We start from the raw sequence: 112,465 nt of genomic DNA, 5'->3' as shown, positions 1-112,465 counted from the left end.
GGCGTATGTCTCCTGTCTTTCTGAGATCTCTCCCTGAGCACGCATTGTTGTTTGCTTATATTTTGGTTGTAGAGCTCTTTATTAAATAGATTATTTTGCTCTTCCTTTAGTTCCATGTGTGGTCTCCCTTTGTTGGTCACAGCTCAGTACAAGCTGTTTATGACCATGTCCGTGTGAGTTCTAGGTTTCCACTACACCATAAGAGTAGCCTACCATTTGAAGATTACAAAGGTAACTTGGTAATATTAAATGAAATATAAAAACTACTATCCCTATCCCTCTACTATTAAAAACAATTTAATATGAATTAAATATTAAAAAATCATCACCAGTACCAGAAGGGCTTCCGGATCAATGCTCTTTTAGCCTGCTGTTTTAAGGATCTTCAGGGTTGAGCGCAGAAAAGCTTCTTGCTGGGTGTACTACAGCAACAGGGGGTGCCAGAGGTCCATCTACCCAGCCATCGGAGGGCTCACGCTGAGGTCATGTCAGGTGCACTCAGCTCCCTCTGGTACAAAGCCTCTTGCACTGCACTGAGGAGACCAGACATGGCTCTGCCTCTCGACTCATCCTAGACTAGACCTGCCAATGCCGCAAGGACTTGAATCGTGAATTTATGCAGACAAGAGTGACAAACTTCCAGTTAAGAGGTCTCTCTTTGCAAGAACACCCCACAATCCAGAATAACAAACTAGGTCAGAACCTACAATATGGCACACCAATAGGGCACACACGTATCGTCTATGTGTGCCCCGTGTATGACCATTCGTATATGGGTGTGCGACTAACTTCATCATCCAGTCAGTCACAGACATCTAAGGCGTTTACACGGCTGGCTGTAGCACTCCTGAAAGCTGTCAAGACGACAAAAAAGACAGTAGAAATAAGGGAGTAAGCCATGGTCCAGTTTATTTTGAACGAGTCTTTTAATTAATGCATTTCAAGTACTCCAAAAAATTACATCTCTTTGCACAATACAATTTGATTTTTTTTTTTTTTAGTAAAAATGTTCAAAGTGAACAAAAGATTTTGATACTGTATAAAACACAGTGAACATTAAAATCAGACAGTAGTATTACTTTTTAATCTCGTGTTCTTGCGGCCTACGTCACCTACAACATTTCAACTCAATTTGGACATTTCAGTGCACGTTTATCTAAAAAACTTTACCAATACTACAAAATAAAAGCAAAAGTAAATTTACAAGCATTATTCTTCTTCTCTTTTACCCAAACCATGCCACAGGATAACAAAGACAAACAAGAGAATGAAACATTAAGTCCATCACACTGAACTGTTTTTACCACTGATGATGGTGGAGAAAATGTAGCATTAACAAACCCCTTTTCAACTAGCACATCTAGGAGGATCAATTAACCAAGAGGACAGGGATGTTTTGTCACATTTGAAAAGCTCTGAACAAACTTTCTCTGGAATTGGAATACAAAAAAGAACAGTATCAAAATGTCATCTTTATCTTCAAATGAAAGTAAAATTATCTACTGTACAAGTTTAACAAGAATCCGGGGTAGTATTCGTGTCCTATGCTATGTAGGATGATGTTAAAACTTCTCCACTTTGTACAGAAATCTTCTGTGACGGATTTTAGCAACCACGCCTCCCAATTCTTCAGCAATGTGAGATAAATGATTCAATGTGAGACGAACAAGTGAAGCGTCCCCTACAGACCTCTGCGTGTGTGCGGCCGTAACAGGCAACATGTCGCTAGAAGAGCAAGTTGGCTTTGAAGCCGTTAGCATGATCCATTCACAACATCGCCCCACTTGCTCTGTTGTAAAGAGGGCAGGTCAAAGGTCAAACAGGCTCACTACTGCAGTCCCATCTCCTCCAAACCTGAGACTTCATTTATGCAAACTAGTGCATGGCTATAGAAACCCTACTGGCTCTTTCTACAAAACCTACGACCTGCTGGGGCCTGTTCAGAAATGACCTCCGGTACTAAGACATTTATGGCACGCTCATGTAAACTAATGTGAAGGCCTCCGCTCACCAGCTCTGTGGGGGACTCGGTGGAGTAACAGAACAGGCACCTGCAGACAACGTCTGGGCAGAAGATCCACTCGAAAGGGTAGAAGAATAATGATCACTCGTTCAATATGCTACGAGCTCCGGACAAACAGCTGTATGTGAAAGATTGGAATACGCCATTGACTTCAGTCTCTGTTCTGTTCTCTTTCGTTGTTTTAAGACTAGCGATATAACCAACTGTCATAGCAAAGTGATCAATCCTGACAGACAAATATTACAGACCTCCGTCTATTCACTGTAGTTACATTTAATCAATGTGCCAGCATGCCCACATCAAATAAAACTCAGAACAGACTTAGGATCTGAAAAATAAGTTTGATGTAATTTCACTTTTTCCACTTTTTTTGTACATCCATCCATATTGGGATTATTTTAACGTATTTCCACACTCACGTAAACCTAGCACTGTAACATTAATACACTCTCTGTCCTAAAGTAAGCCAAAATCTGCCCTCTTCTCCCTGCACGTACTAACAGGCAGAATCCATAGCTTCAGTTAGTGGTTATTCATTCTTCATTATCAGAAAGAAACTGGTGGGATATAAATGCATAAAACTTAAGTGAGATTCCCTTTCTCTTCCCTTGACCATCCATGATGTGATCTGAACAAGATGTTCGCAACAAAACAGAACCAGATGCAGAGTGGGAAGGGAACGTGAACACCCTGAAGGTCAAAAGGGGGATATGGTGACCTTGTTGTTCAATTTCCATGAAACTTAACATGATTGAGAGTTCCTCATGATTGGACTTCAGTGAGGGAAGTCGAACGACATCAAATCCCCAACTGCAGCGTCCACGGGACTCTATCTGCGCAGATACCTTCATTAGTGTGTTTAAGAGTCCTGAGAGTACTAACTGAAAACAGTAAAGAATCATACATTTACAGTAGAAGAAATAGTTTGTCTTCACTTATGATACACGCAAATCTGTACAGTCACATGCAGAGAACGGTCTGCATGAGAGACAAGAGCCTGTGTCTTGTTGCCGTTTGAAACGTGATAACCACAAAAAAGGGTGCCGCAAATATCCACCGAATGCGTCTCACTTCCTGTTTCCTATCTGGAATGGCAGAAGAAAAACGCAGACGATTCACCAGCAGCTGGGGGACGGGGGACGGGGGGGCTGTCACTGTCACGCGATCAGGAAAACACATCACTGAAGGTACTAAAGTTACACATGATTCCTCAGCTCCTTGGCACTCCTTTGAATGAAAGAAAATAATAATGTGGGGGTGTTGGGCATGCCAGAGCATTGCTGCACCGCAAACGGCCGACGGTCAAGTCCTCTTCACAGAAACCCGCGCGACGCCGGACGGGTGACGACGTTTGCGGTGCAGGCTCAGGGGTCGGGGTCGGGGCAAGGGCCAGGCCCCCCCCCCCCCCGGACGTCCATTTTGTCTGACTCTTGGGAGATGGAGGGTATGATCAGAGACTGGTTTTAGGCTATTCTTTGGATGGAGTGACTGTTTTTTTTATTTTTAATCCCACTGTAGGCACGAGGGGGAGGGGGGCCAAGGCACCGAGCGGGCCCAGCGTCTCTCAGCGGCGCATCTGGCCCATCTGGTAGTTCTCCCGGGGCTGGCGGTGGTGCCTCTGGGGCTGGGCCTGCCGCTGGGGGGGCCGCTGGCCGCCGTGCTGGTGCTGGTGGGGGTGCTGGGACTGGTGCTGCACCTGGGACTGAGCCTGCTGCTGGGCCCGCCGCCGCTTCAGAGTGCCTGGTTCAGGAAGGAGGTAGTTTCAGCACACACACACACACACACAAAAAAAACGAAAAAACTCAGGTCTGTGGAATGACAGGAAGTTCTCGGTGGTCAATCTATACGGGTAGGGTTGAAAAATTCTGGCAATATTTACAAACGTATAAATTAACATGAATAAACTGGAAATGTATGGGAATTAACTGGAATAAACTGGAAATTAACAGGACTAAACGTGTTAAATGAATTCCTGGTTGGCAGCCGCTTACCTGGTAGTGGTTTAGGGGGGGGCAGTTTGGGGTTGCTGCTGGGGGTGTGCACGCTGCAGATCTTAATGAAGCCGGCCATCAGCATGATCAGAGCAATGCCCATCAGCAGCACGGCCCACCAGTGCGCCTAGGTGGACAGAGAGTGTTAAAGACGCAATGAAATCAAAAAATACTTTTCTCGATTTTGGATCAGATCCTTAAGCAATAATTTTTTTATTATTGCGATTATATAACACACACCATTATAATCAACAAAATCATTACATCTTTTTAATTTTAATTTGCTCTCAAACTTAAGCTTTCTGCTAGATTTCAGCTTCAACGGAAAGTAGTTCCATAGCGACTCTATGAGCATTCTCACCCTGGCAACATGCTTGGGATTGCGTTCCTTACTATGGGCCTAGTTAACACTAGTTGCCGGTGTGCTGACGGTTAAAACATAACTTAATTCATCAAACAGCACGTCTAGTTCAGTCTTTATCCACCTAAGGTAGCCAAGAGAAAAACAATAGCCTGTTTCCACCACTTGTTAGCCTACTACCGCCGAAACATTTTAATATGGGTTGCGAAATAGCTTGCATCAACGTCTGCAGACTGTAATTAGTTATCGAAACAGCTATTGCGAGTTGTAAACGTCAAGCGCTGCGGTGTAAACGTCGTCATGGAAATCACAGACTCGATGCATGAAAATAACGGCGTAGCGATACGTTAAGTGATGAGGCCCTAGCCATGTATTAATCAGCTAGCCGTGGTTCTATCGTGATTAGTACACGGCAGTTGACCAATCAGAGAGCTTGCTCAAACCTACCTGGTCATAGTGTGTACCTATCTAATATTTTTCAAAATTTCCCGAGTGCTTATGTCAGCAATGCAAGAGCAAGGTCACCCAATAATCTCGCGACATTCACCCGTCAATCAACGCTATCTGTCTATCGAATCTGTCTAAAGCTGTAATAACCCGCCCACTTGTCAACGTTCCAGTCAAATTCCTCTAAGCGTTATGTCCCGCCCCTATAGCCTGTTTGAGTTGAAAGTACATCAAACTGCAAAGGTTAAATGATCTCAAACGTCCGTTTCAGCTGGACTTTAAAAAACCACAACACTCACTTCATAAACACTCCAGACAGGAAAAAAATGACAAAAAACACGAGACGTGGATGAAAACACGTACCACTATCCACTCGGCGATGTTCTCGTAGAGCTCCGGGTTGAAGATGGCCTTCTTTAGCCTGGCCAGGGGCCCGTCCGCGTCCACCAGCCGACACTTCATGAACACGTCACAGTAGCCCTTGAAGTCGTTGCAGGGCGAGCCGGCCGGCAGGGTGGTCACCTTCTTGTTGAAGAAGCGAACCAGCTTCTCTGAGCCGGTGCTGCTGCAGGTGTTGGGGTTCACTGTAGGGGGGGGGGGGGTATAATCTTACACACCTCGTCGTATTGAAATATCTTGTGACTGAGTGTCAGGGTAGGTGTGTGACAGGGTGGAATAAGCAGTGAACCGGACGGTGAGGGGCGTGATGCTGGCGCTGGCGGGGTTACTCACTCTTCTCCATGCAGCAGACGTGGCACAGCTCCGTCTCGTCCTTGCCCTCCTGGCTGGCGCAGGTGCACACCTCCAGGCCGTACTTCTCGCAGATGGAGCCGGAGCAGCCCTGTGGAGCGGCAGGTTGAGGATCAGCACCTTCAGGGCTGGGTACTGGCGAGGACCTCACCATACAATATGGACCACCGTACGTGGGTCACCATACCATACATATCACGACATTGCGATACGATACAATACATATTGCGATACTGTACATAATATACTGAACACTGAACTCCTTCCCCCGCTCCCTGGAGGTTATCCTGAGGGTGGAGGGAATGTAAGGACATTTTAAATCATGAATAATATATGACTGAATTCTATCCTCCATTTTCTGCATCTATAGCCCATCTATTCCCTGTCTTGTTCTATTTTTATTGTTACTGTATCGATACTGTACTGCAGAAAATCAATACTGTATTGCGGGAAAAAATATTGCAATGTATTGCTGTATCGATTTATTACACAGCCCTACTCTACGCCCACTACAGATACCCAGGACGTAAGACTATTAATTTGGGATTAGGCGTGGGTTTTATTTTCCATTTTATGCTTCGGGGCACTTCATTTTTAAATGTTTATCTTACTTGATTTCCTTTTATTGTTATATCTTACTTTTTAACTAATTTTATTGTGTTTTATCTCCCATCTCATTTTCCATGTTTTTTTATGCGAAGCACTGTGTATGTAATTAGCTTGTTAAGCACTCGGAGCTGCATTTCTCTATGGAAGGTGCAATACAAATAAAGTTGATTATTATTGTTAGTATTATTATTATGAAGACACTCACCCCGTTGAGGCAGACTTGTGTCTCTCCATGGCAGGCGGTGAAGTTGGCCTTGGGCTCGGAGGTAGGACACTGAGCTGTGCCTCCATTACACATGCCCTGGTGGGCGCACTCTGACTCCTCCCTGCACTTCTCGTTGCGGCCCTTGTAAGAGCACTCAGAGGTGCAGCACGGACCCTGGCTGGGACTGAGGGACAACAGAGAAGAGCTCAGTCTACGATAACGCATGCACGCACGCACGCATGCACACGCGCGCACGCACGCACACAGGACGAAACACCTGCGTCTTGCTGGTTTGGGTAGGGCGGTTTTACCTGCAGACTTTGTTGGGCTTTAGCTTGCATTTCCAGTTGTCAGGCTGGTTGGCGTCGTAGCAACACTGGTCTCGGCACTGATCACTGTAGCCACAGTCACACTCCTCCCCCAGCTCCACCAGGCCGTTCCCACAGATGGGCTGGCCAGACTCTAACATCCACAAACACACCAACAATGATACAACAGCTCGTCTGGACACAAATAAACAAGGATGTCTCCCAGCGACAAGCTTGAGGACAGTAAACTATAAGCAAAAAGGCTAGAGGCATATCTCAACTAGGGTTGCAAAATTCCGTGAATATTCACAAACTTCCCATGGGAATTAACTGGAATAAACAGAATTTATTCTTGTTAATTCCCATACACTTCTGGTTTATTCCCCTTAATTCCCACTAATTCCTATTGGGAATTTTGGGTAACTTTGTGAATATTCCCGGAATTAACCCTAATATCAATGCTGACGCTGGCGAACCACGTACCGACGAAGCAGTTGCCCCTCTTCTTCTCCAGCACCTGGCTGATGTTGCGCACGCTGCAGACGGAGAACTTGTTGTTGTTGAGCTTGTCTCCCGACGTGGCGCGGGCGTACATGATGTAGTTGCCCTTCTCCTTCTTATCCTGGCTCTTGGACTCGCCCGGGGTGCACTCTGAGCCCGAGTCGTGCTGAGGAGCAGAGAGAGAGAGAGTTCACCGGCGGATTAGGAATTAAGAGGGATTAACGTGAGTCACACTAACCTAACAAGCCTTTCATGCGCATGTCGACCCATCCGGCATCATCGTGCCTAACTCACCGGTGAGCCGAAGTTGTGTCCTACTTCGTGGGCGAAGGTGATGTGCGAGACTTTGGGCGGGACGTGCGAGGCGTAGTTCTGCACCGTGATGATGCCGGTGTTCAGGGACTTCTTTTTGCCGTCGGAGTACAGTTTGCTCTTCTCACAGATTCCCCCAGAGCTCCCTGTGAGCACATGGCCAGTGTCAGTCCCAGGTTCAAGCCTGTCTTCTTAATGATCATTCACATTCACACACTTTTTACAGAAGGTAGCATTTTAGCCACAAATACATTATATTTGGGTTAGGGTTAGGGATAGGGTTAGAGTTAGCTGGGTTACCCAAAACAAGATTCAGGGCCGTAAGAATAGCAGGTGCGCCTATTCTTACAGCCACCGAGATTGTGAGACGGTAGATAGGGCGCCATCAGAATAGAGGGCAAGTCTATTTTTACGACCGCCGTAAGAATAGACTGTGCCTTTATAGAAATGTCTCAAATCCTGAGTGACAAAAACTCTGGTGTAATATGTCTGCTGTATACCTACAGTGGTAGATATACCGCAGACAGAATTCTGATATCAGACAGAATGGTCAAGTCGTTACACTCCGTTGAGATCTTGGATTTGACACTGCCTTCACTCTAACTGATGTCCGTAGGGGAGGGCGATTGGATTTTCTCGAACCAATCACTAGAGACTAACGGCACTAGAGACCAACGACTATTGCCCTGACAATGGCGTTAGTCCCGCCCATGGAACTGATTGGCTAATTGTTAGTCCCCCGCGGCACTCATTGGGACCGATCATTTTTTACTCTGTTGCAAACCACTGTTTCCTGTCACACTGCCAGACTAAGAATCAGTCAGCTCGGTGGAGTGGGAGGATTCGAAGGTCTGGACCCAGGCTACGAAAGTGGCTTTGTGTGAAAATAAGGGAACGTGTCTTACCTGCGGGCGCCCCCACCCAGGCCAGGCCCAGCACCCCGTCGTCAAAGTCCCTGTCGGTGAAGACGTAGGCCAGGCAGTAGTCATCGTGGTTCTGCTCAGAGTTCAGCTCCAGGAACTTCTCCACGCCGATGTTGGCAAAGCGAAAAGGGTTGGACCTGTCTCTTTCATCGTTAGTGGTGTTGATCTGAACCAGGAAATAACACACCAGGGGAAAAGGATGAGACACTGACCAAAATAAACATGCGCGGCAGACAGGGTTGCAGCGAAGGCTTGTCCTAGCCAAGACTCCTTTAGCTAGAGAGCTCACCCGTATCCTTTTCACCATGAAGCTGATGTTACGAATGCCCATGAAGTCTGTGCCCTGGTAGATGGCATCAATGGCCTTTACATGACTGGAGATCTGGACCAGAAAGATAGGAGGAAACATTACTCACAGTGTGGAATGTAAAACACTTCCTGTCCTATAAAACATTCAGGCATTCCCAACAGGGCACTGTGTGTCTCAGTTGATTGTGTATTACCTGCACTATGACATTCTCTCAGATATTACCTGTGTTATAACAGTCTCGCATATATTACCTGTGCTATGACAGTCTCTCTGGTCTCGTACTGTAGATATTACCTGTGCTATGACAGTCTCTCTGGTCTGGTAGATATTACCTGTGCTATGACGGTCTCTCTAATCTCGTACTGTAGATACTACCTGTGTTATGACAGTCTCTCTGGTCTGGTAGATATTACCAGTGCTATGACAGTCTCTCTGGTCTTGTACTGTAGATATTACCTGTGCTATGACAGCCTCTCTGGTTTTGTAGAACTTGAAGAAGAGGTGGTCTGTCTGGATGAAGAGCTGGCAGGTGTTCTTCTCCACCTGGGCCATCCTCTTCCTCCTGAGCAGCGCTGGCTCGCTGGATCCCTCAGACTGCTCCTTGTGGACCTCCTGATGGATTTTTAAATAAATCATTTACTGTATTTTCAGGCCAGGGGAGGTTGAATAAATCATGTGCAGTATTTTTAGTCAAGGTTCGCCACCAATGCATCATATGTTGGTGCCTAAGAATCTGCATGCAACCACGGGAAAACTGAGCAAAAAACAAAACAAAAAAACAACAACAGTGGTCCATCCATCCCAAGAGAGCGATGTTGTTATTGTTGTGTGGTGTGAATTCACCATGGCGGGCTCCTCTATGGCAGAGGCCTGGTACTTCTTCATCTTCTCAAACACGGAATGGTCAGCGCAGCCTCCCTCTGGCCCGTACTTGTGTGGGTAGTCTGGGAGAAAGAGGCAGAGTGTTGTGTACATTAACCCTTAACTCATTTACTCTCTGAACAAATGCAATTAAGAGCTTCTATAACAGAGATAATGTCTCTCTCCCTAATGTTGTGAGGTGCTAGCCATTATCTGAAAATCCACTCTGGTTTAGTGACAAAACCAGGCCAGGTCCAGCCTGGCTTATGTGCGTGGCTGGCTTGTTTCTGTTCAGGACTGGTAGGACGGAAGCTAGTCATGCCACTGAAATAGCTGTGAATTGAAATGACATGAAATAATATCTGATAAATTAAGATAGGTCTTGTCGCCTGGACACATCAGTTCCAATGCTTCCAATGCTAATCCAGCACAATAAGAGCAGGATAGCCAGTTAGCTCATGAGCTCACAACAACTAGCAGCAGCATTCATAACATTAATGGTAGCGGTCAGTGGCTAAAGCAGTTACACTGATGATTCCTGTAACGTTAGCTATTTTGCTGCAATTGGTTCAACTTCTGTTTCTGGACTAAGGTAAGGGATAAACCCAGATAACACAAGGCTAGCTGACCTACAGCGGGTCCCCGATGGATGAGTTGGTGGACCTCCGGCCGAATCCACTAGCGGGTTCCTGGCCATTTGTACATCGAATGGCAAGCGGACCTCTGGCGGATTATTAGCGTCAGGGACAGCGGTCCGCTAGTAATCCGAAATGCTCCCGCTATTGCTCCACCACCATTCCATTGGTAGTTTATTGACTATATCCTAGGCCCATTGGCCCTAGGCTTATGGATTTCTATTGCCAAATTAACAATTTACATTTAACAATTAACATTTTATGGGTAATCCTACCTTTCATAGACCCCCAATTAACATTTACCTGGTAAATACATGCAAAGTATAGCCTAATATATAATGGGTAATTACTGAGACACCTATACTGTAGGTATAATTTCAAAACAGGAGTATTTCAAATTCAATTCAATAACTGACATGGCACCACCAGGTAACCACATTTTTACATAGCTTCTATAACATCCAGTGACAAAAAAAAATCTCTCTTGAACCCCTGACCTTCCACATGGGAGTCAGACGCTTTATCCACTACACTACCGAGGATCTTGAAAGTGTGCGATGTCATAGTGTATTTATTTTGGTGTTCTGGGACTACTGCCTCTTGTGGTGGCAACGTAGAACTGCAGGTCAACAACGGAACGGAGGGAAAGAGGGAAGGAGGGAGTGACAACCAGACAAATGCTATCTATGGTGCGCTGGCTTACAGCCACGCACAAAAAGAAGAGCTCATCACACATTCCAAACACAATTTACACCTCGTGTATAAGGGCCTAGGCAAAGCCAAAGACTAAAATCAGTCATAAATGCGGGGGAGACAGATATGAGAGGCCTTACATGCACTGTTGGATTTGTACAGCGCATGAGACGTTGCGGCCGCGCAGTTTGTTGGGCGCTCACTAGCAGCACCGACGGTGTAAAGGCTTAATTGAGCTGTGCAGCCTCAGAGGTAGATGGTTACTTGGCTAATGAGCGCCCCCACAGGTCTCGGGGCATCCTCGGGGACAGACTGCTGAATCTGTCTCCATATTCTTCCTCAGCACGCCCCACCCCCTCACTCTCTCAACAACATGATCAGAAGAAGGGGTGTAGACAAGCGTGTGTGTGTGTTTGTGTGTCTATGTTGAGAGGACACATAGACAAGTGTGTGTGTGTGTGTGTGTGTGTGTGCGCCTGTGCTGAGAGGACTCACTGATGTCGTCTTCATGGTAGATGACGGAGTGGAAGGGCACGTCCTTGTCCTTCAGGTATCTCTCAGCGGGTTCCACGTAGTACGTCCCCTGGTAGGTCTGGATGAAGCCCTCAAACTTGCCGTCCACAACGGATCCGTGGCCCAGGGTGCCCTTCTCACCTGTGGGGTGACAGGGTATGGCTACTGGGTACCAACGGACTGGGGCAGCTACTAGATGATTTGTTTGTCCTCAAAATTCTGGTTTGTTTGACTCGAACACGCATGCGTATCTTGCGTTCCTATTTCTCGGTCCATTACCCCTGATTAAAATACGCAGAACTACAAGCAAGTGTAAAACTCAGACCGCATACAAAGTAAACACACGGCTAAAACAACAACATGAGCCGTACCATAGATTTCCCCAGTATAGATGTGGGAGGTATCATAAGAAACCTCTTCTCCTCCCATATCGACTTTCAGGTCCTGTGCGAACAGGGCGGTGTCCCTCTTCATTCTCAGATTGAAGTGTCTGAGAGACAAAAACAGAAGACTCAGCAGTCAGCACACAAGAAATAGAATATGAATGTGTCCGAGGGCGTGAACAATAGACATTCACGCTGAACAGGAACAAGGCCCCCCGAGGGGGGGGGGGGGGGGGCTATGCTTATCAATTCCATGTTGTGTAATGGGGGGGGGGGGGGGGGGTAGTGAAAGAAAATGTCATTCTGAATACACACTAGCGGTTCATTGTTGTATGTACTTTCTCTTGTCCTGTGGCCTCCACTTGGATGACCCTTCATTAAGTCAGAAACATGACACTGAGTCTGTGCCTACAGGTCCGGGCGTGGGTCTGAGCTTGGCAGGCCGTCGGCCACGTTATTCAGGACGCAGGAGCCAAGAAAATGCAAATGGGAAGGAAAGCAGGGATAAGTGCAAGGCCATTGGCTGAATTGAAAAGAAGATGTCTCAACTGTTCTTCCTGCCCTGGAAGAAGTTGCAACGTTTTTGTTTTTTTTCTTAGAGGAATAGCTAGATAACAAAAAAATTAGGAGGAATATGAGTTTTTTTTTTACTGTAAAAGTTGTAAACCTGGGCTATATCTGAAATAAAGCAGTAATTTGTCTTCAAATAAATCTAAGAAAAGGTGAAACAAAAGCCAAGTATTTATGGTCATACACATGTCTGACAAATTGCCCTAAAATGCATTCTGAGCCAAGGCTGCAAGCTTCGGGGATCGCTGCTCTACTCAGAAGCAGACGTCTTCCTTGCATTTGTTTGTTTGTTTGCACAGCCCTTATTCAATCCGTTTTCCATTAAGCAGCATCTGAAGCCTCAGAGCGCCCGGCCCGGCCACTGGCAGGCACAACCCCAGCCCTCGCCAAACCCCCAGCCAGATGGTCTCTCTGGGTCCTTCAGCATGGGGAGAGAATGCTGGTATGGCTCTTTTTAAATTAAATATATAAAAAAAACGGTACAGGATATTAATATTATGTACTTTGAAAACCGCCTGGGATGAAAATGTAATTCAATAAATGTGTGATTATCTTACAGGATTATGGAATAAGAAACAATATTATTTCAGCTTTGAAAAAAACCAACAACAACCCTAGTAGCCTACTTAACTTTTTATTTGAACAAAAGAAAGTCACAAACCTCCCATGGGCGTGGAAGTCCAGATGAAGAAACTTATCTTCGTGGGAAAGGGCCCGCTTGGCTCTCTGGTGGTTGCTGTGCACCAGCTCCGTGTCGTAGGACAGCCCTTCATAGTGGCGGATGTACTGATTCAGGGGGTTCCCATAATGACCTGTACATGATTATGACATACGGCCGGGATGAGCTCAGTATGAATTTGGTAGCTCCTATCCAAATAAATCAAACCGTATGAAGATCTGAATCATTTCTGTATTTGGCTGATGACTTAATTCTGAAAAACAATTAAGGCATGTTTACATGTATATGGCATGTTTACTAATATGCACTCTCCCAAAGACTGGAGATTTTAATCTATTAATCGACCTGCATAACGAAATATTAAAGTGGGTGTGATAAATAATTAGGCTAAAGGAATCTGTGATAACTATTTGTGAGAACTCTCTGAAACATAGGTATAAATACGTTTTTGTTGTTGTTGTTGTTGTTGTTTTCTTTTCTGTCACACAAACAGCATTCTGGAATGTAGCCTACTAATAGCTCGTCTCAGCTGTTGGGACGAACTAGCTTTCTCTCAGACCAAAGCGCATTCAATGGTTTACACCTGCATACGTAATAGCCAATTTAAGTATATATTTTAATTACCATTGAATCCACTAAATTATACGGTAGAAGCTGATTCATTTAACTGAATGTCAGTAAATTGCCCAGACTTTGACAGCTTGTCCAGACTTTGACAGCTTGATCATAGCTATAAAGGAATTTAAGAGGAAAGGATTGGTTCTTGCGCTTACAATTCCCATGATTGCAAGCAAAGACGGTCATGATGACCACGCGATCTTGTGTAATTGTCGAGAAGAGCATGAATCACTCTGTGCCAAACACCGTTAACGTCACCAAAGTTCAAGTTCAACCAGCTCAACAAATACAATAAGCACTGCAAGGGTGCAACTAGCAAAAATAAAACAGGAGCTTAGCTTGCTAAAGGTACTTATTTCATTCTACATAGATGCAATTAGGATTGCCATTTAGCCACAGTTAACGTTACCTTTTGACAGAGACACTCGAGTCTCCGCCAAATATGAATGTAACGCATTAACTTGGGTGCACAAGAATAACATTAGCTAGATGACAACATGAATGTTGCAAGCGAGCAGCAAAGCCTGGCCGGTTCAAACAGAACGGCTGCTCGTGTGAGGATCACACAGGAGCGAGCTCTGATAGTCTGTCTTCCTTCATCTAGTAGCTAACGTTAGCATAGCTACATAACAATAGCTGGCTAGCCCAGCTTATTTCAGTCCTGTCGGCAACGAAACCGACAATGGTCAAATATTGATAGTCGTAAACTGACAAAGACAGACTTCACAAATGAACGTATAATAATAATAATAAACAAACAATTCTGTGGCTGTGTGGTTGAAACTAATCCTTTGCAAGGACGCAGTCTTCAAACCAACCAGGCCCCGGCTAGTCCGCTAACGTTAGTCATTCGCTCGAACTAACGTTAGCTAGACTCCTGTCTCTCTGTCCTATTCTTTCGTGTATGTGGGCTTGATTTTACTTTTTCGAAGAATTAATTGAAATATGCTCACTTACCTTGAGCGCAATTTATTACATACACGAAGAAAACTAATTTCAGGAGAAGCATATCTGCTAAATCCATTGTTAGAGCATTGATACCGTTATCACTTTATTGTCCTACTTAGCGAGGCGCAGCCGCCCTGACTGTGTTTGTTGCAGAGTCCTCTCATCGCCTCCCCCTTTCTCCAACGCCCTGACGTCAGACGCAGTGCTGGGTTCACATCCCTTCCCCCCACAGAATCAGAATCAGCTTTATTGCCAAGTAGTTTTTTTTTCCATATACGAGTAATTTGATTTGATCTGATTATGGTGCATAACAAAAAAACATAGTGCGAGGACAAGACAGGCCACTGAGGCCAGTGCAATATGTATATGTGTTCCATCATTGGCTTTGGCAGGTTGAACTTCAGCTGCCGCAGGAAGTCCAGTAGTTTCAGTCTGCTATGAAATTGTACTGATTGTGCACAGGGTACTAATTATAGTAACTGTAGTCCTGTCATTATTTTTTCATTTACTAAAGTAACATGAATAACATCACTAGCTATTAACCGCCCTAAACAAACACAACAAGATGAAAATAGCTCAGCCTCCCAGCACGGCACACCTCCTCACCAGCAGGGGCAGTGGCCCCAGAGGGGCTTGCTATACTCCGTACTAGTGTCCTGAATCTGGTGCATGTCCTTCCTGTTTCTGCAGTCTAATCGTCCTCCTAGGTCCTCACACAGGCATGCCTCGCAGGTACCAGACTCCATGTACGTTGCATGACTGACTGTGGTGACTCCATGTACGTAGCATGACCCCCTCTGTCTGTAGTGACTCCATGTGATGTGACCTCCTGATTGTGCCGACTCCATGGAGTGTGACCACCACCTCTGACTGTGGTGACAGGGACATCCAGACACACATCTTTCTGATCATCTGTAGTGACCGGACCGACATGAGCCTGTTCCTCTTCCCAGGGTTAGGGTTAGCCTCAGGGAGTCTGTTCCTCCTCCCATGCAGGCTCCTATGCGGGGCGTTCTCTCCTCACGCTCAGGGCGCCTGCGCCACGTGCCTCCAGCGCCTGGAGCAGATGTCCCATAGAGCCTCCGGCAGCATGTAAGATCCTCACCACAAGTTCTGTATGACTGACGTCATACTGGCTGTATTTCTGCCAAAGGTTATTGGCCATAACTCGAGACACACTTGATAAATATTCCCCGGTAACTAACAGAAAACTGTATCTCTCAGAGACGGACAAAAATGATACATCACACTCAAATCTGGTGAACCGCTCCCTCCTGAAAGTTTGACAGAAATTTCCACAGAAATGAACGTTCGATTTTATTATGTTATTAGACATCGAAATATTGAGAACTAGGAGAGCTATTTTAAAATTTGCAATGCGGTGTGTGGATGAGCTGTTGTTTCTTTCTCAGAACATAATCTGCAATTTACACTTCTCAAACATTCAGCTGACAATCTCATAGACGAGTCAGATTTCCAGTAGTAGTAGTAGTTGAAGTCATGTACAGTACTTTACTGATCCTCAGGGGAAAAGTGCACAATTGCAGCATTGCCAGTTTCAGTGATAACGGGTCGCCCTGAGAGTGGCAGTTCATGTAAGGATTCTGACAAAAGGCAGTTTCAGTTATGCTACACAATCTATCTCGAAGAGGCCAACAGCCTGGAAGAGGAAGCGACAGCCATGACAGGCGGCTCAGCTAGCGTGTGTCCTGTTCCAGACGAGAGCTTCTGGCCCCTGTGGCCGTTACGTGACACACCTCCACGTCGGCCCCCAGCCTCTGCAGCTCGTCCAACCAGATCTGCTGCTTCTGGGACAGACGGTCACTGGGCCCTTTCACCTCCACCAGCTGGGACAAAGACAAACATCTCCAGTTAAAAGTTTAAAACTTTATTGTCCCCGAGAGGAAAACTGTCTTTGGACACGATACATACAACAGTATGGTGCGGTGTATTAGTGACACAGCACACAAGTGTCCGGGTCGCCCAGCAGGGCGGCGCCACTGGAAGAGGTCACTGCAGTCAGTCACCTTGTAGCTGTGGTCAGAGGTGTTCCACACCACCAGGTCAGGCAGACCTCCACGACAGTGTCGGTAGTCCCTCGCCATCCGCAGGATCATCCCTCCCAGGAAGGCTCCTCCGAGACAGGAAACCAGACTCTGCCCAGGCGTGGAACAAAAAAATTAGTTTAACTCTTAATTTCGCCTGGGGATCAATTAAGTACAGCGAGACATATATATATATATACATATGAGAATCTGAATCACCCAGGATGCTCTAGGGGTTATCTATTGTATGGACCTCCACCCAGAGGTTCGTAGCTACCTGTGCCTGTTCCAGAGAAGAGAAGCGTTCCCAGTTGACCAGCGAGCACACGCGCCCTTCCTGTGCAGCCCAGGCCTCAAACAGGAAGTTGTGCAGCGTCTCCATGGACACCTTGCGAATCACCTGGACACGGCTCTCTATCGCCTCCCTCCGGTTGTCATAGAAACAGTCAGTAAAGAGATCCAGTGGACAGGTCTGAAAAAGAGGAGGTGCCAGACCCTCACTTTTTTGAAGATATCCAGTTGAACACAAGGGCATGTGGCATACATACTGTACTACTGTGACATATATACAGTATACAACCACCCCAAGGTCTCCCACACAACTTCCCTTCTCCATTCCCTACACTGGCTCCCTGTAGCAGTTCACATCCAGTTTATAACTCTGACACTAGCCTACAGGGCATTTAAAGGAACAGCCCCCTCCTACCTCCAGGCCATGGTCAAACCCTAACCCTCTTAAGCACCTATTGTATTTTCGATTGCTATTCTTGCACTTTGCCTTCAGCACTAGATTATGCTCTTGTTTTAGAAAGAAGATGCACTTGTGAGTTCTGGCAAGTCGTAGTACATTGGCTTTTCCTACATTAAATGCAATTATTGTTAGTCGCTTTGGATAAAAGCGTCTGCTAAATGACTGTAATGTAATACTCGGAAATGAAAACATCTAGCCTTACTTGGGGCACAGGATAGGACTAGATGGAAGCAGCTAGTCGCAGCCTTATGTTCCTCAAGCAATGAAGAGGATTAAGTAAGTAAGTACTGACATGTTTACCTGGTAGGGATTTCGGAAAACATCTGTAATCCCTTCCATGAAAACAATGTCCCATAACAGGAGACCAAACAGAGTAGAGAACGTGGATCCCTCTCCATGAATTCCTATGCAGGATGAATAGATTCAAAACAAAATTCACTGTGAATATTAAACATTATAAACAACATTATTAGGCACAAAGATATACATCTTAAAATGAAGTGCAGCAATTTACTGTGCCTTGGTCAAAGCCTTGCTGGCGGTAGTGTGCGATTGACAGCTCTTCCACAGAACACATCACCGTCGACTCGCCACTCTGCCCTCCGCTCCCGTCAGCCGGCATGAGGAACACAGACTTCCCCGTGCCTCCCTCATGAGGCAACAGCTGCCCGCGGATAGTCACCTGGACACCAACAGACCCAGACCAAGATAGATCAGCACCATTTTCACACACACAAAATAGGACTTTTGGTTCTGAAGAGGTGGTATCCTCCTTTTGACGTTCTAGCCAGGCTCACGTGAGTGACATCCCCGACATGGATGGTGGGCAGGTCTCGGAGTTGCAGGCGGTACTTCTTGAAGCTAGCCGACTCTTTCATCCTGACGGCCCGCTGGTGAAGGGACAGCTGGTGACCAGTCCGCACCAGGGGGTCCGACAGCCCTTCCCTGATAGCTGCAATGGCCTGGAATCACACCACAAGAGACTAAAATATATATTCCTTGATAATGCTTGGACCACAGCAGGGCATTAGTATTTTGAAATAGGTTGGAAAGAGTGACACTAACCTGCTCAGGCTGTTTGAGATGCTGCTGTAGGTTGAGCGCTAGCCTGTCCCACCAGCGCCCCCTGCTGTCAGGACAGTATACGGACTGGCCCAGGAGGGACCGCAGCTCCTTCACTGCTTCCTAACACAAACATGTGGCCGCACATTCAATTAATAATACACAACAACAAGAAATACTGTGCAAATCGCGTCTCTGGTATGTATGTGTGAAGTCTGTAAACCTCATAGTGACGTAGTCTCTGCAGGATCTCCACGCCCCTGGACAGGATACGGGTGTAGGTCCATCCCACTGTGAAGCAGCGTAGGAACACGGGCAGGCTCTCCTGGTGACTGCCCACACAGAAACGCAATTCAACACTCAGTCAACAAGCACCGCCATGCCTGGGTTTGGTAAATGGACTGCACTTCTATAGCGCTTTTATCCAAAGCGCTTTACGATGGCCTCTCATTCGCCTCCTCACACACACATTCACACACCAACGGCGGCAGCTGCCATGTAAGATGCTAGCCTGTTAATTGGGAGCAATCTGGGGTTCAGTGTTATGCCCAAAGACACTTCCTACATGTGGACAGGAGGAGCTGGGATTCGAACCGCCGACCCTGCGGCCATTGGACAACCCGCTCTACCTCCTGAGCCACAGCCGCCCTGCTCCTGGGTTTGACATCAGGGAGGCTTTTATACAACACCGTTGGATGAATATGAACGAGGTCCCCTGCCGTACCTGAGGTCATGTGTCTTCCTCAGCTCCTGCCAGACGGCCTTGGCAGAAGCGTAAAGCCCCAGGGCCTCGTCCCAGCGGCCTGCCTGCACGGCCGTGATCACCTCCTGCAGCGACCGCACGGCCGCCTCGTACCTGACATGATGACGGATGGCATGATTGAACACTCTAGGGCCTGTGTTCACTGAACACTCTACGGGAGGCAATACACCATGAACAGAATGTGTGCATCCACAATGTACAACACCAAACGCGTGCTAGAAATGACTGAAAACGTGACCGAAACGATCAGCGTCAACTACGCTACTGCCTCTCGTCCCCGTGACCAATGACCCGTTAGATCTGACCGCTACCTGATGAGGTCTTCTCTGTCCTGGAACAGCTTGGCGCCACGCTGCACCTTGTAGTCGGGGAAGGCCAGGCGGCCCGAGTTGACCAGCAGGATGGTGTAGAGCTGGCCCTGGCCGCCACCGGCGGTTTCCTCCTCCTCCATGGTGTCGGTCAAGGAGAACAGGAGGAGGACCCGAGAGAAGACGGCCCGGGGCCCGCGGTGGAGACGCACGCACGACCCCGCCAGCTGCTTGGCCCTGCGAGGTCCGAAAGAGAGGACAAAAGGCGCGGATAACACAGGGATTCCTCTAGGAGTGAACGCAACGTCAATAACGTATGACCAGAACCGTGCTTCCATCTACATTCAATAAATGCGTCATTGTCACCTTTTGAGGATGACGGCCCCTCTGCTGTTCTGACCCGGTGCCAGGGCAAAGAGAGACTTCTGTCTGCTCAGACGGAGGAGACTGTCCACCAGCTGCTGCTTCTGGGTCCCAGGACCACCGAGGTGGAAGGTCTTAGCCAGGACTCGGAGCTCTGGGGCAGGCAGCAGATCCAGAACCTCCCCCAGCTCCTGGAGGTCACGGTCTGTAACACAGAACAACAGTTAAAAAAAAAAAAATGTGTGTGGCTGTAAGCCAGCGCACCTAGGATAGCGTTTGTCCGGTTATCACTCCCTCCGGTCAATGTTGGCCTGCATTTCTCTGTTGGCACCACAAGAGGCAGTAGTCCCAGCACACCAAAATAAAGAAGGACACCAAAATCAACCCGCCGATCTCCACTGCATAAGTACTCCCACCCGGGGGGTCAGGGTTCAATGGGGATGATTTTATGGGACTATACCCCAAACCTCCACATGTTCATCCTTTCTCTCCGACCTTTACCCCTTGCCTTATAGGTCAGATCCTGTTCCAACCCCAACCCTTATTCTAACCCCAACCCACACTCCTTCCCTCCACAAGTAGAGTAGCGGTGAAAGCATTGGACTCCCACCCGGGAGATCGGGGTTCAAGACCCGGTGGGGATGACTATGTTATCATCAGTGTAACTGCTTTAGCCACTAACCGCTATCATTGATGTTATGGAAGCTGCTGCAAGTTGTTGTGAGCTCATGAGCTAACTGGCTATCCTGCTCTTATTGGGCTGGATTAGCATTGGAAGCATTGGAACTGATGTGTCCAGGCGACAAGACCTATCTTAATTTATCAGATTTTATTTAATGTCATTTCAATTCACAGCTATTTCAGTGGCATGACTAGCTTCCGTCCTACCAGTCCTGAACAGAAACAAGCCAGCCACGCACATAAGCCAGGCTGGACCTGACCTGGTTTTTACAAGGAAGGTAATTGACAATAAAGGTGGATCTTTGAATGACTTTGAGTGACTTTCCAAAGCTGACAACCCCAAACTTTACTCACCTGTCTGCAGGAAGCCGCCGTCAACCAGCTCTTGAACCACAGGTCTCAGATCGGCGCTAATTTCTCCATAGTCCAGTTTGTTTACCTGCAGCCATTTGAGTTTCCTTTGGAACATTCTCACATACAGCTTCTGTCCAGGGACTGTGAAAAAGAGGAAAAAAAAGAGGAAAAAATGAGGAATACATGTTTAGCCATATTAGCCATGACACTACATGACCCATACAGGGTAGACGGAAAAGTCGTGCACATCCAACATTTTTAGATCAGGTGCTGGATGAAAAATACAACATGAAAAACAAAGGAATCCGCACACTGCTGCTCCGATATAGTAGATATATTCCGTGACGTTTTGAGCCAAAGAAGGCGTTTATGTCCGAGGAAGAGCTTTTGTCTCGAAACGTCACAGAATGAATCTTTGTGTTTTTACATATGGTAACAGTACATGGACCTGCTGAGGAACAGATCCCCACGTACCCGAGAGCCTCTCAAAGCTGCGTATGGCGGCGAGGTCCTCCTGGTTGAACAGTGCCCGGTCATCCCCGTTCTCCAGCACAGCCTCCAGCACGGACACGAAGTTACGGAGGTAGTAGGGTAACCACGGTGACTCGGCCCCGCCCCCTCCTCCCTTGGCGCCCCCCCCCTCCTCCTCTTCCTCCCCTGTCAGACCGCTACCCTCTGGCGCCGCAGAGTCTCCGGCGCCAGACTCCTCCTCTGCGTCGCCCTTCGACAGAACGCCACGGGGGTCTGTGCTTTGTTGGTCACCCTCAGCCGTCCCTGTTAAGGGCTTGTTGTCATTGGACAGAAACTTGACCGGCTCGCCACTCTTCTTCTCCTCATATCTACCTTTCTTACCGAGGACCGAGGTCTTCTTCTGGGTTTTACTGCCATCTTCGGAGGCCTCGGCCTTCTTCCTCTTTAGTCTGGTCTTTGGAGCCAGACGAACACCTGGAGGGAGACGCCCTGACTGGGATTCTTCATGTTCCTTCGATGTACTAGGACTTTCTACTTTAGTAGCACTTCTTGGCTCAATAGTGGCCAGTACGCATGCTTTCTTGTCTTCTGCAACCACCTGGGGCAAGTCATTTTCCTTCTGTGAACTGCTCGGCTCCTCAGAGCTCCTCCCCCTCTCTGGAGAAAGCCTGTCGACCAAACTTGTTGACCGGGAGCCATCAAGGGACTTCAGGCCCTTTCTGGACAGCTTAGAGGACAGGCTCCCCAGGTCAATAGTCCTGACCACAGTCGTTTTGCTCACCTCCCGTGAAGCATGCTGAGAAGTACTCTGCTTTTTGAAATAAGGGCTGGTCTTGGTCTCTTCCTTGTCTTCCTTTGGACAGCATGCTGTTGTGTCCCGATCTGGGGCCAAAGGGGGTCTCTTTTCTGGTGACAATGGTGCCAACTTCGAAGCAGCACTGTAACTGGCCGAAACAGCATCATCACTGTTGAGTTCCCTTTGGAAGTTTTGACACTGTGTATCAATGTGTTCATTTATGTGAAATCTTGGGACCAACTCACCACACAAAGGACAAGCAAATTTAGGCGGCGGGGCATTGTTGAAGAAAGAGGTGATGAGGCTTGTTCCAGCACTGCTGCTCTTTCTGTCTTTCAAGCCTCCTTTCCTCTTTGTGACTGATAGACTTCTCTTGTGTTTTGCTTCGTTGGTGTTGAGTCTCTCAGCCATAATGTCTGAAGCTCCAGGTTCTGTCAGGGAAAAACTGTCTACGGATGGAGTGAGTTGCTGGCCATTTCATATCTCATCCTGAAAAAAAGATGCATGTTATGAGGAATATTGGTTATGTCAAAATAACGTTCGCTATACAGTTAGCTAGCAAGCTAACTGAATTGTGTGAACTAGTAGCTAGCTAATAAGCGATTTACTCCAGCCAACCTCAACCTACAATATGTTACCTTTTTAAGTGATAGTAGAATCGAATGTCACAGTTAGAAATTGTTCATTTTACTGGATGTTTTGATTGGTCCCATATTGACTTCTGCTACAGGCACCGAGCAGAGTGCGCTCAAAAGACTGAAGCAATCGAGCATGAGTTTCATGCAAAGAGACTAGAACAATGGATCACTAATGGATCGATTCTAGTCAGTTTGAGCCTATTATTTTTGTTGGATTTTTTTGTGAGGTTTGAATGGCAGAGAATTTGTTCTCTATGAGACATATTCACCATTAATTTGATCTTCATAATTCATGTCCAAGACCACTAACATTTTATCTATATGCATGTGATTTGTGTTTTTTGAAAAATACATTTCTAATTTTATCTTGATCTGCAACATGGTCTAGAATGATGAATTCTGATCTACTTACCCCATGCCAATTAGCCTATTATAACTAGTATTGCATCAAAAAAAATAATCTCTGATTTCTTCCCTAAAATGGACCGGTAGGCTTTCTCAGTGCATGGGCCACGACATCTCTTCTGGTGGGCTGCCGACCGTCCATGGAAGAGCTTGAATAGAGACGTGCATTTCTACACACGTTCCAGGGCTGTGAGCCTTTTCTTTAAAATTCACCAGATTCCGGGGCAATCTCTGTGATCGGACCTAAGAAAGCGCTTAAAAGGACCTAAATCAGTCGATGCTGGTAAGTCGCATGTATTTATTTGATATGAATGTATCGGGCATTTTAATTTATGTGTGGCCACATTTAGCTTGCCACCCGTCTTATCTAATGTCCCCAAGATGAAGATGTGTCTGTGGCACAATAATTGCAAGACCCCTTAAGGAACAATGTTGATCCTGATCAAACGCTACACGCATGGTGCAATCTCAATGAGAAATCATTAAAACCAAGGTCGTGAAATACATTTTAATATGTGACCATGTATCTGATAAAACCATAATTATCCAGAAAACGGGGGATACATCAAGATTAAATATAATTATATCAGAGGGTGCGGGACAAGGAGATATAGAGATGAATGTGCCTGTACACTTGTGTGGGATTAGTAACCGTGTACTTACAGTACCCCCTGCAGTTGCGGCAAAAGTTTGGCGTAATGGATTATCATCTGATTATTTAGAATGCTCAGAAAGAAAATCCGTCGTGAGAATATTCTACATTCACCATTGCTGCATCTGCAGCGTCAGAGGTTTCAGGACAAAGCCCCCTGTAAATAATAATTGCCCAAGAGTCACGCAATTGTACAGTTCAGCACTATGGACAGCTCCTGTGTTAGTGCGTATGTTGACGGTGTGTGATGGGTAATAGGCTATACTCAGGTCTTAGGTAGGGTAGAGAAGAGATGCTAGTTACAATATTAATTTAGTAAAATCTCTATGGAAGTGTATGTTCCCTGTAACCCCGATATAGGATTGTGTAGTCTATTCATACAAGGCGAGTACATGGTACACAGATTCAAGCAAGTACACAGATTATTTATTTATTATCTAATTTGTGCAATATTTCCATGATTTCCTGCAGGACTGAGGATATAGTCGGATTGTGGGGCCAACTATGGCTCATGGAAAGAGGCCTGGGACCATTACCAGAATAATGGGCCCCAGTTCCCTATCCTGCCCTGCTCCCGGTCCCTGTTCCACGGAAGAACCGGGCAAGGAACCGCAGGATTTGAGGAGCGAAAGCCCCAAGCGCCAACAACACCGCGACAGCAAGGAGCTGGACAAAAACGGCGTCTGCCTGACCCCTCCCGACCCCGCCAGCTTGCGCTCTCTCAGCTTCAACGGCAGTCCCGACGGCGCGGACGATGACGACACCTGCTCCGAGTATGACAACGTGGGTTCCGACGTGGAGCAGGACTACCACGAGGTTCTGCGCGCAGACGAAAAGGGCATGGACATGACGTACTACGCCCGCTACCCCGCCGAGGACGGTGGCCGTGCGGCGGCGGAGGGAGACCAAGATGCCGCCGACCGCTACCAACCCGGGCCTCACCACGGCACCGAGACATGTGTGGGACGACAGCCGGACGGAGGGCCTCGGCGCTCAGACCGTCAGCTTGGCCCCCTGCGTCCCACTGGCGCCGGAGACCAGGACAAGGCAGCGGAGGAGGGCCAGGAGCGTGGATATTTCCCCGACGGGATGGAGGAGAGAGAGGCGGAGCAGAGTGGGGCAGCGTGCACGGAGGACAACGCAAAGCACGGCAAAGTTCAGGGGCCGACCTCAGCCAAGCAGCAGGAGAAGAGGAGCGAGAGGATGAGGGAGGGAGAAGAGGATGACGGGGTGAGAGAGGCTAACGAGGTCTACTCCTCCGCCAGGAACTGTGGCGTCCCGGAGAGGCGCCGGAAGCCGGCGGCTGAGCTGACCGCCAGGAGCGCCAGGGAGAGAGAGAAGCAGCAGAGCAAGGCAAGGGGCCGGACGGGAACAGGCGAGGACATTGAGCGGACGGCATCGGAGATCAAAGTGGGTGCAAGCGGCGCCACTCGCCCCAGCCCAGAACCCCAGAGGAGCCGCAAACCGTCCGCCATCAGGACCAAACCTCGGACTGGCGGGGGAAGATCACACCCTCCCCCCAGTCACACTCAGTCCCAGACCAAAACCCAGACGCAGACCAAGACCCACAACCCCCAGACCAAGACCCAGACCAAGACCAAGACCCACACCCCCCAGTCCCAGCAGCGCAGGGAGGGTCCTCCAAGACCCACCCTGGAGCCCCCAAACGGCCAGAAGAGCCGGTCCAGAGCGGCCCACCCGCCCCAGGCTGTGACCGTGCACCACATCACAGAGCAGCAGAGGGAGCCGTCCGCGGACAGACCGCTGTGGGCAGAGAAACAGGAACAGGTAGCTGACAGGGCGTTTGAGACTATCTTGATCTCACAAGTTCACTTTCAGTTTCTCTCCGCAGATCAGTCCCCCTATCTTGAACGATTTCTCTCCAATTTTGTTTCGCCCGGGCCAATCATGGACTGGTCCTGACTGTTCCCCCCCCCCCTCCCTCCTCCCCCAGTAGAACGTAACCTCGGATTGGTTCCTGTGGAAAACGGTCTGCCAAGCAACGAGCGGTAACGTTAACGTTAGTAGAATAAACACAGGCATAAGTGCAGTTATTGCAAAAATAGACTCACAACATTTAAACAAGAGTGTGCACTAGAGTTTCTCGGAGGAAAAGCGATAACAAACGTAATCGCGATAAAAAAACGTTCGTTATCGCGATAACAAAACGTTCGGATTTGGCAAAAGTTTTGTTACGCTGATTGACTGAGGGAGTTAATCTGTCAGTACTCCCGTCCATTGAAATCGTTTAGGATCGGGAGAAAGACAGACTGATCTGCGGAGAGAAAGTGAACGTGAGCTCGCTCGATCAGGATGGTCTCATGAGGCTACCTTTTCTGTATCGTACCGTATGTCTGCTCACATCTGAACGCGTGATCTCTCCTCGCTTTGTAACAGACCTCTCAGGACGTCCCAGAGCAGACCCGGACCCCTTTGACCTCTCAGGACGTCCCAGAGCAGACCCGGACCCCTCTGACCTCTCAGGACGTCCCAGAGCAGACCCGGACCCCTCTGACCTCTCAGGACGTCCCAGAGCAGACCCGGACCCCTCTGACCTCTCAGGATGTCCCAGAGCAGACCCGGACCCCTCTGACCTCTCAGGACGTCCCAGAGCAGACCCGGACCCCTCTGACCTCTCAGGACGTCCCAGAGCAGACCCGGACCCCTCCGTGTCCAGAGACGAAGGCGCCAGAGGAGGGCAGCAACCAGCTGGAGGTGACCATTGCTGCAGTTCACAATACAGAACATGCATGGCTTTTGATCCATCTGTCTAGAATGTGAACTGACAAAAAGGCAAAAGAGCTGTGCGCACATCCAACCTTAGTAGGCCAGGTGCTGGGTCTTGGAGTACTGTACATACGTGAGAAGAGAGGAAAGATCCGCACACCGATTTCTGAAATCAGTGTGCGGATCTTTCCTCTCAGAATGTGAACTGAACCAGCTGGTCACTAATGGATGTATCATTTCTCTTCAGCAAACACAGGAAAAGGCCTCTTTTCCCAGCTTTGTGGACGGTACGGAGCACTTCTCTTCATGTGATTTATTGATTCCATATATGCTACAGTATCTGCCTGATGCACAATTTATTAACTTTGACATTTTTTGGTTGTTTCACAGTCCCAGGTCCCTGTGAGCCTGAAGATCTGATTGATGGGATCATCTTTGCTGCTAACTACCTTGGCTGCACCCAGGTGCTGTCTGACAAGAACCCGTCCAAAGCCATTCGCATGACACAGGCGCAGGAAGCTGTCAACTGTGTTAAGGTATAGCACTTGGGGGGCAGGGGCTGTTCTTCCATTTAAAAAAGTAATAATGCTTTTAAAAAGTGTTTTTAAAGCAATTTGTAGAAACACAGCTTTACTGCAGCATGTTTGTTTTGACGCCAGCTACAATTGCAGTGCACGTTTGAGCCACACGGTGGTGATCTTGCATGGTTTATATTATTTACTCGGGTTCTGCTGTTCTGTAGAGCCAAGATGAAGATTCTCAGATGGTGACAGAAGTGGACCTCTTCATATCCACTAAGGCGGTGAAAGTGCTGAATGCTGACACACAGGTCTGTAAATGTCAGCTCTCTTAGTCCAGTAAGAACTGGAGAGATAAGTCTGTGGATTGTGCACAATGATGTTAATCCCTCTTTATGTATGTCTCTTATTCAAACAGGAAACTATGATGGACAGCGCCCTCCGCACTATCTCCTATATTGCTGACATTGGGAGCATTGTGGTGCTGATGGCCCGGAGGCGAATGTCTCAGGCTACTTCTCAAGACTGCACTGAGGCTCCTCTCTCCACGTCAGAGGGTAACAGACAGTATAGGATGATCTGCTACATCTTTGAATCTGAGGATGTGAGTATTGGTAGCTTCTGATCGTCTGTCTATCTGTCCATCCATCCATCCATCTATCTATCTATCTATCTATCTATCTATCTATCTATCTATCTATCTATCTATCTATCTATCTATCTATCCTTTAAAATATCATTTGAAATAATTCCAACATATCTCCCTTCCCTTGTGCCCTCCCCCCAACCCAGCATCCCCTTGACAGAAACATAACCAAATATTTTTAAGGACCAGATCTGTTACATGTCTAGCACTGTGATTGTATTGAATGCGTAATGATTTGTCATCTTGGTTGGTCACATTAACCTGTGTGTTCTCTCTCATCTCTGTATTGTCGTCTGCTGGAGTAGCCTTTACTTTACGTTGAGTAGTTTTCCCCAACCAACCCTTCCCTTCTCGCAGGCACAACTCATTGCACAATCCATCGGTCAGGCTTTCAGCGTGGCCTACCGAGAATTCCTCCGAGCCAATGGGATCAACCCCAAGGACCTGAGTCAGAAACAATACAGTGACATCATCAATTCCCAGGAAATGTACAATGACGACCTCATCCATTTCTCAAACTCAGACAACTGTAAAGAGGTGTGATACTCACTTTATACACAAGATTGAGTTTTGATGGCAGGCAGTGCAGACCAGGAAGCTACTGTACCAAGCAGTAGATGATGATATTCATGGAATATGTATTAAACTCACTGGTAAAAGCTTTTATGCTTAAGTTCATTTTTATCTTAAAGCTCAGGGCTGAGTTTCCCAGAGGCATCGTAGCGCTACGTTCATCGTAAGCTATGGCGTTCATCATAGCGCTACGATGAACGTAGCGCTACGATGCCTCTGGGAAACTCAGCCTAGGACTATTACCCTTCCGGTTTGCAAAAGTACAGACTGCTTCCGGTGATAAAAGCATTACTGACAGCATTTCCTCATACCTTAAATGTAAAGACCTTTAAGATTTCCTCTCTTCCTCTGTTCACCTTCCAGCTGCACCTGGAGAAGCAGAAAGGAGAGAGCCTGGGGGTGGTGATCGTGGAGTCCGGCTGGGGCTCCATCCTGCCCACCGTGATCCTGGCCAACATGCTGAACAGCGGCCCTGCCGCCCGCTCCGGGAAGCTCAGCGTCGGGGACCAGATCATGTCCATCAACGACACCAGCCTGGTGGGGCTTCCCCTGGCCACCTGCCAGGGCATCATCAAGGTACGCGGGCAGCAGGCTCTGCTACCCCCCCCCGCCCCCCCCTCCCCGAGGCCTCTGCGGTCGAATGATACGGTCACGGCTCTTCTCTGTCCTGGCCCCGCAGTGGTGGAATGAACTGCCCACTGACGTCAGGACAGCAGAGTCGCTGCCAATCTTTCGCTGCAGGCTCTAAACTCACCTCTTCAAGAAGTACTACAACGATCCTCCCTCTTAAGCACCTATTGTATTTATATTTTGCTGCACTTGGCTTCAGCACCACATTGTGCTCTTAGTCACTTGTTTGGAGGGGAGATTCACTAGTGAGTTCTGGCGAGCAGTAGTACATTGACTACCTACGTTAAATGCTATTATTGTAAGTAGCTTTGGATAAAAGCACCTGCTAAATGACTGTAATGTAATATAGCGTAATGTAATGTATCGAGCGCCATCAGCATGTCGGTCAGCGGCTGCAGCTTCTCTGTCCTGCTCACTAATGGGTGTGGTAGCCGCAGGATATTCTCTCTCTGCCCCACACACGCGAGAGACTGGGCTCATGTTCTCCGTGCTCCCCTCCCAGGGTCTGAAGAGCCATGTGCAGGTGAAGCTGAGCATCGTGAGTTGCCCCCCCGTCACCACCGTCCTGATCAAGAGGCCCGACCTCAAGTTCCAGCTCGGCTTCAGCGTCCAGAACGGCATCGTGAGTGGGGATCTGGCTTCGGCCGCAGTCCCGTCGCAGTCCCAGAATATTCAGATAGGCGGTTTTGTTTGGTTGAATAGTTGGTCAGTCAATCTTTTGGGTTCTAGCTCTGGTTTTGATCCTTTCATTTCTTTGGCAACATACGTGTCCCTTGGCCTTGTGGCTTAATGGTGTCTCGTATGCACATTCCCTTATGCAATACATACCATTGAGTGCATCTTCACCCCTGGTCTGGTGTCCATTATTTACACCCAACGTGCCCAACCCTTTTCAAACCCAGTCATTTTATTTTACATTGACATTGAAGATTGAAATGAGAAGGGTGAGTGCTCCTAAACACTTCACCCGACAGTACTGGACATGCAGAACCGGTGGAATAATCCAGGCAGACTCTATATGTACACGGGCGTCTCCTGTCCCGTCTGCAGTCTGAACATCACCGCAGGCAGCCCCTCTCCCTCATCAACGCCTTCATCCCCTCCCGCCTCGACTACTGCAACTCCCTCCTCACTGGCATTCCCTCCCATTCCCTCCATAGACTCCAGATGGTCCAAAACTCTGCTGCCCGCCTGCTTACCCACACCCGGTCCCGTGAACACATCGCCCTTGTCCTCCTCACTCTCCACTGGCTCCCCATCAAACAACGCATCAACTTCAAAATACTCATCCTCACCTGCAAAGCTCTCCACCACCTGGCCCCCCCTTACCTGTCTGACCTCATCCCCCACCACCCCACCCGAGTCCTCCGATCCTCCTCCACTCTCACCCTCACTGTACCCTCATCCAAACTCAAAACCTATAGACATGGAGCATTCTCCAGAGCAGCACCCCGACTATGGACCTCTCTCCCCCAGCCTGTCAGAGACTCACCTTCACTTCCCATTTTCAAATCCCGGCTAAAGACCTACCTCTTCTCCCTAGCCTACGACCTTCCCTGCCCTTGACCACCTCCTGGGCCCCTGCCCCTCTCTCCCTCGGCCCCCCGGCCCTCCCTCTGTCTCCCACCTGCCCCAGCCCTCCCTCTGTCTCCCACCTGCCCCAGCCCTCCCTCTGTCTCCCACCTGCCCCAGCCATCCTGCCATTGTCTGTGCTGTTTTTCATGCTCCTGCTGTTGAATGTCTCTGCCTTGTTTGTTGTCTGTTGCCTGTTCCATGTTTGTTTTGAGTCCTTTTGCTCCTTTTGCCTCTGTAATGCGACTTTGGGTTTTTGAAAAGCGCTATACAAATAAAATGTATTATTATTATTATCATTATTATTAATGCTACTGTTTTCTCAAAAATGTGACGACCACTGGAGGTTTGGTCTTGATGAAGGGCAAGATCATTTTTCAGTTTTTTTTTTTTTACAGATTATGAAAGTGTAAATTGTAAGCTTTCAAATGATGCCATTCATTAAAATCTGCAAATATTTTCAGAATATATTCTTCTGTGAATGTTGGTACACCTGAAATCACTTTTCAGAGAAAAAGGGCTTCAAAGATTCAGAGCTGTTCACACTTCTCACAGGACATGGACTTTTGATGACAAAATATGACTATTAAGTGATCCTATAACTGTTATATTGAGTTGGTTCTTCACAACTTCAATTTTCGTACAGCTGTAACATGAAAAAAGTATTTAGCCCTCTAGCGCATTTTGAGGACTGCCTACAGTACATCAGGACCAAACCTCCAGAGGCGGGTCACAAATGATAACAGCCTTCATGTCAGTGGGTCTGTCGGCTTCGTCCCCAGATCTGCAGCCTGATGCGAGGTGGCATCGCGGAGCGCGGCGGCGTGCGCGTCGGCCACAGGATCATCGAGATCAACGGCCAGAGCGTGGTCGCCATGGCGCATGAGAAGATCGTCCAGACTCTGTCGGTTTCCGTGGGCGAGGTGAGCTGACAGATTCGATGACAACTGTAATGCCAGTTAATGTTCAACGCATCCTAAATCCCTGTTAGCATTCACATTATGTTACTGTACATTTACTCTTGAGGTGGTCGAGGTCAGATTATTGTATATAGTCTATATTTTTTTAGGTTTCACAATTTGTATAGTCTCTTGGTAGATTTCACATGTTTTTGCTGCAAATGAATCCTCCATCCACAAGCTCTCCCTCCTCCTGTCCTGTCCTCCATGGCAGATCAACATGAAGACTATGCCTGCGGTGATGTTCAGACTGCTGACGGGACAGGAGACGCCCGTGTACATATAGAGTCTGCCTGGATTCTTCCACCGGTTCTGCATGTCCAGTACTGTCGGGTGAAGTGTTTAGGAGCACTCACCCTTCTCATTTCAATCTTCAATGTCAATGTAAAATAAAATGACTGGGTTTGAAAAGGGTTGGGCACGTTGGGTGTAAATAATGGACACCAGACCAGGGGTGAATATGCACTCAATGGTATGTATTGCATAAGGGAATGTGCATACGAGACACCATTAAGCCACAAGGCCAAGGGACACGTATGTTGCCAAAGAAATGAAAGGATCAAAACCAGAGCTAGAACCCAAAAGATTGACTGACCAACTATTCAACCAAACAAAACCGCCTATCTGAATATTCTGTCTAAAAATAAACAGTTGGCTACCACCCCGTACCTAATGCATCTATACAAAGGTGCCACCTATGTGTAGCAGTGTATAGAGGCCTGTCTTACCTGCCCCAGGGCCTGGACTACACACACACACAAGCACACAATCACCCACCAGTAAGGGAACACATAAGAGAACGAGTGGCAGCAAACACACACAGCTTTCATGCTCCACAGGAGGGACATAATTGGTAGAGGTGGAGCAGGTTAACGGTGATTAGCAGCAGGTGCAGCGAATGGAGCGGTCCTCCTGCAGAGGGGCAAAGGGAAGAACCAGAAAGACACAGCGATGTGGAACGTAACATACGTGTGCGTGCAGTATTATATAAGATTGTGATTATTTTCTTATGAAAAATAGATAAAATAGTACATCTTATTTTTCATTTATTCCTTATATTTTATAATGTGAAAGGTTATACAATGTTGTTTTACTGTAGTGTATATAGTTTGGATTACTGTAGGAGTTGGCTCAGAAGGTCATATAATTGCTATATGCATGTTAAATAATATATGTGAGAAAGGGTTGACCAGTCATTAACTGTACATAAACTGACAACTTCATGGTCTTGAAAACGAAGGTGTGAACATTGTGGCGATGCTGAAGGCCAAATACTCCATTGCAACATATATTCTTAGAAAGACATTTTGGTGATTACCTTTAACAGGTATGAGAATGTAACATGTACATGTACATTGTTGTATGAATGTATTACCCAATCATAAGACTATGTCGTCACTGTTGAACCCTTGGAAGAAATGTACTGCTTCCCCAAAAAAGTCTTTTCATAAGGTGTCTACAGTACATGACATTCAGCTCTGAAAATAAAGTAAACAAGTCTGATTCTTGCATGCATTTGAGGACAACCCGTTTGTCTGTAGTTTGCACTTTTATTGAGAAAGTAGAAAGAGAAACCTGGAAATGGATATGACAGCACAGCTGGCGTTCAAACTGTCCCGGAAACCCAAACCTGGTTTGTTGGTTGCGGGATGTCCATGAAAACAGTGTAGTAATCTTTAACAGATGTCTTACTTTACAGTATTGAGACATGCTAATGAAATTATATTAAATACAGTATATTACAACCAGTTACATCCTACACAAGGGTTATCACATAATCTATGTACATTATTCACACAATTAAATACACTGGCTCATACAGGTAATAATCACAACAGGCCTCAGTCTGAAACACTTTCTGCAATGGTGATCTTCAAGTATTGTCTGAGTGTGTTGTCTGGGCCAGAAAGCTGCCTGAGTGATGAATGACCAAATTTCATATTTTTTCCTGAAACACAGAGGGATATAAAATCACAAAATGAGACCATGTCAAGAAAATGTTTTCCTGAATAATGTCTGCTTCGCTGTGGTATACTGTACTTACAGTAGTGACGACCCCAGTAATCTCTGTGGTCAAAGGCGTAATAGTCACTGCTTCCAGGAGGTTTGAGTTCAGGTATCCCTCCCCTAAATAAACGTTGTCTTCATAATTGTCCACACCGACGCTGAATGCCTCCCTTATCTTCTCCGGGATCAAACAATCCAGCAGCACCACCAGAATCCCAATGACTAAACACAGCACTCCTGGGGGAGTGACATATTTCCATTGTACTGTATTAAGTGATGCATAATAGGATTATACTTTGATACTGTACAGGCATTTGAGCATTTCCTTTACCTGTGGCAAGTGCCAGCCAAAATGAATGGCTATACTCTGTTTCAAAGGATCTCGTCCCTATGGTGAAAATACAGGACTGCAGGTTCATGATGGTGGAGAAGGAAGCCATGGAGAAGAAGATGAAGGCAGCTGTCGCCACCATCATGTAACCGGCGTAGAGTATGACAGGCATGGAGAAGAGGATGTTGGCAAGTAGCCAGCAGCAAAATGCAGTCCTGTGGGGGAGCGCAGAGCAGAGCCATTTTGAAGTTAAAGCGTGATCACTTTATCACTGAAATAAGCTGCAGTGACAGTGTCCTGGTTGTCTGGACTGAGGCTGGTAGTCTCACCAGAGCGTGGCCGAGGCGTAGCGGCCAGAGTATCTGTACTGGTAGATGAGGCCACAGGGGCTGCTGAGGGTGAACTTCTCAGCGATGTAGAGGATGGGGCTGGGCAGGCCCTTCTCCAGCGCTTCCTCGTAGTCCTCGTCCGTGTCCTGCCACTCAAATATCTCATTGTAGTCTATGGTCTCGTTGAGTTGCGCCACAGGATTTCCTGAGCGTCGACAGAAGACAAAGCTAATCCATGCAGCAGTAACATGCTTGACAAATTATGTCCACAATGTTTCAAATGAATCCTATTATGCAACCCTTAACTGTTCACTCATTCCTTAGGTCGGTGCGTGGTCACAATGACACTAAGCTGAGTCAGAGTTGTAAACGTGAATTTTCATGTAGGCTATAGGCCTACACATTCTGAAAGTGATAGTGCTTCCCTACACGTTTAATACCACGCAGTAGCATTTAATACCACGGATGTGATATCTCCTACTGTTCCAGTTTATGACAATTCCCTTCCTTGTATCTGCATTAGCCTATATACTGTATGGGGGAAATCCTCTCGCACCACTGGCCAAAGGTGAGGAGTGGAGGAAGTTGAGGTGGTAAAATGTGGTGGAGAGGAAATGCCATAACTGACAAATGCAGTAGGTAATAGTGCACCTAATTGCTTAGTGCACCTAATACCCAATATCTCCTTTCTCCATCACGTAGACTCACCTTTTAACGTGATGTTGATGCCATAGAGCCCCACGTGCAGGCCTACATCTGCGTTCACCACGGATCTGCTGAAGGACTTGTAGGTGGCATTCGTTGTAATTCTGGCTTCAGCCCAGTCGCTGGTGAAGTTGAGTGCTGGAAAGGACAGTATCAGGACAGTGTGATGTGAATGACTTTTCTGACTGACGGGTTATATCATTACTGTAAAATGCGCTGTTATCATGAATATAATAAACACAATTCCAAGACACTCACCCACTATCACAACGCCGATGAATAAACTGATGATAGTTCTGCACATCCAGAACAGCCTCTAAGAAGATACGTGAAATAGCGGACTAATTAAAAACACATTTCCGTTATTTCTTCACTAATTTCATTAATTCACTTTATTTCAAACACAAAGATCGATGATAGATTCGGTAGGTTAAGTCAATATCACGCACACTGCGGAAACGGTTATCTAGTAGGCTGCAGGTGCACTCACCGACTTCCCTCGTATTCCCGGCAGAATGAGAAGGAAACTGACTGTGAGTACGAGGAAAACCAGGATAATGGTGAGCAAGTGGGTACTAAAGATGAAGGAAGTCCTTTGTAAAGGGTAGAATGGGTAAATGTCATCGTAGAAAGTCATCGTTCCTCCAGATCTCACGCGTAAAGGCTGAAACCAGACAGCGTTGACAGAGAAGACAGTGTTAGTGGCGGAGCTCTCAGTTACTTCCAGATGTAGAGATATCAACGCAGCCGCTCCATGATGGGGATGTCCCACCATTTACTCAGAATTACATTTCAACACATGGCTGGATCAAAAAAAAAACTTTGACTCCACTGAAGATGCATTGTGCCTATTTTTGAAAAATAGAATGTTGAACCATTTTAACATGTCTGAAAACTAAACTGAATGTCTGGTAAGTGGATACCCTTGAACTCAGGTTTACCCCCTGGTGGGCCATTATAGGCTATAAAATACTTTTTCTAATTTGTCCACCAATTCTGTTAAGAACAATTATACACCTTTAAATCTTTGAACCATATAACACAGCGATGCTGAATGCTGTAGTAGCCTAGCCTATGCATGCTCACCTGACAGATTAAAGTTCAGGACAGAGGATGGAAAGTGCGAGTGACTCTCAAAGACGATTCACTGCTTTTATAGGCTACTGGCAGCATTGGCGTCTTTTGTGTAGGCTATTCATACACTGATAGGCTTTTCTTTGAGAGGAGGTGTGTGAAGGAAGTAGACTAGGCTACAGACCGATCCCTCTTTAAATAGGTCTACACAAGTCTCAGTTAGGCTATAGGCACCGGAATCGTAATCTAGGACTGTAGGCTAGCCTTTCTTCTTTCTGTCTTTCTTGCAGCCTACTTTTCACCTATTCTCTCGGTGCGATCGAATAGGCTTTCCATCCTCAGCATTTGGTAAGTTCATATCGAGGTCAACATAGCTCGCGTAGAATATATATTTCAAGCTAGTTTTACTGTTCCAACCGTCACCTTCAACTGACGCATTGAATCAACCGTAATGTAAGGTGAATTTGCTAATATGTGATACCGATACGCCTGAAAGGTTTTCCTACCTTCTCAATCCCAACAAGAACTCCTCCTCGACTACCCTTGGCTGACTGTGAGAGGTAGAGACCCTGCAGGAGAATCTCTCGCATCAATGGATTTACGCACAAGTATCTGGAGTGTCTCAGTGGTAGTGCTCGCTGTTATCGTTGAATGTGAGTTTGTACCGCTAGGCCAGTAGGCTACTTGATAGGCTATATTATTAGGCTATTATTTCATCTTTGCTAGAATCACATTTTATAGTGTGATTGCTGTTTTTTTACTGAACGCCACATAGACTACAGTAAATTACTTACAATTCACGTGTACAGATTCGCACTCCAAAGTCACCTGGGAAGTCCAACGGCACGACGGCTGGTACAACAATGTCGCATACCACAGCCGAGGAGCTGTTGGTGAGTTTGCACAATATTGAATGTAAACGTTTTGTTATTAACTATAAAAATAGATATCTGAACATTTATTTTAACTTTGTAGCCAGTTGACATTGGAGCGCCTCTGTGTCCGCAGGTTCACATCTCCTGCGCCTCCTGCCGGCGCGCTACTATGACGGCGTTTATAAGCCCCTCCAGGAGCCGCTGTTGCCCAATCCCCGGCGGCTCAGCGACGCCACCACGAAGGGCCCTTCAGGCTTACCCTCCGCACACAACCAAACTGTGCTCTCAGTGTTTTTTGGTTAGTGAGTTCACATTGGAATATCAGATGAATATTTATAATCCATGATAGGTCTGTATGCCTGAATGATATAGCCTTAAACAGAAAGAATGTACGGTAGGCTATCCTTAATGTCATCAACGGTTTCTGAGGTCACGCTGTAAATCCTCTTTCCTCTCACCCTGACTATCCAGGCTACCATGTAGTGTTTGAAATCCTCGACTCCAGACAGCCCGGCTGCCCTCCTGAGTTCATGCACATACCCGTTCCGAAGGGAGACCCCATCTTTGACCCCACCGGGACCGGCAGAGTTCTGCTGCCGTTCCAGCGGGGTCCCTGGGACAAGGACTCCAGCCAGAGTCCCAATAACCCTCGCACACAGGTACCAATAACCCTCACACACAGGTACCAATAACCCTCGCACACAGGTTCCCTCCTGTCAGATAACCCTTGTACACAGGTACCCTACTGTCAGATACTGTAAGGCTCTGCATTATCGGTGGTTACAGATGAACAGATAAACGAGTAGAGCCCTGATACATACAGTAGCCTACACACTATAATTTATAAAACCAGGCTAGCCACGGTACTGTCCCTCTGTCCCGCGTGGAGCTTTAGCCTCCCCCGCTGTGTGAACGCGAACTACAATGGGTAGTGCCACACATTTTAGTTCTAGGAACTAGAAGCTAAAAGTACCAGGGGCTTTCTGGTGTGAAAGGGGCTAATGACTATGTCACATGCAGGTGAACCTTGTGACGGCGTGGATAGATGGCAGCTCCATCTACGGTCCCTCCAGCTCCTGGTCTGATACCTTGCGGAGCTTCACCGGCGGCCTCCTGGCCTCGGGGTCTGAGTGGAACATGCCCAAACAGGGCGGGGAGCGATTCCTCATGTGGAGCGCTGGGGACCCCTCCACCGGAGAGCGCGGCCCCCAGGGACTCTACGGTGAGACCCGCCGCTGCAGCTAGAACCACAAACATTTGCACTTAAGAAAAATCACATGACTGAAAATACAAAACAAGCAGATTTAACAAGTGACTTTGTGGGGAGCTATACCGATTCTGCCTGCATAATTCAGAGGCATTCATGTAGCAGTCCAACCAGACTTGCGTATGCATGGGTATTGTGTTGACTGACCACAGTAAATCCCAGATGCTGTAGCATGGAGAATGGAGCTGAGCTGTCCTGAATGCAGCGTTTACACGCCTGTATTATCTAAGGTCTGTTGTTCTGTTGTTGGTCGGTGGTGCAGCCAGGGTCTCTCTCTCTCCCCACCTGGGAGAACCACTGTCACTGTGCAATCTCTTCAAGACAAACATATAGTGTATGTGTGTGTGTGTGTGTGTGTGTGTGTGTGTGTGTGTGTGTGTGTGTGTGTGTGTGTGTGCATGCGTGCGTGCATGTATGCGCGTGTGTGTATGTACGTATGCATGTACGACGTATGTATGTCTGTATGTATGCTTGTTTTGTTTTCCAGAGCTGGGGAATGCCTGGGCCAATGAGAACGTGTTCACGGTGGCCGAGGGGATTATCTGGTTTCGCTACCACAATTACCTGGCCAACAAGCTGCATGAGAAACACCCGATGTGGTCAGATGAAGACCTGTTTCAAAATGCCAGGAAAACTGTGGTGGCTACGTTCCAGGTGCAGGAAAACGTCTGTTTTTTAATCCACTCACAACCACCACCCAGGTGTTCATTTAATTTGTGCCCTGGGAAGAACGCCGAACAACAATGGGTGAAAGGAAATGGGCTTAGCTTGAGGCTGTGTGTGTCACCTGTCACCTGCTTGGTTAATAATGCAGTTGTTATACATCACAATCAATTACAGTTTGTCCATACATACAGTATGTATAATAATTTATTATTACTCAGTAAGGGGGTGGGGTTTAACTAGATGTCTTTGTCACTTCATCAGAATATTGCACTCTACGAATGGCTTCCTGGATACCTGGTCAATAAGACGTTGTCTCCATATCGAGGTGAGAAGAGTGTGTATGCGTGTGTGTGTGTGTGTGTACAGTACATGTGTGTAAGTGCATGCGTGTGTGTGCGTGTGTGTGTGTGCTTTGGTTGAGGGGATTGGGGAGCAAGGTGATGCACTGTTGACCACAGGACAGCCATGGTTTTAGTGAGCTACCTCTTGTGGTGTTGTCAAAATACCTGCCAGGTCAGCAGAGAGGCACACAGGGACAGCTGGCCTGCTGCATCAGCAGCTCCAGTTAAAGTGGTGTGTGTGTGGAGGGGTGGGGGGGTCAAGGAAAATCACATATGGTTTATTTTCTCTGGATAAATCACATGGCAGTACCGTGTTCCTCTCCTGAGAGTGTGCTTCCTGCACCTGTGGGATGGTAAGAGATTGACACGTATGCATAGCATAGATTTTTTTCACAGGGCTTTGATGGATTCATCAAGGACATCAAATACATTTTTATTAAGGGCTATGTGTAACGCAGTGATCGCCCCAGGAAGGGTGGTGGCATTGCCATGTATATAAAAAATACTGCAACCTCTGTATCCACTGGCGAGCAGTTTGAACTTCTTTTCCTAAAGATCAGATTTCCCCAGGCTCAGTCTCTCACCGTCATTGGATGTTATAGACCACCCTCAGCCTGTAGTGAAGCCTTATCTTCTGTAACCCAATATTAATCTGGGCTTGATTCTAATCAACTTCTTCTGGTTGGGGATCTAAATTGTGATTGTCATCAGCATCAGACAGCCTTAAATCTGTCTGATTCTTTTAATCTCACTCAATTAATTAATGGTCCAACCCATCCGAACATTAAATATTCTGAGAGATCATCCTTACTTGATTTAATTCTAACAAATTCCCCACATACATTCTCAGAAATAGGGATTTATGTGCTATAGCAGCAGTTATAGACCACTTCCAAAGTCTAAGTCTAAGAGATTTACAAAAAACACACACAAAAAAACGTTTTTGGGAAAATAATAAAGCCTCAGAGCAAAAGTAAAAGGAGAACATGTTGTGGATTCATCAGTTTGTATCTCAGTTATCTTTTTTATGGGTTTCCTTATGGTTCTCTGTCTGCAGGTTATCAGAAGTTTGTAGACCCAGGCATCTCCCCAGAGTTCCAGACTGCAATACGTTTTGGCACCACTATGGTCCCCCCTGGTGTCTACATGAGGTACTGATACTCAGCCTCCAGTGTCTGGAGCGTAATTACATGATCTGCAGGGTCTCTTCATTAGCCACACAGCAGCGATACACACAAATACACGCGTGAATGAGCGGCAACACACTGCACACAACACACACACACACAAAACACACACACACACACACACATGCATCTGCATTAACCGGTGGAATCCATCCTCTGCATTTCTCCCAATCCAAGCTGTCGTCCTCCGGGGGCAGCCAGGAGCGGTGGGCAGCCTGGTCAGTGGCGCCCAGGGACCATGTTCTCCTCAGTTTCAAAAACACAATGTAGTATCAGCCAGTGTTCATGTCGCTACTGCTCGTGGATGGGTTTTCTTGTTTCATTGGCGACACAGGGAACACACAGACACACTCACCCACACACACACATGCGTCAGGGTCGCAGACGAAATGCCTATCCTGCTTTAACCCATCACGTCGTCGTTCCCCCAAGGGCATGAGCTGCGTGTCTGGGGACCAATCCAAGTGCTCCTATTTTAATCAGTTTCCTATTATACAGCGTGTATCAATGAATGTTTCATACATTCCCTGGCTGCAGAAACAGAACCTGCAACTTCCGCGATGTTGTCAACATAGATGGCAGCTCCTCATCAGCCATGCGTCTGTGCAACAGTTTCTGGAAGCGTCAGGTAAAAAAAAGAAAGATAAAATGTGGTATTTTTCATATCTTTGAGAGTAATGCTGGGATATGCTTTATATGTGTGAAAGGGTGTATCAATGCAAGTGTATTATGAAAACAACTGGGTATTCTAGAGTCCCAACTTGCGGTCTGGCCTGGACGTAGATGACCTCATCATGGGCATGGCCTCCCAGATTGCCGAGAAAGAGGACCACATCGTCGTGGAGGACTTGAGAGGTAAATTTGAGCTTTATTTTTCACATGGCGCGCAGCGGCTGCCAATGTTTCATTCGTACTCCTCACGAGGGTCATTCCATCTGTGCCGCCAGACTACATGTACGGCCCTCTGAAATTCTCCCGCTCGGACCTGGTGGCCTTGACTGTCCAGAGGGGCAGGGACTTTGGGCTTTCCAGTTACAACCAGGTCGGGGAGGCCCTGGGCATCCTCCCCGTACAGACCTGGGCAGAGATCAACCCTGAGCTCAGCAGGGACAACCCACAGGTACGGCTGACCCAGCAAGCACTGGGCCCCTGAGCACAGAAGCCTGGCAGACTGAGGAAGCCAAGAATATTTGTGGCTGATTCAACACAAACCCACTCTCTCCGTGTTTTCAATGCTTCCCTCCAGTATTTCAGAGGGGTTGAAGACCTCTATGGCGGCGATGTCTCCAAACTAGAGCTGTTCCCCGGGGGTCTTCTGGAGGCTCGGGATGGTCCGGGTCGGGTTTTCTCCGCCATCATCTTGGACCAGTTTGAGCGCATCAGGAATGGTGACCGCTTCTGGTTTGAGAACAGGCAGAATGGGTAATGTCATCTAAAGACAAGAAACTTGAAAGATCTTCAACATCATTCGCTCATTTTGGGAAGTTCATCATTCCGTCAATCTGCTGACCACAGAGATGCCCACTCACCCCTCGACTGCTGTTCTGTCTGTTGTAGCTTGTTCACTAATGAGGAGTTCAAGGCTATTCAGAACACGACGTTTCATGATGTCCTTCTAGCGGTCACCAGTGCACAGGACGGAGATGTGCAGAAGAGAGTCTTCTTCTGGAAGGACGGTAAAGACACACCTTGAACACTCATTACATTACTGTACATTACATTATATTACATTAGAGTCATTTAGCAGACGCTTTTGTCCAAAGCGACTTACAATAATTTAATTTACAGTCATGTAGGCAGTCAATGTGCTTCTACTCGCCAGAACTCACAAGTGCATCTCCTTTCTAAACAAGTGACTAAGAGCATAATCTAGTGCTAAAGCCAAAGTGCAAGAGTAGCAACATGTAAATACAATAGGTGCTTAAGAGGTAGGATCCTGGTAGAACTTCTCGAAGAGGTGAGTTTTGAGCCTGCGGCAAAAGATGGGCAGCGATTCTGCTGTCCTGACCACCACGGTGTGCTGTAGAGCAGGAATCTGTGATATGTGCTGAGAACGACAGTTGGCCATCCAGGATCACACCCGGATTTCTCACAGTCCGAGTTGCCGTCACCACTGTGTCATCATTAGCGATAGCCAGGTCGCGGCGCGGGCAGCCCTTCCCCGGGAGGAACAGCAGCTCAGCACATCCTTTTTATTCGCCATTGGTCAATTAAATCATTGGGGTGGCGACGTGGGGTACCGTTGTGGTTTGACTAGTCTTGAATTACTTGTGTCTTATCTTTGACCTACAGGTGACCCCTGTGGACAGCCAGGTCAGGTGAAGGCCTCCGAGCTCCACCCCTGCACCAGTGTCACCACTCTGGACTACTTTGACGGATACAAAGCTGGCTTTGGCATCTTCATCACCGCCTTGTTCCTCTTCCCTGTTGGTCAGTGGCCTACCAGCTGTTGGAAATGTGCATAGATATGATTTTAACATTGTTGTTTGTGGTTTTAACTTTACTTTCAACTACTCTTATCACTGTAATGGTTAGGTTGTAATGTTTTGCTGATACTTATCGTCCTCTATAGTGAGCTTTCTACTGGCTTGTGTGGTGGCCTATTTCCGCAAATGCAAGTTTAAGAAGTTTCAAAGGAGATCCAGGGCGGTGGTCAGAGCGGAGGAGCCGGCTGTGGGAATCACAGGTGTGTGTACTGGGTGGTCAACCCATAAAAACAGACCAAGGTAAATCCCTTGTAGGTACACGCCTACTTGGCTAAATTAAAATCTGAATCTGAACAAATCACCCGTACAAATGTCCTCCAGTCTCTTATCTTGTGACCAAGTGTAACAGGTGTCACTACGTTGCTCATCAGTATTGATGCTTCCACCATCACTTGCCCCATGCTGGGCTCCATCTCTGGGTTCCTCTGACTTAAAAACGCACATGACCACCTACCATTAACACCACTTTAGCCAGCTACTGTCACGTGTAGTAGCAGTGTGTAGGAGCCACATGCAGACAGCCCTTGATATCCTCACTGAGAGGAGAGTACTGTAGGGAGTGGCACACACCCATGAATAATTCTTGGTAGAACGTCGATTGCTTGGTTGGCTAACATCCATGTTGCGAACTAAAAGGACAGGGTCAGGGACAGCGTCACATACAGTACAGGGTTGGAGTCCAGGACAGGGATGGGGATAGCTACCGCTAAAGGAACAGATACAGGGCTAGCTACAGGCACATCTACAGGGTCAGGGGCTGCTCCAGCTCTTGCAGAGTTACTTCCTCTTGCTCTCCACTGGAGGCAGTGCTGCATCTGTTCATGAGGCACTGCATGGTGAATCACCCCATGACGGAACCCTTCCTCTGGGTCCATGTCGGGTCGGTTCATTCTGTCACAAAGCGATGCGTATAGCAGCAGGGGGTGGGACCCAATTGCAGGCGAAGACGGTTCAGTGAGGGTTTTAATCCAGGAGCACAACGGAACACAAGGAACTGACAAACACTTTCAGATTCATATAGGCTACCTTTATCGCTACATCTTTATCGCTACATACATATTTGGTAACAATATGTTAGGCCTTGTGAAGGTACAGAATGTAGGCCTACAGTATGTGGACACAAAAAAACGACAAGAGGACAAAGAGACCGGGCGGACAAAGGACAAAGGAACTGGGGCAGAATGTAAAGACAGGGTGAGATCAATCATTATTTTCCGTTCGTGGAACAATAAAGTTGATCTTGATCTTGCAAGGACGTCTCAGGGGGTTACAACAGGAGCGGAGTCTATGGCAGAACGGACGCACGTGAGGGCATGAAAAGCCTCAGTCTCAATCTCTATGGAGCAGGGTGGGGTGTGTGTGACAGCTACATAGGGCTTGGGAAAATGTAGTCCCAGACACAACCATCTTGTTTCTACACAGGTGTATCTATTTGTTTGATTGGCTCTACTGCATAGAATCCTATGCAATCAGACGAATAGATACACCTGTGTAGAAACAAGATGGTCGTGTCTGGGACTACATTTTCCCAAGTCCTATTACGCCACCGAAGAACTAGAGCGATTCAATGGCGCGGGTGGCAGTGGGGAGGTATTTATACTGGGGAGTGAGTCTAACCAATTCAACAAGCCTCCGCTTTCAATGGTCCACTGACCTCTTCTTAAGGTGCCTGCATACTGGCCCAACCAACGGTAACCAACTCCCAACACCACCCAACATTCTAAAGTTGGCAGTTGTTGTTAGAATGTTGGAAGTTTCCATTTTAAACACCTGCAAAATCCATCCAACCGACGCCAGCTGTCACCAACAAACATGACACACCAATCCAACGTTGGTGTCGGTTGGTGTTGGTTTGGTGTTGGTTGGGGCAGTGTGCAGACACCTTTATCCCCCCAAGCATTAGAGTTCTGTTGCCATACTCATAGCTCTGCTCTCACTCCTCCCTGCGCCCGCCAGCGTCTGAGTGGCAAGGCCCTAAGAAGCCTCTGCACCCTGTCAGCGTGCTGGTGGACGAGAAGAAGAGGCTGCAGATGTTGGACAGGAGCGGGCTGGTCCTGCGCTGCCTCGGCCTGGACAACCAGGACGGTCTGGACGTCCTGCTGGCCAACGACCGGCACCGCAGAGCGATGCTGCTAAAGGTCCCCAAAGAGTACGATCTGGTGAGTCGAGAAAGAGAGAGAGAGAGAGGCTACGCCAACATGCCCGCGCATTCATGAAATCTTCCAATCCGTCGTTCGTTTTCCCTCGTTCATCCCTGACCGTCCGTCTGCGGCCCTCCGCGCCGTTTATGTCTGTCCAAGGTGCTGTTCTTTGAGGATGAGGGCCAGCGTGGTGAGTTCGTCAAGCACCTGGGCTCTGAGGTGACTGACTGCGGTCAGCAGATGACGGTGAAGGAGGTGAGGGAGAAGGAGCTGCTGAGGGAGGCCGTGACCAAGGAGCAGAGGGCTCAGATAGTGGAGACCTTCATCAGACACACCTTCGCCAAGGTGACATTACCTCTCTACACTTGCTCCATTAGTGGCCTTAACTTGATTGAGCGCATATTTCCAGTAATAGTAGTAGTCTAAGTCATATAACCATTTATTAGAGGTCAAACTAGGTCAGACCTCAAACCAAAGTGAGTTGGATGTTGAATAAACGTACTGGTCACGACGATGACGCTGTTAGTGATTCAGGTGTACTCAAGGTGACCTCTATGACAATCACAATGACAGTTTGGGGACACACAGTATACACTGTGTTGACCACAGATTTACCCTAACCACCACTGTCCGTGTGTGTGCAGGTCCTGGAGATCGAGAAGAGTGACGCGGGCAACCTGAGCGGTGTGTCCTGTAGGCAGACCAGGGAGGCCCTGCAGTGTGAGCTGTCGGGAACCGAGTTCGCAGACGCTCTGGGGCTCAAGCCTGACTCGCTCTTTGTCGACTCCATGTTCACACTAGCCGACAAGGATGGCAACGGCTACCTCTCCGTCCAGGAGTTCCTTGACGTCATTGTCATCTTCATGAAAGGTTAACTCCGTAGACCCCAAGCAGGGATTCCCTCCATTGTGTGTGCCTCTGTTTTGTTTCTCTCATGACAGCAAATAGACACTCGGAGTGAACGCATTCTGTGTACTTAAACGCAGGTTCCCCTGAGGAAAAGTCAAAACTGATGTTCTCAATGCACGACATAAGCGGAGACGGCTTCTTGTCTAAAGAGGAGTTCTCCAGGCTACTCAGGTTAGAGATATTGTCATTTCCCACGATTCCCTCTCTTCCTGGTAGTCAAGCCGTTAACAGGCAAGCTCCCGTTCTGAACCCACCTGCCCGTGTGCCGCAGGTCATTCATAGAGATCTCTGTCGGCGCCCTGACCAAGAGCCAGGCGGAGGAGGCCATCCAGGCCATGCTGAAGGCGGCGGGGTTCGACGACAAGGAGCGCATCACCTGGGAGGACTTCCACTTCCTGCTGAGGGACCACGAGAAGGAGCTACAGTTCGCTCAGCTGAACGTCAAAGGTGACGAGGGCCGGGGGCACTCGGAAGAACCTCAACCTCAACCTCAACCTCTCCTTAGAACTGCTTCCTAGTAGGTACTGTAACTGTGTGCTGGGTGTGCTGTGTCCTAGCATGTAACCATACTGTATGCTGGGTGTTGGGGGTGTGGTGTGTATGTGTGTGTGTGCGTTCAGGGATGGAGATGCAGCAGAAGAAGAGACTGAGTCGTCACCAGAGAGTGTCCTTCATCGTCCCCGAGAAAGACGGGTGAGATAACCAGCTAAAATACCCTGAGAAAAAGGTTTACTCATAAAAAGCACTCACTTGGGGGGGTGTAGGCCCCGGTGGCTCAAGGCTAGTCCTTACCGCAGTGACCCGGGGGTTTGATTCCAGCCCGGACCATGTGCTGCATGTCCTCCCCTCTCTCTCTCACACCATTCCTGTCTTCACACCATCCTGCCCCAATAAAGCAGACATCTTTAAAACCCTAAAGACCCTAAAAAATCTATCTTTTAAATAACGTTATTTCTTAGTTATTTCCACGTTTTTTACAGTTCAGCTGGGCTGTCCGTGTCTGTAATCGTATGTTTGTTATCTTGTCTCTCTCTGTCTCTCCCTCAGCTCACCGTCTGACGAGGATCCACATTCTGTCAACAGAAGCGTCAGGGCGGATGGACTGGACATTCGTAGACGACAGGGGAAAAAGTATGTTCTTTATTGGGGCTTTGAGTGCTGTTTCTGCTCCAATCCAATCATTGCTTCACTAAGACTGTCATGGTAAGGCGTCAAGGCAGCGAGAGTTTCAGCCTGGTTTTCACTCGTCTGAGTGTGCTGGCGTGAATGACATCAGTCCCTCCGTCTAACCCAGAGTCTACGCTCTGTGGTTGAGGTGAGATCACATGTGAAGGAATTACCTTGCACGGATGACTCACACTGATGACATCTTGTCTTCAGGTATTTGTTGCTGTATAGTTTCACATAAGAACAGTTCCACAGATCAAGTGCAGAGCATTATTAGTTTTCCCCACAGATCTACCCACAAATATCCTCTTGCTCTTTAGTCATCAATACCCATGGTGATAAATGTTGTGTAAGATCTGCTGCATTGAACATGAATAATAGCAGTAGCTTTGCAGCAGCTGTGTAACTGGCTGTGTTGTTTGGCGGTTCACTGCAAGATTAGTGTGATGCAACATGCCCTCTTTGTCAGCTATAACTCTTCACTCGCCCATGACATCTTCAAACATGACGGTTATAGTGTGCAGGCTGTTGTGTCACTGCGCACTAAATCAACACCTATTCTCATTTTGCTATCCCCTGCCTTGAAAGCCAGTCAAACCCCAGATCTCTCTCTGTACCGTCTGCTACTCAGGCCTGGTCTCCAGAGCCCTAAGGTCTACGTGAAGCCCAGGAGGGAGGAGTACATCAGGAACCCCATCTGGCACAAGATCCAGCATTTCAAGCGCTTTGTTGAGAACTACCGTCGCCATATTGTCTGCTTCACCATCGTATATGGCATCACTGCAGGGGTGGCTCTGGAGAGATGCTGGTGTGAGTTTTTCTCCTGTTTCCCACAAACCACCAGTTTAGCTGCTCCAAATCTTTCGCTGACAATCAATTCACTGAATTTCGACCAATGAGTTGCTGACTTATGCAGTGTACAACAGCACCTAAGGAAATCTTAAGAACGGCACCCCCCACTTTATTATGAATCAAAAGATTAAAATATTGAGAGTGTGAGTGAACCTTGTGTCACCCTGCTCTAGAGGTAAACCCCTGGACTAACTTATATTTAGATACAAACTGCTAGATTTGTGTTTAGACTATGGTTTGCAGGCCGACTCCTCGGGCATCCCGGAGACGTCGGTGGTGGGCATCACGGTGTCCCGCGGCTCGGCGGCCGCCATCTCCTTCCTGTTTCCCTACATGCTGCTGACGGTGTGCCGCAACATCATCACGCTCTGCCGAGAGACCTTCCTCAACCGCTACATCCCCTTCGACGCAGCCATCGACTTCCACCGCCTCATGGCCATGTCGGCCATCATCCTCACAGGTCAGAGGTCGCGGAGGAGGATAGGAGCGTTTCGTAGGCAGTGCTCAGAATTATGGTTAGAGGAATTGTGTGTTTCCAGTTGTGTTGTTGAATACTTGTTTCACAATGGTAATGAGTTGTACTTTTGTGTTGAAAGAAAATGTCCCGTTTTGCGTAGCTGACGTCCTCGTCTGCTCTTCCTGTAGTTGTTCACACTCTGGGTCATGTGGTCAATCTCTACATCCTCGCAGTTAGTGACCTCAGCATACTGGCCTGTCTGTTTCCCAGGGTCTTGTCCAACAATGGGTAATGTGTTCACCATTTGGCAATCAATATTAAGTTCAACATGATCTTTAAACATGTACTTGCTTACTTAATCCTATTTGTTTCTTGAGGAACATAAGGCTTCTTTAAACACGTGTTGTGACCATTTTCAGGTCTGAAATCCCATTACCATGGACATTTTGGTTCTTCCAGACTGTCCCAGGTACAGTGGGGTATTTATACTGTACACAAGCACCTTACAGTGTCCCAAGAATGGCATTGTTGCAGATGAAGTGAATCACTGAAATAATTGTATTGCATTATTATTCTGCTTAAGGTATGACGGGCGTCCTGCTTCTCTTCATCTTTGCCTTCATGTACGTCTTCGCCTCCCTCTACTTCCGGCGCATCAGTTTCCGCGGATTCTGGCTCACACACTACCTCTACGTGTTAATCTACATCCTGGTGAGTGAGCACACACAGCTGCCCGGCCTGGTGGTTACGGCACACACGGCAAAAACAATGTTACAGCACTTAATTTAATTTGACCGGTTAATATCAGCGTAGATTATTCTTATCGCAGCAGGGGAACTGATTAAGTGTGCCACAGCAGGGCGTGTGTGTGTGTCGTGTGACATTGTTGAGCCTTGGCCATGTTCTCCTGGCGACAGACGGTCATCCACGGCAGCTTCGCCCTGCTCCAGGAGCCGCGCTTCTACATCTACCTGATCCCCCCGGCCCTGCTCTTCCTGCTGGACAAGCTGATCAGCCTGAACAGGAAGAAGGTGGAGATCCCTGTGCTGAAGGCTGAGCTGCTGCCCTCAGGTACACTGCCAGCCCTGTCCTCTGCTCAGCCAATCCCATCCTAGAACCACAGGGGCTTCTGTTGTAGATGGGTTGGATCTGCATTTTTTTATTTTTTTATTTTTTATTTTATTTATTTTTAATATCATTCTAGGTTCATGAGATGAACAGTACCTGCATCCCATGGCGTGCAAAAAAAAAACAGCTGTCATCGTAAACACACGAGCTTAACGGTTTCACCATCTGCAGGTGTGACGTACCTGGAGTTCAAGCGCCCACAGGGCTTTGTGTACCGCTCGGGTCAGTGGGTGCGCGTGGCCTGCCTGGCGCTGGGCACCGACGAGTACCACCCGTTCACACTGACGTCGGCGCCCCACGAGGAGACGCTCAGCCTGCATATCCGCGCCGCCGGGCCCTGGACCAGCCAACTCCGAGAGCTCTACGCCCCGGAGAACCTCGCCGAGCTGGGCACATACCCAAAGGCATGGCTGCGCCGTGTGTGTGTGTGTGTTTTGCGAATGTGTGTTTTGTGCTTCATTTAGGAGCAGTAGTAGTTTTCATTTGACGGTTGATTAAAACAATACTATAAAAACGACTAATTCTGTTTGCTAACTGTTTCTTGTTAACTGTTTCTTTAGTCTTTTTTATTGGAAGAAATATAAAGCATATACTGTAGAACTGTTTCTGACCATAATGCACTGCGTCCCCAGCTGTACCTAGACGGCCCGTTTGGAGAGGGGCACCAGGAGTGGATTGACTTCGAGGTGTCCGTTTTGGTGGGAGGGGGTATCGGCGTCACCCCCTTCGCCTCCATTCTCAAGGACCTTGTGTTCAAGTCCTCAATCAAGTCCAAGATTCAGTGTAAAAAGGTAACGCTTCCCACTCGCTACCAATCTTTTCTTTCGCCCCCGCCTCGGTGCCATCTTGTATCGTGCTGACCACGATGCTAACTCGGTATCGTTTTAAGGTGTACTTCATCTGGGTCACACGGACGCAGCGTCAGTTCGAGTGGGTGTCCGACATCATCAGGGAGGTGGAGGAGACAGACACCTTGGACCTTGTCTCCGTCCACATCTATATTACTCAGCTGGCCCAGAAGTTTGACCTCCGGACCACCTTGCTGGTGAGAACCAGAAATATCATTCTGCTGATTGTTTGATGCAGTATGTAACTGATGCAAGAGCACTGACATTACTATGAAATCGACTCTGAAGTGGTTGCTTCTTCAGTCAGTGTAGTTTGTTTGTGTGTGTGTGTGTGTGTGTGTGTGTGTGTGTGTGTGTGTGTGTGTGCATGTGTGTGCACGTGTGTGGTACCTGTCTGCAGTACGTATGCGAACGTCACTTCCAGAAGGTGTGGAACAGGAGTCTGTTCACCGGCCTGCGTTCCGTCACGCACTTCGGCCGACCGCCATTCATCTCCTTCTTCAGCTCTCTGCAGGAGGTCCACCCTGAGGTCAGTGACACGTCCGTCTGCCTCCACGCCGCTCTGCTCCCCTCTGAACACCAGCCCCCAGCACTCAACCATCCCCTGGTGCTCTGCTCCCCTCTGAACACCAGCCCTCAGCACTCAACCATCCCCTGGTGCTCTGCTCCCCTCTGAACACCAGCCCCCAGCACTCAACCATCCCCTGCTGTCCTCGATCCTCTCTGTATGCTGTGGTAGTTTGTAGTATTTTAGACATGGCCGCAGATAAATGTAGGTAAACACCACAATGTGTGTTATTCTATTTATTTATTTATTTAATTTTTTTCTTTACCCAGGTGGATAAAATCGGTGTGTTCAGTTGTGGGCCTCCTGGCCTCACCAAGAATGTGGAGAAAGCATGCCAGCAGATGAACAAGAAAGACCAGGCCCACTTCATCCATCACTACGAGAACTTCTAGTCTGCTGTCAACACAGCAGCGCACTGATGGGGCTCCCAGGAGAGAGTGAGCTCAACTCTGGGGAAAACTTCACACAACACCTGTCAATGAGACTGAATACTGTTCACACAACACCTGTCAATGAGACTGAATACTGTTCACACAACACCTGTCAACATGATAGGATTTATTCTCGGATCTGATTAATGAAATATTGAAATATAATAATTAAACATAACAATGTAACTGTTGTTAAATTATTCTCACTGATTCACATATTATTGATTATTAGATTAATAGATTTATATTTGGTCACTTTGATCTTACCTAGAAGTTGAGTTATTCAAGACGTGTTCAGCTGGAGTTACTGTGCATGTTACATTGGGACACATGCAGTATAAGGATTGTCATGTAAGAGGGTAAAATCTTTATTCACTAACATTCTAACTTATGCTAACTTATTTCAATCAAGTGTTTGCACGTGATAACATGTTTGAAAAGTAATCATGAATTAAAAAAGTTCTACATATTTTATTAAGTCTCCATCCATTTTTGGTCTGTCTTGAACTAGAACAAACTAGGGTTATCATGCTCAAGATAACTTCTTAAGAAATTCTCGTCACTCATATAGGTCATAGTTGGAATTCTCTTTATTTGCTGACTAACACTATGTCAGTGTTACCACAGAAAAATTACTCAGCGAAATGCAATGTTGCCAAATAAATCAATGGTTCGAATAATGATTAACAGTAGCCTATGGTCTATGTTTGCCACAACATGTCATCAGATATCAGTAAATGGGTGTGGTCAAGTTTGCATTGTGAAAACGAGCAGTGAGAACCCGATATTCCCGGCTGCCGCTGTAGATATAAGCTGAGGAAACGTGAAACATCTGAGGCCCATCCTAACACCACCTACTGTGTGTTCCCAGAACTCTTATCTTTACGACCGGCGTAGCCCTTTTCAGTCCTGTTGTCGCATGCTCGCTCATGCCAGACAAACAGTCCTTTCACCCTCCATTCGCCGTCAAAATAAATCGGTGTCGCCCTATTTAGGAGAGGCGCTCATATTTACAAGTGTCAGATAAACATGAAACTTCACTTACCTAAGCAAAAGGGTCTATTTAAACAAATGCTGGGTTTTGAAGCCTCGGCGCTACCATTAAAGTCGCACTGAAATGAAAAAAGCATTCTGTCCCATTTTGGTTCACATAATTTGTCTTGGTGTTCACCTATTCAACGATGTATGCCAAAAAAAAATACAAAATTCTACTTTTGTTGTAATCTTATATCAAAGTATATAATTTCTTACTTCCTGGAAGTGGTAGGTCACGTGCAATGACGACAACAGGTACCTTAGGATTTTAGTTCTATTAATACATCCATGATTTTAGGCCAATAATTTCACGACATCCACCCGTCAATCAACGCTCTCCTTCTATCGAATCTGTCCAAAGTTCTTAAAACCCGTCCACTTGTCAATGTTCCAATCAAATTCCTCTAAACCTATGTCCCACCCTCATAGCTTGTTGGCGTCGGAAATACGTCAAACTACGGAAGTTAGATGATCTCAAACGTCCATTTTAGTGCGACTTTAATTAACTTATTTAGACGCGTTCTGTCCGAGTGAAATTATTTTTCCGAGGTAGTCTTCTGTAGTGGTGGGGTCTCTTTGAAGCTTCAAAACACCGCCACCACCACAGAAGAAGAAAAGAAAGAAAAATAATTTAACTCGGACAGAACGCGTCTAAATAATTTATTTAATGGTAGCGCCGAGGCTTCAAAACCCAGTATTTGTTTAAATAGACCCTTTTGCTTAGGTAAGTGAAGTTTCATGTTTATCTGACACTTGTAAATATGAGCGCCTCTCCTAAATAGGCCGACACCGATTTATTTTGACGGCGAAGTGAATGGAGGGTGAAAGGACTGTTGTCTGGCATGAGCGAGCATGCGACTGAAACAGGACTGAAAAGGGCTACGACCGGCGCAGTGCTTTTGTTGTGTTGATGAACTCTATTGGAGAGCGGCACAATCCTGTTCTGTAGCCTGTAATACTACCTAATGTCCATCAGGAGTCTGAAGATGGCGAGCTGGATCCTTCATGTCAGATAAGAGACTATGTGGCGAGGGAGGAGGCTGGTGAGATGGGAGTTGTCCTTCAGCCACACACCGCTAAACCCACAGATCGCATTCTTTCTACCTTTGTGTGTTCAAAGGCTGTGGCATTACAAGCATTGTGGTTTATACTCTATCACATAAACCAATATTGCAGGCTTAGATTTAGATTGCAGATTTAGAAGCCATGTGAGTAACCAACAGCATTAAGCAACCCGATAAGGGATTGATTACATTTGGGTCAGTAGAGTGACACATGGCCCATAGCCTATGGGTCTCATTTGCTCTGTAAAGTGTATTGCAAATGCACTGTGTCATAGAAATTGTAGTTTCACGTTTCACCACCTCCTTTGTAATTCACCACGTCCCTCAACCTTTCACATAGACAGGATGACCTCTCCAGGAGGTCGAGACACCTAGACGTTGTCTGCTCCAGAATAACCATCCTTTGTCCCTGCAAGAATTACCGCCTTTTCTCATGTCACGTGTCTGTATTCTCGACCACTGTTGATGACGCCTGCCATTTAATATGACGTGTACAATGGGTTAGCCAATCACATCCTGGAAGCGCCATACCTGTGTATTGCTTGAATATAATGGCGCGTTCCAGGCAACCCGTAACTCGTGTTTTTCCGACCTCCTACACGTGAAAATGCTCTGGAATGGCAGTCAAACCCGTAACTTCCCACCCGTGAACTCGTACAGATCGATGTACTCCCAGTTGCGCTCTCTGACGTCACACAGCCCTCTAAGCAAGATGGCAGCCCCCATGGGTATGGCGACGAAGATAACTTTAGGGCAACGTAAAGTACATTTGTACGTTGTAATCAAAATAAGACAAACGATTACGCACTACAACCTGCTATGTGTAGCCTATGTAATTATGCCCAAATATGTTGACAAGAGATAGCTAGTGCTAGCTAGCTAACATTAAGGTAAACCTGAACGTGACCATGCAAACGGCGAAAAGTCGATGATGTCAATAAATAAAATGTAACGTACAATTTCTTAGCATACCGAAATTAGGCATACAATGTTTAGCTTGCCAGCTCTGACAATGTGCCAAATCTCAAGCTTTTACCATATCGGCTTGTTTACATTTATCCAGAATGCCACGCATTCAGACAGTTTGCCTTGAACGCTATGAAGTCGTGAGTCGTGACTTGAAGTCGTAACTTACGAGCTCAAAATCCTATCTGGAACGCGGCATAAGGCTGCGCAAGACCAGACTGCGACACTTCACTTGGATAAACCACTCACATGCGTTGTCCTGAAGTCCTTGTGCTCGTATGTTTTCTCAATAAACCAGACTTAACCTGTTTGAGCGAATCTTGGCAAATCCTTTTTGACTAGATCAGTTAAAAATCTTCTACAACTGACAGAGTTATGCAGAGTTTGAATTAAACAGAGCAAGATTGTTTGTACTGGTGAAATTAGATTGTGATTCACGCATTAATGATCAATCTAAGAAACAAGAAAGCCGGTGTTCATTTATACACTATATTGCCAAAAGTATTCGCTCATCTGCCTTTACACGCGTATGAACTTAAGTGACATACCATTCTTAATCCATAGGGTTTAATATGACGTCGGCCCACCCTTTGCAGCTATAACAGCTTCAACTCTTCTGGGAAGGCTTTCCACAAGGGTTAGGAGTGTGTTTATGGGAATTTTGACCATTCTTCCAGAAGCGCATTTGTGAGGTCAGACACTGATGTTGGATGAGAAGGCCTGGCTCGCAGTCTCTGCTCTAATTCATCCCAAAGGTGTTCCATCGGGTTGAGGTCAGGACTCTGTGCAGGCCAGTCAAGTTCTTCCACACCAAACTCGCTCATCCATGTCTTTATGGACCTTGCTTTGTGCACTGGTGCGCAGTCATGTTGGAACAGGAAGCAGCCATCCCCAAACTGTTCCCACAAAGTTGGGAGCATGGAATTGTCCAGAATCACTTGAAGCATTCAGAGCTCCTTTCACTGGAACTAAGGGGCCAAGCCTCGCTCCTGAAAAACAACCCCACACCATAATCGCCCCTCCACCAAACTTCACACTTGGCACAATGCAGTCAGTGTCTCCACTGCTCTAGAGTCCAGTGGCGGCGTGCTTTACACCACTGCATCCGACACTTTGCATTGCACTTGGTGATGTATGGCTTGGATGCAGCTGCTCGGCCATGGAAACCCATTCCATGAAGCTCTCTATGCACTGTTCTTGAGCTAATCTGAAGGCCATATTAAGTTTGGAGGTCTGTAGCGATTGACTCTGCAGAAAGATGGGGACCTCTGTGCATCCGCTGACCCCGCTCTGTCATTTTACGTGGCCTACCATCTCATGGCTGAGTTGCTGTCGTTCCCAATCGCTTCCACTTTGTTATAATATCACTGACAGTTGACTGTGGAATATTTAGTAGCGAGGAAATTTCACGACTGGACTTGTTGCACAGGTGGCATCCTATCACAGTACCACACTGGAATTCACTGAGCTCCTGAGAGCGACCCATTCTTTCACAAACGTTGGTTGAAGCAGTCTGCATGCCTAGGTGCTTGATTTTATACACCTGTGGCCATGGAAGTGATTGGAACACCTGAATTCAATTATTTGGATGGGTGAATGAATACTTTTGGCAATATAGTGTATTTCAGTGTGTTCATATCTCGGGCTGGCTTGATAGTGTTCAATAGCCTACAATTGATTCATTGTTGTATGATGGAAGTCCACTGGCCCACTCATGTCATCATCCAGTTTGAATGACCTGCATTAAGAGGCTGATGTGAATGTTCCTTTAATGAGTTCTGTCTCCTTTCCGATTTGTGTACCTCGGCAAGTACTGCGGGCCCAGGCCTACTGTAACCCATATACCCCATTTAAAAGGTGACCCTTGCAATGGTGTAACGTGTTGGCTTGTATAAGGGAAGGCTAATCTAGGGAAGAGGAAGCTAATCCGCTATGATCCTCTGCTAGGGTTGGAGGACTGAAAGAAAACAAACAACTTTATTTGTCATATGGTGCCTTTTTCACTGATTAGGCACACACACACACAGTGACAGAAGTGTCCACCGATGAATTCTCTGCTCTTCACCCATCCCGTCGTCCTTCCCCTAAGGACAGCCGGGAGCAGACAGTAGGCAGCGTGCATGGGACGCGCCCGGGGGCAGCCAAGTGCTACTGTCTGTCTTCGGACGTTAGAGATCTGTTCTTCTACATGTTTTTCATATTGGGTTCTTTATGTGGGAAACCATTGCGAACACGGGGAGAACATGCAAACTCCGCACAGAAAACTGCGCACAGAAATGCCCAGAGAGATTTTGGGGTTCAGTGTCTTGCTCAAGGACACTTCAGCACACTCCAGAAGCTGGGATCGAACTGGAGACCTTGCAAACCCCAGACAGTCGCTCTACCTCCTGAGCCACATGCTGCCCTATAGAATACTGACTGGAGGACTGGGGCCAACCCTAACCTTAACCCTAACCCAGCTCCAGTCATGTATTTTCTTTCATTATTGCCCAAAAATGGCTCTTTTGATAGTAAAGGCTGCTGACCACTGCTCTAGCACTAGGTTATGCTCTTAACGCTTGTTTAGAAAGGAGATGCACTTGTGAGTTCTGGCAGGTAGTAGTAGTATGCTGACTACCTACGCTAAATCCAATTATTGTAAATAATGTAAAGATTATATAAGATGACTATCAGCTGTCTGACCCTTCACACAGTAGGGGACCACAGGTCAACCCAGCGGGCCAGGGACATATAATAGGCTAGGCTACACTAAGAAGACGTGACAGATATGAGAGTTGTTCCTTGTCCTGGAACTCGTTATTTGCTCTAAATTAACTGTAACTGATCTATAATATATAACTCACTTGATAAGCAAACAAGAATAGCCTACAATGGGACTTCTTGGGAAGGTAATGCGATGTGCCGTAAGCCTTTATGTGGTGAGCAAATACAGTTAATGTCTGACAGACAATCAGTCTGAGGAACCAGGAACTTGAAAAGTTTTGTGATATGTTTGCAGTCACTGTTATGTTTATGGTAACCGCAGTGACTGCGGTCAAGTTGGTCATAATTCGCCTTATTCACCTGGCAGCCATATTGGTCAGTCTGGGGTGCGGATGCGGAAGAGCCGGTTGACTTCAATGTTAAAAGTGCGCTGTAAAAACACCACTGAATACACTATCCGGGTTACAAACTCATCATTACCAGACTCCGATTGTTTTTCACTGCCGTTGTTTGGAAATACATGGAGGTGAATGAGCCATAGTTAGCCGTCAGCTGCATTCACTCCCATGTATTTCCAAACGCGAAAACAACGGCAGTGAAAAACAATCGGAGTCTGGTAATGATGAGTTTGTAACCCCGATAGTGTATTCAGTGGTGTTTTTACAGCGAACTTTTTACATTGAAGGCAACGGGCACTTCCGCATCCGCACCCCTCATTACGTCAGACTGACCAATATGGCAGCTGAGGTGAATAAGGCGAATGGCCTACCATGTGGGCAACTTCTCTGTAACTATTTGTGCACTCTACTGTTAGTCATGTCTCTCTTATGAAGTATTTAGGCCATGTTTACTGCTCTGTATAGTAGCCTACTGTAGCCTATATGTTCTTAGCCAATAGACAAACATTTTCCAGGAGGTTGCTCGATGGTCTCATTGAGAGAGGGCAGGGAAGAATTTCTACAGCTCAGAATATGTAGGGGTGGGATCTATGCACCCCCCCCCCCGCCATTGCTCTCTGTAAAGCATATTGTGTTGCCTCTGTGTATGAAATGTGCTATAGAAATAAAGTTTGATTTGATTTGATAAGGAACACACCTGCTCCTCACTGCCCCGCACACTAGACCCCCCCCCTACAGTTCCAATACAGACCCAACAGATCCACAGAGGATGTGATCTCTACCTATCCCACCTAGACAAGAGCATGGGGAACGTGCCGGGTTATGTGAGACTGCTGTTCATCGACTACAGTTCATCTTTAAACACTATAACCTCACCCAGACTCGACACTAGGCTCAGGGTACTGGGGCACATCAACACCCTCTGCAGGTGGATCCTGGACTTCCTGGCAGACAGACCCCAGGTGGTGAAGGTACTGTAGGCAACCGCACCTCACCCTCAACACGGGAGCCTGGCTCTGGGACATTGACAAATAAGGGAGAGGCCAGGCCAGAGTTAATGGGAAAAATACAACAAATAAAGCAAACAAAAATGTTCTTACAGAAATTAATTGGAGTGTGTCTGTCAGTAGATCAGTGATGCATGTGAGAGGATGAGTGGATAGTAGGGTGATTGTAGGATGTTGTTAGATGCGAAAATAAAATGCCACCAAAGTCAAAATGTCACAACAAAACCAAAGGAGTGTGTGGAGAGAGGACTCTAGGAGGAATGGGGAGCGTTGGGCTAAGTAGCCTGCTGCCAGCAGCAGGTGCACTTCATCAGGCCCTGATGGTCAGCTGAACGTACCTTGGGGGGGCCACTGCCCGACCTCGAGGACATCTACACCAAAAGATGCAAGACCAAGGCCCACAGGATCCTGAAAGACCCCAGCCACCCAGGAAATGGACTGTTCTCTCTGCTACGGTAAGGGAAGAGATACTGCATTCACATGGCGGGCATGGAGAGGTCCATTCTTCCCGTAAGCCAGTCGACACCTGAATGACCCAATCCAGAACATCTACTGTAAGTTAGTGTACATAACATAACCGCATACAAATGTCAACATACCTCACCCGCCCCTCCCCCCAGGATTATTTATTATAACTACAGCATGTACATAACACACCCATGCCCCACCTCCCCCCACATCCATATATGCTGTAGCATGTACAGTACATAAACCACCCAAGGCAAGGCAAGTTTATTTGTATAGCACATTTCAGGAACAACGCAATTCAAAGTGCTTTACATGAGACATTAAAAGCATCAAGACAAAGTGCAACACATAAAAGGTCATATAAAAAGAAATGCAAAAAAAGGACATTTAAAACAAAATGCAGGAAAAATAAAATACAGGAATAAAAGTTACAGTGCATTGTATGAATGAATAATTATTTGATTTAGTAAAAAGCAGCGGCAAAAAGAAAAGTCTTTAGTCTTGATTTAAAAGAACTGAGAGTTGCAGCAGACCTGCAGTTTTCTGGAAGTTTGTTCCAGATATGTGGAGCATTAAAACTGAACGCTGCTTCTCCATGTTTTGTTTTAACTCTGGGGACAGAAAGCAAGCCTGTGCCAGATGACCTGAGCGGTCTGGATGGTTCATAACGTAGCAGCAGATCAGAAATATATTTTGGCCCTAAACCATTCAGTGCTTTATAAACCAACAGCAGTATTTTAAAGTAAATTATATGACAGACAGGAAGCCAGTGTAAGGACCTCAGAACTGGAGTGATGTGATCCACTTTCATGGTCTTAGTGAGGACTCGAGCAGCAGCGTTCTGAATCAGCTGCAGCTGTCTGATCGATTTTTTAGAGAGACCAGTAAACACACTGTTACAGTAGTTGAGTCTACTGAAGATAAACGCATGGACAAGTTTTTCCAGATCCTGCTGAGACATAAACCCTTTAATCCTTGATATATTGTTCAGGTGATAGTAGACTGACTTTGTAATTGTCTTAATGTGACTGTTGAAATTCAGGTTTGAGTCCATGACTACACCAAGATTTATGGCTTTGTTTGTGGTCTTTAGCATTACTGATTGGAGCTGAGCGCTGATCCAGAGTGTAGCCTACTGTAATTTGTAAATTTGTAAATTGAGTATTGGAGTCTATCTAGTACTGAGCAAAATCTTTGGAGTCAGCAGTAACGTTTCACTGGAACTGTACACGTACTGTATGGTACATGTGGCAAATAAAAAAATCTTGAATCCATCAGATCTTCAACGTTGATATTGATCAAAAAGCTGCTTCATATTGACTGATCAAATTGCACCCTCTACTGGTCAAGGAAGAACAGTACATCCTCACAGCGGCTGTGACTGAAGGTCAAATTTATGTGTACAGCATAACATTTTGCACAAATGTCCAGTTCAATTTTTAGTTCCAGTATCATCACGCTGTGTAGAATAGACATGCATGCTGTTGTCATTATAATTATCTGGCCTTTATGTTCCTACAGTATTAAATGTACATTTGTATTTATTTAGGCCTACATTTGTACTTAGCATTGAGTGTGCTTCTTGTCTTCTGCTGTAACACTGCAATTTCCCTTCAGGGATCAATAGAGTACCCCCTACCTACATACCTACCCAACTACCTATCTACACCTAACTACAATAGCCTACAGTACCTACATAGTTTGTGTACCTATCAGCAATGAGCATCTCATTGTACATGGTAGGCCTACATGTATCTTGTACTGTAGCACAAACAAATATCCTTATATATAGGCTATTAAATTGTATCTTCTGGAACGGTAACATTGGCACCAAAATATTCTTATTGCAAATCTTTATCTGAGGTAAAATAACTAATCTAGACTTTGTGAAATGGTGCTCATTACCTAGATCAGTGGATCATTTCCAAGACCAATTAACCATCGATGAAATATGCATTGTGAACATAATCACAAATGAATGGCAAGTCGTCCAAGTAGGCCTCTGTCTCCACAACGGTCACCGGTTTGTAGAGGTCTACTTAGTGTAATCCTCTTAGTGTCTGTAAACGGCAGGTTAGGATTCTGCAACTGTCCAGATTGTCTCCTCTTAGCTCAGACACACAGCAGACCACAACAAAGGTTTTGCTGGGAAATATGTGGCATGGTAGCTTCATGGGCGTGAAATATGCACCTTCCTTTCTTTGGCATCTTAGTTGACAAGAGCAGTTGGAAGAGGTTTCGGTCGGTCAGTTGAATGTGAAGATGTTTGGAAGCGGCTCGAGAAAGTGGTTTGTGAAGAAGAAGAAGCAGAGGAAGCAGCAGAGGCCTGGAAGGAAGCCCTGCAGCAGGAAGAACAAGAAATGGACACTGAAAATCCTGCAGCGGCACCGAGAGATGCTGCTGAACGAGCTGGATGTCAACAGCGTGCTTCCGTACCTGGTCTATGAGAAGGTGTTCTCTCTGGGGGAGTACAAGGAAATACTGGGTCAGGACTCCAACAGGAAGCGGGCCGAGATATTTCTGGACAAGTTGTCCTTGAAGGGGCCTGCTGCATTCTGTGCATTCTGTTCTGTCCTGGAGGAAGTGTGTCCCCACCTGCTAACCTGCTTCCTGCTGGATTGTGAAGGTACAGCCTTAATTAACCACCGGTTACATCCGGACAGCCAGTTTACAGTAGGATCCTGAAAATAATACTAGACAAAAAATGGGCTATAACTGTGTGTGCGGCCACTCATTACTGCACAGGTGGTGTACTACCTACCTGGATCGATCAGATTGCATTGTGTTCACATAATGAAACACAAACAGATCCCACGGTTTATTGATCTGCGAAAAGCTCTGGAGTTGTTTGTTGAACATTCTACTTCATCTTTAGCCACGCCAATTGTTTTTCTAAGCGATTGATCCTGACTGTAATGAAAAATATGAAGGCAACTACTTTACAGTAAGCCAATATCCACTAAGAACAAGCAAAAATAGCTTCTTAAATCTGGACGGCTGGGGAGATTATCGACTAGCCACTGCAACGAGCTGCAGAGTGACAACATATGGCCTCAGTCTGGCCTACAGCTACAGAGCCTGTCTGACCCGCAATGTTCAAACTGGACATCATTTATTATATCAGTTCTCTATGATACATTGGTTGACTCACATTTTTAGTTTTATCCCTTTACTACTTAGTCTTAAATAGGCCTATACTACACTTCACGTTATGTCATCGCGCGTCGCACCACGGTATGCTCACCGCTCTGTAGCCTCACCGTCTAGATTAGATAGGCTAGACATTTCATCAATCTCACCCCCACCCCCCTCGCTGGGCTAAAGCGCCAAACCTCCAGCGTTGTTGCAGGCTTTACAGATGAATCCCCCCCCACAGATGGTCCTGGTGGGTCGTGCAGGAAGGGGGGCCCGGCTGTGTCCCCACGCTCCCAAGGGGGCTTGCTGTCCAGGGAGCAGGAGACGCTGCGTCGTCCTCCTCCCACGTACACAGACCCAGTGTTTGACACCAGGTAAGACGCCCCCTTCAGACATCTCTGCTCCATATCAGATTCAGATTCTGATTATTTTATTCGCCACATATAATGTACAGTACAGTGTACAGTGAAATGTTGCTGCCGGCTCTGATGTGTGCCCATTACGGAGAACTACTAATTACACAAGAATTAATACAGTAGGCTAGCCTACTCTACTGTCCGATTCTACGAGAGGGGGTATCTATAATGGGTCGGAATATCTATACACTAGATATTGTGACCCTATTCTGAATATCTATACACCAGATATTCTGATCCACTAGATATAGTAGCACATCAGTTGTTTGGGGGGAGAAGCTCTTCCTGAGTGCTGGCTGTGCGGTGCCTTTTCCCTGATTGAAGCAGAGAGAACAGACCTGGGTGGCTGGGGTCCTTCAGGATCCTGTTGGCCTTATTGGTCTTGCATCTTCTGGTGTAGAAGTTCTCTCCTTTCATACTGTCACTGAATCCCTAAAGTGATTAAAATCTTTCCACTGTACACTGGAAACACTGTTGCCCGGAGACGCTGTTTTCACTAACACATCCGAAGCAGATGCGCATTGCTTTTGATAATTACTCTCATTATGAGTCTCATACAGCCCCAAAGCGGTGTGTTATCTATCAACCTCCTATACAGTATGCCAAAGGATAGTGCTGCTAGAGAGAACATTGTGTTGCCTCTGTGTATGAAATGTTCTATAGCCTATAAATAAAGTTGAATTTGATTCAGTTTGCTATCAAACTGCAGGAAAAAAAAATTCACTTCAATCAAGAGGGAGATGAGGTTGTTGATCAGTGGCATGTTATTGATATAGACCACTGTAGCATGCGATAAGCTGTGTGTTATTGATATAGACCACTGTAGCATGCGATCAGCTGTGTGTTATTGATAAAGACCACTGTAGCATGCGATCAGCTGTGTGTTATTGTTATAGGCCACTGTAGCATGCGATCAGCTGTGTGTTATTGTTATAGGCCACTGTAGCATGCGATCAGATGTGTGTTATTGTTATAGGCCACTGTAGCATGCGATCAGCTGTGTGTTATTGTTATAGGCCACTTTAGCATGTGGTGATGGAGGCTGTGAGTGGAGAGGAGCTCTCCAACCAGCAAGTGAGGGGACGAGTCCTGCTTTTGTCACACTTAAAATAATACTAGACAGCAAAGTCTGTGAGCGGGGTGCTCGATGGCATCTTTGTGGGTGTGTGTGGACCCCCTGGAGAGTTCGCTAGGCCGGGCACTCACAGTGTGAGAGGGGATGGGTGGGGAGGGGAGTGGGTGTGTGGGGGTGGAGGGTGTGGGAGGGACTGACTGACTTGGACGTGGTGCCTGAAGTGAAGGGACGGGCGAGCGGATTGCTCCCCAGACCGTTAAGGAGGCCTCGATAAAGTGTGACAGCCAAGTCAGCACGGAGACAGCACGTCCCAGCAGTCTGACCTAGAGCTATGACACCAGAGCACTGAGACACACAGACAGGCTGACAGAAACAGACCAACACACACACACACACACACACACACACACACACACACACACAGCACACATCACATGCTCACAGTAGAGCCTCAGAAAGGGATGCAGTACGCTAGCAAGGCAATGTAAGTCATATTTTCAAATTCTCATATTATTTCGGTTCATTCTCAGTATTATTTATTGCTGCATGCTGAATCCCAGAATGTAGACATAGTATGATGGGTCTGTGCATTCGTAAGGCATCGTCTAATTGGCATATTTACACACATTGTTACAGCTGGCAGAGAGGAGGCGGTGTGAAAGCCGCTTATATGTGTACTGTAGTACAGTTGTAGTGCATGGGTTTGTTGATGTTTACCTGAACAGATCTCCTGGGATTTGTGGGGCTATTTCAGGCCATTTTACAGACAAGAGTAGTGAGAACAACGTACTTTTGAGTGGAGAATGCTGTTGACCCCACAGTAGGTGAAATGTTTTTAGTTGGTTTGTTCAAGTCCAAAGACAAGGGGACACTGTGCCTCAAGACATGGACGATTGACTTCAGAATGTGTCTGCCTGCGCGCGCGTGTGCGTGTAAAGACTGACGCGTGGATGACTGACTGAGTGTATGTCCATGAGCGTACAAACAACCAGAGTGTCCAAGCAGTGTTTTATGCCTCTATCTGTTCTGCTCACTTACTAGCACACACAGGAGAGAGACTGACTGCAGGTCGTGGGGTGTCAGTGGGACGCTGTGTTTATCAGGCTGGCTTGCTCTGTCCGCCTCTGGTCAGTTTCCTGCTGACGGAGACTGAACATGCAGCGCTTAATCACATCTCTGGGCGTGTGTCTTAAAGGGCACCAAGGACCCATCGGCGGGAAGGGGTGGTATGGAACTATGCATGGGTATCCATTTAAAGGGCCATTTACTGTGACTATCACATACTGTTTTCATGAAAAACCCTCTCAACATTTTTTACTTATAATGGCTATCCGATAAATGTCAGTGACACCTTTTTAGGAGGATTCCAACCTGAGGCTGTGAGAAATGACTTTTATGTTCCTCTTCTGGTAATCACCTCCTCCTGAATTCACACATGGGCTGTGAGTGCCAGATTAATGAGCTGGCAAGAGCTTCCTTTAGGTGCCTAATGAGACACAAAACTCTGATGCAGAAATGACTAATGGCGTCGGATAGTGGAGCTGAGTGTTGGTGCTCAGTCGGTATCTGATTCGCCAAGGTAAGAAGTCATGTGTTTAGATTTATGCGTATGTATGCGTGTTTCTCTACAACGTTTACATGTTGTGAGTGGCTGCGCTACGCTGAGTGCCTGCCTGAGGAGAATGACAGGTTCAAGAGAATGAGAGGGGCCAGAGATTGGCTGGAGCAGCTGGGTTATACTTCCCAGTGTTGATGACTCACCTCAGCACAGAAAGAGAGAGAGAGACAGTGAGAGAGACAGAGAGAGAGACAGTGAGAGAGAGAAAGAGAGAGAGCACTGCGACAGCCTTGAGGTGTGACTATGTGTGTGTGTGTGTGTGTGTGAGAGAGAGAGAGAGAGAGAGAGAGAGAGAGAAAGAGAGAGAGAGAGAGGGGGGGGTGTGTGTGGTGTGTATATGTGTGTGCTTGTGAATGCGGTGAGAGAAAGGGAGGGTGTATGTGTGTGCTTGTGAATGTGCATGTGTGTGTGTGAGAAAGAGAGAGAGAGAGAGAGTGTGTGTGCTTGTGAATGTGCGTGTGTGTGTAAGAGAGAGAGGTGTTGCCCCTCTATTCCTCTTGGTGCAGTGCATTCATGTGGAGAGGACTGTCTCTGAACTTCTCTTTGTAATAAATTAGGCTATTCCAGCTTTAGTGTGTGTGTGTGTGTGTGTGTGTGTGTGTGAGAGAGAGAGAGAGAGAGAGAGAGAGAGAATGTGAGAGAGGTGTGTGTATGTGTGTGTGCGTGTGTGTGTGTGTGTGTGTGTGTGTGTGTGCGTGCGTGTGTGTGTGTGTGCTTGTGTGTGTGTGTGTGTGTGTGTGTGTGCGTGTGTGCGTGTGTGCGTGTGTGTGTGTGTGTGTGTGTGTGTGTGTGTGTGTACCCCGTAGTGCTTCTCAGGGCTTGCGTCCAGGTTTGTCTCCTGGTGTCTCCTCCGGGAGCAGCCTCTGAGTCCTACAAACCTGGGTTGTTTTTTTACACTGAATACAGTCGACAGTAGAGTCTAAGGACAGTGGACAGTAGAGTCTGGAGACAGTGGACAGTAGAGTCTGGAGACAGTGGACAGTAGAGTCTGAAGACAGTAGAGTCTGTGGACAGTGGACAGTAGAGTCTGTAGACAGTAGAGTCTGAAGACATTCGAGTGTGAAGACATTCGAGTGTGAAGATAGTAGACAGTAAAGTCTGAGGACAGTAGAGTCTGAGGACAGTGGACAGTAGAGTCTGAAGACAGTGGACAGTAGAGTCTGAAGACAGAGTCTGGAGACAGTGGACAGTAGAGTTTGAAGGATTGAATACAGTGGACAGTAGAGTCTGAGGGCAGTTCTGTCTTAGGGCCTGTGCAAAAAAAAGTATGCTAATTATTCCTACAGTAAGCTTGAATGCTAATGGCAGGCTGTCTGTAGCTACAGTAGCTAGCTGGTAGCATTGTAGATTTTAGTTCTTCTTCCGTGTCTGTTATTGGTGACGTGTGACCTGGTGGCTGGCACAGATAGCCTTGTGAGACCATCCTGATCTCGTTAGTCTGTCAGGGCAAGTACTTCCACCCACTGAAATCGTTAGAGATCGGGGGAAGGCTAGACTGATCTGCAGAGGGGAGCTGAAAGTGAGCTCGCTAGATCAGGATGGTCTCATGAGGCTCGTTCCGTCTGTCCTATTTACTAGCCGAAAAACAGCTAGTGCTTTGGTGTGTTACTATTGTGCAAGGGTGATGTACTGTCTATGTGTTTCAAAGCCAATGAGTATTGCCATGCCAATGTGCTTAAGAGGCACATAGAAGGAATCTGTGGTAGTGGGAAACAAGTGTATATGTGTGTATGTGTGTGTGTGTGCAAGCGTTTGCACACGTATGTATGTCTATGCACACGCGATTGCGTGTGTGTGTATATGTGTGTGTGTGTGTGTGTGTGAATGTGTGTACTGTATATGTGTGTGTGTATTCGCAGCTCTGTGTGTGTAGTAAACACTGTCAGTGTTGGGTGGGTTCTCATGTGAGAAGGGTAATAATGACGGTACAGGCTGGGATGCAGAGAGGAGAGAGAGAGAGGAGAGAGAGAGAGAGAGAGAGAGAGGAGAGAGAGAGGAGAGAGAGAGGAGGAGAGAGGAGAGAGGAGAGAGAGAAGAGAGGAGAGAGAGAACAGAGGAGAGAGAGAGCAGAGGAGAGAGAGTAGAGGGGAGAGAAGAGAGAGACGAGAGAGAGGAGAGAGAGAAGGGAGGAGAGAGAGAGAGCAGAGGAGAGAGAGTAGAGGGGAGAGAAGAGAGAGACGAGAGGAGGGGGAGGAGAAAAGAAGAGAGGAGAGGGAGGCGAGAAAGAGGAGAGAGGGGAGAGAGAGGAGAGGAGAGAAAGGGGGAGGAGAGGAGAGGAGGGGGGAGAGGAGAGGAGAGAGAGAGAGGGGGGTGTCAGTGTGGAGTCAGAGTGCTGCAGTGGAGTGGAGGGATGGAGTGGGCTTCAGGCTGCAGCAGCGTCACTGACCCACTGCTGTCTGAACACTTCCCCACTGACACAGTGCCATGCAGTTTCCCCGCTGTGTGTGCGTGTGTGTGCATGCTCACATGTGTGTTTGTGTGTGTCTGCATGCTTGTGTGTGTGTGTGTGTGTATGTGTGTGTGTGTGTGTGTGTGTGTGCATGCATGCTCACATGTGTGTGTGCCTGTCTGCATGCTCATGTATGTGGGTGTGTGGCCAGGCTCGTGTGTGTGTGTGTGCATGCTCACGTGTGTGTGTGCGTATGCTCGTGTGTGTGTGTGTGTGTGTGCATGCTCATGTGTGTGTGCTTACGTGTATTTCTCTTTCTCTGCTTGTGTGTGTCCAGCAGCATGTGTACATCTAAGTACTGTATTGACTGAGGAGCTTAGTAATCGGTATCCTTGCTACAGTGGCACTGCTGTAAATGGGACAAGCGTGCAGCGATGGCGTCTGATAATCATAATCATTGTCATATCTAAGTGACATCCTTGTTAATCAGAGAACTGACAGCCTTTGTCGTTATTTGTCTTTCGCGTCCGGCGGTGGTCTACTGGCATGATCACATTAGTGGTACATTAGTTCAGTGTGTAGACTGGAGAGGAAGTAACGACATTACTGTTGTAAAAAGACAGGCCTCGACAGAGATATCATGAGAGTTGACGTTCCTTATCTGCCCCGAGGCCTGGCTACCCGCAGTAAACTGGAACTAACTGACTGTCCGTTGAGTTCCGACGATAGATAGATTAGAGATGGATGGATGGATGGATGGATGGATGGATGGATGGATGGATGGATGGATGGATGGATGGATTTAAGGAAGGAAGGAAGGAAGGAAGGAAGGAAGGAAGGATGGATGGATGGATGGATGGATGGATGGATGGATGGATGGATGATGGATGGATGGATGGATGGATGGATGGATGGATGGATGGATGGATGGATGGATGGATGGATGGATGGATGGATGGATGGATAGATAGATGTTTACCCCTACGTGTAGATCCATAACTCAGGATGCAGATGTAAGATGCCTAAGATGTTTACCCATAGATACGTAACTTAGGATGCAGATGTAACTAGAAATGGTGCTCAGACAGAACAGACCTCCGCCCCTGAATGCATTCTGTGGCTCTGTGCATGACAACATCGAATGCTTTCTAAATTGGCCCATGCTCATGAGTTTCATGAAAAGTAGTCTGGTAGTTTTTGTGTAATCCTAGACTAAAAAATGAATGGAGGTGAATGGCCGTCTAGGCCGTGTTTGGGCAGCTCGTGGACCCACTGGGGTGTAAGTAAAAATGACTGGAGGTGAATTGGTGGCTGTATTTGGCCAGCTCTGTGGCACCCCCTTCGAGTCACAGCCAGTGGGGGGCAGTGCGGTGCACTCCGGGCTCTGCCCCCACACACCCCAGTCCAAACTGTGTCTCTAGCGCCCCTACACAGGGAACTGGCTTTGTTCTAAGTTTTGCTTTCATCCGTGGATCTGGCCTGTGATTCGGATCTGCTCCAAAATGTAATGGTTTCTAAAGTGGCCCATGATACACCCCTCCACCGAGTTTCATAAAAATTGGTTTGGTAGTTTTTGCGTAATCATAGTGAAAAAAATTAATGGAGGTGAATGGCCAGTCTGGCTGTGTTTTGGCGGCCCGTAAACCCAACCCTTGCTTCGGATCTGCAGCAGAATTTAATGAGTTCTAAGTTGGGCCATGCTACACCCTTCCACCAAGTTTTGTGAAAATCGGTCCAATAGTTTCTGCATAATCCTGGTAACAAACAAACACACACAGTGGCGTACGGTGGCCGACGTGTGCAAATCACAATGGCAAAACGTCCAATATTTGATATGACATCGATGACAATTAGCTAGCTAGCTAGCTCATCAGCAATCAATCAACCTTTATTTATCCAGGCAAGTAGTTAAGAAGAACTTCTTATTTACAACAGCATGGCAGGAGGCGAGATAACAGACTGGCAGGAGGCAAGATACCTCCTGCATGTGGGAGAAAAATAGTTCCATTCTTAAACCCAGTCATAAACTTATCATTTCAAATTAATTCGAGTATTTGCTTCCCACACATTTCCCACTGTTATTGACACTATAGCTGCCCAATCAGATTCAACAAGTAGTAAATCCCTTTCCGGTTTACAAGTTTCTAATGTGATTTCTGGCTATTGTCGTTGTGTTTTTGGGAGTTGTAATTGTGGTTTCCAATTTGTGATTGTGTTTTCTCTCTTGCTGTTGTGTATTCTGTCTTGCATTTGTGTTTCTGACTTGCTGTTGTGTTTTTTAACTTTGCTGTTGTGTTTGAACTTCGCGGTTGTGTTTTTTGAACTTGACGTTGTGCTCCGGATTTGCCGTTGTGATTTGCATGCGTCGGCCACCGTAGTGGCGTCTGGTGGGTATGCCAGAGCCAGCGAAGCACGCACGCAACACGTAATTAATCACAAAACACTGATCACAAAAGCCTACCTCCTTATCTCGTAACCCAATCCCATTGAATCCACTTCATTTATGAGTCCTTCTCTTGCTGTTTTGCAAGTTAAATCCAAATCATGCATGCAGTAGAAGTCCCAAGTAGTGAAAGTGTAGCTCCACAGCCATGGACTCAAACATTGATTGCCCTCACAATCTAATGCCTCGTCTCTTTTATCTCTGATTCATTAGTCCAAGCCATCATCCCAGCAATTAATCATCTGAGCTGGTGCTAGTTTTGTGAAATAATTTTTCAACAATGCTCTAGATCTCCGCTAGCTAGATAGCTAACGTGACTGTGATTGACAAGCCTCCGTCACCAGGCTCTCCTCGGGTGATTGACAGCCAGGTGAATGACGGACGTACAGCCATGACAACTTTTGATTGGATAAACCGTCCCAATGTTGAAATGTTGAGAGCCCACTTTTAAGCATTTTGACAAATTAAAGATTAGGTTACATTTTGAATGTTGATTAAATTTTTCGAGGTTTTGTATGTGTGGGGTAGTTTGATTGGTTGAATTTTCATGATTTCCGTAAGCCAGAATCCTTTTACCTGGCCTACAATGTTAAAGGAGTAGTAAAGGGAAAATCATGTTTAGCCCTGTTTTAAGGTTACTTATTATCATATACAATGGTTCAGATCAAAAAGTTGACAAAACTAGCACTTTTGAGAAAGTCTGATAATTGCTCTACCACCGTTTTGGTCATACAATGGATGTGGGTGGGCACCATGAAAAATCATAAAAAAAACATGTTAAACAATTTCAAAGACAAGACACTCACCGAGGTGTTAGTTGGCATTCTGACATATAATTCGCCATAAAGTAAGATTCTAGTTCATCTGGAAAGCCTTTAAAAAAAAAAAAAATTTGCATAGAACTATTTAGTCGCAGCACATGTGTAAACTTCCGCTTGAACTGATTCCGATCTCGCTGCCGTCAAAGTCTAATTCCTCGCGATCAAATTCATACTCTTCAAGATCAGCCATTTTGATAAGTGTTTTCTGAATTGTAGCCTAGGGCTTCTTGTTTGTGAGCAAAAGAGTAGCGTGAGCAGTGAGCAAACTAGCTAGCCTAGCTAACATAAACAATAACAATAGCTACCATAAGTACAGTAGTTCCGCTTCCTGAATCCCCTCTGCGGATTGATCTACACATCTACAACGGTCGTGTCAATACAAGTCAATAGATTTCATAAAATGATCAATAAAACCCTACAGGATTCCAGTGGCGATTGCTCCTATAAGCCAGAGTAAGCCTGGCTTAACCATACACATTTTTTTTTTTTTACTTGTTTTTTGCGCCTTCTTTCAGTGAAAGAGGGCGCGAAAATTGACTTTCTGTTTTGACTTAAATGCGTCTTGTATTCTGCCATATCGCTTCATTTTCATCCGTGTTTAGCATTTTGGTAGTGCTCCGTCTCCCCCTACAGTCCTCATGAAAATACAGTCCACGTTACGGTCCGTTGACAGCTGTCTTACTAGCTCGTCATTCACTTAACATTGTAGGCCAGGTAAAATGATTCTGACTTACGGAAATCAATACCGAATGAAAAATCAACCAATCAAATTAGCCCACACATACAAAACTGCGAATAATGTCATCATCAGTCGAAATGTAGCTTTAGGTTATTTACATAACCCCGGTTCTATGAGTAATGAGAGTGAGGTGTCTCACTATGGGAGGCACGCCCCGCTGCGACCTCAGAAGCCCTATCTCATTCCGCCAATCCTGATTGGCTGGTGGAAGGATCCATCCGCGCCAGGGGGGGTAGACCCACCTGCCTATATAGGCTGGCGCTGGAGGGATCACCTTCATTCAAGATAAGCACCTCTTCTCACTTGCCCAGCAAGAAGGGTTGTCTGGTGAGACACCTCACTCATATTACTCATAGAACCGGAGTTATGTAAATAACCTAAAGTTCTATTTCATAATATTCGTTTCGGTGTCTCACTATGGGATATGATCCACCTCGGCCTGCCCGTAGCGCGCCCAGATCTGTTCCACCACCTCAGGTGTAGAGCCCACTCCCCGTACACCGGTGAGCCCCGGGACAAGAGGTCCGCACCCGTGTTCAGGACCCCCGGGACGTGCGTTGCCCTCAGTGAGAGAAGACGGCCACAACTCCAGAGGATGAGTCTGCGTACCAGCATGTGCAACTGACGGGAGCGCAACCCCCCTTGGCGATTGACATACGCCACTGTCGTCGTGTTGTCCGTCCTGACTAGGACATGATGACCCACGAGAGACGGGAGGAAATATCTCAGAGAGAGGAACACCGCTGAGAGCTCCAGAAAATGTATGTGAGGCAGCAGGAGACCCGGGCCCCAGCGGCTACTCACAGACTGGCCCTGGTGTATCCCGCTCCCCAGCCCATCAGGCGTCCGTAGTGACCACCTTCCTGGACAACACAGAGCCCATGGGCACGCCCTGTGTCAGGAAAGACAGGGCGCGCCAGTGGAGCAGCGCCTGCATACAAATCGGTGTCACCAACAACCGCCGTGCGCCATGACGCACGGGGTCCAGCGCGCATGAGGCCACCCAAAGCTGGAACTCCCTCATGTGCAGGTGGCCAAGCCGGCCCACGAGGATGGCCGACGCCATCAGTCCGAGAAGCCGAAGACAAAGTCTGAACTGAACGGATCCGCCCGGGTGAAACAGCGCCAGGCATGCTCTGAAAGCCTTTACCCGGTCCTCCGAGAGGCGCGGTAAAACTCACTGAGTCCAGAGACAGCTAGTTTTGTCAACTTTTTGGTCTGAGCCATTGTATATGATCATAAGTAACCTTAAAAAATGCTAAACATGATTTTCCCTTTACTACTCCTTTAAGAGAATGACGAGCTAGTAAAACTGTTGTCAATGGACCGTAACATGGACTGTATTTTCATGAGGACTGTAGGAGGCGACGGCCCAAAACGCTAAACACGGATGAAAATGAAGCGATATGGCAGAATACAAGACGCATTTAAGTCAAAAACTCGAATGTCAATTTCCGTGCACTGAAAGACCAAGTTTTATTTGGATTTGTATGAGTAAGCCAGGCTTACCCTGGTTTATAGGAGCAATCGCCACTGTGTGCGACACACACGCATGCACACACGCACAAACGCCATCTAAAACCTCTCGCCCTGCGCTGTCGGTAAACATGCCTATGTGCTATGCAGTACAGTTCATATAAGCACAGTTCCAGTGAGGACATGATGGGTTGTGGGTGGGTGGGATGGGTTATGAATATATCCTATATTTGACGGGTCCGAAATGAATGTTGTGTTTATCTGTCTGAGATGTCTGAGGTTTGATTCCCCCCTCTAACAAGGCTCGTGAGCCAATAATATTACAACGTTAGTACTACTACGCGGTATCTCTTGAATTAGATAATTATCCCTGGCCATGCTTGGCACAATGCTTGTAACAGTCCACTCTTTATTATAATCTTCTCGCTTTGCATGTTTATTTCCTTAGGAGGGGTCCGTTGTTGCCCGTGGCTATTCAAAAATAAATAGTCTAACGTCCAGTGCATAAATGCAATTGGATGAATGCTCCCCAAATCTCCTTTAAGCTGCCTCGTCAGCAGCAAGCTGTTTGACATATTTAGTTAAGGAGTGGAACAGTCCATCTCCTGGTTGAGCAGGAGGAGGGTGGAGTGTTGGAACGGTCCATCTCTGGGTCGCAGGTGAGCCGGAGGAGGCGGAGGGTTTACCAAACGTAATCATCTAAGACTACAAAGTCTAGACTAATCGACTTACGCTAACCCTCTGTTTCGAGCGCCACTGTGAAGTCTATTGACTGTGACTGAAAAGCAATCCCTCTGTTTACGAGTCTGTCCAGTCCAGGTAGTAAAGCAGCAGGTGAGGGCACAGCCAACTGAGACAGCTGGTGCGTCTCTCCACCTCTGTCAGGGTCACACAGGTGTTGATGGATGGTTCTGCACTGATAAGTAGGACTAGTCTGGTCCATGCCTTGTTTTCCTTAACTCTCAGATGACAGCATTAGCACAAGATGTTTTCATCCAGTAGCCTAAATCATTTATAATATAAAATGTAGGAATTATGTAGATTAAGGCTAGTGTAAATATATGCCTGTTTAAGACATAAAAGCTGCACTTTGTCAAATTTGTCAATTCTCCTTCAGTCGGTGTAGTTTTCAAAGCGGCTCGTTTTTTTTTTGACCCTTTAAGTAGATGCGACACACGAGAGCATCTCAAATATATTCATAGACATAGTCCCTTTCAAGTCCCCCCCCCCCCTCCACCCCTCCCTCCCTTCCTCCCTCCGAGCCTCTCACTAGCCCTCACCACATACACACACACATACACACACACACACTCTCCCTACCTCACGCACGGACGCCGCAGCGCGTTCTCAGAGTGTTTCCAGCAAAGTGCCAGCGAGGAGGAAAGAAAAAAATAATGTTTAAATCCTGACTAAAATCGAATGGATTGGCGATCTGTTCTGAGTGCTAACACGATCAGAGTGTCATTGCAGACATGGGTCGCGGCGCCATGGCACCTCTCGCTCTGATCCTTGGGGAGTGTTTTGCCTGCCAGTCCTTCAGCGCTGGAAATGGCGTTGTGATGCTGAACAAGGAAGACGCAGTGGAGGCGGATGCCAGGGAATGAAAAAAATTATAATATATGATTACCTGTGCTTTTCTCTGGGCTGGATTCTTTGTAGCGGTGGACAATACCATGGTGAATTACCAGAAATACATTACTGTTATGCAGCTGGCTTTGGGGGTGACCGCCTCCAACAAAGAGCATTGTCTTCCTCCCAGGAAACACTATTGGTGAGTATGAATCTTAGCGCAGATGATTGTGCGATGCAGGTTGAAAGGATGGGGAGGCCACGAGCCAAAAAACTGTCGCCTCACACATTCGTTAATAACGAACACTTCACGGAGCCACGGTCCGGTTCCTCAATCTGCAAAATGGGCATTTTCTCTGTGACACATATTTTTTGACACTGTCGCGCACCACCGCAGCCAGCCTGCACCATGTTGCAATCATCAGAACCCTATTGTAGTAGATCTACAGCACTGTAGGTATAACTCCGCATGCAGTGAGTTTGTGTGTGTGTGTGTTTGTGTGTGTGTGTGTGTGTGTGTGTGTGTGTGTGTGTGTGTGTGTGTGTGTGTGTGTGTGTGTGTGTGTGTGAGAAAGAGAGTGCGTGTGTATGTCTGTGTGAGAGAGAGAAAGAGTGCACGCGCGTGCCTAATATCAATGTTACGCGTCAGGGTCGGTGCGTTTCTGATGTTTATATATAAACATATAGCCTACCTTTTAATCTATTGAACTCTGAGCGTTTGTGGAATACATAGGATGATGTCATAATGTCCATTGCTATTTTTCTGTGTAAACTCATATGCTTATAGTCACTCAGGCCTATATGCAATTAACCTGCTACTTTTATACTTTCATTATAACTAATTGCATACAGTCATGTGTTAAAACATCACAACTCCCTCTGTAATTAAAGTAATTAATAAAATGTAAAGCATGAAAAGTGGTCTTCTGTTTTTATTTATTTTCCATTTAGCTCTGAAGTGCAGCAGGCCCTGTACACCCTTCCTCTCATGTACATTTCCATTAAATGTTATTCATACTCACCCTCTGTGTGTGTGTGTGTGTGTTTGTGTCTGTATGACTTTGATTGACCACTTCTGTTTAGCATCCTGTGCTGGCTACTATATCCACTGTTTACTTTAAGAGCACCCATCTTCCATTCCTTCCTTCATTCATTACTTCATTAATTCCATTCATCCATTCATCCATTCATCCATTCATCCATTCATCCATTCATCCATTCATTCATTCAAGGGTTGGATTGGGGGTAAGTCCCTGCGACATGCTAGCGTCATGTCCAGGGGGTGTACTTGTACATCAAGCTGCCTCACGTTAAGGAATCAGGAGGTAGGCTCCGGTCCTATGGGCCACTAGGCTCCAGAACCATTGTTTCTCAAGGCTACTTACTTACAGTACATCAGCATCCATTTCAATTTTAAAACAATTTCATATGAGGGTGTTGCAATGTGAATGTGCCCTGCTTTGCAATTACATTGAACAGGAGTAGGCTATAAACCACTAGGCCTGAGACCTGAACTTAAGTAACATCTAGGCATATTTGAGAAGCATGCAATTATTCCCAAGAGAGAAAACATCATTGTATATTGTATGTGACTTTCTTTGATCCTATACTCAATTCATATTCTGTGTGGTTGCTTGCTGTCTTGTGTCATCACATCTTGCTTTCGTGTCCTGATGCTATCACTCATTTCATGGTGCATGACCCCCCCCTCCTCTCCATAACCAGAGAAGAATGATGTCATCAAACCCCGCCGCGCGGCCACCCTCGCCTCAGCAGGGGTCATCTGCAGCTGCTCATCCCATGTAGCTCTTTATCGGTTGGCCTGTTTAGCCAATCATACTCCTCAGGCATCCTCTCATTAGCCTAATCGTCCCCATAAGACGGGAACTGAACAGGGCTTCCACTGAAGAGGGAACAGCGCTTCCTGATGTAGTGTTTTGATTTGCATACTCACATCTCCGCATCCTCTGAGAAGCAGGCGTTTCTCTCTGAAACGTCGGTTCACTGTTACAATCGACGACATCAGTGTTGTTACAGTGTTATTACTGGTGTGCCATGGCCTTCCTAAATTGCGTTTTCCTGTGTTCTTCAGGATGTATAAAACACTTCCCCTTTCACTGACACTATCTGGCTTTGAGGCAGGACCCTGAGTTGTCTGGGGAAGTACAATGCCTTACCAACCAGTCCTCTTCAATACACGACTCAACCCCCCCCCCCTTCCCCCGCCTCATTTTGAAGGTTATTGTGTTTCTATAAGTGAGCTGAGTAACCTCGAAGTCTCTTCATCTCATTTGGTTGGATGATCACAAAGCAGAGGGTGCTTGCTATCGCTGGCTCCTCGCACCGCGTTTTCCTCCTGCTCCCAATAGCACACTCCCACCAAAAACACAAGCATCGTGTCTATAGTACCTGCTATACAGTTCCTGCTGTTATCTATTAGTGTTACTAATGTACCCACCGTTACTGTACCTACAGTTACAGTTCCTACTGTTATCTATTGGTACTAACTGGGACTGGTTGTCTGTAACAAAGAGCGCAACATAGTTGATAACTATGGTACCATGGCTTCATCTGCCTCTAGAGCTTCTTTTCATGCATCTTTAAATCATTATTGTGTAATGATGCAGTACCCCTCATATAAAGTGCCGGCCCTTTAAAGCAGTGCATCTACTGTGGGTATCCACTGCTGTGACTGACAACAAAGCAGAACTGAAGCAGATCCAGTAGATATCCGACGGCTTTTCGAGATCAAACGTCCCTCATCGACTAATCGATGAGGTGGTGAAGGGCCGAGAAACGCTCTGTGTGCAAAAGTCCCGGTCAGGACCGGCTTACAGCACTCCGCTGCTTCCCAAGTACAGCTGTCGATAACACATACCGACCGTTTCACGTTCTCCATCAATGTCATCATCATCATCATCTTGTGCTGATGAAGATCAATACACAAAACTCATTAGGCTTTTTTGTTTTTTCCCCCCTCCTGTACAGTACTGTAGCTTGTTGTTATTTCAAAGGTGATGATAAAAACTGGCAGATGGGCCTTAATGTGGCTGCATGAAACAACATTCAGATTCGTATCTCTTGCTTCATTACACTCATTTGAGGGTAGCGGGGCCTCCTTGGCATTTAGACTGCCTGCCAGGCACGAGCTGATGTTGAGTCGTGCTCTTTAGATAACCACAGACCTGTGTCACATGGTTTCCTGTACTGTCCCTGTCCACTTGGCTGGACTTTAGAGGGGCATAGTGAGACGCTTCCTGCCTGGCTGAGCTCACGGCCGGTGGCCAGACTAACACCCACTCCACCTGAACAGTCTGACCGTCCACCCCCCTCCCAGAACCAGCAGCACCGGAGGTAAAAACCGAGGTGGCGGCTGCCTCAAGCACACTCTACCCCCCCCCCCCCCCCTCCACACACACACACACAAATTAAAACCGACACAGACACACTTACCCCTAATGGAGAGGGTACGAACCTTGGAACAGTAGCTGTTCTGTAAATCAGGATTAGAGCCACTGTTGCTAGCAGATGTTCCTCTCCCCTGCAGTCTCTCTCTCTCTCTCTCTCTCTCTCTCACACACACACATACACACACACAGCCTGAGATTAGCATTAACCTGACTTAATGAACTCTACATCCTGTCGTCAGGCCCCTGGGATGCCACCACATGTTTCTTTGTATTTATCTGATGCTTCTCGGTGCTGTGGTCCTCCGTCTGATACGGTTAAAGGAACCCGGCTTAACGGCGGTCCGCGGTGCATACAAACTAACACAGGATGTGTTTGGTGGTGGTGAGCTCAGTGTGCAGGAGTTGGCCAGGTTCTGCTTGATTAGCTACTGTACACCCCCCAAACACACACATCACACACATATACACAGTATTCTACACCTCAGTTGGACTGTACTGTGATATATACCAGTGTTTTTTTATTTTGTGTATCTGTGTGAGTGCTTGCTTGCGTGCCTCTGTCTGTGTGTGTGTGTGTGTGTGTGTGTGTGTGTGTGTGTGTTCAGGAGGTTGGACAGGATTCTATCAGCAAAGCCCAGGATGGGAGGGCTGGAGCGTAACATTGCATATTGACTTGCTGATGAAGCAGGAGCCGTTATTGCTCAGACTAATCGTACCTGATGGCTCTGCCTGGCGCGCAGAGAGAAGAAGATAGGCAATTGATTTACGCAGGTCTCCTGTCCTGTCTTTGTAATAGCATTAGGCATCTGCCTGACCTCTTGTTTGAACTACATTACCTCCCGCCGGTACTGAATTGTGTTGCGCCATCATGGGACTTGCCATCGATCGTCTTCCTCATTGTCTTCATGTGGACTTAACTCTATCTACTGAGACTGCTAAAGAATGTAATATGATGCTTCAGTGTACACACACAGTCTGCTGACTCTTAATACAGCAAGCTGCTGCCTAGCATCACTGACAGAGAAAAAAATCACACCCAGGAGGTGAAGAAAGCGGTGCAGGTTTACGAGCAATCTCTACTGCCCTCTAGTGTTGGGGTGCGACGGTATTGGTGACTCCTGATTGGTCTAATGCTGCGTTCCAGTGCACCTCGGAAATACCGTATTTAGTAGTAGCCTAATTACGACTCAGAAACTCGGGTATCCCATTGTTATTTCTGAATTTCCCACTTGTAATTATGGTAAATGAAATATTTCTGCGTGGACTGGAACGCAGCAAGAATTGCATGCTACGAATGGACACACAGACGGACACATGTCACGTATAGAAGCGGCTGCACTTTTTTATTTGTAGTTTTTGAGCCATTGAAAAGAATGATGGAACGTTCAGTTGTTTTCACATATCATAGCCTACACCAAAATATTCAGATATCTAAATATCAAATCAAATATTCAAATATCTAAGCAATGCCATTTATATTTTTTTTTAAATATTCAGTGTTGTTTGAAAATCATGCTCACCATACATACAAATGGTGGAATGTTCAGTGCTCCATTCTAGTGGTAACCTGACGCGCCAGATGATTTGCTTCTCATAACCATCTGCGAACTCTTCTTTGGAAACTGTTTGGAAAAGGGCTCTTTCAAAAATACTTGGCAGGTGATTGGGTGAATCATCTATCACTGTTTACATTTCAAGTTCAACCGCTCCTCGCTGCCATCACACCTAAACCCATACATCAGTGTAGCTGTTCATATTTCCTCGTACAGTATAATGCTGATTGCCTTGGTCATTTTTTTACCAAGCCCAAATGATTCTCTATGGAGTGTTCTGCAAGATAGAAAGAGATAGAAGCAGCTGCACTGCTTAAAAACACTATGTCAAACGCTGGCCCTACCATACAGTATGTAGCCTTAAGTACAATAGGTACACGGTTGTGTGTGTGTGTGTGTGTGTGTGTGTGTGTGTGTGTGTGTGTGTGCGTGTGTGTGTGTGCGTGTGTGTGCGCGTGCGCTCGTGAGTGCATGTGTGTGTGTGTGTATGGGGGGGCATGTAGTTTTGGAGGTTTTTTGTATGCATTAGCTTGCGATCTATATTATATATTATATTTATATATATTATATAAACCTGTCACAAACGAGCTGCTGTCTTCACTTTCCTGCGGTTGGTTGCTTTGATTGCATACAGGTGCATTATGCCGTGCCTGTGTTGCGGGAACAGAGGGAACAAAATAATAAATAAATAAAACTTTTTTATGCATCAATGTAAAATACTAGTAAAAAGAGATTTTAAAAACCCCATAAAAAAACATGCTAGCCACACAGTATCTCAGTGGCCTCAATAATGTATAGTAGGCTAAGTAACATTCTGAATGATTTTGGCTTCCTGGATTCATTTGTTTTGGCCGTCATCCCTTCCAGAATCAACTTCCAGGCGATGGCCTCTGACTTTGCAAGACTGCATCGGCTCAATGACGAATCCCGAGCGTTCCTCTCATTATTCATGTTGGCCCTTGATGTTGACGGGAAGTGCCTGACCTCACCGTTCGTTTACCGGTGACGGTAATCATGTGCTTTTTTAATTTCTGCACTGCAGCTCAGTCATCACTTCGCTCTTCGTGTCTGAGTCTGACTTCTACCTACGCTACTACGTCATTCTCTAATGAGGCGGGGGTGCAAGGTGGTTTCTCCTCCTCCCCAGTCTCTCGTTTCTCTTTATCTAATCGTATTTCACACTTAACCACCATACCTCAGGAGTCTAATACAGTGTGTTCATGGTGCTCCCTTCTGTCTGTGACTCGTGTTCAGGCAGGATTGTCCTCATTGACTGAGCACCATTTTAGGTAAATACTCATTAAACACTGTCTGCCATGACACCAGGGAGGAGGAGAGAGAGAGATCTATTTCTCTAACCATGATAGAATACAATAGAATACAGCAGAAACAATACACAATGCAAAACAGCAGCAAGGTCAACAACAATGTCAGATATGAGCAGTCCTCTGTGGTGTACAGTAGGCTATATTAAGGTATACTATACAGTAGCACCACAAATCAGACAATCTATGAACAGAGCAATAGCCCAATGATACATGTAGTGTTATAAGGCTGCACAGCATCAGGGAACAGACTGTTCCTCGACCAGCAGGCGTACCGCTACTCAAACTGCGAAAGTAGAGTAGGCCTATATAATTAACATACAATGAACATAACTTTTGTTCATCGAACGAACTCCACTAGCAGTGTGGAAACACGTCGTTGGCTGAAAGTGATATATTGCTTGACGGTATGGCTGAGAAGTCACCTCCTTCCTGAGTCTTTCAATATGGCTGCCAATAATCTACAGTGCTGCACACTGGCCAAGAGTCTCCTGCACTGCTGCACCCAGCGCTCTGTCTTCTGCAGAGTTGGGGCTGTCTCTCCCACGGGGGCTGAATGACATTAAATCCTATTACGCATAGCTGCTTAAAATGCCACTTTATCCAATGGGGAACTGTGACCTTTTAAAAAACTGAAGCGGGACCACAATGTTCTGTTACATCCTCTTTAGGCCACATATCTATTTAGGTTTTCATTTTTCGCCACTTTGTCCCGCCAGTGGCGTCGTGCTCCTCGGGTGTGGCCGTACTGATGTGGTGTGTTTTTGTTGTTGTTGTGTGTTGACCTCAGGATACACCCCAGCCATCCCAGCCACCATAGCCCCTCTGCCAGCTCCATCACAGCTGCCTCCTCTGTGAGCACCATTCAGGGCAAACCATCTCTCCGTCGCATCAAGGGACGCATACACAGGAGTAAGAGCCTGGACAGCATCGATCTCCTCGACTCCAACGTAAGTCCACACACGCACGCGCACACACGTGCACGCACACACACGCACGCACGCACGCACGCACGCACACACACACACACACACACACACACACACACACACACACACACACGTGATGTGCAGTATGATGAGCCGCTATCTGAGGTCATCTGGGAGATACCGAAAAAAAAGAGTGAAAAAAGAATGGGTCGAAGAGATTTGTATCAAAAATCCATACTATTGTGCACTTTTGTCTTTGCCCTTGAAGACCAAGACAGGGAGTCAATCCTATCAATAATGTGAGAAGCATTAATCCAATAATTGAAGTCTGAAGACTACAGCTGGATTTTACCCTAACCCTATCCAAGGTTGCATAAATATTGTGTTTAGTCTCACATGTACAGTAACACATTTAGCTATTGCCAACTGAAAAAAAGGAAATGTGCTGAGAAAGTGGATTTGTTACTATTAATATTTGCAAATGTGACCCAATAGCCTATTGTCCTCCCCAGCAATAAGGAGTTTACATGTGGATCACACATACAGTCTTGGTCTGGCCTGTGTCTCCTTGAATTGTACTGTGAATGCTGTGCTATGTGAATATAGCAATACCTATCAATGTTAAAGTCAAAGTTCTAAAATAATTGTTATAATTAATTGAATCAAAGCCAGGCTTTCACAAATAATTTGAAAATCACCATTAAATTCCCATCTGGCGAATGTGACACTGATATGATGGAGGTAGATGCTGTTACAGTGCAATTGACAGGTTAATGGCGGTCTTGATTCAGGGCCAGGAACAGTTAGGCTGTAGCATCCGTTAGAACGGACGGCTCTCCGTTCTATCTGTGGGGCCCCTGTCTGGAGAGAGAGAGAGAGAGACTTACAACAAACCTGGTTGTGGTGCTTTATGGGGTGCCACTGAGCACCAGGTTTAAACAGCTGCCGCCACTCACTGGACACTCAGAGTACGGCTGAACCCCCCCCCCCCCCATCCCCTTGGCCTTTTGTACAGTACAATCCTTCCTCACGGGCGGCGAGCACCAGAGGGAAGGATGCTGACTTGCTCAAAGCCGAATGCGGCTGATGGAAGTAACGGCCCGCCTTCCAGTGAGTGATGAGGCCGCAGGGCGCCGCGCTGGCCCCCGCATCCCACTAAAACCTCACGCTGAGGGCCGGAAAACGGGCCTGCTGCTGACGTCGGGCCGTTTCACAGAGCCCTTACACTCATAAACACAACTCTCGCTTAGTGGAGTTAATCGTTAAAAAGCCTTCCATTCTATCTTAGTAGAATTGTACTATTGGTAGTGATGGTACAGTAGGCACACATTTAGGTCCAAAACAATGATCGTTTATTACTCTACAACTCAATAGTTGTTACATTTTTTTTTTTTTTGTTTCTTTTCATTCCTTTTTTTTTTTTTATTGCTTTTTGCTCTTGATAGCAGGGAGGACTCTGGCTTCGGGCCCACTCTCACTGTCATTTGTGTTGGCAAGCGGCACACTGGTTCACAAAAAGATAGAATCAGATTTTAGTGCTAACACTGTGGGAGAGGAACTATGCGCCATCCCCAAATACAGCCCCCTGGTGACTCTGGCGATGAGGGGCCGCTGTGCCACTTCTGCAAATCATCGTTCCCCTCCTCCTAATTCCTCACACTCATTCCGCTCTTATCTTTTTTTTTTCTTTCTGAAACCACAGCCAGACTAGGCTCCGCCCCCTCTCCAACCATCCTTTAGTCCCACATAAAAGGACTATCTCAGTGTCAGAGACAGTATTATAAAGAACTGTAAATTGACAGGGGTGACTGCTATGTACCCATATTAAAGTATATGTAGGTATGTAATGTACACTGACTTAGGATAAAATAAACGTAGATGCTGACTATCCAGTAGTATAGTAGCCCATTATACCCATTAGATTACATTAAGACGGAAGGACAATATCAGTTTTTATCCTATTTAATTTCTTGCAGACACTTCCTCCGGCGGTGTGGGTACCAAATGGAGGTTGTTCTTGCTGGAATAATTTTCTGTGCCTTGATCACCAGGAAGATCTGTTTTTAATGCAGTATTTTTCCTGTCCCCTTAGCTATTTGGGAAAAAACGTTAAAAGAATGTTTTGCTGCAGAGGCCGTGCACAGCCAGGTGAAAGGCAGAGAAACCAAGAGCTTATCTGCACCAACAGATGCAAACTAATCCAAGATGCAAAGCGCAATTAAAATAATTACTCTTTGAAGGTGCAGGGACACTAACCTATTGGGTTTAAGATTGACCTCACCTCAAGACTTAATCTGTTATTCACTTGTATAGATCGGCCCCACTCCTACTACCCCACCCCACTGCTAAAACCCCCTTCCTGGCTGCAGTCTTCTGTGGACAGAGGCACCCCCCCCTCGCCAAAAAACCCCAGCGTAAGCATTTATTCTCGGCTCAGTCTTGTGAAAGTGCTGCAGCTGCATTTATGGAGAGCGCAACTGCAGCTGAATTAACCAATCTGCATATTCAGGGCCTGTTAAAGGGAGATTGCTCCCATGCGAGCGAGGTGTAGAGGAGCGGGGGGTTGAGAGTGGAGGGTTGGCCCCCGAGTGAGGCACACCAGTAAGGCCGAGAGGGAGGAGCCGAGCGTGGGGGTGGTCACAGGAGATTTATCACGACGGACACTGTAGGAGGTCTTGTTTGAAGGAGGAGGGGGGGGGGGGGGGTTGTGGGGAGGGGGGGACTGGCGTTAGGAAGAGGAGGGGCACCGTGCTGAAGGAGAATGCAGAGGATCTTCTCTAGGTGAGCTGGGTCTCTTATGTAAGAGTGTTCCGCGGGGGGACAGAGGACTGTACGTCGTGCGTGAAGGAGGAGGAGGGGGGGGACAGTGCACTGGGGGGAGAGAAGCTCTGTCTTCCTGCATCTCTGCATGACATTTGTTTGCACGGAGCGTGCCTGGGGGTTGCATGTGACACCCTAGGGCTCTGTAGAGGAGACAGCAGATGTTGGGTCTGGACAGGACGGAGGACGGTCGGAGGAGCAGGGTCTGTGTACACGTCCTTGAAGATGAGACACATGACACTTCACTGCATGCGCTTTACACTTTTGACTGAAGTCAAAAGGTAATCTTACTCCCCGTTACTGTATGTGTAGGCTTACTACCAGCTCTACCTCATTGGGTATCATGAAGTGAATTCACACAGTATGCGTGTCACCTTGAATTGAATGCAGATGATTTTCCACTCAATGGCAATGATGCAGCAATGCTTCACTATGCTTCGCCACTAACTGCATCACTCCATCCAGCTTCTTCTAAAAAAACAAAAAAACAATTGATAATCTGAGACTATCAGTTAGTAGTGCCAGTCGTATTCCAAGAAGCCTTCCGAAATGTGTGTATTTGATTGTCATTATAAACATCGTCTTTATTGAGGTGAGAGGTACAATACTTGCGCATAAAACAACAACAGTATCCTTCATTGTTGGTGAGAGGTCTTGAGAAAGCAATTATGAAATATTTTTCATCATGGAACCAATGTTCCTCCTATGCTGCAAATCATTTTGAGAGAGGGGACTCCACTTCCCATAAATCCCAGGGACTCTATTGATTTCCCCTTGATTTACAATGGAGAGAAAGATGTGGACGTTAAGTACCTTCAGTGGTCTAGAATAGGAGGAACTATCTCTCTAAATAAACAGAAGATATTTTAATTTAGTCTCTGTCATTCTACACTTGTGTACAGTTACATTATTATTACAGTTTCATTATTTTAGTTATCATGCTATGCCTGATTTCTCTAAGGAATACTGATGTGTATTCTGTTTCTTTGTTTGTATGGCTGGGTTGGGGTCATGTGAAGGACAGCCTGGACCCGGTGATGCAGTGCTTGAAGCCATTATCCAAGATGGCGGTCATGGAGAGGGATATCATAACTGTATTAGTGAAGTGAAGCTATGAAAGGGTTGAATTCTGCGCAAGTCATTGTCCACCCCAGGATTGGAGAGCCAGCGCCAGGTGTTGTGGATGATCTTATCCCATGGATATCTTATCCCATGCTGGATCTTCTTGAATATATTCCTTTTCTCTCTGTCTCATCCTAGTGTTAGGTTAACCAGCTTGTGCTGGACATCCCAGCATGTCAATCTGGAGAGCTATACTTTGCTAATCCCTTAGCATAAAATGTTTAATTGGCATTGTTTCATGGTTACTAAGACATTATAGAATAGTATAGGTTTAATCGTTTAAATGCAGCAGCGTTTGTGTGTGTGTGTGTGTGTGTGTGTGTGTGCGTGAGTGCGTGAGAGAGAGTATGAGCACTTGTGTGTGTGTTATGTGTGAGTCTGTGTTCGAGTGCCATGCGGTCTGGAGGTGTAGGGTCTGTGTTGATGCCCAGGGAGGTGCCATATGCCACTTAGACTCAGGAATATCCCATCACGGAAGACCCATAGCTGACATCCCAGAAATACTCCCCACTCAACCACACACACATACACATCAACATTGTGTGTGGGTTCTATGTATAAACACTTAATACTGCTTTGCAAGCACTGTACCATAAAAACAGGCTCATACATATTTACGAATCAATGCCAGAAGGCAGTTAGGGTCAGTATGGAGAAATAATGTGTGTTAGAATCCTGCAGAGGGCAGAGTTTTACTACTTAAACATATGGGAGCCCACCAGGCGTGAGTATCCATGGATGCACATCTGATGCCATAGGGGACAGAGAGGTGCGTGCATTCAGTCCCAGTGAAGTCAAGCTTCCTGTCATCATCACGGTATGTGTATGTCTCCCCTGTGCTGAAAATAATCCACTGAGAGAAGATAGACTACTGTTTTTTAGTACAAAGGCAGTGCTGGAAAAATAGATCGGGTGATAGTTCCCATAATTAATTCAACTACAGTACAGTAGAACTACTAGTTGTGCTGTACAGTCTCTCTCTATCTCCCACCAAACACACACACACACACACATCCACCCATTTACTCACGAATGCGCATGCGTGCACACACACCACTGCCACCAGCACCACCACCACCACCACCACAACTATTAAGAGATGGATGTTGAATTGCTCAACCTCGTGCTGTTTGCTCTGTTAAGCCATCATTGTGGTTGACAGCTTTTCTTTCAAACATTTATCCATAAATAAACCCAGTGGGAACTAACAAAATTGATTTCCAGTAGAATTGGGAAGTGGTTGAGATTTATAGTATTGTCTGGCTTTTTGCGCAGTGCGGTAAATTACCCCATGGCTGATTTCTCTCCCCCTCTCTCCCCTTCTCTTACCCCATCACCCCCACCGCCCCCCTGGTCCAATGGGAGCACCTGATCCCACATGGCCGGCCCCCCATAATTGCTTTGCTCTCCTCGCCAACGGGCTGCTCTCTGAGAGCTCCTTTCAAAAGACATTCTAAGCCCTCTGTGGTTTCAACTGCCTGGTGTCAACAGCCAACTAAAACCTGAGAGAGAAAGACACAGAAAGAGAGAGAGAGGGGGGGCAAAAGACAAAGGTAGTTACTGTAGCAAGGCAGGTGTTAAGAAGGTGCCAAACAATCATTTATTGAGTATGTGTTGAGGTGAGGATGTGAAGGAGACAGAGTGTGAGATATTTAGATTGTTGCTGTAAAACCATTTGGGTTTTATTCCAGAGCAGCTCCCTGGGCTTCTATGAAAGCATCCCCAGCCACAGAGCACGCTCGGCTAATTAATGTGGTTAATTAATCTGCCGTCACCCTCCTCCCAGCAGCTGTCTGTAAAATTACTATTGCATTGATCAGTATCCCTTGTGGTCTAAAAGCTTTCATCCCCCAAAGGTACTCATCCCGGTTGTTAGCGCTGTAATCCATGATCTTGGCTTCTGTTCAAAAGCAAAAAAAATAAATAAACACACCATTTTGCAGCTCATGATCTCTCTCTCTCTCTCCGTCTCGCTCACAGCACATCTCTGTGTATCTACATTAACTGATTGGAATCGTTAATCTTTATTAGCATTTGTGCTCTTCCCCTGGGGTAAACATACTTAGGTGATTGTTTATTTTCCAAACACAGTAGGCTATAAGTGTTGAAGGTGTCCAACTTCATATGATAGCCTACTGAGGAGTAGTGGGGACTCAGCAGTGAGAGGGATCATAGACGTAGGAATTGAACAATCTTAAATTAATAATAATTACTTATGTCGTAAAAAGTCAGTTGATTCAATATTTTCTCTCTACATTTGTCTAACTGTTGCAATATGTGACAGTAGTGTGTCTACTACACGATGGGCCTGCTGTGTTAGCTAGCCTACCTTATGTCGGTGGTAGTTTTAGATCAGTCAGACCTTCTGAAGCCCTGACCGGCCCTAACTGTGTCTCGGGCTCTGTCAGCAGAAGCGTCAGGAGCACGCGTTTGATTGGTTGGTCTGGAGGGATGTCTTGATTCGATTTCCCTCCTAAGTTTACATCTGCAGTCATCTAAATCAATACCAGTGATCCGATCGGTGAATCTGTCGTGTGAATTACAGCGCGGACCTCCACAGTGTCAGAGGGTGTTTGTTCCACTCTCGCTGTGTTGTCACATCAACCCCACATTCTCTGTTGCTCACAGATCCAATGTAGCCTACTTGACATGATTAATTTAGAGAGTAAATGACAGGCGGCGGTGATATTTTGTCTCAATCCAGGATTTATTTTAACATGTAAGTTGCATGACAGCTGATACAAGTTTGACTATAAAAAGTTATTCTAAAAATCAGTTGGTGCAGAGTGCAGACATGTCTGTAAAGATGATAGCTTACTGTAAGTTTGAAGCTTGTGAAAAACATCCTCTTGCAGCTAGAATTAGATTGCCTAGTGCCGCACTTCTGTTACAGTCAATACAACTGAAAAATTGTCAAACATTAGTCTCTTGGCTATCGTTGGGGTAAGATAACACCAGCAGCAAGCTGGTGGAAACACAAAGCCTTGTCCTTGGTAATGAAAATGGAATTGTGGTGAAAAAGAAAAAAAAATCGGACTTAATCATTCCCTCTAAGCTATCGACAGGCCAGCAGGCACAAAATGAGTCCTCTTCAAAATCAATTGCTTAATTGCTTTACACTTTGGCCACTGTATAAAAGCTGACAATACAGAAACCAAAGGAGCAAAGCCTGCTGTATCGATAACCAGGAAAATGGCTATCAGAAAAAAAAAATCTAATACACAAACTGCATGCTTTGCATGACTGTGATTTGTTCATTAATGACTTACTCATGAGCACGAACTACTGTAGGCTACACACACACCAAAATATTTATCACTGTCCGTATAGAGTAGCAAGCTCTGCATTCTACTGAAATATAGTTAGACTGTATTTCACAACTGTCGAGTATTAGTAGCCTACAGTATCGCTGCTGTTCAAAATATCCCAAACTGCCATATATCCACTGGATTTGGAAGGTTTATATTTCTGCTGCATAATTCGCTGCTTCTTATCTTTTCCACAACGCCGTTTCACGTAGGCTACAGCAGTTTCTCGCTTTATTCTTTTATAAAGCATTTCTCTATAAGGTGTTTTTTGCTGACTTTACTAGGCGGCCCTCAGCCAGCTCCTGCAGCCCTTTCTGGCTTTCCAGCTTTGGATGTCCTACAGCGGCTCCACGTAATCATGTGGCATTAGGAGTCCTTTTGAGAGGCATTAGTGGGGGAGCATTGAGCGGTCGGCTGTTATAAAAGTCAGCCTGATACTGCACTCTCACCCTGCTGGGCCTGGATCCTGACAAAGAAAAGCACAGAGATTAGGGAGCCGGCGGCCTTCGTGCAGCCTCCGTTGTTTGGCGGCTTTACGTTTGCCGCTACCTTTGACTATAGTAGGCTGGGTGCCAAAATGAGAAGCTAAAACCTGGTCCAGACCAGTAGCCTACCCGTTTTCAATTCAAGGGCACGAGCCTAAACCCAGTTGTCCTTCACAAGTGATGTTGAATCATGTGATACTCTTTCCACTGGTATATTTGTTACCCATAATGCACCTGCTCCGGTGCTTTTATACTAAGTTACTGCAGAGCTGTATTTGTATCATACTGTATGCCTCTCATGTCATATGATATCTGCCGTCATCTCAGACGTCCTTTTAATGGACCGTTTTCCAGCCCTGTGCGTTTGGTGACTCACTCAGAGTTAGGGGCAGTGCTCTGTAACAGAGAGCCTGCTGTCAGTTTGTAATTTGCTTTCTTGCTCATGTGAATTTCTCATTCTATCACATTTTGGTTTGGATCCTGTCTCTGTCCTTAACTGTGCAGAGGAGAGGGGAGATATAATTGTGCTGAACCGCGTGTGAAACTCCCTCTGTGCTATTTGAGCTTGGAATGTACACACAGACGGAATGCTAACAGCGGCTTCAACGATGAACATTAAGCACTATAAGCCAACATCAAAGACGATCCAGTTGCATACAGATGTCAGAATAATGTTCAGCTCCACAGAAAGGCTTGTTATGATTATCTGGTAGCCTATTGCTCTGCCTCAGACCATAGGCAACTGTAAACACTGCTAGTGATGGATTGCTTATCGTTCCATCACCTTGGACCATCAATCATGCTTGATGACTTAGTGTGGTTGATGCATTTCCTAAGCTCTCACAACAATCATTATTGCTGGACACTTACAACACGATGGTACTGTATGTTCTGTCCTGCATGATACACTGAGCAGGGAAATAGATGGGGTTTGAGGTCACAGATACAGAGCAGTTGAATGCTATAGTAGTGGCAGTAGTAGTAGTTTACTTTATTGATTCCTGGGGGGGGGGGGGCGTTATACTGTTGCAGCATCAAAAACAACACAATCAGATAGATACACATTCACAGTGGATAAAAAATATACAGAAATCCAAATATGCAAGAGTACAAATAAAAAGGTGTTTATAATAGTATACTGTATATGTCGCTAGCATGCCTAAATTTGGCAAAACATGATTAGGGTGTATAAGCATGAAAGTAAAAAAGTATGTGAACATTAGTACTTGCTTTTGAAATGTGCATGGATTGTCTACGAGATTTTATCACAGGTATCATTAATAGATATTGGGACAATAGCCAATGTGTCCGCTATTCTGCTGGTTTGTCACATGTTTCATGAGACCTCTATGAGTGCCCTTGTTTATCTAATTCTTATGACCTTGGCCAACTCAGCCTCTCCATTAGATAGCCCCCATCCCCCACGCTATCCCATCCTCCAATGGAATCAGCGGCAAGTCTCCTTACGTCAGCAACATTGGAGGACCTCGGCGCTCCTCCTGCGCAACATTCAGCCCCTATCTCCTACTGCGCTCATTAGTGCAAGAGGTAGAGGTGACAGGAACGGTCGTGGAATCACGAAGTGACAAAGTGCACAACAGAAGGTGCTGCATAGAATTAGGGACTCAACACAATAACAATGAGCACAAGGAAGTGCTAGGAATAGAATCTTGTGAGCAGGGATTTGGTGCAGTGCACAATTTACATTCTACTGTATTGATTACATCCTGGTTCCTCTTGGGGGAAAACATATTGAGCACCAAGTCTAAAGAAGTTTAGTGTTTGGATTAGGTTTTAATGCCTTGCTTGTTTAAGAGCAGGATTACTATTATTAAGGGTAGACTCCAACTGGAAGGGAAGACTCCAACTGTCCAAACTGTTGATTTGCCTTTGTTATGAATGATGCCTTTTAAATTGAATATCTTGTTTCCTGCATGTCTCAAAAGCTAAACATGATGTATTATATCAATCTGACAAAATAATGATTTTTTTGCTTGAAAGGTCTTGTGGAAAACTGTCATTTTTGGATAAATTGCTCATTTTTGCTGATTCTGCAACACTGCCCAGTGGTGTGACTGCACATGGTGTAATAGACTGCATGCTGGGGAGTTGTCTGAGCTGCTACACACTACACATATTCACTCACAAAAGGGTTTAAGACAGACGGCTATTTGTTAACTCTTTTGGCAGGGGGGGGGGCATAGACAAATAGGTAGGTACTTTATTGATTCCCAGGAGAAAATTGTTGTGTATACTTTGAAAAACACAGGACCTGCTGCAACTGGCTAGCTCTAGCACAGTGCCATATTGGATACATCTTGGATGCATGTCAAAAGGCTTCAGCCTGTTGTCTTTGTTTTCAATTTAGCCACCATTTCATGAAACTCCTCATGCGTATATTCCGCATTTTCTATTTGGGTACCCATATGGTACCCATAATCCTTGTAGTAAGAGTGTTGAGATACAGTTCTCTTATTAGATGTGGTTATTACAGTAGCATACATATTCTGTACTAGATGAACATGATTTGTACAGCATGATTAATACCGTAAGCACATTGTATTAAGATTTACACAAGTCCTCATTGGCTGTTCTTATATTCCCTGTTAAATATGCATGTGCTTTGGAGATAAACGACTGAATATTAGGCAGCCAAGAGGATCTTAATTATTGAAGCACAACCTCTCCAATAAATGCACAGACAAAACACAGTGAAACACTGGGTAAAATTGTAAGGTAATTCTATTTACCACCTTAAAATAGGGCCTACATATTCTGAACACTTCAAACAGCACCTTCTTTTTGTACTTTTATGAAAGGTATTAGTCTAATTAGAACAAACACAGTACATATTAGTAGGCTAAATACTTCACCACACAACAGAGACCACAGACTCATTGTTGATCCCTGGCAATATTTAACAGCAGCAGGTCAGATGCTGTAGAGGTGCTGAAGGTGAGCTTCTGAATATGGGGACTCACTGTGCACACAGATTGCAGTCCACATTTCTGCAGGTACAGTAAAATAGACAGAGGGATCTGTGGATGGATTAACATGGTGGTTGAATGTAACACTTGTCAGTTGCCTTTAGACAACAACAAAGCAAATGTGCTTTGTTAATACTATTTTATCATTCTATTTAATTTTAAAATATTATATTTTATTATTATTATTCAGTCATTTAAACGTTACGTTTTCTAAGCCTAAGTTAAACCCACTATAAAAGTTCACCCAAACAGTTGGGCGAGGTAGGCTATAAGCTAATGAGAACGGTCAGTTAGCTGATAGACAGTTAGCCCTCTGCTACTTTCCACACGTTTGTTGTTTGGTGGGAGACTTAGCCTTATTTCACAAGTATCGATAGCTACGGAAGGACCCTGACTTCCAATAATACTTTAAAAGCACAAATAACGTTACACTTCCTTATGAAAGCAAACTACCACTAGGCCTACCAGTCAAATATTTGCATTGTCTTGTAGGCCATGTGCAGTGCATGCGTTATCCATGGTGAGGAACATTGGTTGAAAATTGGACCTAGCAGGCCTACTTCTGAAATACTTAAAGGTATAATATGTAGTATGTGGATTATTTCCCCCATCTAGTGTCTAAAGATAAGAACTGCAACAACACAACGTATTGGTTGCCAAAATGCCAGAGAATGCACTGTTTCAGTCATACACTTAGATCTTCACTCCGAGAGGAACATAACGTTACACTAATCAGTAATCACAATTAAGTATTTCAGAGTGCCATGTAATAAGTTACGTTAGATGCTGTAGTGGGGAGATAACGTTAGGTCTGGCTATGCAGATTCCAAGAAAGATAACGATAGCTAGTTAGCTAGCTTACCGGTCTAGTAGAAAAGTAGCCATGTCACCATGCGACTTTATCCCACGAAACTCCATAAACTCCGTCCAACGAGCAAAGGCTGGCCCGATATTTATCCGACTTTTGCTCCTTCTTCGGTCACTGAGCTCTTGAGATTTGTATCTCACGGTTCGCCGGGGCTCAGGCGGAGAAGCGGGACGACAAAACTCGACCATTTTACCAAAACGTTTAGCTGAAAAGAGTGAGCGGCAGTCTTTGCCTCCTGCAAATTTTCACAGGCCTTTCTTGTGTGCACCTGCGCATATAGATGCTATATTGTGCATATACATTGTGCTCTAAATTATAATGATTTACTATTACTGCATTTTGTGTAATTGATTTAACGGATAATGATTATACAGTAGCCTATGTGAAAGCTCATACGGTATTTGAGGGCTCATACAGTACAATATCCCTATGTGCAAACATATTTCGCTTTCAATATTCGTTTTTACAAGCTCCAGGGGGGTAGCTTATACAAGAGAAGAAGACGCCAGAGGGTGCAACCAATGTGTGCGTTTTGGTCTAATTTTGGTCTGCCCTGTGGCAATGATTTACACTACCCTACTGAAATATTTAGCCCTGTGGACATTTTACGGATATTTTCATTCTGTTTTCAAGTTTCACACAAGTTCACTAGATGTAAATGTAGGTTTTGCCATTAAATTTACTGCACATGTCCAGGGCAATAGTTTGAGTGTTGAGAAGATACTATTTGAAACCCCAATAATTTCAGTCTAGAGATTATCTTGTTGTAGCATCACCGACGCGTTCACAGTGGAATAGCGCTTGGTGGTGCTGAGGCTCCCTTAGTCCCTCTCCACCCCCGGAAACAGGCAATGGTCTGTCCCGGAGCGACCTGTCACTGTCACCGAGCTGTTGTGGAGGAAATCGAATCGGGATAGTAGAGGGGGGAGGCAGGCATCCAGTGGCTGCCGTTGCAGTGCGGCTGCCTTGGAGCCACGAGGACGATCTATTCATTCCCTTTTCTAATAAGGCTTTCATTCATCCATTACAAGGACCGGTGCTTTAAACAAGGTGAAGATGACTTATGAATAGATTAAGTAAGAAGTTATGCTAAGTTACAGAGAACAGTCGACTCCGTCAGCTTGTGTTCTGCGTTAGCAAACAGTGGCTATGTCAATGACTATGCTAGCTAAGCTATAGCCAACGAAGAAGCTTGCAGTCAGCTAACGTTAGCTAGCTAGTTATCTAGGTACTCCTATAATAGTCACCCAGTTAGCCAACGTTAACTGTTTTAAAATGTGTTTGGGAGACAATGATACTGATTTGTCGTGTTCTGCTGACACTGGGGCTGGTTAGCTCAGAATGCTGTGTTAGCTAAGGCGTTAGCAGGCTAGCTAGGCTAGCTGTGTTGCTGTGTACTAGAGGGCTCTTCTCGTGCACACAGCAATGTTAAACTTGCTTCACCGTGAGTGGGGAACAAAATGTCGGCCAGGCACGGTTCCTCTGACTAACCAGGTTTGCTGAATCTTGGCTAGCATGGCTAACATTCGTATCAGTCTACCAAGCAATCAAGTCGCAATATAGGCTATTAGCAACATCTGCTAGCTATCCTTATTAGCAAGCTCCAGTTGTGTGTTGCAGTTCCATCCAGGCTACTATGGAAGGTCATTCTATGAAGCGTGCTGGTTATAGCCACCACAGCCAGCCACCAGATAGCTTATAGGAGACACTTGTAAGTCTGGGCTTTGTCTCATAGAGAGTTCATGCTTTGTTTCATGCACCAAATGCTCTATCATTTGTTTGATATTTGCTGTAAAGGTTGTGTCTCACCATGAGGATGTGTGTGTGGTTGTGGGGGGTTGTATTACTGTAGCTACACCTGAACTTCTTATTATCAGTTTGGAAGATAGCTAGCAACATTGACAGGCAGATAAGTGTCAGCATCAGTCATGTAATTTTCTAGCTGACAAGATTCTTAAATGTTTTTGCACAAGTTTTTTCATTGTATTAGTTCCGATAAGCATGTTTTCAACTGTAGGTTGGTATATTTCATGACTAGCACCTTTGTTGTGCCTTCCTGCTTTGCATGCCTTGCATCTATGAAACGGAATCAAAGGGAAATATCTCTGGGCATCATAAATACACCACCTTTTAACACATCCACAATACTCTGATGTTGTAGCAATACTGGTCATAAATACACTGCCTGAACACACCCACTAGCCTAATAATACTCTGGTGTTGTAGTAACGTTGGTCATATGTGAAGTTTGTTTTTATCACAAGCCAGAGTCTTCCCCCACGTCAGGCTCAATGTATACTTATACTGTGTAGCCAGTAAAAAGCTGATCTTGTTACTTACCAGTGTTGAAGTTCAGACTTAAAATGCCTGGGGTCAGAAGTTTCTGATACCAGGTTAATGAGCCCCACACTACCTGATGTCTGGTGTAGTATTTCCTGCCTGATGTCATGTGGAACCCTGCCAGTCTCCTACCTCATGGCGTAACACGTTTCCTCAGCTCCTCCACATGTCCCGTTGTTTATTTACAACCTGGCGTACGGAGAACCCTGCCACCTGTGGTTGTGTGTTTGTTTTCTTTGTTTGAATTCTGACAGATGTGGGTCCCTCTCTGCCTTAGCCCAAAGGCCTTCAGCAGTAGGCTGCTTTTAGGGCAGGCATAAATAACCTATTGCCTCACTGTGGGCCCTATGTCATGCAGTAAACGCCACAATGATGGTGTGTACGGAGTGGCTCTGAAGCCCACTCCACCTTCGACAGATGCAAGCAACCCCATAAATCTCCCTTTTTATTTTATTAATTTAAAAAAAAGCACAGAATTATCCTTGCAAGCAATAGGGGCTTCTCTCATCTACGATCAATCACATTTCACTATGAATCGACTTGGTAATGGGGCAGAAACATCCCTTATCGCCACCATTCCTCATTGCATCCTTTGTCTTCACCTCAGTGAGCGTGAGCGGAGAGAAGGCAGCCAGGACCCAGGGAGGCAGCGGTGCTTATCAGCACGCTCCTGCCCCATGTGTGTCTGTGCTCCGAGTGGGGGGCACTGATAATTCCCACCGCCCCCCCAGAGCTCTGTGTGGGGGACACTGATAACCACCCTGCTGGGCCGATTTGAGCTCTGTAGCTGATTTAAACTGGCACATGTGGCTCTGGTTATCATCACTGACCCTCAACCATGAAACGCTGAAAATAGATCCAGCTCTTGAATGCTAAGACACGGTTATAGGCAGGCCGATTGGTTCCTGGGTGAATCGATGGATGCGTTTAAAAATAAACGGTGACATTCAAAGCTAGTCTTGCATGTTTGAAAGCACAGTGTGTTATTCTAGAATTTTGAGTGTAGTGCAGTGGGAATTGGCCTATTACATGTTCACTACACAGTTCACATCTTCTTAGCCCCTCCAAAGTGGGATATTTCGGTTTGAATACTTTAGTCAGGCCTACCTGTTGAATTGTAGTGTGTGCAGAATTGGAGTGTGGTATTCAATTCAGGTTCTCATATTGGGCTACTAGTGGCCTTTGGTCTAGTTGTCTTTGGTCTGAGTCTGAGATATCTAGGCGTGGATTGGATCTCGCATCTCTAATTTGTCAGCCTACCTCTACTGTCAGAGATGACCACCACAGGACAAATGCAGCGCCCCGTGGTGCTGTAACATCACAGTGGAACCTTTTCCATGAAATTATGCTGCAGGTTCAGCCATGCCGATGGTCATTCAGTCGACTCCCACCCCGCTGGAACTTGAGATCTAATCATTACGTAGGGCTCTTTATAGTACTGTGGCGTCAGCAACCTTTGGCTATTTTTAGACTTCAATATAGAATAGCCTAGCTGCTGAGCCAGACTATGCCATTCCCACTGACCAGTTCTCTTTCCACTGCCGATCAGAGAATACTCTTGAGAGAATTCCTTCATATCCGTCGTCCGTGTCGTACACGGCACTGTTTCTTGAACATAAACGAGAAGAGCATGAAGGCTCGATTTTTAACGTTGCCGCCATTGATCCAGCGTCAGAGAACGGGGCGGTCGTCCGAAGTGTACGGTGCGGAGGAATGCCTGGGCCCATCCGCTACAGGGGACACGCGTGTGCAGCTTAACGGGGAAATGATTCATTTTTGGCGTGCGAGCTCTCAGCGTCTGTCAGTGGAGAGAGGAAGGAATGTCTGGAATCTGTCACCACTCCTTAGGGCTCTGCAGTGATAAAACTCCAGCCTGACAGATAGCCTGTGGCCTCTCTGCCACGACTGAGGTGGATGGCACACAAGACAGTAGTCTTAATGGCCCACTGCACACCCCTGTTCAGATCGCCCCAGCTGCCCTGTTGCGGTCCTCACATTGTAATGAGCACAGGAGGCACTGGTACAGTAGGACAGCTGTGTGCCTGTTCAGGTTTAGCCTTTTTTATTTTTATATTCATTTTATTTTTTAAAGTTCTTGGTGTTCGCTATCTGTAAAAAGTTTGACGTTTGTTAGTTGTCGCCACCACCACCAGATTCATCATTTCACCCTTGCTTTTGCACAACACCCTTTTGAGCAGCATATCTTTGAATAAACCTAACCCTTTACTGTTTCTTCCACAAGTTGTCTCTTTGGAAGGAAAATGATGATTCTAGCACTTCTTCCCAGTCGTTTATTTATGTATGCATGGATTGCAGCTCTTCTCACCGGAGGGGGGCGGGGCATAATCTAATATTCTGTCCCACCTGCAGAGTGGCAGCAGGTTCCGCCGACCAACGGGAATGTTACTAGCATTAGCATCTGGTTCCCTACTGGCGTGGCGAGGGTTAAGTCCGATACAGCAGTTTACACTGCGGATGGAGGTTCGCCGGTACAGAGAGGGAGTCCCACGATGCTGTAGCGAAACTGCAGATCCCACACAGACCGCTGCCAAGCCGGAGGGATATGCTTCGATCCCGCGAGCGTGCAAGGAAGAGAGAGAGAGACAGAACGACAGAGGGGGTGAGGGATAGAGAGAGAGGTTGGGAGGAAGCACAGACCCGTGTGAGACAGAGGGTCGATTTAGCTATAGCTTTGGCTTTTGGCTTTTCTCTGACTGCGTGGTTGGTTCCTTAACCCCTCCCCACCTGTGCTGCTAGCTCCAGTTGTTACCCAGGCGAGCGAGAGGAGGTAGTGAAGGGGCCAGCTCTCTCTTGGCTCTGATAGGTCACAGGCGTATTATATCCAGAGGCTGCTGATGTGCGTCTGCAGGAATCTCCTGGATTTACTGAGGAGTTAACTGGAGGCGGGAGAGAGAGGCTTTGGTCTGTGTCCTACTATGATGAACAGGATGAACTGCTGTAAGTACTTATGACTCCTCTATGTAGACTCCCTCACACACCAGTACCCGCCTCTGTGAAGACTGCTTCTGTAGAGAAAATGAACATCACTGAGGGAAGGTTAAATCTTGTGTGGGAAATGCTGTAGCTGTTTTTGTTTTGTTTAGTGCATTTGTGTGGCGTTGGAAGTTATGTGTGTGTGTGGTTATGGTTTGCATTTAGCCTAAGTGTTATTAATAGGTCGCATCTCCTGACCTTTTACAGCTTCAGCTGTGCATTGCAGCGCTCCCTCTCTCCTCTGCGTTGGCGACCTGCAGTCCGGGCCAGACTAGCGGTGTGTGAGCAGGATGTCACCAAAACTAACTCTCCCTGCATCCCAGTGACTCTGTGTGGGCTCTCATCTGCATTTGACTCCCATTTTCAGAGGCAAGAGTTTTAGCAGTTGTCAGCAACTCCTGGGTGCATCGTTTTCAATTTCTGGAGTGATCAATCATCTCATTCCGCTTGTTTCCTGCCCTGCAGCCAGCACCCGAGGTGGGGTGTGATCGCAATGTTGTGTTTCCAGCCTTTTGGCCGCAGTACAGTACAACACACACTGTTCTCCAAGCACATTTGTTTGGTCCAAACAATTTGATTCAGCGGTTTGGTGTTCCGTTCTGTCTGTCATTGTGTCGACTCCGATGTGTTGACATGGATCTAGAGATGCTATCGTATTCTTGCATGTGACAGGATTCCCTCTGTGGACCAGTAAACACGGAGAACCTCATTTCTCTGGCAGTGTCACAAAGCCATTCTTCAGAGACCGATCTCCTTTATGTCCCAGCCAAAGGTACAGTCAGGCTGGCTTGTGTTCAGCTACGTGACAGATAGAAAACATCAAAGTTCTGAGGAGTGGAGGTCTGACTCTGCTATTGTGTGGTGGTAGAAACCCCCCCCCCCCCCCCCCCCCCAACCCCATATCCCCTCAGAAGTCACACAAACTGCAGAAGTCACACAAAAATCCAAAAGACAGAGTAAACTATATTCTTTGTTTGATCCTAGTTTCAGTGCAGCCTGTAAAAGTCACTACATTTAGGCTTATTACTAGAATGTGAGGTTGCTCTCTCAACTGCGGTCCAAGTCTCTCCTCGCCAGTTTCCTCTTAATCATCCATTTGCAGCATCACAACAGCAGAACTAACGAGTGCTTTTTTTAGCCTTACTGTCCCATGGCAGTCAAAATTGAATAATATTCTGCCTCATCCCCCCCCAACCATACCACAGCACAAAATCTTGCGGAGAATCAAACCCCCCCTGTCGCAGTGCCCCCTCGGCTCTGAGGTTCTCCTGTGCCGCTGGCTTGATAGCATCCAGGCTAACGTGACCAAGTTACAGCCTGACTAAACCCCTGTTTAGTCTCAGCTGGCTGGAAGCTGATTTCTCAAGCAGCTAGGAGGTGGTATAGATGACTGTGATGCCCCATCGGGATCCTGCCCCTCCTGAGTCATCCGTGACCATAGCAACTAAATGTTCACCTCCCTCAGGTCAGATCTAGCTTAGAACGGCAGCAGGAAGTGGATTGGCTGCATGTGTCATCGTGCCCTCCTGCGAATCCAGGAAGTTCGTCAAGTTCCTAGACTTGGTTTGAAAGCAGTGGAACGCGTAGCCGTACTCGTGAGGGCTGGGAATGAATCAATAGGGACAACGGTATAAAGAGTGTGTTGTTGGACCTGCCTGGCAGGGCCTGGATTCTGATCAGGCATATTTTAGTAATTAGTCATCATCGTCACAACAATCCTCATATTACTCTTGTTGAAGAAAATCAACATGTTCCTTTTAGCCGTAATGTAGAAAAATGATCAAACACTGTTACTGAGTTCTGACAGATTATTGGCAGACTTGTTTTCCGTTTCTGCTTGTTACCATGTTGAATATCCGAGATGGATTTCGGCCCTCGCCCATCCTCCGGTGTGCGCATGCTCAGCTGTTTGATCCATCTGTGTAGTGGAGCAGAGTCCCTCCCCAAACAACTCGGTTGTAAATCCCCCCCCTGTCACGTGACCCAGCCGACCACCACGGTGCCTTCCCCCCGACGGCACCAGGCCCGGCTCCAGCAGACCAGAGCTTCTGTTGGCACAGGCTGTTTATGGTCACAAAGAGCACTCGAGAGACTCTGCCACAAACCCATTGATTACCAGGTTACTGACACCTCTGACCACAAACTGCTCACAAGAGCACTGCACAGGCCTCAGGGCCCCAGTGCGAATGGCTAATGTTTGTCTTCCTCTCTCCTCTGTGTTTAATTGTCTTTTTGGGGATTGGCTTCCTGAAAGATGGTCCTAATTAGCTGGTGGCGCTGTTCCTTCTTTATAAAACACCATCAGCATAGTTTCTTGCAAACATATTAAGCTTATTATCCCGGACGGTGTGTTCATGTGATTGGTGGACGATGCGGTTAGACAAAAAAAGTCCTCTTTATTATGTGGATGTATTGTGATTTAATCCAGACACGGTTTGAGAGAAGTGCCTTCAGACGTGGCCTGGAAATGTCAGACCACTTGAACACAACACCGTCATGTTCCCCCAACGGTTACCAGAGCAACGAGCTCTGCAGGAGAGGGAGAAATCAGTCTTGTTCCAAACGTCTCCTCACACTGCACTGCAACAGTGCAACATGGCTAGCACACGGCCTGCAACACATTTGAAAGAGTTGTGTACTGTGTTGGGGTCGTGTGTGTGTGTTATGACAACTCCTAAATGGCACAAAAAAAAGAAACTATGAAAGATGAAGTTTCAACTAGAATCAAGTGCTTCTCTTATTAGCTTTTTGGTTCAGCGGTAAAGCTCCCCCCATAAATTCAGACAAAATGGTGCAGAGTACGGTCGCATCAGCGTTTTTACAGCACTGATCATCTACAAGACATAAGAATAAATCCTGATTCCCCTGAGAGCAAACCTTTCCAGCCTGAACTCAGGCCTGTGTTTCCTGCAATCTTGTTAATATTCAGAAATCCCTCTTTTCCTCCAAGTGCAGTTTATTATTTCAAGGGAGAGGGAGTCCCTCCCCTTGTCTGTACTTTTGTGTGTCCAGCCTTTTGTGTTTAATTCCCCCTGAAGCTGCTTGAACGGTTCCTGATCGTTGCAGCGGAGCCAAGAACCCATGGCAGGCCCTTGTGGAGGTCTGTTCTGTTTCCCACTGGCCCAGACGCTAGCTAACGCCTGGCACTGCGCCCGGCCAGCCAGCAGCACAGACCGGCATGCAGACCATGTGTGGTAGCAGGGAGGCATTGTGGGAAATCAGCACAAAATACACCAATGAAACCAGCAGAGAAGCCAGTGCCAGTGACTGCTCAGCTGGCTGTTGAGATTGGTTCACTGGTTCTTAGTGGGCAAGAGGGAGAAGTTTCCTCTTAATTACCAGGCCTAAATGACAGATTACTTTGGCTACCGAGATGGTTGAAACCTCTCCTTGAAATTATACACTACTGATCCAGTCCAAGAATGTTCAATTTCCACAATTGGCCAGGCCTACAATATTATAGTATTATTTTTAGGATGTCAGGTCTTATTTTGTTAGTTTTGCAGCGGCATTATGGTCTAAACCACTGGCAGAAGTCCTGTCGTGTCACGGTGGCCGTGGTATTTTGGGGTGGCGGAGGCAACCATCACCTCTCTACTGTGTTGTCAAGGCAGCATCTCAGTTTCCATGGGAGCCGTGATGATGAGAGGGGCAGCGGTGCTGTGTGGACGACGTCCAGTCGCGCCACACTGGAGGCCTGGTCCACTCTCTCTGTCACCACACCAGAGGCCTGGTCCACTCTCTCTGTCACCACACCAGAGGCCTGGTCCACTCTCTCTGTCACCACACCAGAGGCCTGGTCCACTCTCTCTGTCACCACACCAGAGGCCTGGTCCACTCTCTCTGTCACCACACCAGAGGCCTGGTCCACTCTCAATCTCCATTTCGCACTCCATTACGTTCTAACGGCCTCTAGAAATGAGCTCGTTTTGGCGGCCGATGTTTTCCCTGCCGGTGTGCTCCTGAGATTGGGCAGGACGATGAGAAAGTACAGCGGCGGGGTGGAGATTTAGGGTAATGCGCTGGAATGTTCCGTCTCAATGTGAAGTGAGCTAGCAGGAGCTTACCTACAGTACGCCAAGGATAATATTTGCCCTGAATAGCGTAGGCCTAAACCATATCGCAAACAAAGATGACCGATACCACAGAAGCCTCTGTGCTGCTATAAACATGATGGCGCTTAGGACTGCATGTCAGGGTCTTGATCGTTGTGGCGTTGATGGTTCTCATAGAAGGCTTTATTGACCATAACTGGGATGTACAGTCGCTTCACTTACTCTTGACAAATGTAGGCCACTACTTATTGTCAGCTGCTTTTGGATAAAATCATCTGCCAAATGTCCGAAATGTAAAGCGAAAGAGGACGCAGAGCCGGGGAGCTTGGTACAGATGTGATACCGCAGCCCTGTCAGGCCTTCGGGGGGTTTGCTGGGCCTGATGGTGGTGTGGTTGATGCTGCATTGGGAGAGGTGAGCCCGGGTGAAGAGAGGGTGCGGAGGTCACAGACGCTGCTGACTGGACAGGAGTGTGGGGGACTGACCCGTGTCCGCCTCCGGCCTGGTTTTTTTTTACTGCCGACCTTACGGCCTGTTAACGCGCGCTATGCTTAGTAACAAGCTCTCGCGTTTCCTACACCTGTCTCACTGGCTTCACGCAGAGTACTTTTTTTTTTTTATGCCGTGGCCATTGTCAGGAGAGCTGGCCTAGCATCATGTGGGAGTTAAAAGTGCTGACCTATTACAACTTTCTGTGACTGCTGAACACTGACACTGACACACACACACACATCAATAGCCTAATTCACATCCCCACTTTTAACTCCTACGCACTTTCACTCTTGGGAGTCTTCAAAGGGTGAACGTGTGTGTGCTGTTTGACTGGGAGGAACCGTCAGCACCTCACGGCTATGTGTGGTCTGTATGACTGGGAGGAACCGTAAGCGCCTCACGGCTGTGTGTGGTCTGTATGACTGGGAGGAACCGTAAGCGCCTCACGGCTGTGTGTGGTCTGTATGACTGGGAGGAACCGTCAGTGCCTCACGGCTGTGCGTGGTCTGTATGACTGGGAGGAACCGTAAGCGCCTCACGGCTATGTGTGGTCTGTATGACTGGGAGGAACCGTAAGCGCCTCACGGCTGTGTGTGGTCTGTATGACTGGGAGGAACCGTCAGTGCCTCACGGCTGTGCGTGGTCTGTATGACTGGGAGGAACCGTCAGCGCCTCACGGCTGTGTGTGGTCTGTATGACTGGGAGGAACCGTCAGCGCCTCACGGCTGTGTGTGCTGGCAGCTCTCATCACCCAGAGCGAAGCGCAGCTAAAACCTAAAAGCTCAAGATGGGGGGAGGGGGGGGGGGCTATTTATAACCCCCTGTTCAAAAGCAACATTGGGAAACTGCCAGGTGCTGCCTGCAGTCCAGACGAGTCTGGGTGTGAGCGACACTTCTCATCCTTATTACGTTTCCTCCGTGAAGAGCTTCCAGCGACGGGCGTGACGGGCCACCGTCCCCATTCACAACCCCCGGGCCCCGAATGCAGTTATTGCAGAAATATACTTAATCACAACACTTAAACAAGAACAAGAGTATGCTCTAGCGGAGTTTCTCAGTGGAAAATACATTTTTGCCGTTCTTCCGACTGGATTTGGCAAAAGTTTGCTGAACGCTGATTGGCTGAAGGTGTTGTCTGTCAAGGCAAGTACCCCTGCCCGTGAAATCGCTCTCTATGGGGCCAAGGCCCGACCGATATTGCGGAGGGACGCAGTGAGCTGGCGAGATCGGGATGGTCATACCAGGCTAGATCAGCACGGGTTAGCAGCCTTTCCCTGCAATGCAGAAGGACCCATGCAAGTAAATATATAAATAAAGGCTCAATACCTCAGGTGGCGCCGGAGTCTCCGCGCAGTGCACTACCCCCCGCCCCCCTCCACACACACCACACTCTCCTTGACACACTCTCTGCAGTTTCCTGGCGCCTGGGTCCTCTAAGAGAGGGGGGGGGGGGGGGGGGACCAAACCACCACCACCAAATCCTGTTTGAAAGAGACGATCGTTAGAGCAAAGGGACGCTTCTGAAACTGGTTATTTTTAGATACCAGGCTGGAAACATTTCTTCTCCAGGTCTGGTTGCATATCAAAGTCTGGGGGGGCTGAGAGCTCTTAGTTAGCTTTGATTAAAATCTCTCTCTCTCTCTCTCTCTCTCTCTCTCTCTCTCTCTCTCTCTCTCTCTCGTACAGAGCGCAGCAATGGAGGAGACGGTCATATGGGAGCAGCACACAGTAACTCTACACAGGGTAGGTCTCTCTTTCTCGTTCTGCTTACCTTGTTTTCTTTACCTCTGACAGCGTAGAACCCCCTCCCTCTATCTCTCTGCCCTTGTCACACTATCTTTGTCCTTCTGCCCTTCTCTCCCTCTCTCCCTCCCTCCCTCCTTCCCTCCACCCCCCTCCCCCACATGCTTTCCCTCCGCTAGTCAGGAAGTGTGCTGCAGATGCTGTGATGCTGAAACGTGATTCAGACACGTTTCAAGTGTGGACCCGTCTCCCATCTCTCTTGATCTCTCACAGGGGTCAGGCTAATAACGCCCATTTGAACCCTCTTTACTCGGCGAAGAATCCTGTGCTATAACATCCGTTTCTCCCTCTTCCTTTCCAGACGTAGAGTCCTTGGTGGCGTCAGTATGTTTGGCAGGCCGTCGGTCGTGTGCGTTGAGTCTAATGTTTGCTGTATTGTTATTCTCTCTTTCCCTCTCTCTCTTTCTGTGCAGGCACCAGGGTTTGGCTTTGGGATAGCCATCTCGGGAGGTCGGGATAACCCTCATTTTCAGAGTGGCGAGACCTCGATTGTTATCTCAGATGTCCTGAAGGGGGGCCCTGCAGAAGGCCTCCTGCAGTAAGATCTGCTTCCTCTACCAGGAGCAACATCAGATTACTAGTTATCAGTATTTGATCATCGAGGCTCCAGCTTGTTCTGTTCTCAAGGCCTTCCTCCTCCTCCTCCTCCTCCTCTCTCTCCTCCAGGGAGAACGACAGAGTTGTGATGGTCAACGCCGTCTCCATGGACAACGTGGAGCACGCCTACGCAGTCCAGCAGCTTCGCAAAAGTGGGAAAAATGCAAAAATTGTGAGTAAATCTTGTGGTTTAGTTTATTGTGTGTTAATTGTGCAAAACTAGACCACAGGTTTTGTGTTTGACCAGGTTTGGCGGAGCTTTGAAATCAGGTTTGGGGTCATTTCTCTGCCATCCCTCACAGCCATCCCGTCTTAGACGTGCTGCAGGAAAAGTAGACCCTATAGAGAGTACGGGGATGTGACCTACAGTAGAGTGACCCCGAGTCTTCAGAGAGGATAGGGATGTGACCTACAGTAGTGACCCCGAGTCTTCAGAGAGGATAGGGATGTGACCTACAGTAGTGACCCCGAGTCTTCAGAGAGTACGGGGATGTGACCTACAGTAGTGACCCCGAGTCTTCAGAGAGTACGGGGATGTGACCTACAGTAGTGACCCCGAGTCTTCAGAGAGTACGGGGATGTGACCTACAGTAGTGACCCCGAGTCTTCTGCTCCCCGGGGGGACAGACCATCAGGAGGAAGCGGAAGGTCCACGTCCCCATGAGCCGCCTGGGCGAGAGAGAGACCATGTCGGAGCACGACGAGGAGGAGGACAGCTACGACGAGGAGATCTACGAGACGCGGAGCGCCCGCAGTGGCCCGGCCAGCGCCTACGGCGGCGGTGCCACGGGACGCCGCAGCGGGCGTAGCGCCGGCCGCCGGGACCGGGACAGGGAGCGCGAACGCAGCGGCTCGCGGGAACGGAGCCTCTCCCCGCGCTCCGAGCGGCGCTCCGTCAACCCACCCCCGCGGCCAGCCAAGGTCACCCTGGTCAAGTCGCGCAAGAATGAAGGTGAGCATCACATAGTCGGGATAGAGAGGAGGGGGAGGGTCTCCATTAGATGGCGGCCTCCTGTGTTCGATGGGTTCATGTCCCTGAGAGAGCTGCAGTGGACAGGTGAGTGTGACGGTGGCCTGTGTAACTCTATGCTAACATGGGACTTTGTCGCTGTCGTTCACTCTGTAAGCAGAATATGGCCTGCGCCTGGCCAGCCACATCTTCGTGAAGGACATCTCCCCCGAGAGCCTGGCGGCCAGAGACGGCAACATACAGGAGGGAGACGTGGTGCTGAAAGTGAGAGGGGGGGGCTGGAGAGGGAGGAGTGGGAGGGAGGTGGAGGGGAGAAGGAGGGAGGGAGGGAGGGAGGGAGGAGGAGGGAGAGGGAGGAGAAGGAGGGAGGAGGAGGAGGAGGGAGGGAGGGAGAGGGAGGAGAAGGACACGGAGGGAGAAGGAGGGAGGGAGGAGAATGACAAGGAGGGAGGAGGAGGGGGAGAAGGAGGGAGATGGAGGAGAAGGGGAGAGGGAGGGAGGGAGGGAGGGAGGGAGGGAGGGAGGGAGGGAGGGAGGGAGGGAGGGAGGCCTTTGAGAAGCGTCTGGGCAGAGCAGCAGTGATAACTGCTCGGTTGTCTTTCTCTCTCCCTCAGATCAACGGCACAGTGACAGAGAACCTCTCCCTGATAGACGCCAAGAAGCTGATCGAGAGGTCAAAGGGCAAGCTAAAGATGGTGGTCCAGAGGGACGAGAGGGCCACGCTGCTCAACATTCCCGACCTGGACGACAGTATTCCCTCCGCCAACGCTTCCGACAGAGATGGTGAGGAGGAGGAGGAGGAGGGAACACCGAACCGCTGGGGTTTCTATTGTGTCTAGTAAACGGGGGAGTGTGTGGGTTTAGAAATATCTATGTAAAAGTGGCGATTTAATGTTTGTCTCTGTGTTTGAACAGACATTTCAGATATCCATTCGCTGGCGTCCGACCATTCCAACCGATCACACGAGCGGCGTCGCAGCAGCCGCTCCCGGTCCCCCGACCGGCGGTCAGAGCCCTCGGACCACTCCAGACACTCCCCTCCCCAGATCAGCAACGGCAGGTAGGGGCCGCCCAGCAGACCACCCACGCTTCTACAACTGGCACCAGTAGCTCCTTGGATGAGATCAGTACTTAAACGATCTAAATCCTGCATCTAAATACTGAACCCCTCCTTTAAAGCTGCAGCGTGTAAGATTTCCGTAAGATTTTAAACATTTAAATATTACTATATTGCATTGATAGAGAGGGATAAGCGATTGAGCTCCTCTGACAAAAACACATCTTTGTAGACCACTGTTTGGCTTTGCTACAGCGATTATTATGATTTAGTGTCGGTCGACACCAGAGCGAGCTTTAAAACAAGCAGAAAAGCTGAGGGTAGCTAGAGGTGTGGCCACACCTGGTTCAAAGCGTGCGTGTGTGCCGAGATCCAGTCAGCGACATGGCACATCCTCCTATGGTCTTATGGGAGCGTCGACCCAAACCCACAAACCGCGAGGACAAAGCAGACTGAGTTTACCCTGAAAGATGGAGTTTTTCCCTTGCTGACAGCTTATAGCAGGTTCATGCCACAGAAGTCCTGATTAATGGCAAAAAGCTTTTATCAATCTATGTTGCCAGATTTTGTCAGTTGAATTTCTTTTTTCCTTTTGGTTTTTGTCCTGGTTCGACCTCTCAGTTGCTGGAGAATACCGTAAGTTGGACAGACTAACCCAGGAGATTTATAGACCTTACAGTAGTAACTAGCGGCCCTACTAAAGGGCAAATAGACTGATGTAAAGTAGATTAGTCGATATGTAGATCCTTTTGTAGATATAATGAATACACTTTGGTTCATTTGAGAGAGGTTTACAATCCATGAAACATCCTACCCTTTACATAAGGACGGTTAGCCTGTAGCCATACAATAAAGAATACATCATCTCATGCTGCTGCCTGAAGGCATCGCTGGGCGGGGGTGGATTGTACTTTCATACATTGTATTGTATGATTGCACAGTACGTGCGTACTGTACGTGTTTTGGAATTTGATTAATTCTTCATGAATCCTGTGCCCTTTTTCTGTGTGACATTGATGTTTAGACCAGGGACCGTTCACTGCTTGTGCTTCAGCCCTGGTTCACATGATCAAATATTGCAGGAGTCGTGATCTCTTCCATCAATTATTGAGTGACGGGTCTTGTTTTAACTCGGGGCTCCATGCTGTCACACAGAATACGGCCGGCGTGAGTGTCACAAGATCTCTGTGTCCCTTCAACACGTTTTCAGTGTGAAGACCGCATGTTTGGCACAGGGACCATATGTCTCTCCAGCAATGGTTCAACAATGGGCTGTCACACATTGTCAATGTCACTTGCCCCTCTACTGTGTGTTTGGCTGAGCAATTGCTCTTTTACATGAGAATGCGCGTGTGTGTACGAGTGTGTGTGCACGAGTGTGTGTGTGTGTGTGTGTGTGTGTGTGTGTGCGTGTGTAGCTGTCTGCTCACTGCCATTTTTTTCATGCCAGTGTGTCTGTTTGAGGTTTAATTTAAACGAGGACTCCTCAAGGCACATCAGCTTATAGATAAACCAGGGCTGACCTTCTTAATGATGAGAGCCAGTGGTGCTCAGTGGTGAGGTGGTGAGAGGGTTGTTGTTAATGGGAGAGCGGTCGGGTCAGGGCCTGGTGTGACCTGCGTTCCCCGGGTCTAGGAGGCTTGGCAGCAGAAGGTAGGTCCTCTTCCAGGACGTGTTGGATAAGCAGATTTTCCTCCTCATTCACCATGACTCTGTTGCTCCATTCCAGACCTCCGGCTTGTTAAACAAAGGGGTGTGTGTCAAAGAGAGCATCTGAAACACACACACACACACACTTACCCCGCTTTCCTGTGCAAACGCAGTCGTTGCCAGTGGAGTTGCCAGCGCAGTGCCCGGTGCCAGTCTCTCTCCAGTCAGGTGACTTGGAGGTTGGCGCTCTTCTGCGATGGTGATCTGAGAGCAGAGCCAGCCCACACCGGGCAGCTACCGGCTACCAGCTACCGGCCCTAAACGGCTGTCTCTTTGGCCCCGCAACACCGAGAAACGGTACCGGGAATGCTGATGACCTGAGTACATCACCTGAATATAATCCGAATGGGTCGTAGAGTGCAGTGCAGCAATAATTTGAAACGGCCATTTTGACCTTAGTGTTAATAGCTGACATTTTGAGGTAAACCCATTTTCTGGGTCTTGGCCAGATCCAGCCAGTGAATTTCACCTGGAGGACAGAATCCTCTCTCCCTGCGCCTGGGATAAGCCGCTCTAAAAATAGACGACAAAAGAGAAAAACTGAACGGTGACCTTGACGGCCGCAGCCGCCTCAGACTCAGGCTGCCTTCTCACCCGTGTCTCCAGCCCTCGCTCGTCCACTGCGGTTCAGAGGGACTGGAGTAGCTCATACGGCCGGGCTCGGTGTCTAGAGCTGCAGCACGCGTTTGGTTTGACCAAGGGCCTCCAGCGCCTTCCGCACTGAACGTTATTTAATTACACTGCCTACATCATGGACACAGACATAGTCATTCATGATCGGATGGGATAAGTAGATGCGGATGATACTGATAGACTGCTAGACGACGGATAATGTATTAAATTACCAGTTTGGGACCTTTAAATGTCTAGCTGAGTATCTAGGACTGGGGTGAGGAACTAGCACTGATAAGATACTGTGAGGACAAGCGATTACAAGAATTCCAATTATACCTGTACTTGTTTCATTTCAAGCCTTTATTTATACTCGTGAAGCACTGAGGTTTCCCTCATTTACAGTGATGACGAGTTGACACAGAGACACAAATCAACAAAACAAATGCAATGTACAATAATAATAATAATATTAATAATTAAAAACAGTTACAGGTTGAAGTATATTGGTCTGTTACACATGGCTAATAAACTTTCTCTTTTGTTCTTTTCTATTCTATTCTTTAGACCAACTTTAGGGATAGACTTGGCTATACTATTACTGGCTGTTTCTGTTACTCATGGACTTAGTTAACATTCTTACCTGTTTGTGTATAGTGTTATATAGTGTATAGTGTTATGTGTTTTTTGTGTGGGTTTTAGAGTATTCTGTTTTAAAGCTGCACCTGAATTCCTTTCCGGGGACAATAAAGATTCATTGAATTGAATCCTGCTGTTCCTATTGTTTTCATCACCTCTCCAGTTAGTGAGTGACACCGCCTGAAGAAATGTCCTTTCTGTCCGCAGTCACCGAAGTCGTGAGGACGAAAGGATCTCCAAGCCCAGCGCCATGCCGGCCAAGCTAGCCGAGGAGGTTCCTCTGCCCAGGCCCCCGGAGCCGGCCGCGGCCAGAGAGGAGAAGCAGCTCCCCCCTCTCCCAGGTCAGAACCTCCGCCAGCAGTTGCTAGCTGGACCACTGAGAGACCACTCACTCACTCACTCACACTCACTCACTCACTCACTCACTCACTCACTCACTCACTCACTCACTCACTCACTCACTCATCAGCTCAGCATCCACAACCCATATATATATGCACACACACACACACACACACACACATAAATAGTATTTGAGTAGTGGCCATTCCTCTGACACACAGTGAATGCTGCACACCAGCCCCATGCTGTCACTACTTCGCGTGTAGAATGCTTGTGACAGGATCCAGCGTTAGATCATTCTGTCTGGAAAAGCTCCGCTGGTTACCGGAGAAGTGAACTGAACTGCTGAAGGGTGTTGGGCCTGAAGGGTGTTGGGCCTGAAGGGTGTTGGGCCTGAAGGGTGTTGGGCCTGAAGGGTGTTGAGCCTGAAGGGTGTTGGACCTGAAGTTGGGTGGAAATAAAGAGTGAGCTGATGGACTCTGACGTTCCCCAGCCCACAGCACCCCGCTGCCTGTCTGTCTGTCTGACCTCTGCACTATACACGCTATACCTCTTCACACACACACACACACACACACACATACACACACACACACACACACACACACACACACACACACACACACACACACATACTAAACAGTCACACACTCTCCTACTCAAACACACACACACACACACACACACACACAGTAAACAGTCACACACTCTCCTACTCAAACACACACACACTAAACAGTTACACACTCCTACTCAAACTCTAAACACACATACTCTCTCATACTCACACACACTAAACTAAACAGTCTCACACACTAAACAGTCACACACTCTCATACTCAAAACACACACACATATTAAAACAGTCTGTCCATGTGTGCACCAGTGCAGGTTTTGTGGTGCGTTAGATTTGCAGTCGTGCAGCTACGTGTTCCAGCCGGCGCAGGTCCTCTGTAACCTAGAGCACTTCCATGTGCTCACCTTGTTGTCATGTGTGTAAAGACTGTATCTACATACGCGTGATGTGTGTTTGTTTGTTGCGTGTGTGTCTGTTCCCTCAGAGCCTAAGCCAGTGTACGCTCAGCCGGGCCAGCCCGATGTGGACCTGCCCGTCAGCCCGTCCGACGCCCCCGTGCCCAGCGCCGCCCACGACGACAGCATCCTGCGGTACCCCAGCTCCTCCTCTCCCTCCTCCCCTCGGACCCCGCAAAAGCTCATATATGGGGTTCCCACTGTCGTCACAGACGTTCTGGAATGTCATGGAATTTAAAATTTAAAAAATCTCGGGACGGGATTTGACCATTTTTTGGGCCAAGTCATGGAATATCCGTTTTTGTTTGTAGCATGTTTACATTTTAGTTGCCATTTGACATTATATGGATGTAGGCAATTTTACCAGGTG

The 112,465-nt window shown here is 46.9% G+C and overlaps 5 protein-coding genes across 5 annotated transcripts in view; 2 read left to right on the top strand and 3 right to left on the bottom strand.

The window, feature by feature from the left end:
* Positions 1-912: 912 nt before the first annotated feature.
* LOC311320668 (disintegrin and metalloproteinase domain-containing protein 10-like) lies at positions 913-14,789 on the bottom strand. The gene is made up of 16 exons (XM_084452472.1): positions 14,650-14,789; positions 13,057-13,207; positions 11,814-11,932; positions 11,425-11,583; positions 9,584-9,684; positions 9,197-9,352; positions 8,720-8,812; positions 8,413-8,596; positions 7,490-7,653; positions 7,178-7,361; positions 6,698-6,848; positions 6,387-6,570; positions 5,555-5,663; positions 5,186-5,406; positions 4,015-4,141; positions 913-3,763 (listed from the first exon to the last, which is right to left on the bottom strand). The coding sequence occupies exons 1-16, from the start codon at positions 14,714-14,716 to the stop codon at positions 3,588-3,590; spliced, it is 2,346 nt and encodes a 781-aa protein (XP_084308598.1). The 5' UTR covers positions 14,717-14,789; the 3' UTR covers positions 913-3,587.
* Positions 14,790-16,217: 1,428 nt separating this feature from the next.
* On the bottom strand, positions 16,218-22,645 carry fan1 (FANCD2 and FANCI associated nuclease 1; the record flags this gene model as incomplete). Its single annotated transcript, XM_084452430.1, has 13 exons — positions 16,218-16,487; positions 16,668-16,796; positions 16,963-17,157; positions 17,737-17,840; positions 17,956-18,118; positions 18,234-18,398; positions 18,502-18,621; positions 18,722-18,830; positions 19,223-19,354; positions 19,573-19,806; positions 19,936-20,137; positions 20,968-21,108; positions 21,442-22,645. 13 exons carry the CDS (start codon positions 22,643-22,645, stop codon positions 16,338-16,340), a joined length of 3,048 nt encoding a protein of 1,015 aa, XP_084308556.1. The 3' UTR covers positions 16,218-16,337.
* A 9,788-nt stretch (positions 22,646-32,433) lies between these two features.
* Positions 32,434-35,563, bottom strand: duox2 (dual oxidase 2; the record flags this gene model as incomplete). The annotated part of the gene is made up of 7 exons (XM_084452423.1): positions 32,434-32,466; positions 33,599-33,798; positions 33,893-34,107; positions 34,222-34,426; positions 34,930-35,064; positions 35,185-35,242; positions 35,417-35,563. The coding sequence occupies 7 exons, from the start codon at positions 35,561-35,563 to the stop codon at positions 32,434-32,436; spliced, it is 993 nt and encodes a 330-aa protein (XP_084308549.1).
* A 1,260-nt stretch (positions 35,564-36,823) lies between these two features.
* Positions 36,824-51,284, top strand: duox (dual oxidase; the record flags this gene model as incomplete). Its single annotated transcript, XM_084452634.1, has 31 exons — positions 36,824-36,893; positions 37,009-37,173; positions 37,347-37,534; positions 37,896-38,097; positions 38,630-38,796; positions 39,070-39,133; positions 40,207-40,300; positions 40,874-40,964; positions 41,089-41,191; positions 41,284-41,456; positions 41,583-41,758; positions 41,894-42,012; positions 42,629-42,766; positions 42,909-43,022; positions 44,779-44,981; positions 45,123-45,308; positions 45,608-45,833; positions 45,950-46,043; positions 46,144-46,319; positions 46,493-46,565; positions 47,632-47,849; positions 48,121-48,351; positions 48,537-48,636; positions 48,768-48,817; positions 48,932-49,059; positions 49,266-49,419; positions 49,648-49,880; positions 50,109-50,267; positions 50,366-50,521; positions 50,725-50,853; positions 51,162-51,284. Exons 3-31 carry the CDS (start codon positions 37,406-37,408, stop codon positions 51,282-51,284), a joined length of 4,209 nt encoding a protein of 1,402 aa, XP_084308760.1. The 5' UTR covers positions 36,824-36,893; positions 37,009-37,173; positions 37,347-37,405.
* A 43,077-nt stretch (positions 51,285-94,361) lies between these two features.
* Positions 94,362-112,465, top strand: part of tjp1b (tight junction protein 1b) — a 34,071-nt gene continuing 15,967 nt past the window's right edge. Inside the window, 10 exon segments of the mRNA XM_084452693.1 lie at positions 94,362-94,502; positions 105,020-105,076; positions 105,550-105,674; positions 105,803-105,905; positions 106,361-106,685; positions 106,861-106,967; positions 107,318-107,486; positions 107,619-107,763; positions 110,929-111,062; positions 112,125-112,230. Of these exon segments, the coding sequence (XP_084308819.1) occupies positions 105,029-105,076; positions 105,550-105,674; positions 105,803-105,905; positions 106,361-106,685; positions 106,861-106,967; positions 107,318-107,486; positions 107,619-107,763; positions 110,929-111,062; positions 112,125-112,230 (1,262 nt within the window). The 5' untranslated portion in view covers positions 94,362-94,502; positions 105,020-105,028.

The sequence above is a fragment of the Borostomias antarcticus genome (assembly GCF_949987555.1).
Source record: "Borostomias antarcticus genome assembly, chromosome: 18".
NCBI lineage: Eukaryota > Metazoa > Chordata > Actinopteri > Stomiiformes > Stomiidae > Borostomias > Borostomias antarcticus.
The sequence above is the reverse complement of the archived record's forward strand: the minus strand, read 5'-3'. Positions and strand labels throughout refer to the sequence as shown.

Excerpts from the sequence above, each read along its gene's own strand:
- LOC311320668 (XM_084452472.1), bottom strand. The coding sequence starts at position 14,716 with ATGGATTTAGCAGATATGCTTCTCCTGAAATTAGTTTTCTTCGTGTAT. Across the intron at positions 6,849-7,177 it reads GAGGGGCAACTGCTTCGTCG|AGTCTGGCCAGCCCATCTGT; the intron begins GTACGTGGTTCG and ends TGTGGATGTTAG. Across the intron at positions 6,571-6,697 it reads AAGCCCAACAAAGTCTGCAG|TCCCAGCCAGGGTCCGTGCT; the intron begins GTAAAACCGCCC and ends GTTGTCCCTCAG.